This window comes from Xiphophorus maculatus, chromosome 9 (genome assembly GCF_002775205.1).
Source record: "Xiphophorus maculatus strain JP 163 A chromosome 9, X_maculatus-5.0-male, whole genome shotgun sequence".
In the NCBI taxonomy this organism is placed as follows: Eukaryota; Metazoa; Chordata; class Actinopteri; order Cyprinodontiformes; family Poeciliidae; genus Xiphophorus; species Xiphophorus maculatus.
Window position 1 is genome coordinate 23893314 of NC_036451.1, and position 144179 is coordinate 24037492.

At 41.4% G+C, this 144179-nt stretch overlaps 5 protein-coding genes and 1 long non-coding RNA gene across 9 annotated transcripts; 4 read left to right on the forward strand and 2 right to left on the reverse strand.

Annotated features, from left to right (window-relative positions):
- Nucleotides 1-27866: 27866 nt before the first annotated feature.
- Nucleotides 27867-30489, reverse strand: LOC111609716. Its single transcript, XR_002753285.1, has 2 exons — nt 30338-30489; nt 27867-28108 (listed from the first exon to the last, which is right to left on the reverse strand). It is a non-coding gene; the product is annotated as an uncharacterized LOC111609716 (long non-coding RNA).
- Nucleotides 30490-32789: 2300 nt separating this feature from the next.
- On the forward strand, nt 32790-37485 carry LOC102226343 (chymotrypsin-like elastase family member 3B). The gene is made up of 8 exons (XM_014473980.2): nt 32790-32899; nt 33009-33097; nt 34343-34440; nt 34557-34685; nt 35599-35735; nt 36837-36979; nt 37072-37224; nt 37359-37485. Exons 1-8 carry the CDS (start codon nt 32857-32859, stop codon nt 37374-37376), a joined length of 810 nt encoding a protein of 269 aa, XP_014329466.1. The 5' UTR covers nt 32790-32856; the 3' UTR covers nt 37377-37485.
- Nucleotides 37486-37592: 107 nt separating this feature from the next.
- LOC102226600 (sodium-dependent phosphate transport protein 2B-like) lies at nt 37593-55259 on the forward strand. 2 transcript variants are annotated; one of them, XM_014473979.2, is made up of 13 exons: nt 37593-38836; nt 50211-50258; nt 50351-50482; nt 50579-50707; nt 50844-50987; nt 52013-52124; nt 52206-52401; nt 52483-52578; nt 52834-52945; nt 53392-53559; nt 53824-53940; nt 54022-54146; nt 54309-55259. In XM_014473979.2, the coding sequence occupies exons 2-13, from the start codon at nt 50213-50215 to the stop codon at nt 54855-54857; spliced, it is 1926 nt and encodes a 641-aa protein (XP_014329465.2). In that variant the 5' UTR covers nt 37593-38836; nt 50211-50212; the 3' UTR covers nt 54858-55259. The 2 variants fall into 2 exon arrangements, with proteins under 2 accessions (XP_014329465.2, XP_023195464.1); XM_023339696.1 differs by lacking the exon at nt 37593-38836 and adding an exon at nt 48989-49059.
- Nucleotides 55260-66154: 10895 nt separating this feature from the next.
- On the reverse strand, nt 66155-87788 carry LOC106700079 (protein sel-1 homolog 3-like). Of its 2 annotated transcripts, none has more exons than XM_023340156.1 (24): nt 87596-87788; nt 84052-84558; nt 82987-83113; nt 82336-82457; nt 82036-82151; nt 81707-81756; nt 79991-80114; nt 79757-79895; nt 79478-79624; nt 79192-79397; nt 77902-78081; nt 74455-74577; nt 74128-74268; nt 73929-73991; nt 73664-73840; nt 73433-73560; nt 71514-71597; nt 71320-71401; nt 70980-71055; nt 70756-70877; nt 70447-70568; nt 69405-69519; nt 66743-66806; nt 66155-66587 (listed from the first exon to the last, which is right to left on the reverse strand). In XM_023340156.1, exons 1-24 carry the CDS (start codon nt 87681-87683, stop codon nt 66349-66351), a joined length of 3342 nt encoding a protein of 1113 aa, XP_023195924.1. In that variant the 5' UTR covers nt 87684-87788; the 3' UTR covers nt 66155-66348. The 2 variants fall into 2 exon arrangements, with proteins under 2 accessions (XP_023195924.1, XP_023195923.1); XM_023340155.1 differs by having other exon boundaries at nt 84052-84562.
- Nucleotides 87789-88281: 493 nt separating this feature from the next.
- Nucleotides 88282-89970, forward strand: LOC102226861 (proteasome subunit beta type-11-like). Its single transcript, XM_023340157.1, has one exon. The coding sequence runs from the start codon at nt 88377-88379 to the stop codon at nt 89535-89537; it is 1161 nt and encodes a 386-aa protein (XP_023195925.1). The 5' UTR covers nt 88282-88376; the 3' UTR covers nt 89538-89970.
- Nucleotides 89971-94062: 4092 nt separating this feature from the next.
- LOC111609748 (cadherin-24-like) lies at nt 94063-141018 on the forward strand. 2 transcript variants are annotated; one of them, XM_023339953.1, is made up of 14 exons: nt 94063-94185; nt 101464-102206; nt 112484-112778; nt 117434-117553; nt 117890-118057; nt 123281-123462; nt 125549-125805; nt 125908-126044; nt 126192-126313; nt 128210-128327; nt 128463-128771; nt 128957-129149; nt 129250-129652; nt 136979-141018. In XM_023339953.1, exons 2-14 carry the CDS (start codon nt 101589-101591, stop codon nt 137786-137788), a joined length of 3732 nt encoding a protein of 1243 aa, XP_023195721.1. In that variant the 5' UTR covers nt 94063-94185; nt 101464-101588; the 3' UTR covers nt 137789-141018. The 2 variants fall into 2 exon arrangements, with proteins under 2 accessions (XP_023195721.1, XP_023195719.1); XM_023339951.1 differs by having other exon boundaries at nt 125908-126313.
- The last annotated feature ends 3161 nt before the right edge of the window (nt 141019-144179 follow it).

Sequence of the window (144179 nt, forward strand, 5' to 3'; positions counted from 1 at the left end):
TGGGACTTTCAAATCTGCTCAATCAATCCATCATCCCCTCCCCGTTGCTGTTTCGCTGCCATCATCGACACACCCTCTTGCTTCTAGCCATCTATTTGGGTTTTTTCCCTCTTAAATTGCTTCCTATGGCTCCTCTCATTGGGTTTTTGTTCCCAGTTTCGATTTGCACCTTTTCGTTCGACCATTGGATGTTTCTGCGTGCGCGTGCGTCACCTGTAGGTATTACGTTCATTTATGGCCGAAGTGTTCATACAGACCCATGACACCTTTGGAATGCATTTTTGTCATTCCACGCAAAACCTGGGTGTATTTTATTCAGATTTGATCTGACAGACCACTACAAAGTAGTGCATAAAAAAGGGAAAGAAAAATAAATAAAATGTCTACTTTTTACAGAAAACAAATCTAAAAAGTGTGGTGTGCATTTATATTTAGTAGCACTTTGGTAAATATAAACTTCTCCTCCTTGCAGAAACATATTTTGCTGCGATTCAAGTTATATTTTGAGTTTTGACTTTACCGGTTTCAGTCATATAGACGTGGGAATTTTCTCGTCTTTGCGAATCTCAGCCAGTGAGAACCTCTGAACACCAGTTCTCACAACTTTACTTTGACTGGGCCGTTGTAATGCAGAACATGCTTTGATCTGAAACCAGGGGGTGTCAAAACTCATTTTCATTTTGGGCCTCATCCATGTCAAAGATGTCTTCAACATGGCCGGTTGTGGCAGAATGCATTGATAAAACTACCCATTAACAAACTGTTAAAATATTTATAATTATCTGTCTCTGTATTCAATAAGAACAGCTTAAAGATTAAATAATACCAAACATCTTTTCACATTGATGTAGACAAAACCTGCTTTGGTTTTTATTGATAAAATAATATTAAAGCACACAACTGTTTGTTACATAACTTAACGAAATTACATCTTCAAACTTCCCCAGCTTTCTCATAGACCTGTCCAGCATCAGCGCTAGTAATGTTGCAAACAGTGGCATGAAATGAATAGTGTGCAGAAAGGAAAATCTCCCAGAGAGAAGGCAGGGAGCATGCGGCATTTCCAAAAAACAAGCCAAAAGAATTCATCTGACTCCATCCTGTTTATGAAGACAGATTAGCCTTGACCTTTCACCTACAGCGAGAGCAAACGCTGTCTGTCCTTCCAGGCTTCTTTGCTGAGTTTTAACCGGGATCAAAACACTCAGTTTCATCCGCCCCTCTGCCGTAAACCAAGCCAGACGACCTGAGGCCACGATGGCAGATAGTGGCTGAAAGAGCAGATGTCTTGAGTGGGAAGCGAAGCGGCACACTGCCACCCAATTTGGCCCCGGCTCGGCACTGAGAATCCGGGCCCAGACCCCGAGTCGGAGCGGCTCCAGTGGCCCCTGGGCTCTAGTAAAAAATTGAAAGCAGTTGGAATGTGGATGAGAAAGCTGCGTCTCAGTCGGGGCCTGGCGGGTAGCACCTGTCACCGGACCGAGCGGGCCCCGCAATCCTTCTGAGCCCACGTCGTAAACAAGATTTCCAGAATGCGTACGTATGCGCTCAGCTAAACCCAACTAAACGGTTAAAAAGGGGGAGGAAAAAAAAAACATCTGTTCAGGATCATGTAATCTTCACTTGTTCTTAGTTTTTTGGCTTGTTTTGGTGTGAAGGATTAAGTTGGTCCGATGTTCTGTGAGAATGATGTCTCATTTTCAGACCACTGAACTTCCTCAGTCCACCAACATGAGCGCCGCAGTTCAACCGAAAGCCCCGACGAGTCGATCGGAGCGTTTAACACGCTTCTCCCCTCCCCTTTTTATCTGACTATAAAACATAATTTTGTTTATATGTTTCATTCTTATTCCCATTTTTATTTTCTTACATAGATATTGTTTTTCTGATGTTGGTTTTTCTGTTTTTTTACAAGCAAACAAAAGAAGTTGAACGAAAATTCAACTTCAAATTGTTTTTTACAAGTCAGCAACATTTTCAATTCAATTTTATTTTCAATTTTATTGAAAAGCTAACAAAATTTTGCTTGTATGTACTTCCTTTTTCAGATATTAGAACAAAATCAAGCTTCCACTGCAAAAGAAACACCATTTTCTAGAATGAGGTGAGCATTTCCTCCAAATATAGAAAATGAGAAAAGATATGTAGCATAGTTTGACGCCAGTTCCTTCTAAAAGCCTGTTGTAGATATTAAAATTGTTTTGGAAAAGAACTTCTTGGTAAAGGTGTGCAATACTGCAAATTTTGATATTGACCTAATTTTTACCGGTTTTGCTGATGCTGATACTTTTTATTTAAGTTGATTATATCGTCAAACCTTTTGCCTTTTTAGGTGTTTTGGGGGTTTTGTTCCTCTGAATTATTTTTGTTCAAACCTAGAACAGAATTTTCACGCAGTTTACAAAATACTTTAATGCCGTACAAACATGATTTCTGTGCATTTTATTTCTAATTAGAGCGCAAAAAACGCAAATTGTTTGAGAGCAAGTCGAATCAAAATTTTTTTTGAGGTCGAGCTGAGAAGCGATACAAAAGTGAAATAAAATTTTAAAGGTTGAAGTATCTGTCTTGCGCACTAGTTCTATTGAATCCGATACAGACACTGATATCGTCGATATTTTGGATCAATTCGTCCACCTCTACTAACAGAGAAATGCCTAAAATGACCATTTCTTTTTTGCATCCACAATCAAAAACATTTCCTTTTTGTCTCTGGAGCTAGATCAAAGAATATTCATGTGTTAGAATGGTCTAGTCAAAGTCCAGACCTAAACCCCGAATGAAAATCTGTGGAAAGACTGGAGAACTGATGTTCCAGTCTGGCTGAGCTTCACCTGTTGACACAGAAGAATGGGGGAGAGGGGGAAAAAAACAATACGGTCTCCAGATGTGCAAAACTCCACATTGTGAAGTGTCCACATTTCCACAGTCTGTGGAAATGTGGATAAAATTTCTGATTAAATTTGCCACTGAGGTTTCCTATTTTGGGTTTATTGGATTTGTAATGGGTGTTGTTTCTTGCCTGAAAACGCTTTAATAGACCCACGTCACCGTCAACACCGTTAACAACCATTAAATGCTCCAAAAAGAAGAATGAGTTCCTGAACACTTTGGGCTGACGTTTCCAGAGTTTTAGTGGGGACGGTTAAAAAAAAAAGAAAGAAATTGTTGAGGAGAACATATTGATGGACTCAACTTTACGGGCTGACGTCTCATTATCGGGCACGCATCTGGCTCCCCGCAACAGTAGTTTCCGATTCATGAGTGATCGTTTTTTTACTACCTGAGGGTTTCGCTTCTTCAGCTTCCAGCAAATAATGACATCTGCAGGGCGCAGAGCGACCCGCACGGCAACCCCCGGTTTAAAGCTGTAACCAGGGCTGAAAATATTTAAAGCTCAGTTAATGTTAGTTTTGACGGAGATGTTGTGTGTGTGTGTGGGGGGGGGGTGTGTGTGTGGGCGTGTGTGTTTATTATGTCACATTCTTTCACACGTAGTGAAAAGGCAGGAGTTTGGGAGTCCGTGCGTCCATTCAGTGGAGCATTACCATGTTCTTTGATGGACTTCATTGGGCCCAAAGGAAAACGACGTAACTCTGTTTATTTAAAAGCGCAGCTTTGTGGGCCCTTAAATGCTCCTCTGTCTTCATTCCTCGGTCACCGTTCCTCCATTCACGGCAGGAAACAAAAAACCTCTGACCCCCATTTGTGTGCCTTATTTGTTGTCCATTCGACTGCAGACTTTGTGCTTCATAGATTTCTCGATTGGACAATTTTCCAGTAAAATGAGTTTCTCTTTTTTTCTTTTTTCCCCCCCTTCCTTTGGCTTCCTGGGTTGGGTTTGTATGCCGTCCTGGTGGGAATCTGAACCCAAACATCTTTTTTTCTCTCTTCTTCTTCTTCTTCTTGGGAATGCTTACCTGATTGACACTAGAATAATACATTTCAGTCGATCTCCTTTCTCTTCTTAACTTGTAGCAATTCTGACTGTAAGCAGAGGCAGAGGTTCCCAGCCCGGGGGTCCCGGGGTCTCGTCAGCTGTTCCTACCGTTTCACATGACAGGATTTGGTCGTTCAGAAAGGCTAGAATGTGAGAAGAACGACCCTGACTTTCTCCGTTAGCAATCTCTTCTGTTTCTGTCACACTTGAATGTTCAAGATCATCAAAAGAAATTTTAATATCAGACCACGATGAACTAAAATAAGATCTAAAGTCAGGCCTCTCACAATAACCGATGAATCAATTAATCGATCGGACAATCAATTAGAACGGACTCAATCATTTCTCTTTCTACCAAAAACCAGATGATAAAAGTTTTCAGTCTGTTGCTTTGGCCTCAACTAGTCCTTTTTTTTAAAAGGACGACTTTGCTTATAGAGACTTTATAATTCATTTTATTTGTTATTTCTTGTTTTATTTATTTTACTTCAAAATGTCTTCCAGTTCCAGTGTTAAATGCTCATTATCATTTAAAGTTTATTGAGCTTTGAGAATGTGTTCTTGCATTATTATGCCATTAACAATATTTTTACTTGAATTCGGTCTCAATATTATTGTTTATTGCAATAACTTCTGTGGCAATTTATCGTCCATCAGAATTAGTTATTGTGACAGGCCAATCTAAGAGGCTGTTTTCTATGGAATATTTCATTTACTGAAACCTCTTTAAAAAGCAACCAGCCATGTGTTTTAAAGTAATTGCTCTCTAAAGAGCCTTTAGCAGCAATAGTTGTCATCAATCTCTCACCAATAACTAACAAAAAGTCTTTTTTTTCATGTCTGTGGATCAAATTCAGCCCAGTCTTTGCTACAAAGTTGTCATTTTGCCACATTGGAGGCTTTTTGAGAATTAAAACCATGTTTCAGGTCATTCCACTTCATTTTAGTCGGCTTTGGGCCCAATTAAAATGAAGCCATGGTTCCCTTAACTTCTGCAAGTCTTCCAGGTCCGTAAACGGCAAACTGAATCCCTGACATTACCACCATCATGTTTCACCGCCATATTCGATCCGGTTTAGAAAGTTGGTCGTTTTACTCCGAATGTGCTGAAAATGCCTTTCAGTACATCGGGTGTTAAAAACTAACTTTGTCTCAACAGTCTGAAACTTATTGGTAGGGGTGGGCGAAATGGACTTAAAAGGTTTTGTCACAATATTTTTGTTGCATTATCGGGATAATGACAAAAGCGACAGCTATTTATGACTTTGTTTTTTGGGTGATTGTATTACTGTGACTTCGTGGCACAGCGATTATGACCCCACAAGCACAAATACTGTCTTTGAAAAACATGTTCATTTCTTAATGCACTTCTTTAGGAAGCCAGTCACACAAAGAAGTGTGATTTTTATTATTAAACTGCACAAAGTAATTGCATTTAATTACACTTTCAAATGTGCTGATGTGCATTATTGCTCAGGTTGAACAAACAGTGGAGAAAATAGTAAAGCCGACATCACAGACAGCTTGAACATCATTAACTGGAATTTATCGTGACAACAATAAATGAAAATTCTCACAAAAAATGATCACGATACACGATAAATAATACAATAATAAGTCAAACCATTTTGTGTGTCAAATGTTTGTCTTTTTGTTCTTTCTGGGTTTCCACTCAGGAAACTGGAGCAACATCATTTTCCCTTGATGAATTCCACCATTGTTTGGATTCAGCTTTTATCTGTGTGTGTTTTTAACGTTTATCGAGGATCTGAAACATAAAAGTGTGACAAAAGAAAACAGGAACATCAACAGAACGACTCCTCCAGTGCAGCACTCCCAGTTTAAATCCCCTCTGCTCTGTGAGGTGATTCATCTCAAGTCTTTAAGTCTTAATTCAGCTCTTCACTTTATGTCTTTTTTTGAAATTATTATTTGATTTGATTTTCATCTCTGAGCCAAATCATATTAACGTGATTCAGGGGCCCACATCCTAAAGCAATCACCATAATAAGGTCAGAACTTTAAGGCTTCTGCTTGAGTTGCGGTGAAAAAGATAAAACACTTCTTAATCTGGTGAACAATGCTGGCTGTTATTAATCAGATGAGGGGAAAAAAACCATAAGAGTTTTAAACATTTCTTTAAAACTTTACAGTGAATGTAGCTTTTTAATTTTGCTGCCTCTTAACCCTCTAAGATTTAAGTTTCAAATCTCCGCCTGGATATTTTTGCATCTTTAAATTGTACGCAGTTCTTTAAATGTCCCATGAGTAAATATATTTACCCATTTATGCATAACAACAGGAACTTTGGATATCTAGCAAGTTATGTTTGCAGTTTGCCGTCTAGTAAAAGAGCGACCATCAGATTAATTTCACTTCCTGCCACGGCAGGAGTGAAATTACCGTAGTAACCCGATGTCGGCTGGACAGCGCAACGTCTCCCCCTTTCGGAAACCGTTGGAATTTTTCAGACAGCGCAACGTGTGGCGGAATTACGGTACTGCAACTTCGGCTGCGTCGTCGCCGACAACGTTCAGCCTAGACGGGTTAAAAAAGGTCCAACCAAGAACTTTGCAGGTGGCTAGAAAACCTACTACCTACCTACACAACATACCGTTGCTTAATGTGTTGTCCTTGATGGGGGGGAGGAACAAACAAACTTGAATTGAAATTGGCTGCCTGCTCCTGTATCTGCTTTCGGCTTGTGGGAAAGGCAGCCTCGGCTGGTGTTGCCATGTGGGCAGCTTTATGAGGTATAGCCGAAGCTCTGCTTTCACAGGATGATTGAGAGACCTTGAGCGGCGACCATTTGCCGGCTAATTCCCCCCCACAAACAGCTAAAGTCAACACCAGTATTGTGCAGCTGAGTGCAAGGCCTTCCAGTACGACTCTTCTGAGAGGAAGTCTTTTGTGGGCTGACCCTTTGCGACCTCTTCCTGCGTCGGCGTGACTGTCAGGAAAAAACCTCCACGAGAGTCGACTCTTAAAACTACAACAAATAATGACAAAAGGAGGGTTTTTTAAAAAGTATTATTTAACCAACTCCTCCTTTTTTAATGATCCCCGACATTTGCCAATTTTTGGCTTTTGCAAGAAAATATGACCTAAGCTGTGACCGAACCGCAGAGAGGGCGTTAAAAAGACCCGAGCAGAGACAGACGTGGAAGTGCGGTAATATGAGGTGTTTTATGACACCGTCAGGGGATGGCCCCGATAATCGTGAAATACTGTAGCAGCGCCTGGGCCAGAAAGTTAGCCTTCAAGAGCCTGGGCAGTGTTTCCCATCACTGGGTTGTAAATTATTCTGGCAGGTGGGCTCTACATTGAGGGCCACACAAGACAAAAGGCTCAGACTGAGAATTGGCCTCTACCAATAAACACATAACGTGGCCATAACTTTCCAGAGCATTTTCACAAGTCAGACCGGTTCATTCGTTGAAGGTTAACCACAATGGAAAGACCAGGAGTGCCGATTTAGGTGTCCACGTGAAGACAAGAAAAACTGCATGAGCTTAATTTAATTTCTGGGTCTGCTGGAGTGGGTTTACTTATTTGACCTTCAGAAGACCTTTTTTTTTTATCAGACTGTCTTCTGTCATAAACAGTGAAGCAACTACAATCCCCAGAAAACTCGGTCTGTTCTGACCTGTCAGTCGATTTATTTCAAAAATATTTTCTACGTTTTCATAAGAAAAGTAGGTGACCTTTTAATTTCCACTTTACATGTTGGGGGGGGGGATTAATCAATCTGTAGACAAAATGTTCGTTATCTGTTCCAGATTTACATGATGTGGGAATTTGAAAGGAAGAAAATCACGCTCACACAAATTCTGTATTTTTCTTTCTATGTGTTAATTTTTTCTTTTACCTCTGAGCTTTTTTCTTAGATCTCAACTTAACTTGAACCCATCTTAACGTTTCATTCAATTCTTAGTGTGCTACTCGCAGTGAATAGTGAATAATGCCAAATGAGTGAATAATTGCAAAACCACAATAAAGTTTATTCCTTTGAACATTAAATATTTGATCTTTGTAGCGTATTCAATTCAATGTAGCTTGAAAAGGATGTCGTTTATGTTTTACACAAGGTCCCAACTTCATTGGAATTGGGGTGGTATAATAATAAATGAACAAAATATTCTAAGGAAAAACTATTGAATGGATATGTAGGTTTTCTGATAAATATCTCGGCTTGATTTCGGTTCAACTCCGGGTTCTTTAAGGCTCTTAGCTTTGTCACTTTCGGCTGGAAAGTGTCATCAGTCAGACAGAGAATGATTCACACATTCTCTGTCCTCCTGGTGAACTTGTTCTCATTCTGGGTGTTTTTTCTGCTCCTTTTCTTTGGAAGTCAGGCTGCAATGCAAAAAAAAGAAAGAAAACTGTTACAGTGGATAGAACAATGCAATCAATTCTTAATAAAGTTGATCCAGGCCTGGTCAGTCTGCTTGTGGACAAGTTCTGGGCTCTGTATTGTGCCCGTCAGCAGACGGTTGTCTCTCAACTTCATTCTCACTCTTTTATTTAGCGCTCGATAGCACAGCAGAGTGTGTTTGACAAATCGGACTTTATTGTTCTTTCAGAACCGCTTGGTTTTCTCTCAGAGAGAAAAGACTTAAATCAAAAGAATAAAACACCCGAAATGCAATGAAATGTGTGTGTTTGGTTGTTGACAGTCCCCAAGTGAACCTCCGAGCACTTGAGGAGGGAGCGATAGATGAATGCCCGAAGGAAATACAAGATAGAAATCTAAGCATTTTGAAAACCCTAATATTGAAAGACCACTATTTTTGTAATATCGAATAAACACTTTGATCAGGCATGACCTACTTCAACACTCGTTAATGGCGAAGAGAACGGGCAACAGCAACACTGACCAACGACAAGGACCAACGACATTGACCAATCACAGAAGTTACAGCAAAAAACAACTGCGAAGGGTTCACTGCTTTACTGCAGATGAATTGACAAGATGGCAGTGAGTAATAACCACAACACAGCTAGAGACATTACATATGCAACACCTACATATGCAACGTAGACATATGCCTCACATACAGTACATATGCAATATCTACATGCAACACCGACACATCCATAAAGCACTGAGACCATAGACATCAACCAAAGTCACATAGCAACAACATAGACCAACAACATCTACACATAGGACTTCTACATATGACTTTTTGACACAAATGGAACCCATGCAGTAAAAAACAGAGAGGAAATGTTGGTTTTTTTGTTACCTCGTTTAGACATTTCTTCTTGTAAACAGCTATTATTATGTTCAGGTGAGATCAGATCCTGCATTAACTGTTGGAAACTGAGAATAAGTGCAGCTTTACCTTTGGGTAATAATGGCAATAAAACCAATATATGTGTTCATGTGGACTGGTTCATGTTGCTATACTAGTATATTCAGCAACCTTCTGAAGACCAGTGAACCTTATGGAAACCTAATGTGGTCTAAAGAGGTGTGTCAGGTTTAAATCACCTAGAACATCAAAATACAAGACACAGAAAAAGACAAGTTAGATTTTTTTTTTTTCACTCGCAAGGAGAACGGACAGAGATGTGCTTCCACTGCTCTGAAAACACACCCTGCCGCACCCCTCCTTTTATTGAAAAAGACATCCCTAAACATGCACTTTGCAGCTCTAAGGGCGATAAACTGGTCACGCAGCTGCAACGTGAATCAGAGTCACACAACATCTATTCTGAAACACTCTGTTCATAACACATCTACATATCTAGCTAAGCAAAACGAGTTGTACGTCTTCACAACGGCAGTTTCACAGCAATCTAGGGTGTCAGGACGTTTCATCTGTTGAAACCAGTTGAAACCGCATCCTTCTGCAAAACATTCATGTCGAATGCTCCCAGCCGTGAGGCCTCCTTAAACACACGCAGAAATATAGTTAAAGCAATTGAGAATAAATAATGTTTAAGCAAATGTCTGATAAATATATACAATTTCTCCAACAAGGTGGCATGACCTAAATTTAGGGAGAGGTCGGTGTTAGGCAGTAGAAATGCGCCGATCCGACGTTAATATCTGTATCGGTTCAAATATTGAAAAAAATAATTCTTCATCTGGTATCGGTGACAATGTGTAAGGGCCGATCTATTCAGTCTAATTCTATGCTTCGTGCTCCGAGCAACGTCATGAACCATTTGAAACGAGGCTTATTTTGCTGTTCAATTTTTACGTGTTTGACCAAAGAAATCAAACTTCATCTATCACTTTCAGTTTCTTTATTATTTACTTTACATTGACTCTTAAAGTTGTGAGTTTTTTTTTTTGTTTGTTTTTTTTCACATATTTGACACAGCTTGTGAAGCTATTGGTGCATTTAAGTGTGACGCCCTGGTGCAGAGTTGTCAAATAAATTTGCAACTCGGTTCATTTCTGTTCAAAAAAAAAAGAAACGCCTTGAGTCAGTCCAGCACTGCTCCTCTGTGTCAGCCAAACCTCAGATATCGGTTTCGTATCGGAAAGAATAAAAATGTGGATCGGTGCGTCGCTGGTTAGGAATTTACTGGTCGTGTTCCAGCAGGTGCCGGCACACTGTTCAGGTAGGGAACCAAGCAGAATATTTGTTTGTGTCTGTGCAGGGCGGTAGCTCGGTGTCCCTAAGCCTGTGAGCTAAAACTTAAGATTTTAGGCTGCTTTCTATGGCTGTTATGATTTTAAGGATTTCGAGGAAAAATGACTTGTTGGGTGGTTCTTTGTCCAGTGGGCTTTCTGAGCAGTGCTGTTGTCTGTTTGTTTCTGTGACTTAGAGGAAGATTTCTTATCTTGAAGAGTGAAGAAGGAAGATTTTTTATCTTGTCTACAATTGCTACTCAGTGGTGCATGTTGTGTGTCTTGTCTCTATGCTGCTGTAACTGCGAAATAATTTCCCTGCTGGGATGAATAAAGTAATTCTATTCTATTCTATTCTATTCTATTCTATTCTATTCTATTCTAAGATTTGGAAAATTGGGGGAGAAGGGGGATTAACTTTTAACAAATAATATAGTTTGTATTCCAGGTGGTTGGGTTTTGGGCTATGGTTTGATTACTCAAGTGATATTTTTGGAGTAATCATAACCCTAGAGATGTAGAAAGAGTGAGATTTTTGGCGAAGGATGATTTCCTTCAACTTGTATTTTCGTGGGTGTGTGTGTGGCTTGTTTGGAACGCTAACCCTACAGCATAAGCTTGCCCACCAACACTGCTGTCATCAACAGGACAAAACAAAAACCAAAAACAGAGAGCTTGTTTTTCTGGGTTAACATCATCAGAACATGCTGGCGTTAATTATTCAGATAAGTCTGATTTCTAGAGGTGATGGTTAAGGTAGGCTGCCACACGGCGTACTTTATATCAGCCAGTGACCCCGCAAAGAGTTTTCTAGTTTCATGTGTGTGTGTGCGTGTGTGTGTGTGTGTGTGTGTGTGTACGCGCGCATATGTTTCAGTGTGGGAGAGTGGGACAGCTTTTAGAAGCCAGGGGCTCATAAAATGAACAGGATTTATATGGAGTGAACAGTATGTCCAGAACCACTTCTGAGTTATGTGTCCAGCGGAGGCTTGTTCTCGGTCACAAAGCAGGGAGGGGCAGCAATAAACTTCTATAATCTGGCTCGTGTTTAGCTGTTCCAGGTTTTATTTTGTTCCTTTGAGTTTACAAACAACCTTCAGGTCGGATGCGAGACAAGATTAAGGATCGCGCTGGTCGATGTTCTAACTTAGCGAAACTGAGCTGAATTTGCATGTAAAGTATGGAGGAAAAATATAAAGCAAGTTTTGATCAGACAGCAGAGACATTGAATTATTACTGCCCAAGTGAAACGCTGTGGCTTCTTCTGCGTGCCAATGAACAACACCAAACCTCAAAAGTCAGGGATTGTCATGATGGCAGGTTGCCAAAAAGGTGATTATTTGCTTTGGTCAGGTTTCTGTCAAAACTCCACAGGCCCCAACAAGTTGGTCTAACAACATAATTGTGTATTTTATCCTCCTTTGCCAGCTAAAGGGCGCTATTTGACTTTGACCAGTTTATTTACATAGCACATATTTGCAACAATGCGATTCAAAGTGATGACCAAACGGAAACGAAGAAGGAACAGACACTGCAGTGGTAAAATTTGGGGACGTAATAAAAACGTTGGAATTGGACAGAATTAGGACGTTCTTAAAGAGACAGAGGCCCAATGTCAAAGTGTTGCATTGCAAAGTCAGATGTTATAAGTCACATTTTAAGGCAACATAGTTACTTGATTCTGCTATAAAATGTCACTATGTGCCAGGAAAACACATAACCCCGATCCTCTACGGTTAAGTGTCATAGTTTGGAGTGTCATTGCATTATACAATCTTTTTATTCTGTTAGCCTTTTTTAAAAATTATTTTATTAGCTAAATTACAGATGCCTAGACGTAGGTGACTTCATATCTGGCTGTGGGTGCATGCACTTAGTTTATTACCCAGATTCATCTGCCAAAAAATTTCATAGCGTAGCAAAAGATGTCATGTTGGAGCAATAAACGTTGCGTCGTTGTTTTGACAGTTGAGCCTGTAGGCAAGACGGGACATTTAACCAAAATGAATCCCCATTTTATTTATTCCATATATATATATTTATATATATATATATATATAAAGGCTCATGCTGGGAAATGCTTCTTTTTCTTTAAAGCGAGTGGAGCGATGGGTGGATTTGTGTTGAGCGGGGGTCAGTGACAGTGAGGTGGAGCGGGGTCACGCAGAGGTCAGCGGGACAAGCCCGGTGGTCTCCAGATGCAGAGAGAGTGACGGCTGGGAGCCGGGCCCCCTCTCTCTGAGGGCGGCCGAGGCTTGGAGGTTATCGCCGCGGAGATCGCGCGCCTCGCCTGGTTCCGGTGACATGTTGTGACTATCGCTGACGGGTGGCTCGAAAGCGGCGAGTTGCGTAAAATAAGAGCCGCAGTCACGCGTGTAAAGACCCTTTTAGTGCACGTCTCTTCCCGGTTCGCTCTTTGTGTGGGTTCTGAACACATTAGCGAAGTCTACCTGACAACGAAGGGGCCTTGGACGAGGTAAGTGATATCCAACGAAGGACGTGGTGAAATTTGCCGGAGCTTACCCTTTTCTAATTCAAAATGGCTCCACACACATGCAAATACTCACACACACACATCAGCTGAAGCTGATCCTGGAGGGGTTTTTTTTCTCCGCCCCCACAACTTTTCAGATCCTTGGGACTCTTTTAAGGCTGGTCCCCGAGTTAAGAATGAGTCATTGGCGCTCACAAAGGGCCACAGTGACAGCCGGGGCTCTGGAGATAGCAGCAGAATGCCACTCTGGGAGGGGGTTAGGCGCTTTATATTCCCTCCACGCCAAGGTCCTAACCCCTTGTGTTGGCCCCCTCACCCCTCACCTAATGCCTTCTCTAATGTGGCTTTATTGACTGTGACAGTCGGAGCATAGAGACGATGACCACACAATCAAAAGCGCGCCCTGAGAGGAAAGGTCGTTGGGAGTCAGACTCTTCTAGCAAGCTCCTAGAGCGAGACCAAACGCACCGCTCGTTCCTGTGAACTTACCAGGAGATCAACCGGAGATCATGTAATTACATTAGGCGATCGTTTGGTTTGATGGACGTCACTCGGCCCTGAACTCCTTAAACCGTCCATTTCACGGAGCTTTTTGTTCCCTGAGATCACTTTCCAACACATTCTGCTGCACATCTAAGCCTCCAGAAAGTGGGTTATCAGTGAAATCGAGCTCACTAATGCTCCGCAAGCATCGCAGAGATCAGCTGGATTATGGTCCATCTAAGACTGTGGTGTGTTCAGCTGCCTCATAAAGCTCCTTCCCTGCAGATTTAAACTTTATTGGTGTGTGTGCGCGTGTGTGTGTAGCGCACGCACGCAGACAGACACGATCGCTGAGTGTTTCCGACGGCTTTGACAGCTCTAATTGTGCGTCTTTCTTTATCCCAGCTGTAAATGCCAGGCAACCAAGCCCTTCCCACTCCCCCATAATGAGACTGCTAATGGTCTGCGCGACCTCTGACCTCATGTTTCTGTTGGGGTCTTCACCGGACCACAGGCCGGCATCATAATCGCTTCCATGAACTACTCAAAGACCCTTCAAATGTGACTTTTAGCCCTGCCAGAGAGGTAAAAAACACTTTCTTTTTTTCTTCTTCTTCCTTTTAAACGCAGCGAAAGCCAAGCCTGTCACTTGTCGTCGGGTTTGATTACATTCGTGAGCCGTTGTTTGTCTTCCTTTATTAGTTTACGACGCGCTGAAATGATCTGTGTTTCATCGTGGCCTTCTGGAAACAATCCTGCTGCCGTTGTTGCAACCCTGTGTACACATTCACACACACCATACGACGATCAGAACATTGATAAAAAAAAATAAATATTCTTGAGATTTAGTTTTCTTCAGTTTCCTCTGGCTTCTTTAGTTGTTTGTATTGAAAAAAAAAAAAACAACGTTGCAGGAGCCTCTAAAATCTTTCATCTCAAGGTTTTTTGTTCCGCATCAAAACCACGTAAACTGTTGCTGTTACTTTGATAAATTATATTATCGTCATAAAGCAGGACATTTACTCCTAATTAGGATCAGTAGGAGTTGCTGCTGTTAGAGGTCAACTAGACGAATACGAACATCAAGCAGCGTGAAACTCTGAGGCATCCACATACAAAAAGGTCAGGCGGTAGCATTTCGCCTGAAAATTTTAACGTTCGTATTTCTCTGTGAAGACGGTGCTTATTTACTCTCATAACGACTCATAATTTTATCATCTAAAAAAATTGACACCCTTTTTGAAGCCGTCACCATGTCGTGACTGCGTGGTATGAGACTGATGGTCTGAAAAAAGCTGAGCTCTTCTGCCTTCTCCCACCGCTAACTAGAAACAACCAATCAGAGCCAGGAGGCGGGTCTTAACGCTGTCAATCACAATCTTGTGTGGCACTCCCCCCCTGCTACTGTTACAGCTTTTAAAGCTTTGGCCACATAGAATTTTTTAAATTTTATTTTTCTCCCAGAGGCCACCATCTATGTCTGCGATTCACCAAAACATCGCATTTGTTAGTTATATCTTTATTTACCACGTCATGTTATTAATTTCTACCTGATATTGTGCAGCTCCAATCCACTCACAGCGAAATCCGTTATATGTGCAGTGAAAATTAAAATAAAATAACACACATGAACATCTATTTTGATCTCGGACAAACTGTATCACGTTCCCAACGCTGCATGGGAAGGCGGCGGTCAACACACGCCTCGACATTGTTTGCGGTAAACAGTGATTCGGCATGAATTCGTGTCACCAAGTGTAATATTAATAAAACTTTGACTTTAGCATTACATCATGTTTCGCCACGATTTATGTGAAGTCACATTGACAAATGCTTCCATTATTTCACCCTCCTCCATGACATCGCCGCGCCACGTCTTTGGTTGTTGTTTCCGGAGGATGTACCGGTTGGAGAAAAGATGACACGCCGAATGCCATAAACAGAGCTAAATATGAAGACATTTTGGCAAATATAATAAAGGATAACAAACTGCCTCCAAAAAAAAAAGAAAGAAAAAAAAAAGCCAGACCACCTTGCAGCAGTAAAATGGAAGGAAAAGTTTAGAAAGGCTTTAAAATGTTTCAGTCTTCGACCTCTCCCTGCAGTCACAGCTATAAATCGTTTTTCCAATGTCTACTAATGTGCAATACATTTTATCTTGTTTTTTTTTTTTTTGAGAGGGATCAGGGGGGGTTAGTGTCTGCAATAAAGCTTTTTGTTACGCTGCAGAAATACAAAATCTTACAAAGTGGCTTTGGTTTAGTTTCTAGCTGAGTTGTCTCAGTACACTTGAAATATGACAAAACTACAAGAAATTTTTCTTATCGATTTAACTCAATAATTCCTTAATATTGGTTTTTAAAAACGTATACTTGCTCCATTAGCAGACAATTTCCCTTAAGACGTTTCCCATGCTGTGCTTTTTCATCGATGTGAAACTGTGGACTTAAACCAAGCTCCTACATATGTTGTGCTGAAAAGATACTTATAAGTTAGTTTTGTCTTATTTCAAGCGTACTGAGATATTTGCACTACAATCTAAACCAGAAATGCTTGGTAAGATTTTGTTAGTGCAGCGTAAACATGCCTGCTAAGTCCTCTATAATGGTGTGAGACTTTTTATGTCTTTCCTTCTACACTGACATTGCCATTTTGCTGGGTTTAGATCCTGTAAACAACTTCTTTCACCTGAATCTCTGCGTCTCTTATAAAGCTGAAAACGTTTTCTGGATTTTATTTAGCAATATCAGAAAAACAAGGTTACATTTTCCACATTTTTCCACTACTTTGTTCTATTTTATCACAAATAATAATAATAATAATAGTAATAATAATAAAAACAATAACTAATATAGATGTTAGTTTTTTTCAATACAATGAAAACGTGAAAAGGTTCAACGGGTGTGGTTACTTTTACAAGCTGCTGTAAATCAATCACATGATCAGTAAATAAATGGAAACGACTTCCGTGGAGCAAAGACCAGCTCCAGAGTTGCTCACTACTACCATCTAGTGGCGGCTGCTGTGGTCACGTCCTCCTCCGCAGAGAGGAGCAGCACCTGCCCCGGATGGTGGCTGCTTTTCAGAGCGAGGGATCGCTTTCTTATATTTCCATTTGCTGGAAACACTCTGAGCTCCACGAACAAGAAATCTGAAACCCCACTCAGAAGAAAAAAAAAAAAGATAAAATACAATAAAACACGGCAAAAAAAAAAAAGAAAGTTGATGATTTTCAGCTGACGCAAAAAAAAAAACAAAAAAAAAAAAAAAACTCCCAATTAAACCCTCGACTCGCAGCGGCAGGAGGATTGTTACTCCCTCGTCCAAATATGACCTCACAACAGTGGTGCGAGAACAGAGCGGCCGGCGCCAGAAAAACAGGAATAAAAAGCAGCAAGTGTTTGCCATATGAACACAGGAGCTGCTTACTCTGATGAAGTCAGGCTTCTCCGGTGTTTGTCCAGCTGCCAGTCTCATTAAACAGAAAGTCTGAAGAAAAACTCTTCTCCAAAGATGTCGGACATCCTGCAGGCCTCTCTCCGTGTTGGCTGTTGAGGATTGGGCGATAAGTAAAAGAGAAATGTTTAATTGCTCCTTTTTTTTTTTTTTTTTTTTTGCCAACACATCCGTTTGCCGATATCAGAACCGAGAGCCTCACACACTGAAAATCGGGTGATATGTTGGAGATTTTGAAACACTGCCCCCTTCTGGATGAGCTTTGAAAAATCCCCTGAGGGGATCCTGAAGTCCTTAGGGTTCGCACAGAAACACTCTCATACCTGTTTACCTCGAGTGTGTCAGTCAGCGGAGTGCAACGCGTCGTCAGAGGCTCAGTGGAACAGGTGCACATCTGCGGGGCGATAAATCTCGTCGCTCTGCGTATGAGCGGCTTTTGGAAAGTAAATAGCCTGAGCCATCATAATAAATCCAGTGTTTTAGTGGAAGTCGCTGTTCACACCTTTCCCCACCTCCCTCCCTGCTCCTACAGGAGATTAATGCAGCTCAGAGTGTAATATAGAACATCTGCTCAGCACTAAAGAGGCTGTCATAACATTTCTCAGATGGCCAGCGTGTCATTCCCCCGATCAGATGACTCTGCGAACGATTCAGAGACGACCTGAGAATTACACTCTGCCCTTAGAGGAACTGCGTGGAGACGAACGCGCGAGTTTGGACCAGCTGATCCAGATGAACGCCTGGAGACGCCTGGAGACGGACAGCGGCACTGTAGACCACCCCACCAGATCAGAGAGCACCTGCTTTCTGACGGAGAGCAGATCAACTTTGACTCATCTCAGTGAATGGAGTTAAAGGAATTACTAGAAAACCACTTTAGGCGGAAAGGGCTGTCACACTGACATCTTTGGTTTGCTTGCCTTCGGGAATATTGCATCACATTTAAAGAATTTTAAGCAGTTCAAGCCTCTCCGGGTAAATACAAAGAGTCTGTCGGTCAGAGCCGTGAGCGTGGGCTGGAGTTTTAAAGGTAGTATCTAGTCAAAGATACCAGAAACCGCGTAATGTTAGAGGGGCAGGATAATGTACAATCGACTTTCTTGAGCTTTATATCATGTTCTAATGTTATTTCCTCCTCAAAAACATGTCTGGAGTGTTGATTTGATTCTTTCAAGCAAGATTGAGAACTTTCTTAATCTCCCGTGTCAACCGGTTAGCTGTGCAAAACACCTGGGTGGACCTAGCTCCGCCTTTGAGGCAAAGCTCCTCCTCTGAGCTGCAGTTTCCAAGCTTTCCAAGGTCATCGGAAGAGGGGAGCCTCCTCCGATGACCCTTTCCTCAGTCAGCTCCTTCAGACTAGCCTGCAGCAATTAGCAAACAGCTGGTGGAACAGAGCATCCACTAAACTCCTTATAGGAGCTACTTCTCAGTGGAATGCTGGTAAATTGTTAAAGGGTTAATAGAGCAACTGTTGTGATGACTTCCTGAAGGTGGAGTTTCAGAAAGAGCAGGAGACGGAGGCACGATTTTAAGATGTTAAATTATGAAGTCAAATTCTTTTGAAGTCATATTTGACACATACAGCATTTTTAAAATAACTGAAGTTAACAAAGTTACTTGATTGTGCAATAAAATGGCAGCATATGCACCGGGAAAATGCATAATAGTGCCCCTCTAAACACAAGAAATTCATATTTTTTCATATTAAAACTGGGTTGTGCATAATTGGGAAGGATAGAATGCATGTTCTTCAATTTCCTATTCAATTTTTTTCTTTTTTGCAAATGCAAATCTTAAAGTGTGGCTTGCAATTCTGTCCAGCTTCCCTGCGTCCAAACTCACTAGAATCACTGTTGTTGTCATTACAGCTGCAGGTAATGGCGCATCCATGAATAGAAAATACTATTTGCAGAATTCTTAATTAAATGTATGTCTGCACTTTGACTAGGCCAGGGCTCTGCAATATATTGCTCCGGAGCCACAACTGACTCCTTGGGCCTTCCATAATGTCTCTTAAACGCTTTGACTAAAACAATAAAGAAACAATCAACTGAAGTTTAAAAATATGTAACAAAAGCAGGTTTTAGTTAGTAAAAGTGTTTCCTGGTTCTGCAGGCCCGGTAATAATCAGACTTGAGTGCGGCCAGTGAATCTGGACCAAAAAATGTGGGGGATTAATTACTTACCAAAGGATGCTGGGTACTTTCTCAGATCAGACTTGCTTTGGTGGCATTTTTTCCTTAATTAATAAAATCTCCAGCTGCCATAAATAATAATAAAATGTATCAATGTTATGTTTGTCAAAAGCCGAGAAAATCTGTGTAATTGTTATAATTTGTGAATTACAGATGATCATAGAAATTATTCGGATGCTGTTGACAATTGACCAAAATAAAGTGAATTGAACTGAACTTCTTCAAATTCATTGTAGTACACTTTGTTTACTTTTCCCATAATGTCTGTCATATTTGAGAAAACGGGGTCTTCTCAATACCAAAGAGTTTCTGAACCACCCTTTAGCTCAATGCCTTTTCTGCACGGTGAAACAGATGAAAAGAAAACCAGAACTTGATAGGAGCTCTATAATCTTTACAAAATGTTGCTAAAAAAAACATCAAGCGACAGAATATGGAACCTTGTTTTCTAGTCAAATATATCTTACACATGAATATTCATGTCCATGTTCGGAGTCAGAGGGCCTGTTGACAACAGCTACATTTTCATCATAAATGTTTGCAAAAGTTTGTTGATAATCCACTAATGTCGAAAAAACACAATCTCCTAATTACAATGTTTCTACTAAATAAGAAATAGGATTAAAATCAAACTTGAATAAGTTTGTTCACGTGATACGTCATTAAAAACCCCACCCCTATCATCCTGCCACCACTTCCTGTCGTCTTCTTCGTCTTTTCCGCCAGTAGCAATGTCCGGTTGTTGATCACATGACGGTGATGTGAAAAAAAGGCTTCCACTGCAGTCTTGCGAAATACTCACATTTTGACACAGCCAACTAATCACCTCATCCTCGTGCAAACAATTTATTTAATTTTTTTGCGTGTCTCCATTAAGCAAATATATTTTTGTAATTCCGATTTGCTCAATTATGTGGTCAATGGAAACTCAGGTTCTGACTGTGGCGACACCTGGCTGCTCGGGCCCTAAAGCCGTCATCCAAGTGTGTATACGGTGGAGAGAGGCCGGCTGGGGAAATCACTTCCACATGGGCTCTAATATGAGCACCATCTCCACAATCCTGACCTCCACTCATTGATTTCCAAAAATAAAAAAAAAATAAAAACCAGAGAGGCAACGAGACGTTTTCTAGGACGGTGGGTGGAGGAATAAACACTTTCAAATTGCATTATTCCCAACCTTCATATCCGCAGCCTTCTGGCACGTTGCGTGTTTCTGCTGTTTGGGTCAGAAACGTCGAAGCGCGAGCCGCTCGTGTGAACCTTTCTGCGCGCTACACAGAGAGCTCTTTGTGCCTGAATCCAAACTTCAGTGGAGGGGGGGAGCAGACTGCGAACCCCGCACCCCCCACTGCCCCACGACTTCATGTCAGCGACTTTGTGGCAATATTTACTTAATGTTCGGATGGCGTTCTAAATATACAGGTGTATTTACCTGCAGTGACGAGGGAGCCGGGGTGGGGGGATCAGGTTGTTGAGGCGCTGGCTAGGTGGCGTTGTACACCAGCAGGGAGGTGATTTGTATGTGTTTGTGTAAGCCTCGGGTTTCAGACCTGGCTTAGTGTGTGTCATTTTCATTAGCATGTTGGCGCTCCAGTCCAGGCCAAGGAACTGGAAGGCTAGCTAAAGTTACAGACTTTTACCTTGTGGTCACCAGTAGGTATCCGTTTAATGGAATAAAAACTGCAGTTTATTTGTGGGAAGCCATTAGACTAGACTGGACGATAATTTCATGCCATGTGTTCTTACCTGTCTTCACTGTCTTCATGCATCTTTCCACCTTTTCCTCTCCAAGACGTAATGATATTTTTCAATGCATGACATGCTTGAGCAAGTTTTTTTTTTTTTTTTTCACAGTGCATCTCAAGTGGCCTCTTCCTCCTCTGTGGCCTCGAAGCTGGAGGATCAGCCAGCTTGCAGGAGATTTATGAACTCCTTGCAGCGCTGTATATTAAACCACCTCCGCCCGCGGCTCTGCAGGGGTGTTGGAGGTGTCAGGAAAAGTGTGAGGAGAGCTCCAGCTGGCCAGTGGCCTGATTGTGAACCCAAAATGAAGTAAAAGATATATATATATATATATATATATATATATATATATATATATATATATATATATATATATATACATCCCCAAATGTCTCTTAAAGCTGCAGTCTGCAACTTTAATAAGAAATATGTTTCTTATATATTTGTTAGGACTGTCACAGTAGCTGTGTTTCCACGACGAATGTGCGCAAAGCTTTGTCTATATTAAAAAACACAATTTAATAAGGTTGTTCAGGTCATTAAAAATCATGACCCGAACAAGGCTAGCGCTCATCGTCTATCAGCCATCAGAGGAGAGGTTGGCGATTTTACAGAAGCGGTATGGATTCAACACGCTCAAATGAGACACAGCTTTTTATGAACGCTGCGAGAGCTCCGGTGGAGCCAGCTGCAGGAACAAACCGTCATCCTCTTGTCGCTTCCTATCGTCCTCTTTGTCGTTTTTGCCAGTAGTAACGTCTGGCTGTTGATCGCGTGACTTGTGTCATGTGAAAAACGCGTTTTGGTACGGCTACAAAAAAACGTTTTGGCAAAAAAAAAAAAAAAAACGTGGTTTCTTTTCCGAAATTGGAGTGTTTTAACTAAGCAAGTTTGTTTTTGTCATTTCGATTTGCGCAAATTTATGGTTGATGGAAAGAGATGGAAAATCTGTTAAGAAAATCTTGCTCCTCCACTTCCTCCCAGTTCCCTAATATTGCCAACTGCAGAAATTCACCGCAACCAATCACAGGCATGAGGAGGGTCATAGCGCCGTCAATCAACCTTGAGCTCGCCGCTCCAGAAAAATGGTTTATCCGCCTTCATTCGTTTCCATGCTAACGACCGTTAGCATTTCTGACAGGCTCTGTTGAGGTGTACCAGTTGTTGTGCGGTTGAGAGCAAAGGCAAGGATTGGGACAGCGTGTATTTAAGGTGGTTGACAGCGCTAAGACCCTCCTCCTGGCTCTGATTGGTTGATTTTCTTTTTCACAGATTAGCTGTCTCATGCTCTCCCAACATAGTGCCAGTTTTAACAAATATGTAAAAAAAAAAAGAAAAAGAAAAAATTTTAATAAAAGTTACATACTACAGCTTTAGACTGCATCAATGGGACACGCAGCAACACAGCAATACATTCACACCCCTGGAACCTTTTCACGTCTTTATCAGCCGTGTTTCTGTGGGACGCTATTTAATTCCACACAGGGTGGAGAAAGACTTCTAATTCAAGCAGTTACACTTGATTTTATTTAGGGATATCAGAGTAAAGGGGGCTAAAAAGCAAATGTATGCCACACTTTTTGTAATTCTCTTTTTGAAATGATTCGAAAACCATGAATGATTTCACTTTATATCAGTGAAATGAAATCATTATTACCAACCAGCAGATCATATGCATAATCTTACCTCTCCGTTTGACATTTAATCAGATTAAACTTGTCCTGTTTTAAGTTGGTTGGGATTAACATAATGCAGGGTTGGGTGGTTACTACAGTTACAGTAACTCCAGGGTTTCCCACAGAGTATCATAAGCCTGGCGGGCCTCCAGGCTTTACTTGTTCCCCCACCAGGCTAAGCATTGCTTATTTATTTAAGTCTTTTTAAAATGTTTGCATTTTTTAAAGACTGTGTAGTAGTAGTTCAGGTGGTAATCTTTCAATACCACAGGATTATCAAGTGATATTTTCAAATTTCCTGTCAACGTCAAACATGTTTTAACTCAAAAACACGACGGGCCGCTGGATGAATGGCTGTCACCCAACCGCCAGGCTTCCATGGAGAAACCTTACACTCAGTTACTTTTACTTGAGAAACCTTTAGGAGAAAATTTACTTTTAGGAGTATTTTTTTTACATGTAAAGTTTCCACATAACTTCATGTGTAAAAAGTACATTATCAGATGGACTAAAATAGAAATTGATTGATATTTTGATCAATCAAAGTATCGGTACTTGTATAGCCAAATACTTTTAACTTTTACTTGAGTAATTTCTTGGATGCCTACATTTTACTTTTACTTAAACCAAAATATGTTGAAGTAGCGCTACTGTTATACTTGGGTACGATTTTTGAATTTTGTCCAGTCTACCCACCTCTGACACTTTCTTCAAGTTCAACGTTTTAGTGAAATTGCTAGAAAGAAAATCAGAAAAGCCCAGAAGCCGATGAATCGCTCTTTAAGACTCTAATAACGTTAATTCACGACATCTAAGTTAAACGAAAACACGCTTAAATTGTCATTTATAGGTTTGTTATTATAAGGTGACAAGAAGCAAAAGCGGAGTTCAACTGGTATTAAGGGCCTTGCAAAACTGTGTGTACTGTAACATTTGTCAGCTCTTTCTTCCTGCACTAACACACACTTCCTGTGTTTTTATAGGGAATGTTAATTCAGAGAGAAACACAGATCATTTGTCAAACATTTCCAGCAGAAAAAAAGGGTAAACATGCAGCCTCATTAGCAGTTCTCCACCACTCTTCCTGATGTTAAGCCCTGAGGTGCGAGTGTGTGTGTGGGTGTGTGTGTGTGTTCCCATTTATAGTTTCATATCTTCATTCCTTTTTGTCCCATCTTCATATATTTCTCTCTGTGTTATTTGACATGATAATATGCCATCCTCCAGGGTAATAAAGCGTAATGCTTTGGCTCCACTTCTAATAATTGTCGCGTTTCTGCCAAGACTCCTGCAACATTGTGTTTGGTGAGACGCTTCAATGTGTAAAATGGGAGCCATTGTGAGGCACAGAGTGTCTCCTCTTGGCTTGAAAGCTGTTCAGCAAAACATGGGAGGCGGCTAAAGATGTGCTTTATCGTTAAGGAACCGATGCATTTTCTTTTCAGATGTGGAATTTTAAACTCGGTAGGTTTGAAAACCGTGTGTCGCAGATTTCTTAAATGTTTCAGATCGAACAAAATTTTAAGATCAGACAAAAATGACAAGAGTAAATGCAAAATGTGCACTAAAAAAAGGAAACCGGTGATCCAGCTTTTGAAAAAAATGGAGTCAAGTAATCAAATTAAGTTTGTGTGAGTAAATATATTAAGTTTATTAAGTTGTCATGTTAAATCAGGTTTGACAAATTTAACGCGATTACATTAACTAAATCTTTTACATTTGAATCTGAATTCTCTTTTTTTCCGTGTATTTATTTATTTATTTTTAATCTCAAGCTTTTTTGCAGCCATATTGGTTTGTTTTTGAAAACACAAATGACTTGTTCAAGATCATTTCAATGCATTTCAACCGTATTTGAATCCAAATTTTGACTAGACCACTCCACAATCTTAATTGTTCTGTGTTTTAGAGCAATTTAGGGCTGGGCTGCCTTGTTCTTGTTCTTATCACTCCTTCAAAACGGTCTGGTAGAGCAAAGAATCTCTGGTTCCATCGATGACGGCACGTTGTCTATTTCCTGAAACGGCAATTTATGTGTTTGACTGGACGGATTATGTTTGTTTTCTGAAATGCTTTGTTGGTTTTACACCAGATGTGACGGGAGCCACACCTTTGCAAAAGTTCCATCTTTTTGTTGTGAGTAAACAATATTTTCTCATAACTCTCAAAGGTGAGACGAGAGCAAATGAAGAACTCTGCTGAGGAAACCATGGAAACCAGACAGTGCAACAGACAGAAGATTAGTGCTGGAGAGTTTCCATAGACCATACAGTAATTTGACATTTCAAAAATAAATTTGCTTAGTGGAAACATATCAGTTTTGAAAAAAACTCTCGTTTTTCAATAAAAGGAGAGTTTTTTGGCACTAGGATGAGGTGGTATTGAAATTGGTTTATTGTGGAAAATCGCGATGGAAACACTTTTTCCCGTCATATCAGTGACATGATTAACAACAGGATGTTGCCACTGGTGGAAACCACAAAGAAGATAAAGACAGGAAGAAAGATGACAATATAATAATACACTGTTCGTGTGTATAACATAAAAAATGCAGAAATGTTCAAGAAAGTGGACGAGTAGTTCAAATTTGGCTTCTGAAATCAACTCTCAACCTGTCAAAAAAAATGTCAAGTTTTATGAACAGGGGAAGAAAAATTGAACGCCTTAAAACTTAACTACTGGGATCAACAAAGTTCTTAGATTTCATCCTGGTATCTTTAAGAAATGTAAGGCAGCGACAGATGTAGAAACATTTCACACAAAAAGCACAAATTTAATCTCCCTGGAAGACAAGGAGATAATAGAAAAAAGAGAACGAGCGCCTGATTTAAAATGTCATCTTCTTACAAAGCCTGCCTGATCCGTGAGGAGCCTCCATGTGGTTTCCTCGTTTCATTTCGAGTGAAACAACAGAATTTCCGTTTTCATGAGAGCTAAGAAAAGTCCTAAACTGTGAAATATGGGCGAGCAGAGACGACGGAAGGCTTTCTTGTTATTGAACAATAGCAACCAAGAAATTTAAGCCTTCGTGGCGAGAAGGGACCAAAGAGGACGACTGTCTGTCTGTCTGCTGTTTTCTTTTTTTCTTGTTTCTGTCACTGTCCCTCTGGAAGTTTAAGAGCTTCTCTCTGAAACCTCAAACTCCAATCCAGCCGCATTTTTTTCTTTCTTTTTTCATTTCGCCTCCGTCAGGTTTGTGTAAAACGCCGCGCCGTCTAATTTGACCCGACAGTTCGTTTCGGGGTCATTAGCCGGCGGAAAGTTAAAGATTAACCCTCATTATGTCAACGTCCCTTTTGATGTCCTCGACCCTGAATTACGAATCTGTTTGGTCCAATTAACTCTTACAATCACCAGGTGGCACCCCAGAAAAGTTACTGCCACAAACTGTTACCCGTAAGCTGCCCCCCCAAACTGTCACTACTGGGTTTTACCGCCGCGGGGCTTGAAGTTGTGCTTCGTCGCCGGGATCAAACCCTGATGTTTCGCCTCCACAGTTCTCATTTTCACTCCCCGCCACCAACAACCTAATGAAATGCTTCAACAACGTCGGGGGCCTGTGGCTAAGCCCACTGTTTGATTTGTGATTTAAAGGAGCAGTGATAATCACGGCGCCTCTGTTGTACGTGACCGAGTCGATTTGTGTTTATGCGCCGCTGATGCTAGCCAGCGCGTGGGGCTAAACTGTTTTTAATCCGAGCAGGGAGTCTCCGGTTTGGACGGCTGGCGAGTAAACGGAATGAGGAGGAGGTAAGAGAGGGAGAGAGAAAAAAAAAACAAAATAGGAGGCCCTTATTGAATCAAGCTGGAAAGTGATGCAGCAGGAGTCCAAACGGAGTCAATTACTGGTAAAAGAAAAAAACAAAATCTATTTCTGAAGCGGCTGGTGGGAGTCCAAGGTGTTAAGGTCGGACATGGTGTGAAACATAAGATGATGATGGTTGGAGAAGATTCGTCTTTGATGAACCAGTGGAGCCCCGGCTGCCAGGGCTGAGCTTATTTGGATTTAGGTTTCCTCCGTGTATCAGACGGGGGTTCTTGTTATGAATTTTTCCTCCTCTCATACGTTCTCTTGACCTTAAAGTTCACGACAGACGACAAAAAGAAAACCCCACAGTCGTCCCTCCCTCAGACGGTGACCTGTCAATTGAGTCAAAAGGGTTGAGGGCAGAACACAAATTTGTCTCTTGGCTGAATTCGACCTTACAACAACAAGCTGGGATACGTCCGTTTCCATCTTTGACATGAGCCAAAAAAAAAAAAAGCCCTGAACTAAAACAAGCCCAATATGGCCCTTTAACATCGTAATACGTAACAGATAGCAGCGGGGATGTTTAACATTCTTCTGCAGTGCCTTCCAGAAATGAGAATTTGTGCACATTTGCTGTGTGTTTGTATTCGGTCCATCTGACCCCGAAACTTCGCAGAATGGCCTTTTACTGCAATTTGCACCTGCAAGTTTTTTAGGGAGAACATCTCCACCAGATTTGCATTTAGAGGCAGAAATGTCTTCGCTAGAAGCTCGAGTTCAGTCAGATTGGACAGAGGTTGTCGCTATAGGTATCGACTCTGAAGCCTTTCCACAGATTTTATTCAATCAGTCAACTTTATTTGCGTAACACATTTCAGCAACACCGCAGTTCAGAGTGATTCACATCTTAAAAACATGTTTTTTTTAAAAAAACATATCCTACAGTCAACAATTGTGGAAACCAATAAGATATTACATTTAGTAATAAATGTTAGAATCACCAGTACACATCAAATATATTGGTCAGTGTTCGATTTATTAATAGGTGGGCTTTTAGTCTAGATTTAAAGGAATTCTGTGTTCCGGCAGTTTTGCAGTTTTCTGGACGTTTGTTCCAGATTTGTGGTGCATAGAAGCTGAAAGCTGCTTCTCCACGTTTGATGGAGAAGTTAAATGAAAAATCTGCAGTACATGCCAATTCTTTTTTTTATCCGATTAATTGATTAATCATCAAAAAAAATTAATAGAATAATCAATTATTAAAATAATCATTAGTTTCAACTCCAAATGCCTTAGGTCCTGTATATTTTACAGTATTTTTTGCTATTATTATTTTACTTTTATTTGATCAGGAAATTCCCATTGAGTTTAAATTCCCACATTCTGTGCAGGAAAACAGAGCAGAGAGCAAGAGATGATCATTTGAATGTAGAGAAAGTATAAAAACATGGCAGGTTTCAGTGGTAAAATAAACGATACAACATCAGTGTTACAGCTTACTTAGCGACGGCGACCCTGATCTTCCAGTATCTTTGATTTTTTTTTTTTTTTTGCTACTTTTTCTGCTCCCAAAAACCAGCCAATGTTAACATCTGTGTCAACCTTTTAAATCTGTAATAACTGCTGACCGACACCATGTAGGGTCAGGGCCGCTGCTGCGTGCTGCAGACGCTAAATGGCAGGACATCGTTTAGAGGTCAATGCCGTCCGGCTTCTGCATGTCGGCCTCGATACGGATCAAACGCAGAGGAACTCGAGTAAGAAGCTTCTATGATGTTCTGGATAAAAAAAAAGAAGAAGAAAAAAAAAGGTCACCTGTAGCTCTTGGCCTTGTCGCTTATTTCTTAATCCATTTTTTTTCTCTTTACTTTGGAACTTGCCAGTTTGTTTTAAAGTGCATACAAGTTAGGGGCCAGAGGAGCGGCGGAGCAGATCGCACACACAGTCAGGAGCTTCAGCAGACTCTCTGACACCAATTAAGACATGATATTTAAAAGTTAGTAGTCAAGAAGAAACGTTGCATTTTTTCTTGACTACTAACTGTGCACAGAACCACATTACTGTGGTTATGTGCAAATCACATAACCACAGTAAGTGTTGGAAGCAGGCTTTTTTAATGCAGTCGTTAACCTGCTATTATTCAGGCACATTGCATATATTCAAGCATTGACTGCATATATTCAACCTTATGGGTTATATATGCAGGTTATATATCCTGTATATATATATATACATATATATACAGGGTTTTTTTGTATATAAAAAAATATCCTGGTGGGAGCCTTTTTTCACTCATTTTGAATAAAAAAAAACAGTTATTAAATTTTTCTTAAATGATTATCCTGCTGCAACCAAATGTACAATTATTTGAAGCCAATTTATACATCTTCACCAGGAGGAGCTAAGGGTAGATGACAGAGGTGTAGCACAAGAAAACCTGGTTTAAGCCCCCAATTGTGTGTCTTGATTTAAAAGAGTCAATGGAAAGGGGAAAAAAAAAACACGCATTGCATTTTCTTTCCTATTACTTTGTGAAAATGATAGCTTATGCTGACCTAAATGTGATGAATTTATTGGGCAAATATATCTTAACCTAATGGCTGTTGGTAACTGGAGACCAGGTTTTTGGTCACTGAATGTGACGTAGCTCTAAAATGTGATTTATGTCTCGAAGGTTTAATTGGCAGCATTTCCTGTGTCTGTGGCCCCTCAGCAGATTTCTGACATTTCTGAAAACCATGGGAGATGAGTACTCGGCTCTTGAACCGAGCTGCCTGGTCTCAGACCATTTATCTCTGTCTGGAGACGCCACCGAATGAAAGGCAGACCCGCTTCTGTGGGCAGCCATATTTCTCCCCTGGAAATATCAGTTTTCATACCTTGAGCAGAACAACGGACCGAACGAAACAAAGACATTCTGGAGGTTTAGAAATGGTTATAACTTGAGACAGTTTAGGAAAAACTCACATAATTTGGAGCAAATTGTTGTTCTTTTTAATCAATGCTTGAATATATGCAATGTGCCTGTATGTAATAAGATACCTTAATGATTTTTGCTGGTAGTTAAAAACAGAGCCTCACTTATTTGAGGTCAAGCTAGCAAAAGTAGCGCCTTAAGTCTCTAGTCTTTCGACGTGGCAGGTTTCACCAACATTATTCAGTGACAATAAATGCACCCAACCCTTTTGAAAATGTTAGATTTTGTTACATTTTGTGTTGATCTATCACTTAAAGGGGCAGTATTATGTAACTTTGACTTTTTTTCTTTTAGCTTTACATCATGTTATAATCTCATTCCCTCATCAAAATCAAACCTGGATTGTTGCTTTGATTCTTTTACGCATGTTTGAGAAATCCTTTAATCTCTCGCGGCAACCATTCAGCTGTGAAAAACGCCTGCGTGGATCGAGCAACGCCTTCCAGCTGCAGTTTCCAAGTTTCCCCTCACTCAGCTCCTTCAGACTAGCCAGCAGAAATTAGCAAACACCCGGTAGAACTACACATCTGCTGAGCTCACTATAGGAGCTACTGCTCAGCGAAACACTGGTAGAAACGTTGTTAAAGGGTTAATAGAGGAGCCATGTTGTGATGACTTCATGGAGGCGGAGTTTCTTAAAGAGACAGAGGCCCAATTTCAAGATGTTAAATTCCAGAGTCAAATTTCTTTGAAGTCTTGGTTGATATATACAGCGTTTTTATATCAACTGATGGTAACATAATTACTCGATTGAGTTATAAAATGCTACCGCTTGCCTGGAATATACAAAGTTTAAAAGTCTTATGGAATCAATAGAAGTTTGTAAATGTAACATGACATGACTCGTAAGAGTTAAGGGGGTGTGAGTACTTTTACTAGGCACCGTAAATTTTGTTTTCAATGCTTTACTATTCCTTCAGCATTGTGAACAAAGCAGGCAAGCACAAGCCCTTGCTTCCACCTATTCCTTTTTTGGTAAATTATGGGTTTGTAAGTCGTATTGTTTTTGTTTTCTGTGTTTGTAATTTACCAAAATGAAGTAAACCTGAACTGAATTGTGGTTCTTGTTCTCTCTCTGCGTGGCTTCCCGGCTTCTGAGCGCTGAAAGGTTGATGAACTTCACTGAATGAGAGTCCCGTTGTGAAACACAATATTTGTATTGTAAGCAGCGGTAAATCATCAACACGGATACGATTCAGAAAAGTGCCACTGGTTCTTTTCCACGTTGTTCAGCTTTATGGGATTGATTGCTCTTTAGAAACCCATCCATAATAAAAGAGTAACTTCCACTTGAGTAAGGCTCCTGTAAACGGCGTCGGTGACTAATTCATTGTCAGCCATCCGTTTTGCCGGCCCTAATCCGAATTATTCACAGCTCTGTCACTGCCATGTTATGCAAACATGCAGCACATGTCTGCTCCATAAATCTTTGCGCCGTCTCTGGCGGAGGAGGGAATTATTTGGACATGGCAGGAAAAACAAGCGAAGCCTCTTAGCTGCCCAGGCGCTATTGATTTGATTTGCCCCCTAAAAAGGGGGGAATTTGTGGATGTGCCACGTCCTCTCCAGAGAGCGACGTTGGTTTCCCTGAGGAGGAGAGGAAACTGTCTGAGTGGGGCGTGAAGAATCGTCCCCAGACTCAGCTGGAGCGCCGGCCCCCCTTTCTGTGAACGCTTAGCCTGCTATTACAGCAGAGACAGTTGTTACAGGACCGGTTCCCTCCAAGGTAACCCAGAAAGCTATCTGGTTCTGAGGAACAGGTTGTGTTTTGTTGCAGTTCAGACTAACAGTCTCAACTCTGTTAGTGAGAGCTCTTTTGTTTTTTTACCACTTGGCTTGCTTATAACGCTCTGCACATACAATTGATAGAAATGGGTGGACCATTGCTATTTTTAAAGGGACAGTATCATGGATTTTCCAGCCGTTTTACCTTCAGTTGTTATAAAAATGTTGGATATATTAAATATGACTTAAAAGAAGTTTGACTTCATAGGTTGATGCCTTGAAGTTGGGTCTCTGCCTCCTTAAGAAATCCCCTTTCTTTCCGAAACTCCGCCTTCAGGAAGTCATCGCAACATCACTTCTCTATTAACCCTTTAACAACGATTTGACCAGCGTTTCACTGAGCAGTAGCTCCCATAGTGAGCTCAGCAGATGTGCAGTCCTACAAGGTATTTGCTAATTGCTGCAGGCTAGTCTGAAGGAGCTGCGCAGAAAAGGTGATGCCTTTTGCACAGTTTGAATAGCTGCCACAGGAGATTAAAGACTTTCTCAAACATGCATGAAAGAATGAAAACAACCAGGCATGTTTTTGGCAAGGGGATGACATTATAGCATGATGGAATGCTAAAAAAAAAAAGTTGGTTTTACATAATGCTGCCTGTTTATTGGTTTCTCCCAAAGCAAGTTAATTTTTTTCTTACATTTTGCTTCTAAATAACAAATAGTCCTGAAATCGTAGTTGTGCTTACAAAGAACAATAAAGGTCTTTGACATTTGTATCTGAAAATGTTATATTTTATGAAAACTCTGTTTTGTCTGCAAGAACACACCGAGGTTGTGCTTCGCAACGTTTGAACAAATGTGAATTTTTCTTAGTACAGATGATCCTACTTTCTTGTGAATTTCAAAACTTGCATAAGGGATCAAATTGCTTGTTAGAAAAGTGTAAATGTTCAAAAAAGTAGCGTTTAAACGGCTCTTTAAAGTGAAGTTCCCTTCAAAGAGCTATAAGTCCCATCATCAAACATGATACAAGATGGGTTCTTCACCTGTAAATGTTCTTCACCTGCATGTAAATGACCTGCACAATATATTTGCGTCATTATTTAGTTCCATAGAAAGAAACTGCTTCAGTTTACAGAACTTCTTGTGCAATTTCAATGTTTTTAGAATCTTATTCCGTAAGAGATTTCCCTGAAGTTGATCCAACTTACCCAGCAGCCTTGGGAAATGTCCCATGTGTCGAGTCACAAACTGATAACCGTCTTACTGAAGTCGATTAGATTTATTATTTACCCAGGAAAGCTGGCAAACACCAGCAACATTTCTGTGCATTTTTTTTTTTATTAGAAAGCAGGAGATACTTTTTGTTCTGCAACATTCATTCAGTTTTTCACTTTAATTAGGCATTGATTGTTAAATTAGCCACCAAATAACTCAATTCTGCTGACATTTTCTGTCTCCTGAGAGCTGACATTGAGTGGAATGGTGTAGTGCAGAAATGTCGCTCCTTTTTATAACTTGCACAGGAAACCAAACTGAAACAACAAACTCAATAGATGTCGGATGTTCAAAATACCAAAATTCTCTCTGCACACTACCTGACAGACAATGCGCTCACTGAAATGGCCTGGCTGAGTTATGAGCGCACGCTGCTGTCGTAGGCTTTGGCTGGAAAGTCGACGCATCTGTGGAAGTGGGACTTTTTCTCAGCGGGTCGTGATAAGGCTGCTCCACAGGGACAGCCGCGTCTCAGTTTGGATTCTCAGGACAACAGCGATATAAAAGGAGCAGAGCAGGATTTTTATCCTCTGTTCCATTGAAAACATGCTGCGGACTCTAGTCGTCGTCCTGCTGCAGGTAGCGTTTGGTGAGGGTTTTTTTTTTTATTTATTCTCTCATTCTAAAATACAGTTGTCACGTATTTACCTGATATTAGACTTTTTTTACAGAATGATTTGTTCTGATGTTTTCCGTAGTTTTTGGGTGCGGTTCGCCTGCAGTGAAGCCAGACACCAGCAGGGTCGTGAATGGAGTGGATGCTCGTCCCCATAGCTGGCCTTGGCAGGTAAATCATATGGCGCCTCTCAAAAGTATTCACACCCATGGTCAATTTGCACACATTCAAAACCACAAAAAAGTAAAGTAAAATTTCTTTGTGATGGATCAAAGCAAAGTATGCATATCGGTCTAAATCTCAACATGAAATTGAAGGATAATAATACATGGTTACCATATTAAGTAAAAAAGTGTGGTGTATTTTGTATGTGTACCAGTCTGGATTTGGCCGTTGCCAGGTGACCAGCGCTTGCCTAATGCATTATTTACAACGTAAAGTTTTATTTAGACGAGGTTATTGTATGGGACTTTTTTCCGTGAGTTTGACATCTCCCCTTAGTTTTAATAAAATTAACTCTTCATGCTTCAGCATGTTGGACATTGTAATGCTCCTGACTCTGAGAGCAGTTCAAAAACGGTCACTTCCTGTTTCAATACGACGGTAGGCCAATGCGCCGAGCGAGACCCATAAGCACGTGGATGAGTGAGTTGGTGCAGAAGAACTTCACTGGCCTGACCCCTACGCGATAGGACACCTTCAGAGTGAGTTAGAGCTGAGACTGGCCACGACCTCCTCATCCAACATCAATGTCTGACCTCACAAATGTGAAAGAATGGCAAAATTGAGTTTTTACATACTATATTTGCCAATTTTTCATTGCAAATAAGATGCGTTCAGTCAGACTCAAGTCTTTTGTAGACTCTAGCAGGTTTTCTTCCAGGATTGTCCTACATTTAGCTGCATCCACCTGCCCATCAACTCCCAACAGCCAACTCTGTCCCTACTGAAGCAAAGCATCCACACAGCATGATGCTGCTGAGGCCATTTTTCATTGTGGGTATGGTGTATTTCTCACAAAAAGGCATCTTTTAATTCATGTTTGAGTGCCCCCTACAGAGACTTTGCCAAACTGCAAACAGGATTCTGTAGAGGCCAGACTTAGTTGTAAAGAGTTTTATTTAGTAGTATCAGAATAAAGGGGTGAAGTCCAAATATATTCCACACTTTTCAGAATTTAATTTGTAAAGCATTTTGAAAACTGTGTGTTCTTTTCTGAACTCTTCACTATTACGTGCTAAGTGATGATGGTCCGACATGCGACTTTAAAGTGACTACTTTGGCTAAAAGTAGTCACCTTAGTAGCCACTCTCTGCTAAACTTAAGTATTTTTGCCTCGCACTGTCTTATTCATGCACCATGAGCATTGCTTTTTCTGGGCTTGTTTTAACATAAAATAAGGCGTAACGTTCACAGATCTCCCTGCAAGTGCAACATGGCTCCCGCTTCCATCACACATGTGGAGGAATGCTGGTCGCTCCTCGCTGGGTGCTGACTGCTGGACACTGCATCTGGTGATCCAACTACTCACAGCACCGCCAATACAATGTGACATAACAATGCCGGCTGCTTAAAGTGAAATGGTGCTGCCACATATTGGTGAGTAATGAGTGTGTTCTCTCTTACGAAGGCCCGGAGATGTGTACCGCGTGGTTCTGGGGGAGCATGACATGAGCCTGCAGGAGGGCACGGAGCAGATCAGAGACATCCTGCGCATTGTTGTCCACCCTGAGTGGGACATCGACCATGTGGCCAACGGGTGGGTGTGTTCGGTTTGTTTGGATGAAGCAAAGAGTTCGACCACCTAAAACAGATTAACGAATTCATCAACGAGACGAAGCAGCAAATGGCTACTTTGCCGCACAGCAGATATGATCAAATGAAAATAAAGAGATTAGGGCTGCATGCAATTGATCTAAAAAGCTTAACACGTTGATATCGCATAATGCATATTAATTTTGACCTAGAAGCCTCTCTCAGGCAGAGGGTTACCTAACTCAAAAAAGCACATTTAACGGTCCTGTGCTGTGGTCAACAATGCTGAGTCGCAAGCGAAAAGATGAGTAAGGAGAGTCAGACTGGTGCGCTAAGCAGCAACTTTCACTTTAACAAACACTGCGGTTAGAGCGAATACCCCATATACAAAGTGTATAGTCCTCAGTTCCTTTGCCACATGTCTTCTTGCTGCCCCTTTCCTGCCAGATTACTGTCAAATAAAGACCACTGGTGACAAAGCAATCCTTAAAAACAGGCGTAAAAAAACAAACAACCAAAACACAGTAAAGGACGTTTGGATAAAACCAGGGTAGCACCAACATAGTGCAACGTTGAGATTTCTGAATTACGTTTGAAACAAAATTATTTCTTTTACACCCTCCTGGATATGAAAACCTAGAAAACTGAGAATCTCCATCCAATTCGGTTTGTGGCAATAAACATTTTCTTAAACATTTTTTGAAATGTTTTGAATTTCAACACTTCAAGCTTACAGAGTTAAACATAACGACTAATCGCGACTGATCACAACTCTTGAGTGTGACGAATCCGATTACCTTTTCCAATCGATTGACGGCAATAAAATAAACGCACAGGATCAAAAAAACAGACGACACGTCAGAGTGCTTACCTTCCTGTTTAGACAAACTCTTCATGTGACAATGCTTCTCTCTCAGCAACGACCTCGCCCTGCTGAAGCTGGACAAGAGCCCCATTATGAACGACAGCGTCGGCGTGGCTTGTCTTCCTCAGGCAGGAGAGATCCTGGCCCACGGGACCCATTGTTTCATCTCCGGCTGGGGCAACCTTTACAGTAAAGTCCCTGCTACTCCTCTCTCACGCCGTTTATCCCCTGGACTAGACTATTTTGAACATACTGTTCGATTTGTCAGAACTTTGACGTATGTGCTAGAGAGTGTGCACCATGTAGCAGCAGGTCGTCACATGCAGGCCAGACTGGGACTATAATCCAAGCCATGAATTTAATGCCATTAATAGAATTAACGCAAACCACCACGATTGAATTGAGTTTTAAATCAAATTGTTCTCTTTACCATCAGCAGCAGATGTAAGTTCTGTTCTCACTTAGACTCCACCTGCACCAGCGGACTGGCCACCGGGAAACGTCCCAATGACCAGTCCGCATCTGGTTGCATCAACTGGTATGACTCCAGTCAGCATGTCCCAATGATTAATCCCTCTGACATTGACGAGGAAGCAGTTCCAGTTATGGTCAGCATTTTCAGACCAAAATTATTCATGTTTTGGAATTTATGGGAGGAGCTAAAGATTTAAAGAGTTTTTTCTAACACTCAAACACTGGGAGCTCAGCAGCAAAGACAAATGTTCAAAGTGCCAATAGAAATATCCAAAAAGCTGCTGGGCAATTTAAAAAGGGGGTTGAGTTTCCGTCTCACAGAGCAACCATCAGCCGCGACTCCCCCACTCGGCTCCTTCAGACTAGCCAGCAGCAATTAGCAAACACCCAGAGGAACTGTTCGTCTGCTGAGCTCATTATACGAGCTACTTCTCAGTGAAACGCTCCTAAAAATGTTGTTAGAGGCTTAATGGAGAAACTTTGTTGCGATGCCTTAGTGTCGGAAGCTTCTTAAAGAGACAGAGGCCCAATTTCAAGGTGCTAATTTACAAAGGTAAAATTTCTTTTAAGTCATGTTTGACATTTACAGCATTTTTGTAACAACTTAAGGTCACATAGTTAGTTGGTTGTGCTAAAAAATGGCACTATGTGACTGTAAAATACATATTACTGCTTCTTTACACATTGGATGTTTTCAAGCTTTTTGCACGAGTTGTTCCCAAATTAGTTTGATAGGTTTTTCCATAATAACGCCGCCTTTTTCAGCTGAATGCGTTTACGTATTGACGTCGCTCCGTCTTCTCTGTGAATCATCAGCCCACGGCCCCATGCCTGACATACTGCAGCAGGCCTCGCTGCCCGTGGTGGAGCACGGCGTCTGCAGCCGCAGCGACTGGTGGGGCCACATAGTGAAGACCACCATGGTGTGCGCAGGAGGTGATGTCGTTTCTGCGTGCAACGTGAGTAAATGCATCAACAGAATCCACCTGTTGGAGCTTCAGCAGCTACGTCCGGACTCGGTTTGAGGCTCCATGCTGTGTTTGTGTCACAGGGGGACTCCGGGGGCCCTCTGAACTGCCTGGGTCAGGATGGTAGGTGGTACATTCAGGGCGTGACCAGCTTCGTGTCTTCTGCCGTGTGCAACGAAGTGCAGAAACCCACCGTCTTCACGCGCACCTCTGCCTTCACCGAGTGGCTCAACGAGGTAAAAATCAGCGTGCGGCCGCACGTCCGTCCGTCTGTAGAGTTAAAATTTTTTTTTGAATTTTAAAGTACTGCAGCCGGTACCAACAATTAGCAAGACACGTGGAATGTCTGTTTTACCTGTTGTTTCTGCAGGTGATCCAGAATTACTGAGGGTCTTCAGGATGCCAACCAAAACAAATACGTTCAAGGAATTTGTAGGCGAGCTCGAAAGACTTAACAAAAGTTTCTGAAATCCTCAATAAAAATAAAATAAAACTGATTCAATTCTACTGATGTTTTCAGTATGTTAACCGGTCAGCTGCCACATCCGTTTGCTGGCATCACAAAGTTTAATGCCGCAGTTTTTCGTCAAACCCTCTCCTAAAAAATCCAGAGCTGGTGTATGCAGCTTCCCAGGCTGCTCTACCTCTCAACACTCCATGACTCCTTGCTGTGTGATAAAACAAGAGATGGATGACCGACCGACCGCCGGTGCGGTGGGTGGAGGACTCATGAGTCAGGAGAGTCTATCAATCACCGCCAAGGTCAAGCAAATGTCTGTGCAGGTGAACGGACTGTCTGATGCCTTCAGGCAAAGAGAAAGAAAGAAAGAAAGAAAGAAAGAAAGAAAGAAAGAAAGAAAGAAAGAAAGAAAGAAAGAAAGAAAGAAAGAAAGAAAGAAAGAAAGAAAGAAAGAAAGAAAGCTGCAGGGCCTCTTCTCAGACCAGATAAATTGCAGCAAACGGGTTACCTTGACAGAGAGACAAGCTGATTTTCCCACATGAGCTTGTAGCTTGAGACAAAAAAATTTAGATTTTAAGGTATTACGAATAACAAACTCACAGGCTTGGGAAGATTGAGGGGAATTTCAGCGCTCTTTTCTTTTCTAACAATAATCAGACACAAGTACGGAAGTACTTTGACGTCAGTAAAGGCTGAAATAATAACGGCGTCTTTCTCGCACAGTATTCAAATCTACAGAACTCGGTCACAGTTTGTCACGTTGCTGATGTATTTGATTCAGATTTCATTTGAGACAGCTGGGCACCAATGAACACGGAAATAAAAGTAAAAACTTTTGTGGGGCCTCAACCCTTTTCCTGAGCTGTGGTCGGCTGTAGTGCACAGCCGCAGATCCTCACTGAGCTCCCTTTGCTTCAGCCGTTACTCGTCACCACAAATTGACTGCGGGACGCTTCCTGTTTATCACCTGCTATGTCGATGAAAACAGCTGCTCCCAGTTAATCGGGGTTGTGGTTAGGATACTTTAGGTCAGCAAGGACGATTTGGAAGGTTGTAGAACCTTGGATTCTCCCACAAACTCAAACCAGTCTGGAATGGGAAATTCCAGAAATTGTTTGTTTGTTGTTTTGTTTTTAGCATAGATCACCGGTTCATTGCAGTATCACATTTTCACATAATTTAAATATACTTTGTAGTTAAGTTTAAAGATTTCTTTAAATCTAAATCTGCCAGGGTTATGAATTATTCTGGACGTTGTTGTATGTGTTAGGCTTAGCTTCAAATGAAGCTGCTGAACTGACTTTTTCTTTGCATATACTTCTGCCTCCATCTGCTGGTAGATGATGGAACTACACAGAAGAAGACGCTGAACAAACACACTGCAAAAAGTGAGTTTTTGTAAAATATCACACACATAGGACAAGTTTTTTCTGTGTGTGTTTGCTTCTGCTGGTTGCGCGGAGGCGCAAGAATACAAACGCAGGTCGTGACGTGAAATGTTACAGCGTCTGTTTAAAACTAATGAATGTTTACACAGTATTTTCCAGCAGTGCAGTTGTACAATCTTTGCACATCTTAATTACAAAATCTTTTAAGCAAACCACAAACAGGAGCCTTAAAGTAGCAGAAACACTGGATTAATTACATTTTTCTCTAACTAAACTCTTAATGAAACACTTGATGAAAATTCTCACTGTCAGCCAGGATCACAGCGTTGCAGCCGAGACAGATTTTTATCGTTCATGTTCCTCACGAAGCTTCGACAGGAAGGTTTCAGCAGCTTTCTGCCCTCTAAATGTGTCCAGACGCCATAATACGACTTGAATCTTTTTACATCTGGTCACATTAGCCACGAGCTTTAATTTACTTTGGTAGAATTTTACTGTTTTACTTTCTTTTCATTTTTGCTTATAGTAAATCTAAAAATATGGCGTGCATTTAGTCTGATATCCAAAATAAAATCCAAAGAAGCTGAACTATCTTCAGGGCCGTATTTCGGAAAACAAATTCAGAGTAGAACGCAGTTACTCTGAATAAACGCACACATGACCTTTGGACAAATTAATAACTGTCAAGTTAGCTGTAATGCTCATAACCATTTAGGCCATAGCACAACGTTTTTATTTATTTTTTATCGATCATTTGTAAAACTATATTTTACAAAATGGCAAAGCTGTAAATATAATACACATGTGCGTCACAATAATATATTAGATTTATTCACTTTTTAGTAATATGTTAATTTATTCAGGGGTGTGAAGCTATGTTTTGTAGTAACCGTGTTTTTCAAGGAGGTTTTGGATCAAAACAATTTCAAGATGTTTTAGAAATCAGTTCTTTTATTGGATGCAAACGGGGCTCCGGATTTTCATAGTCAAGTTAGCTTTGTTAGTTAAGCTTGAGCGCGAGTATGTCAGAAGCCTTCATCAATGGACGGCAGAAAATGCGATTCACCACGGCAACGGGAGGAAGAGGAAGCTTCAAAGTTTCTTTCTCTTTAATGACAGCAAAGGAAAAAATATCAAAACATATTTAACAAAAACAAAAACACAGCAAAACGGCAAGAGTTAGAGTGGAAGAGACAAAGTCAACGTGTGTGTGTGATTTGATATAGAGCTAAAGTTTTATTCTCTACACTTCACTTGCTTAATAAAAAAACAAACAATGGGGGGGGATTTATTTGATTGAAGAAAATATTACTCTATTTTGACTTGCGAGCAATGAAGAACGCTTAATAAAAATGAAAGGAGTCAGATTGTGACTGGGTCCCGACGGAGGGACGGCCATCTAAAAAGCAAAACTGAGCAATTCATGATGGATGGAGAGAAATAAAAGAGAAAGAGAATAGCTTTCATCAAGAACACCTGCCAGGGACTGAACCCCAGTGCCCCACATGACGGGTGGAGACGCTAACCGCTGAAGCTAACGTGGACTTCATTAGATGATTAAATGTATGAATGATAGCTTCGCATCCAGCTCACAGGAAACGCTGCCACAGTATCATTCCTGACCGCATCCTGTTGGCATTAATGTGAAGAGCAGCACAAATAATTTGTCCAGCTCGTGTCACGCGAGCGATGTGCGCGGTGTCATCTTATTGAGATAAATTATTGACCGTGGCGAAAAAAGCGGCAACACAAGGAGAAGTGGAAAATGGACGCGAAGGCCTCAGAGGTTTTAATGGGGAACATTAGTGAGCCTTCAACTTCTCACAGTTAAATATGTTGTGCCAAAAAGTGTGGCACAGGTGGAAAAATCAACTGTTGGTTATGAACCTTATGCTAGCGAGTCATTGCTGAAACCAACCACAAGAGGTCGTGTTTGCAGTTTGAAAACAAGGCCTGAGAGGGAGACAGCACACATAAGTGATCAAAACTCAACAGTAATTATTGCTTTGACAACTCAAATCAAAGCATGGTTACAATGGCCCAGTCAAAGTATAGGCAGAAAATAAAAAATGATAATCTGGTAATCTGGGATTGAGTCTGGTGTTTACAGACACTTTCCATTCGATCAGACTGAGTTTGAGCTTCTTTTTTTTTATTTGAAAAGAAGGTACAAAGTATTAGCTCAGAAAAAAAAACACAGCTGTCAGCAGGGCTGGAAAATAAATCAATAACAATATATATTGCGATAGACACATGATCAGTATCTGCAGATTATAATGTCTGATTGAATGTTCAATAATTCCGCTGAATTCCGAGCTAGAACCGCACAGCATTCTGGGGGATGTAGGCAGAGTAAAGACTTTAGCCGCTCAAACGCTCAAGGAAAGCTAAGCAAAGCTGAGTGGCATCAACTAACTCAGTTTGTCTTTGGTCACCTAGCAACAACCTGTTGAGAAGCTCGCGCAGTAGCAATTTCATATTTCGCCACCATGCCTCATAACTGCTTAAAAATAATTTTAAAAAATAATGGAGTGAAAACTGGATGACACATGAAAGATCACACCACCAGTGTGGCAGAATTTTATAAATTTAAATTAAAAAAACTAATCAATAATTATCGATTTTGACAGATATGAAACGCTTGTATTGCGATGCGTTTGAGTCATTTTGTCCGTCCCTACGTCAGCACTTGGAAAACCGAGCGTCTGTTTCCCCACACTCTAGGCTCCATTTTGTGGAACCCTAATTAAAATACAAGGAAGTTTATCGTTTTTATGTTAAATGAGTGTGAAAAATCTACTTTTCTAAACGTGAGCTGCTTTTCGAGAGCTCTGTTTTAGTCTATAATGCCCGAAATGGAACTGTGTCCATCTGAGGGCCGCAGAACAGAACTCGGTTCACCGGGATACGCTTTTAGCAGCATGTCCTCTCTCCGATAAATAACTGTCGTACTTCTGAGTTAGTTGAAAGGATTCTTCTGGGCCAACACGTTGCCAAATGTTACCCCCCAAAAAAACTCCAGCAAACCGAGCCTCGAAACACAAAAAGGCAGAGTCGTTGTTGTCATTACTACATTCCCTCGGTGGCCATTTAAAGCTGTTTTTGTTCTCGTTTTGTTTTTCCGGTTCGGCCTCTTAGGACAGCGGAAGATAAAAGCGTCAGAAACACGCCGACCTCCTCGCCTCCATCTCTGGTCATTTCTGGGTCAGCCTGATTGGAACCTCGGTGGTTGCTCCGCCACCCGCAGGGATTCAGCCAGTTTGGACGAGCTCCACCAGCCGCGGTTTTATGGTTTTACTGCGCGGCCCACCCACGCACGGCGTGTGTGTAGTACTACAGGGCTGGCCGTCCCCGGCTGGAACACGCGGGCGAAAACCGTTTGACCCTCTGTGGACTGTGCCAGCATGGCAACGCGGCAAAAACAGCTCAGCCTCCCCGGCAGGCAATCATTGACTTACATTCGATAACTGCACGAAAATAAAACGGAGAATGTCCAGAACTCATTTGGAACTGTGTGGGGGGAATGAACGCATGATTATGTGGGTGGAGAGGCGGTGAAAGCAGCATTCCAAAGGTCAAAGGTAAGCCTGGACTGATCCTCTTCCATCATCTGTGGGTCTTCCCGAAGTCACATGGAGGAAAAAGTGCTGCCTCCATTCTGATGGGTTAGTCAATAAATAACCGAGGTAATTGTAAAAATGTCGTTTTAGGTGGCTCTTTATGTTTAATTGGTTCGCAACACACGGGGCTGTCAGTCGTCCTCCCGCCACGTTACTGCGAAGGCTACGAAAAGGTCAAGGCTGGGTGGGGGAGGGAGGGAAAATGAAAGCTTTGAAGAGAATCAAAACGCCCATTACGAGACGGCTCTACTGTCACTGCACAGAAGCTGCTGCTCTGGGAATCGGTACATACGGGCAATTATCAGAGAGATAAATAAAAGATATTGAATCAATGTTCAGCTAGAGATTGAGGGCTCCACCTTGCGTGTATCTCCGTTATCCGTGCAGCTAATAAAGTCACTTAGAATTGTGCCCCATAAAAATCCAGCAATGGTAATAAAGTTGTGAACTACAACAGGACGCATTTGTCAAGCATTGATTTTTATAAACAATTGTACATTTCTTGAACATTTTCACTTTTTGTTACATTACAGTCGCAAGACGTCATGTATTTTGTTGGGATTTAATGTGAAAGACCAACACAAAGCAGCACATAGTTGGTCTATCACACAAAGTGCTCTTATATATATATATATACAGTATATATATAATCTAATACTTGTATCTGTAGAAGTCACATGGAGAGACCGCGTGCTACGCCAACGCATAATAAAGACAAAGAAAACTTGACTTTCAAAGTTCTTCATAATTATTAATCTGAAAAGTGTGGCATGTATTTATTTCTCCCCTCCTGAATACGCCCAAGAAAATCCAACGCACCCAATTTTCTGTAGAATTTAATACAGACATGGTCGACATGGACATAAAGTCTCATCACGATATTTTGTGGTAATATTGCGATCACGATAAAAGTGACGATAAGAAGTGTTAATTCCATCTCTTTTTGGTGACCGTTACGACCGTGACTGTGTTTCACAGTAATTGTAGTCCCTCAAAACACAAATACAGCTCCTGGGAAAACATTCCCATTTGTATTGCGCTTAATCACATTTCCACACTTGTTGATACTTCAATTGAAGAGTCTGCAAATAGCGAAAATGTCAATCCGCACATTACAGCCAGTTCTGCAGAGGGGATTTTTTTTCAACATTTCATTGTGATTTATCGTGACAACAATAAATCACAATTCTTATCATGACAAGTACCGTATCACTATCAATGACCGTCGATAAAATAAACGCCCAACTCTAATTTCATATCAGTTTTCCGACGTTAGAGAACATTAGCAAACACACAGAGTCATGAACGGCAAGAAGCACAGCAGACAGAAAAAGACGTGGAAGAGTTTAATGCCGTTTGGTTGGACAACAATATACCAAGCTTCAAACATCTCACAGAAAACTGTCCAATCCATCATATGAACATAAAGATGCTCACATGTCTGGGTTGTGGTCCCAATGTCGATCGCGAAGCACCAACCTGATGACTTAGATATTATGTCAAGATTATTACCAGATGGTTTACATTTGACGCTTTCTGAAAAACACATTGGAGTTTAATGCTCATACTATTTTATGTGCCTTAATGCATTGTCACGTATGCATTGGGTAATTATTAACACTGAAACTGTTATTATTATTATTATTAACACAGAAGGCGATCACCTTTAGATATGCGTGTGAAACGTCTTTTAATTAAACAAGTGAAGTGTTCATAGTTGGCATCTGAAAACAGAAATATTCTATGGAATAATATTAGGCGAGCACGGCTATATTTAATTCTCACACTGCCTTTTCGAATGCTCGGTATCAACTTAAACGTTTGTTTTTGGTATGTGTTTCACGCAGGAAGATCATTACTGGTGCACCTATTGAACAATTCAGGGATTTTGAGCTTCATCAAACACTGCTGGAATTAACCTCAATAATATTCATTAAGATATGAACTGCTTCTAACCTACTTCGCAGGACTTCACTTGTAATATCCACGGAAATCTGGGTTTTAAAACTTAAATTGATTTATTTGGTTTTTTTTTTATTTTTTTAATCCCTAACATTGTCTATTGCAGTAAACATTTCTCCTCTTTACCCAGTCACAAGACCCAAGCAACATTTTTAATCTCATGTTTTGGTTCCACAGTGTCTTGAACCTGTTTGTTTATGACACTTGACCCGAATGAACGAGGCTCATCTGCTTCTGTTAAAATGCTGTGGTGGTGTTTTTTTAGACATCAGTTAAAACGAGGCGGGATTACACTTTCCTCTCTTGCTCATGGCTAGAGGACCTGATTTTTTGTTTCAGTCTTGAAGTTTTTCCATGTTTAGGATAAGTTTGGCCCTTTGTGTGGAGATTGTTGCTAAACGCTAAGCGTCATCCGGTTGGATTTCATCAATTAGTAATATCTTTCATAGAGACAGGTTTCCTCTGATAATGTTTCGGATATGGTCCGGCACATGTACGCTGGGAAGGATTCACACCATTTGAACTATTTCATAGTTTGTCATTTTGTATGCAACAGACTAACATGCAGTAGTTTGCAAAAGTATTCATACCCTTGAACTTTTCCTCGCTTTTTAGTGTTTTATTTGTTTAAAAAAAAAAAAAAGAAGTGTTGAATTATGTATAATTTTCTTTCTACTTTATTATTGTGTACCACTTTGTGTTGGTCGTCCACATAAAACTCCAATGAAATATTTTTCTGTCTGTGACAAAATATGTAAATGGGTGCTAAGTTGTGAAAAAAAACAATACATAGTATTGTACAATTTTCCACAACAATCTTAAGGTTTTGCACGATTCCTGCTCCCGAAAGGCATACCTTCCTAGCTTTTTCTTCCATTTTTTTTTTTCTTTTTCGAAACCGCTAAAGATGAGTCCGACTTTCATAAAATTGTCGCTCTGTCTGCATGTTCAATGTGGTTCTCCTACCAGAAACCTCTGCCCCCGTCTCCAGTCTTCCGCAGCGTCTCTAACAGGATTGCATTTAGCTCGGCCCGTCATCCGCTCTACTCTGAGCGGCTCCGCCGCACGCTCCGGGGCCATCAGAGTAAGAGGAAGCAAAATACAAATATTAGAATTATACACTCATTTTTTTGCTGCCAATGTCACATGAAATCGAAATAATCCCCAGTGAAGTTTGAGGCTGTGGACATGGGGAGGGGGGGGGGAAGAAAAAAAAAAGTGAGATAAAGTTCAAGGAGTTTGGACAATGTTGTTACCTACAGGAGCTAAACGCAGCCTTACAAAACAAACAGGGAGACATATTTTTAGTCCATGCGTCATGTCTCTACTTCATCTGCTACTCAGGACACACCTCATGACTTTTTTTTATTTTTTTTTCCTTGTAGATATCTTGTAATCATCCTCATGTGTCCCTGTAGAGTTCGTCTTCTTTGGTCTATTAACATTATGGGAGGGTAAAAGGGGAGATTTTGTGATTATGTAATAGGTTTTATGAGATCATACAACCTAATTTGAATTTTTTTTTTTTTTTTTTAACGTCTAACCCATACCATAATATTTCTTCTAGACTCTGCCTCTAGTTGCAGAATGCACTCATCTGATTGGTAGTTTAGGTCAGCACTGGGTAATCATTGATTTCTGGTCGTGAGCTATTGTTTTGAAGCTATAAGATGGGGGGGGGGGGAAGCAAAACAAAACCAATCACATACTGTGTTTAAGCCCCAAATACAGCAAGATTAGTTTATTTTGATGATCCATTCAGGCACGTCTGGAGTCTTTTGACTCGTGTTTGTTGCTCTCACAGTGTGGAGAAATTATTTTTATTGAAAACTGATACACATATGTAAAGCCTGGCGTTTTTGCAAAACAAGCGAGTTGTGTGGAAGAGCCAAACCAGAATCGGTAGCAACATTACTGCATCATAATAATCACAGCATTCATTTGAAAATAATTTTTTGTCTATTTAATACATAAATGTATATATACATTTTTATTAATCTTATGTCAGATGTGCAGAGTTTTGTTTTTTTTCCCCCCTTCAACTCTGTGAAGTCGTTTTATTGACGCCACACTAAATTTATCATGATTATTTTACAGCATTTTGGGAGTAGCTGAAACACGACCTGGGTTTAATCATTCACTTATATACACAGCTTTTATTTCAGATGTAAAACGGGTTGTTGTTGCAGTCCTATCGACGCAGTATCTCACTATGAGCATAAGACAAATTCAGGGAGCTATAAACATATGTGTGTGTGTGTGTGTGTGTGTGTTGTTAGCTAGTGTGTGTTCTGAAACAGTGCAGTGAAAATAGTATTTTTAAACTTCCTGATTTCTTCTGTTTGTGATGTTTTGTCACACTTAATGTTTGAAATTACACAAAAAAAATCAGATTATTCGTCTGTATCTCATTCAGATTTAATTCCAGACTTTGACTATGCCCCTCAAATCTTTCCCTTATTTTTTTTTCCTTTAGTCATTCAGCTGTTGTCCTACTTTAAAACCCAAGTTTAATTAGACTTTAGGTCACAAACTGATGGACATTCTTCTTTCTGTGTTGTTCTATTCATTTTTCTAAAATATTCACTGAACGGTTATACAACACAAACAAAAGGTGAATATCTTCTATTTAAAGACACACGTTCAGATAGTGGGGGCAGGGAGGTTTATGGCTTTTGACCTTTGAAAGATATGCGGTGTGACATTAGGCTTAGTTTGGCCACGAATAAATGCCGAATGCAGTTATTAACAAAGTTAGTTACTAGATCAAATTTATCAAGGGCACCAGCTGATTATGAGGAAAGAACAGCCAAATAGTTTCAGCCTCGGAATGAATACCTGCCTGCTCAGGCTGCGGCGTTAAAATACAACAGATGAAGGACTTGAGTTTATCTCCGACGTTCGCCGGATCAGAGACAGCGTCTCTGCTTAAGGAATCCATCATTTAAAGATTCCTTCAAGATTTCAAATAAGCCGAAACAATTCTGGCTCGTTTCTCAGCCAGAATTCAGTCACCGAGACGGTAGACGGAATATTTACTTTGGATCCAGATTTATACATCTCCCTTCGGCAAGCAAAAAAGAAAAAAAGTTTCCTGTGGTGCCGGATAAAGGGACGGCTTCCTTCAGGGCAGAGTTTTTTTTTTATCAAAAAACATGATGTTTGTGCAAAGTTCTCCTCTTGCCTTTAGAACCGAAAGGTTATTGCAGTGCATTCTGGGATTAATATTCAAGTCAGGTTTATTTGTACAGTGCAGCACATTTCAGCAACAAGACAGTTGAAAGTGCTTCACGCCGTAAAAGTCAATTCTGAAACAAGCGATTAACATTACAATTTTGTCAAAATCATCAAGCAAATACACAACAGATACATTTGTCCAATGTTCCAGTTATTATTAATCAACTGTAAACTGCTGGGTTGTTAGGCTTGATTTAAAGGAGCTCAGTGTTTCAGCGGGTTTGCAGTTTTCTGGACGTTTGTTCCAGATTTGCGGCGCATAGAAGCTGAATGCTCCGCCTCCAATGTTTGGTTCTGGTTCTGATGCAGGACCAGGAGACCTGAGAGGTCTGGAAGGTTGATACAGCAGCAGAACTTTAATGTGTTGTGGTGCTAAACTGTTCAGTGATTTATAAACTAACAGCAGCATTTTAAAGTTTATTCTCTGAGCTTATAAAAATAAGGTTTTCTTACACTGACCTACTTATTTGCGGTATTCCTCATCTGTTCTTTTATTTTCTCCAAATCGGCCAATGATATGTTGCTTTTGAGATCATTAAGCCAGCTTCGTGGTTTTTTTTTAGTTCTTTTTTTTTTTTTTCCACTGCTGTGTTTATTCTCAGCTATCCAAGACGTGTGGTTAATTATACATTTTATTTAACAAGGAGGTGGATTATATTTTCACATAAGAGCCACACTGGTCTGGACAGCTTTTTATGCTCAAATTAAAAATGATTGTATTTAATCGGTTTTTCTTTGCCTTCTTCTTCGAAGTGTGAGCACAATAAAAAACTGCGGAAATCTTTAAGGCAGCATCTTGACCGCATGCTTGTTTAGAAATAATAAATGTATAATGAAAAGCAATTGTTTCATAAGCCAAGTCACTGCAGGGAACTCAGCATGTGACCTCTCTCTCAACTTTAAAGGTTTAAAATAGTTCCTTTTCCAGAAACCAGAGGGCAGCTTCCTTTATGACGCCACCTGAGGCTCCAAATGTTTCCAAGCCACACTAAACATTTATAACTGCTCCGTGTTGGTATTTTTAGCCTTATTAAGAGCCAGTAAGGTCCTCCATGAAGGTCATTTTAAGTGAAGAAGATTCAAAGGAAGTTCCTCTGTCAGCAGTGTCAGCGACGTGAGTAACTATTATTAATCAGATTATTGGCTCTGTTATCAGCCAGGCGGCGCACCGTGTAAATGCTGCTGCTGTTGTTGCTGCTGCTGCTGCGGCGCAAAGTTTTTTTTTTTTTTTTCCCCTACTCGTACTCTGGCCCAAGGTGCGCGACCTTTGAACCGAGCGCGGCGGGCGGGCGGGCGCGCGCGCGCCGCAGCTGGCTCTATAAAGGCGGCGCGGCGCGTGGGAGCAAAGCGTCAGGTAACCCAGGTGAACACGGCGGCTCCGGACACACAGGCGCTCATCTGCAGGTGAGTAGGTTCCCCCGTTTGACACCGAGACGAAACGGGCTTAAGGCGTTTAGAAAAGGAAACTTCCTTATTTACGATTCTGAGCTGAAGAGGTGCACCTGCGTTTTGGAAATAAACGCGAGTTTTTGTGATTGTTTTTGGGTTGTTGTTGTTTTTAATCTCTGTCTGTTTCAACATAAAGAGCCTTTTGTATCTCATACTCCTGAAGTTGTCAGGCTTTTTACTCTTGAATCGATCATAACTGAATCATTCTTCTTTAAATCAAAGTTCAGGTTACTGATTTAAAATGGGTCTCGTTATTATTATTATTATTATTTTTATTTTTATTTTGTAAATTAATTGTAGTTAAACGTCATAATTAACCATTAAGGAAACTCTCACACTTTGTGACAACCAACCCCAAAGCAATGTCGGTCATCCCTATTTGTAAGATGTTTCAGTAGAAATTGTGATTTCTTTCCATTGTAAATCAGTCTGACTGGTGACAGATTTTTTTTTTTTTTTTATGTGAACAGATTGTCCTTCTTTCCTCCAGAAAAAATATTTTTAAAGAGTTGAATTTATTTAGAAAATTGACCGAGATAAGCACCAGCACGTTTTGATGGCATTTAGACACCATTATAGAAATTAGTACAAATATCTTTTCACTTTAAAAAAAACCAAAAAAACAATGTTTGTGGTGGTAGGGCTTTATATGTAAATCTTCCCGATTCATAATAAAAACGAGTCAAAATCTGAATCAGAAAGTCAACTCTCAAAGATCAACCAAACTATTGGAAAAGCAGTATTGGAACATTTTGCTCCCAAAAAACCCCCCATCTATTTATAACTTTAAATTTAGATTTTTCCAGAAAAAAACATGAGTGCCTTTAATAGTGGACACCTGGCTAACAGCATGAAAGACAACTTGTGAAAATGACTAAATCACCTCGTCTGGATTTTTTTTTAATGTTATGTTATGTTATGTTGTTATGTTTCACAAAACAACCACTGCCAGCTCAGCAGGTTTTCGTATCGCTCTGTAGCGTGGCATTAACAGTCAATGTGACGACCAAAACCCCGGTCGAGCCCTAAAAGTCACATCAGGTCTGCTTTGTGTTTCTTCATTCCTTCGACTTCATTCTTTTAACTTCTCGTCATTTTTCCAACAGTCATGGCTCCGAGACCACAGGAGGGGAACGACTCATCCTCCACCATGAGTAGGCTCTTTTTCTCTTTTCTTTTTTTTTGGATACTTCTAAGCTGTCATTTACACCTGTGTTTTCCAATCCCTCTGTTTGTCTTTCATTAGGTGACAGGTCTAAGGGTAAAGATAAGCAAATGCCACCACCTTACTCCACCTTGGACCTGGAGAATGAGGAGCCTCCTGAGGACGATCCCTGGGATCTCCCAGAACTCAAAGACACCGGGATCAAGTGGTCAGGTGAGGCAGCTGGCCGTCCTCATCCCATTCCTTTTTCTAAAAGCTGACTCTGACTCAGTGTTTTGTTTTGGGGTTTTTTTCTTTCCTGCCGCACAGAGCTGGACACACGAGGGAAGATAATGAGAGTGCTGACTGCCATTGTGAAGCTGATTCTGCTGCTCGGATTACTCTACCTGTTTATTTGCTCGCTGGATGTTCTCAGCTCTGCTTTCCAGCTAGTCGGAGGTGAAAACCAAATTAGTGCCGCGGGTCACTGTGACTCATTGCACATTTGTGTTCTGTATTAGACAATAGGGTGCTTTCGTGGCGTGTAGCCCATGAAGTACTTCACCGTTGAACCTTGAGGTTTGTGTATGTACAGGCAAAGTGGCTGGTGACATCTTCCAGGACAGCGCTGTGTTGTCCAACCCCGTGGCTGGGCTGGTGATCGGGGTGTTAGTCACAGTGCTGGTGCAAAGCTCCAGCACCTCCTCGTCTATTGTGGTCAGCATGGTGTCTTCTGGATGTAAGCAAGACTCTTTACGGACAAGGACCGTCACTATGAGGGTCTCACTGAATGATCATTTTGTGCTAAAATACCTTTTCTCTTAATAGAGTAATGTTGACGTCAGTCAGTAAGGCTGACAGGTAGACGATGCAGTCGGCCGTGTAACACTTTAGGTCATAACCTTGGTTTTGGACCACCATAAATATTTCTAAGCACACACATGTTTAAAAACGTTCTCATTTGTGTGACGCAACAAGTAGTAGAAGACCAACGAGCGCTGTGTTGCTGCATATTTCACACAGCCTGAGAAAAAATTCCATTATTGATTTCGCTTCCTCGGACATCTCATGAAAAGGACTGGAAAGTGGGAAACTTAAATAGCTCTGAAACCGTAACTGTGTAAACTTTGTAAATGGCATAATAACGGCCGAACTGGCTGATTTTAAATTTGAAAAGCCAAGTGAGGAAAAGAACAATTATAAAGTAGAGTTATAAGTTGTTACTTGATTGTTTTGTTTAAATGAAACCTTGTGATAGCATGCTAGCTCTGAAAACACTTGTAGGTCACATGACTACAATCCGGCTTCTGAATCTCAGAACATTGAACTTATTTATCAAACCACAGCTAAGCCAAAAAGTATTCCTCCGATTTATATTTCCTTATTGAATGTGATATTATTATTATTTTTGGAGCAGCCCAGCTCCAAAATAATCTGTTAGAAAATCTGTGGAGCGTTACCGATTAGGATAAGAATGGCTTTCCGACCTGAAAGACCTGAAGCTCAACATCAACATGGAAGCATGCTAAAGGTTTATGCCAAAGATACAACAGTCAGTCAATAATGTAATAACTTACATGATCGTTAAAAAGTTATTGTCAGTGGTTCAAAACTGGACAAATCAGTGCATGATTGATTGCGACGTACCTTGAGACCAAAAACTCAAGATACGTTTTTCTAATTCTTAACTTAGGCCAACAGTAAATGCAAGCATGACAGCAGGATTATTGAGACCCATCAATTAATGCTTCTGCTTTTGTTCAGTGCTGGACGTCAAATCTGCAGTACCGATCATCATGGGGGCCAACATCGGCACGTCGGTCACCAACACCATCGTGGCTGTGATGCAAGCCGGAGACCGAAACGAGTTCCGCAGGTAAACAGGAACCAGGAAGTAATAAAATGCAAAGGGTGACCTCCAGCAAAGTGTTCACCGCATTGCTTTCTTTACTTTTAGGGCGTTCGCTGGCGCCACCGTCCACGACTTCTTCAATTGGCTGTCTGTGATAGTCCTTCTGCCTTTGGAAGCAGCGACGGGCGTCCTCTTCAGACTCACCGACCTCCTGATCAAGTCCTTCAACATCGAGTCTGGAGAGGACGCGCCCGAGTTGCTGAAGGTCATCACGGACCCCCTCACCAGCTCCATCATCCAGGTGACAAAATGAGTCGAGATGGGAGGGTTTGGATGTACTGTTCAAGATTCGGGCAAATGAAACACTTCCTTGTCCTCTCAGCTGGACAAATCGGTGATCACTGACATCGCAACTGGCACTGGCGATGCTAGGAACAAGAGTCTGGTCAAAAGATGGTGCAAGATAGAGAAAAACACGGTAAGAAATCAACAATTGCTGCAGCACATGAAGAAAAATCAGTCGCAAAAATTAGAGTCTTGGAAGGATAATAGAGTCTGTTATCCTTCCTCTAAATCACTGATATTGTCCTTCCCGATCTGTGACCACAGTGATTCCATTGTGTGAGGTCATGTTCTTTAAAAAGAATTAATGTTGCTTGCTATAACAGGAAGATGATTGTCTGCTGCTGGATTGCTTACTGTGTTCCCTCCCTTTTTTTGGGACATGCCTCAGACTTTCTGGAATGCCACCTTGGACAGCTGCCCTGCAGGTTACGTCTGTTGGATGGAGGGAAACCAGACCTGGACTCAGATGAACCAAACATGGACCAACTACCTTGAGAGATGTAATGCCTCCCTGAATGTTTTGTCTTTCTTCCCTTCTTTTTTGGGGGGTGGTTGAAGGACTACTACAAAGCAATCAGGACAACCTGATCCACTAAAGCTCAGTGAAACGTAAGCGGGCCATTTGGCCAAAACAAGGCTCCTCTGATGTCTGGACAATGCCAACCTTTGAGATGCTGCAGTGTCTCGGTTTATGCCCCGGCTTCAGTGTCTATCTTGCTGAATAAGTCTTTTCATGCAGCCTTTCTCCAGCACAAGTCCTTTACATGGATCACTTACTCAAAGTATTCTGCTCACTCTTAAAGTAAATCACTTGTTTGGCTTTGTGTGCTTCATTCTTACCGCGTCCTTTTGCGCAAAACACACTTCCAGTCGTCTCAGAAGCTTGAAACGTCTAAGAGAGTTTACAGTGAGGTCGCTCATTGTAAATGTTGACACTTATTTGCAGGCAAGCACATCTTCGCCTACGCTGAGTTGCCAGACCTCGCCATAGGCCTGATTCTGCTGGCGCTCTCTCTGCTCGTCCTCTGCACCTGCCTCATCCTCATCGTCAAGCTGCTCAACTCTATGCTCAAAGGACAAGTGGCTGTGGTCATCAAGAAAGTGCTCAACACAGGTACAGACATTAAGCACTACACGTTCACATGCTTTCTGAAGCCTGTTTGATAGTCAGCGCACCTGCGTCGTCGTGGTGATGCTTGATGAGCAGCACAGGCACAGCCCTCCTGTTGCTCCTGGCTGGACTCCAGGTCCAACAGTACTGGAGCGTCGCTCAGAGAGCTCAGGCACAAATTCTGTTTTGTACGAGTACTTTTCTTTTTTTGTGGTAGTCATCATATGCTACCAGCTCATTAGATCCAAACTTGTTGTTCTGTTCCAGACTTCCCCTTCCCCTTTGGTTGGGTTACTGGCTACATCGCAATTTTGGTGGGAGCCGGGATGACCTTCATTGTTCAGAGCAGCTCCGTCTTCACATCGGCTATAACACCTCTTGTCGGTAAGTCGCCTCGGATCCACTTAAATTCTTTTTGTTTGATTTTACATCCAGACTTAAATCTTGTCTGTCTTCATTTGCCAGGTATTGGTGTCATTTCCCTTGAGAGAGCTTACCCGCTGACCCTGGGGTCGAACATCGGTACAACAACAACCGCCATACTGGCCGCAATGGCTAGCACTGGAGATAAGTTAGGCAACTCGCTGCAGGTATGTAGTAATGTAGTTACTTGATTGTGCTTTAAAAAGGCACAATGTGGCTGGAAAACGCATAATACCGCCCCTCTAGTCAGCTTCTCACGCTTATTTTGTGCTTTATATCGCTTATTTGTTAAGACGTGTATGTAATGTGCGTGTTCTCTTCTTGCCTAGATTGCACTTTGCCACTTCTTCTTCAACATCATGGGTATCCTCCTGTGGTATCCAATCCCCTTCATGCGGGTGCCCATCAGATTAGCCAGAGGCCTGGGGAACAAAACCGCCAAATACCGCTGGTTTGCAGCTCTCTACCTCTTCCTGTGCTTCTTAGTGTTCCCCCTGGCCGTGTTTGGACTGTCCATAGCCGGCTGGCAGATCCTGGTCGGCGTCGGCGTGCCCATCGCGGCCCTCGCCATATTCGTGATCGTCATCAACGTGATGCAGTCGCGATGCGCCCGCTTCTTGCCCAAGTTCCTCCGCAACTGGGACTTCCTGCCCCGGCCCCTGCACTCCATGGCGCCGTGGGACAAAATGATAACGACCTCCATGTTCCTCTGTGGCAGACACTGCTGCTGCTGCTGCAAGTGCAGCAGCTGCTGCCGAAAGGACGAAGAGGCGGAGGAGATCTCTAGGGCCAGCAGGAAGAGCCTGGCGACGTACGACAACCCCGCCATGTCCAGAGACGAAGAAAAGATGGAGAGCGAGAGAGCGACGCAGTTCTGATTCAATCGCGGGGTTTCCTGTGAGCGGGTGCAATACTTAATGCAACTGTATTCTCGTGACACATTTTGCAATTGCTCATTCCTTCTCAGGTTGTGGAAGGTGTTGATTATCTAATGACAAACTGTAATATACACTGCCTGTTGCCTTGGAGACTACGGACAAAACTGTCACACATTATTTAATGTTTCCAAAATCAATGTACATACCGCCTGTCTTCTATAAGTTCACATATAGGTTTCTGTGAATACAAGCTTTTTTTATTATTTGAAAATTAGTTTCACATCTGAACATTTTGGATTCCAATGTAGCATTTTAAATTCATTATTATTTGCCTATGCTAACACTCAGTATTTAAAACTGTGTAATATTTGTACATTTAAAAAATGGCTATTTTTAAAGTACTACTTTGTCGTCTTTTGAATATGGTTTGTTTGTTATGTTCGTAAATTACAGCTTGCGAAAAAAAAAATTTCTACTCAACATGACATATTTAGCTAATTTGTGGCTGAGCTGACTGAGCTGCTCCAGCAGGTTTCACATGACTGGTGAGGAAGTCACACTGCAAATATCTTAGTACACTTGAAATGAAACAAAACTAACTCACCAGTAACTTTTAAGCAAGATTTAGGAGTTTGCTTAGAGTCAACAAGTACTTAATATTGATGAAAAAGTGCTAGTTCCAATAATTATTCCACTTAATACAAGACATTTCTCCCATGTTATAAGTGAAATAATCTGCTGATGAAACGGATCCTTTTCCATCAATATTAAGGATTTTTTTGTTTAGTTAAAAGAAGCTCCCATATCTCTTGCTGAAGTTACTCGTTAGTTTTGCCTTATTTCAAGTGCGCTAAGAGATTTGCACTAGAAACTAAACCAAAACTACTTGGAAAGACTTGGTGTTTCTGCAGTGTAGCGTTGGTGTGCTGAACGCAGACCCCCAGGGATGAACACATCCCTGAGTTCATTGATGTAAAAACAGGTTTGTAGAGAGATGAGTGTCATTCTGAAACCACGTAATTACAAAGCGACAAAAACATGCAGCTGAATAGGTAGAATTTGTTCTTATTTTACACTAGAGACCATTTTTACATGTAGAGAAGTCGTAATCAATCAATCAAATTTTATTTGTATAGCACATTTCAGCAGCAAGGCATTTCAAAGTGCTTTACATCTTATCAAACACAGAAACACAATGCAATATAGAATCAATAATCAAAACACAACATTAAGTCAAGTTCCATCAATAAATTTGTAATTGATTACATTTCAAATACAATCATAAACGGGTTTTTAGTTGAGATTTAAAAGAAGTCAGTGTTTCAGCTGTTTTACAGTTTTCTGGAAGTTTGTTCCAAATTTGTGGTGCATAGATGCTGAAAGCTGCTTCTCCTCGTTTGGTTCTGGTTCTGGTTCTGGGGATGCAGAGCAGAACCAGAACCGGAAGACCTGAGGGGTCTGGAAGGTTGATACAATAAAAGCATATCTTTAATGTATTGTGGTGCTAAGCCGTTCAGTGATTTATAAACTAACAGTATTTTAAAGTCTATTCTTTGAGCTACAGGGAGCCAGTGGAGGGACTTTAAAACTGGTGTTATATGCTCTATCTTCCTGGTTTTAGTGAGAACGCCAGTAGCAGCATTCTGGATCAGCTGCAGCTGTTTGATTGATTTGTTGGACAGACCTGTGAAGACGCTGTTGCAATAATCAATGCGACTGAAGATGAACGCATGGATGCGTTTCTCTAGATCTTGCTGAGACATTAGTCCTTTAATCCTTGAAATGTTCTTCAGGCGACAGAAGGCCGACTTTGTAACTGTCTTTATGTGGCTCTGGAGGTTCAGGTCAGAGTCCATCACTACTCCCACGTAAAATATATATAGACATAATTCAGGTTTAGATAAGACAAAGGTTGTCAAGTTCTTAAAGTGGTAGTACAGATTTTTTCTCTTTAAAGCTGGGCTTCGGTTGGAAGGTTATGAGCAGTTGGCTTTTTGTCTATAAAATACTCTGTTGGCATATTAGATTTTTATGCAGACTTATAGGAGATTTTGGAGGCTGAAGCCTATTGATAGATAAAGCTGGGGCAATCTAAAAGTACGTCTATGCTTTGCTGAAACCACTGTAACCTTTCACCCCACTTAGGGAAGTTTGGTCAAACTGGCACAGGAGCAAATTAACCATTAGCCAAAATACTGTGAAGGCTAAACAGACTTCAGCAACGCTGCCCTGTTTTTCCATTCTTTTAAGCTTTCAGCCTTTTTCCTTGTATGGAGCTTGCTGGAGTTGGGAATGTTTGACACCTTTTGAACACTCTAGAAAAGGTAAGCGTCCGCCCTCTCAAGGAAACGCTGATGTTAGCCGTTGTTAGATATGCTAATTCTGCTAATCGCGCTAATGTAAGATGCTCGAGAAGATTTAAAATGTCAGTCATTTCTAGCCATTTTAAATGACTAAAACCTAGCTAGTTGTTGCACACAAATGGTTGGAAATACTTTGCTCATATAATTAATGAACAAAGAATATATCGAATGCAGTTTATTTTGGTTCCTAAAGAGAATCAAATAAAATATTTGATTAGTCACCAGTTCAGTTTTACCAAAAAAAAAAAGTTGGAAATCAGCCTAATCTCTCTATATATGCAAAAATAAAATGCAGTAAAAGTCACGTCACACATTCCATATTGACTGCTCATGATATCGTGACGGAAGCCCACTAACTTTCCCTTTTAAAAGAAAGCAGAATTGGCCCTTTAAACGTGGTTTAAGTGAACTTGGTGACCCGAGGCCCATCATAAACGGTCTACCATCCACACTGCCACACCTGCGCACCTTCTGCTCAGGTATTTCTCGGTGAAAGAGATTTGCTAGACTTAGAATACATTGCATTCTGTCTGAAATCGCACTCTGTTCCATTCACAATCATAATGCAATCATAATTAATTTCTAGCCATCAGTTTCGGTGCAGTGGAAAACCACTGCAGTGTGTTAGCTGTGGCACAGGAGCCATGTGTCAGACTGTAAACATGGAACCGTTCATACTCATATGTCCCATAAACCGACGCTAAACAATTGTTGACTTGTCACTTTATTGGTTAACAGGGATAATTTATGCCCGTAATAAGTGTGTAAAAAAAATAATAAAAACATGCAACAGGTGAGTTATGAACTCAGTCGGTCACAGCCTGTTCTTATCAGGGTTAAACTCAGGAGTTCTGTGAAGGACTTTTATCATCTGCAGAATTCAACCATAAAACCTACTGGATCACGTAGGGGGAAAAAAAGAGGCAGCTGCAACGATTCAGAGGGAAATATCAGCCGACACAACGCAGAGGCAGAAAACATACAATGGAAAAATGCCAAGTGTAAACATTCAGCAGGACTTTTATCAGTTGGTATCACAAAAGCCAGTGTCGTCCGGCGCCGGTATATCGTGTGTTTAATTTCAGATGCTCTCCGGTTTCACCTCAGAAATAACCGGAGCAGTCGGCTGCTTCTGTTAGGAAAAGTCCAACAAGTCCGTGTCGGCATAAAGGACTTTCTTTATTTGATGTCAGGATTAAGTGACGGTGTGACATTCAGCAGGTCAACTTTTAAACCAAGAAATGACCAATAAAACTTGACCACGTGGCTCTGACTGCGTTTGGGCGGACGAGAAAAGGGGGAGGAGGGGGGGGGAACCTACAAAATCAAATGGATCAACTGATGATGAAAAAAAAATAATAATTATAATTTGTTGGCTGTGCAGCACTTCATAATGTTTCACGGCCTTTTAAGGGAGCCGTATCGCGCAATAAACTGACTAACGAACACTCAAGGTCAGTCGCGCTATCAGCTCATTAAAACTTGGCAGCATAACTGCTCAGCTGGGGATCATAAAGCGCTTTTCACTCCATAACCACTACAGATCACTGGGTTTTTTTTTTCTTTTTATATTTTGTTCTCGTTTTTTTCCAAATTCTCAAACGTGCAGCAGTTAGCCTACCTTTATTTGATAACTGAGTTCAATTTTGCATACAATCTCGACTTGTTTTAACCCTTATTTCTCATGATCGTTTGCGGGGCAGGAAAACTGTTTTACTTTAGAAATCAGTGCACACAATGGAAACAAGTACATTTCCGTCATTTACTTGTTAAATTTGGATAATAAACTGAGTCAGCAAAAGCAGCGGTTAGATAAACTGAAAACAGATTTCCCGTTTGTGCTGTTTAAAGTCCTTTTAATGAGATACTAGAGGGTTTTTTTCTATCTGTCTGAAATATTGAGTACCATTGCAGTGAACTTTATTAAAATATTGCTGCGCACTGCAGCTCAGCTGGATAACATCAAGCTCCCATATCTTTCTCTTGCTTACAAAAACGATAAATTCATCTGTTTTCAGGTATATTAAGTGACAAATAAATAGACTTTTTGGATTATTTAAAGCAAATTCACAAGCAATATCATCTTTTTAGACTCTCAAGAGAGTCGAAGCATAAAAGATATACTATTCTACAAAACAACATCTGAGTTCAGTGGATTTTCTTTATATGTTTTTCCTTAAGATTTATGATCAAAATAACAAATGAATGTCGTAGACAATATTATATCTGTAACAACTGATAAGTCTTATTGCCAGCTGCTGGATGAAACATTTACTGTCAGTTTAAAACAAAAGTCATGAGATCATCCGACCTGTTAAAATAAGTTTTAACAGGTCAAAAATGTCGAGTGAATAATGTTGTTGAATATATTTTTACACATTTGTTTTAAAAATGTGGAAGGCATAAATCCTAATTAATCATAATGCAGAATCTTTTGTGGGAAAAATAAAAAACGAATTTTCCAAATAAAACCATCGTGATCACTGTTGCGTCATGATGTAAACCGTTAACATGTCAACAATTTACATCATGTTTGGATGTAAATTTTAACTATATTTGTAAAAAGAAAAAGAAAAAGAAAAATGTATATTTCCCAGTAAAAATAAGTAAACTGTCGTGTGTGGGCGGGCATTGCACTGCAGACAACCCCTTTCTTCTGTAAACTGTAAAACATATTTGTCTTTGGAATCAGACATTCTAAAAATAGAAAACTGTGTCAACTTACTGCACAACAAGTAAAAAAACATCACAATAAATGTCCAACAATAGCAGCTTCAGGTGGTACACATTTTTGTTTTCTTTTTATTATTATTATTATTATTATTATTATTATTATTATTATTATTATTATTATTATTATTATTATTATTATTATTATTATTACATTCTTGACTCCAGGAGAATTTGTGCAGCATTCGCTCTATCAGTAATTAACGGTGTTGGTCAGAGAGCGTCCAGATGGACAATAAACGTGGGCTCCACATAAACTGATGCGTGATGGCACAAATAAAGTTGTTTTATGTAAACAGGTGCCATAAAGCAAAGGCAGGAGGACTCTGGGAGCGCATGACCCTGAGAGCGGCTTGGAGGTTGGAGGATATGCTAATCGGGCCAGCAGCATCCCCTCGTTTAGTCGTAAATCCGACGCGGGATGTTCGCCAACGCAGCCTGGCACTTTCGTCAACCTGCAACGGAGCTTTAATTCGGCACTAAATTATAAACTTTAGCCGCTCTTCACCTCCCCTCAGAAGAGTCGGCGACGTCGCCAAAAGCCTGCACGTCACGTCGTTTGCTAATCTGACTGACAGGTTTACAGCAGCGAGCCGGTTGGTGCGTAACTAGCTGGCGACACCTGAGGGCCCCCGGGGAGCCAGGCGGCAGATAAGCCCCACGGTTTCCCCCCGCTCTCGTCTCGGTAGGGAGACAGTATTTGCTGCAACATGCAGGGAGAGGTACAGTAAGTGCTTGCTGAGTCATTAAAAACTGTCACGTTGCGTCATGTCTACTCCTCTTTTTCCTGCTGTAAAATGCAAAAAATATAATCTGTCATGAACAGTAATATGACAGAATGGTGACGTTTGGAGGGGGGAAATCGACAAATGACTCCCTGTTTATGTTATCTGTTGTGGTGGATTTCATACTTGAAGCCTCTCTGCATACACAGATATTCACAAGTCTCTTGTTTTTGTGTTCTCTTGTTTTTTATATTGAAGAAGAAATGGTTCCTGTGGTTTAGAGGGAAATGTCTCATCTTAGCAGGGGTGGCCCCAGAAACGTTTGGTAGGCCAGGGGCAGTAGGGGGGTGGCACACCAAAAAAGAAATTCTAATTTAATTTCTGAAATACTTTATTGAGCCCAAATGTGACACATATTAATTCCAGGTTCTGCAATACAAAGTGGAAATATGAAAGAAGCTCCTCCACATTTAGGAGACGGGTTTGATAGAGGCGATACCAGCAACGATTCTTCTACTGATTATTATAAAGACTGTGTGATTTTTGACATTCCATTTGTTTAGAAAAGGTCAATAAAGCAGATACATTTGAATTAAATTAAAATTGATTCTGCTTTTTAAATTGTTTTATTTAAGTTTAGTTTTTCTGTAAGAAATACATTTTGGGGATCTGATGCCAATGAAATACACAGTTTTGCAGACGCTGATACTTTTTTATTTAGATTTGATGTATCGTCACACTTCTGACTTTTAGCTCCTATAACTCCTTTATTCGTGCTCGCGCTAAGTGATGACAGCTCAGACTGAGTAACCCAGAAGCCCAGCAGCACCGGTGTGACCTCTCCTCCCCGGGGACCGGCTCCCTCTCCCCGAGGAGCATAAGCTACTCTCTAACCGATGACCTGAGTTGTCTCGTGTAATCTGTCCACACGCACAGAGAAATACCCTGATGCAGTCCGTGTGGGCACAGCACACAAAACACAGAACATTTTATTCTTTATGTTAGCTGGTGACAGGTTTGTGACCTCAAGTCAGGCGGGGAGTTGGCGTTGTGTCATTTTTGCGAAGAAAACGTCTTGTTTGGCTGAGCCGCAGAACACCTGATAACATTCCCGACTGAAACCAGATTGCTGGCTCACTCACCCCGTGCTGCATTACAGTGCGAACTTGCTAACGGCTTCCTGTGTGTTGCTGGTTAGAGACGGACCTCCTGCCCTTCTCAGAAACACTTTGGCATCAAAAGGATTCCTCAGGAAAGAGTGTTTCCAGAAACAAGCCCGTCTTCAGGCGGCTAATTAGTACTGATAGACAAAAATCTCTTAACAGTGATTAGATAGGAGCCTGTCTATTCTGGGAGTGTATTTTCATTTGATTTGCCTTTTATCATGTCATTATCAGCAGTGAGTATTCTTCCCAGGCATTTCCAAAGTCCAGATGAGGTTGGACAATCTTCTTTTGAACCGGTCTCTCCGCAGGAGTAGTATAATGAGACGGAGATTAAATGATATATTGAGCACTTTCCGAGAAAATTCTTCCCTTTGAACCATTTCGCAAGTTGTTAAATTTGACGTAAAATTGAGCTTTTTTTTAGCTTTATATCATGTTATAATGGTGTTCCCTCAAAAACATACACGGAAGTGTTGCTCTAGTTCTTTCATGCATGTTTGAGAAATCCTTTAATCTCCTGTGGCAACCATTCAGCTGTGCAAAACGCCTGGTGGGATCTAGCCCCGCCTTTCAGACAAAGCTCCTCCTCCCTGCAGCTAAAGCTTCGGGGCTTCCAGCTCACAGAGCAACCCTCTACATAACTCTCCCCAGTCAGCTCCTTCAGACTAGCCAGCAGCAATTAGCAAACCATCTGGTGGAATAGAGAAGCCATGTTGTGATGACTTCCTGTTTCAGCAAGAGCAGGAGCTTCTTAAAGAGGCAGAGAGCCAATTTCAAGGCCTTAAATTGCAAAGTCAAATTTGTTTTAAGTCATATTTGACATATACCGCATTTTTATAACAACCGAAGTTAACATACTTCAGTTGTTACTTGATTGTGCTATAAACATTGGGCTATTTTTCAACTTCCCTTCTTCTCTTTCCTATTCATTTTCTTCTTTTTCTTTTTTTTTTTTTTTTTTGCAAACAGTAATCTTAAAATGTGGCATCCAATTCTGTTCAGCTGCCCTGAGTCCAAACTCACTAGAATCCCTTTTGTTGCGTTTACAGCTGCAGGTCATCGCACGTCCATGGAAAGACAAACAACAACAACAAAACAGCTAACATCAAGTTTCTGAAACGGTTTCCCCAAAGACCTCACTTAGGTTCTATGGTAATTTTATTCATTACACTTTTCAGCCCGATGTGTGCCAGGCAGAACAAAAAAAACAAACTTAAATGATCTAGAGAACAAGGTCAAATATAGGAGCAAAATTAAAGTAGAAGTAAAAAAGAAACTGTGTGGTACAAGGTGTTATGAGACATGGATTCAAATATTGCTATGGTTTTATATATATATTTCTGAGTCTGTATGTATCATCTTTGATTCGGTGTGGGGTCAGAAAGCCCCCACAATAAATTCAAAACTGAATGTTATTTTTAAACCACAGTACAGTTCTCTGTTACACAGCAGTCCCTCCATGGAAAAAGAGACATGCAGAAAGTAATAGCATAATATTTGTGCTAAAAAGACATCAGGAAAAAACTGTAGTCATTAACAAAAAAAGGGGGGGTTTGACACCAGATAAGAAGGTAAATAAATAATTTTTCATTCCGTCCATGAAATGATGATTATGTCCACATGGAGGGATGATGGGGTCAAGAATGGACGGGTTGGTCTGGAAAAGGTGTGCTGGAAAAGAAAGTGATTCTGTTTTACGTACCCGTCTCTTGTCCTCTAATGAGGAAGTTATGTAACCGAAGCGACGCAGATTTCAACCGGATGTCGGAGCTTTCCTGAACACCACACCTGGCGCCAGTATGAGTAAAGCAGATGATGAGATCCCCAAACCATACAAACTAATTACCTCCAGATTTAATGGAAACATCCGGCAATTTATCACTCAATACTCTCTCTTCTTAGTTCAGATTTAAATATTCTAGTTTTTCGTTCTTGTGCTTTACGTTTCCCCAAACTAGTGAAATATTCCAGAAGCGTGGAACATGGATTAGGTTCTTGTAAAATAAAATGAAAAATAAAATAACATTAATTTAATTTAATTAGGGACATATGACACATGTTTCTTGTTAAATGAAATGAATTAAAATGAAATCAAATAAGGGGCACATCACTCATCTTTCTTGTTAAATAAAACAAACTGAACTCTGGGACATGATACTCACGATTCAGGGCTCTAAAAGAGAAGAATCATGGCAAGTTAATCAATTTCAACAACTAAAATCTTCAAGCGAAAAGCACATGCGAAACTGTTAAGATTCAAAAATTGGCCATGTGGGTACCCAGATATTGTTTAATATACATTTTTAAAAAAATGAAATCATAAGTAGATCGCCTGTTTTCCAGCCATGCAGAGGAACAGTCGTAACTCTCTTTAGCTCGTAATAATTTGAGGTTTTAATTTAATTCTCTTTTGTCTCCCATGCCTTCAGACTGTACAATTCCTCATTGGGGCGGGGGGAGGTGACACAGGACAGAGGGTGGAAGGAGTACTGACCCCTTGTATTTTTCTCCATACTTATCAGGTCAAACCACATAGTGCAATACGATATCACTGGTCAATCTATCCACCAAATTCTTATTTTTTTTTTTGTGTTGTATTTATATTTACTTATATATATTCTTATATTCTGTATTCTATATTCTTATTCCTTGTTTCTTGCATAATTTAAGGTTTTTCTTGCATAATTTAAGGTTTAGGTTACTCACATTTGGTGTGTACCTTAGTATTTAATTTGTATTTTGTATTCTTTTGCACTTTTGCTTACTGTGTGTTATCTTTGTTTTTTGCCTGGGAGCTGCTGGTAACTTCGATTTCCTGAGGGAGTCTTCCCAAAGGATCAATAAAGTACAAGTCTAAGTCTAAGTCTAATTTTCTACATTTTTTAAAAATCTCTTCTGTAGCCATTATGAGCAGCAAATCTGAACTTCCAGTTGTTATTGTGGAGCCGTTTACCCTGCTAACTATTTCATTTGTTTTGATCTCTCCTGCTACCACAAGAGCAGAACATATGAATGTGTCTGCAGTCCTTGTTTCATAACATTAAAATATGATTTTTTTTTTTAGCTGCATAGCTGAACTCATGTCTTAGTTAAACAAAACAAAACACAGTCAGATGACTCATGCTTTTAAGACAATGGAGGCATAACGTTTTATTAATTTAAATTACACACAGTCAGTTTTAGGTGAAGCTGCTCCACGCCGAGTTGTTTACACGGCGCAGCTCCTAATTTAGCTAATGACAGCTACCAGCTACAAACTGCACATTATGGCATCCTAGACGCTCAGACGTGTAAATAACTGTTAGAAGAAGTGACACGCTCCGTCCCTTGTGCTGGCTGGCAGGCACAACAACAAAATTACAGAGCATTTCCCGTTGCATTTGTTTTACTGACACACTGGATTAACAGATATGGTTTGTTTTACCAGCCCTGGCAAAAACACAAAATCTTTACCAAGTGGTTTTGCTGTTTGTTTCTTACTGCAAACATCTTGGTACACTTGAAATGAGACAAAACTGGCTTACAAGAAGCTTTTCAGGAAGACGTAGGAGCTTGTTTTAACACATTAATATTTTTATTCCACTGACGGATTTTTTTCACTTATAACGAGACATTTTTTCCCCCCCATGTTTAAGTGAAAAAAAATCTGCCAGTGGAACTCTTACCTTTTAAAATCAATATTAAGGAATTATTGACTATTGAATAAGCTCCATGAGTTGCTGAAATGTTTTTAAGTTAGTTTAGTCTTACTTCAAGTGTGCATATGCACTAGAAAGTGGACCACTAGATTTTGTTTTTGCAGTGTTGTCCAAAAAAAAACAAACAAACAACCCCCCCCCCACAAGATTGGTTTAAAAAAAAATAATCACCTGTTGCTATAGTTACCTTCATTTCCGGTCACTTATTACCAATGGGTACAGCAGGTATCTCCTTATCTTATTGACCCAAAGACACATAGACTGGGTCAATAAAGAAAAATGGGAAATTCCAGCGTTGGGGTTTCAGACCAAACATCAGGTATTTGTGCCCCACATACTTTCTCCGTATATCCTTGTCTCCTGAGCAGCGTTTATCATCACTGATAGGACCAGGCGACAAGCCTTAATAGGTGACTCATTAGAACAAAGCTGGTAAAACATCTCCCCACATTATCATCTCTAAGGTTGAATCTTTTTTTTTTTTAATGCACAACTATTGACTTTATATCCGTTTCTGTCTTACATGCCCATGTACAAGAGAAGGTTCAAACTCCTGCCAAGCATTCACGCCATAAAAAAAATACAAGCAGCAACATGAACCCAGAGACACTTGACTGAACTCTGTGATAAGTGGTTTATTTTTCCATAAACATAAAACAGTTGATACTGCTACTGAGGAGACATTATCGGCCATCAGATAAAAGCTACTCTTTCATCATGACTCCCATCTTTATTATTACTTTTATTAAAAATGAGTCACACGAGTAGTTTTCCGAAATTTTTTCTTATTTTTTTCCCCTTTGGTGAGGTTATTGAGTGGCTGTGCTGGGAATGGACTGTTGGAGGAGATGATAGAGCAGCGTGGTCCAGAAAGCAGTGAGGCATGCGCCCGATAGAGTCACGGCCAGATCGCCGGCCTGGCTCAGCCTCCGTCGCTCGTTCACGGTCAGCCATGAACTCCCCGCGGCTCTCCCCGGGTCGTCTGCCCGGTCCGCTTGGCTGACAGACGGCGTCCTCCTCCGTGGAGCAGATGCCCTGCTGCTCCGCTCTGTAACGCGCGTGCGCGCACGTACACAGGTAACAGAACATGACATGGAAAAAAAGAAAGAAAAAGAAGGAGAAGTAAATTAATAGGTGGGAAACGGTGCCATCTTGTGGTTACTGTTAGCAAGTGGCCGCATCAGTGAGCAAACGGCAACTTACCCAGACAGCCCTGCAACGACACGACGGCCACGAAGACAAATATGGAGACGATGGCGGCGTACGCCTGTGGAAAAGACACATTAGTGATTAAAATGTGCCGCGTTTTATCTCACACAACACTGCAAAAACACTAAAGCTCACCAAGTATTTTCTACCCAGTTTCCCCAAAAGCGGTTTGGTTCCTGTTGCCCTGAGCTTCCAAAGTTCAATTTAGCATATTTTTAATATAATTTTATTTACTTGTTTATTTTAATCTTGTCCTAATGAGGAGGATAAAGTATTTGAATCTTTTGTTTTATTAATGATTTTTAACATTTTAAAGTATTGAGCACCTAGCATCTTTGAATTATTTTAGATTTATTTTGTGTCGCTCAAAGTTTCCTGTAACTGTAATCGAATCTACCTAAAATCTACCTATTTTTACCTAGTGGTAAAAATATTATTGATTGATTGACTGACTAGTGCTAATATGTTAGTGCACCTGAAATAAGACAAAACTAACTTACAAGTAATCTTTCAGCAAGATTAGCTTGTTTTTGTGATTATTTCATTATTTCACTTAAAACATTGGAAAAATGTCTTGTTACAGGTGAAACAGTCTGCCAATGGAACAAGTACTTTTTTCATCAATATTAAGGAATTATTGATTCAAAACAAGCTAATATAGCTCGCTGAAAGGTTGCACTGAAAAAAACAACTGGTAATCCAACTTTAAAAAAAATAAGTTAATTTGCTACAAGTAATCAAATTAAGTTTTTCCAAGAAAATATATTAAGATTAAGTTTTTGTGTTAAACAAACGTAAGTAAAGTTTGACAAACTTCATTCAATTACTTGTAGCAAATTAACTCTTTCTAGGTTAGTTTTGTCTTATTTCAAGGGTGCCAAGATATTTGCACTAGAAACAAGATGAAGATTACTTGGTAAGATTTTGTGTTTTTGCGATGATAAAAACAAATCTGCAATGGATTTAATGTTGAATTTACAGCGACTTTCAAAAGAATTCAGACCCCTCAAAATTCTCCACCTCGCTGTAGAAAGGAGAGCACAAACCTTTATGTATTTTACTGGGGTTTTGTGTGATGGACCAATGCAAAGCGCCACGTCATTGTGAGGGGAAAAGAAAGTGACACGTTATTTTTGTTGCTCATTACTTTTTCCCAGATAGCTCAAGCTCAGACGGATTGGATGGAGCGTGTCTGTGAAAAGCAATTTTCAAGTCTTGCTGCAGATGGATATAGTTTGATCTAAACATTTCCAGTGTAGGAAGGTGGAAGACTTTGCAGGTTTTTGCAGTCTCACGTCTCGCTGTGCACCTTTTCTCCCTCAAGGTGACGCACAGTGTTAGGTTGTTACACAAACATAGCATGTAGGCTAAAGATAAGAACCGCGGTTTAATCTGACCAGAACGCCATCTTTTTACATGTTTGCTGTATCTCCTAGATGGCTTGTGGTAATATAAAAAGTCAGAGAAGACTTCTTGTTGCCTACAGTGATGCACTGAGAGTAGTCCTGGAGAGACCAAGATGGGTCAAGGCAAGCACTCTGCAGGCCGTGCTTCTGATGTATTAGTTTATATGCAGTTTAAATGGATCTGAAAATAAATTCCTCATGGTCTTAGTAAACCATGATAAATTGTTTATGCCAGTGGTCCCCAACCACCGGGCCAATTGGTACCGGGCCGCGCAAGAAATAATGAACTACTTCCGGATCTTTTATTTTGAAAATCCCGAACCGGATTTTACCGGTTACGTCTTGCGCGTCAAAATTGAGCCAACTTGCAGCAGAATGAGTAACAAAACAACATCGGATTACTGCGCGCGCTCCCCGCCCGGTCCGCAGCTAAATAGCGAAAGGCTGACCGGTCCGCGTGACTACAAAGGTTGGGGACCGCTGGTTTACCTTTGAGCTCGACACGATACCATTCACACCTGTGGAGACACTGGTACAGTTGTCTATTATTACATTTTGATTATGTAACTTTTAGATTGTAGATATGAGTATGTTTGGCTGTTATTTACGTTGTTCTTTTTCTTAGTTGGACCTTGAGCTGACTAGCTAGCTGGCTGTCTGGCTAGCTACCAAGCTGGCTATATAGCTAGCTATGTAGCTATGTGTCTATCAAGCTAGTTAGCTATCTCTTCTCTGAAGGTCTTGGTGAACGAACAGGATGTACATGTCAAGTGGAGTATTTGTGAAAGTGAATGTGTTGGGCTTCTCCTTGGCACCCAGACAGTAATTGTGACTGCTATACAAGAAATGGAAAAAAAAAGAAAGAAATTAAACAACTTGTATTTCTATATACAAGGTGTAATTCAGTCAGAGAAACAATCTTTACTAATTAAGCGACTTCTGAATGCCGTTGGCTGCACATTGTTTTAATTTGATGCATCAGCCACAGTTTTCAGACTGTGATCTGAAAACCATATAACATTTCCTTTTCACTTCACAACAATGTTTTATTCTAAGTTGGTCTGTCACACAAATCCCAATAATATACAATAGTGCAAGTACGAAAATGTGGATGGAGGAAAAAAAAAAAACACAAAGCATGGCTATAATTGAAACCTGAATTACTCTGAGATACAGTAGGACAAAAGCTTGAGGTGTGCTACTTTTCTATTCTTGCTGCGCGCAGCGTGTGACGGCTGTCTGATGCTCACCAAAAGGAGCTGTGCTCGGCTCTGAGTCACGCTCCTCCAGGCTCTTCCCATCTGGAGTCCGAGCAGAGCTACAGAACAGGGCGTAACGGCCTCATCATCCTCAATCTCCGCACATCTGAGCGACAAGACAAAACAGTGCGAGCTGTGTTACATCATCAGCTTCAATAAGTACAGACCTACCACGGCGCATTCGGGCCATGGCAGATGATGGGGGGAGGGAGGGATTTAAAAAAATCTCAGACATTTTGAGATGGAGCTCAGAAAGATTCTAGAAAAAAACATTAAAATTTCTGAGATTGAAGTTGAAATTTTTCTAGATAAGATGGATAAAAACAAGGACATTTTCTGAGCTTCAAAAGTCGAATATTTGTGAGAAAAAGCTCCGAAATTTTGAACATTTATGAAACTGTTCTAAATTCAGGAATTCTTAGATGAAATTCCTAAATGTATAAAAACACAGACATTTTTAGACTAATTTCTGTTTGCTTTTTGGGGGGGTTTTTTTTTTAGAAAAAAAACAAGGAACTTCTGACCTTCAAAAGTCAAACTGGAAAAAAAAAATCCAAAATTTTGAAAATTTTTGAAAATGTTCCAAACAAAATTTTTTTTTTTTATTAAACCCAGAAATTTTAGAGGAAGAACTTAGACATTTCATATTTACAAACGTCAACAAATATCCCAGGAAAAAAAAATTGAATAGTGTTTTTTTTTTTTTTTAAATACTCAAAACTCCAAATTTTAGATTAATCTAAAAAAAAATATTTGAAAATGTTTAGGAAGTTTCTGAATTTCAAAAGTTTAACATTTTTTGAATTTAGAAATTTTTCTACTTTTAAAATTAGAAATTTAGAAGTTTTTTCTTTTCTAGAAAATTTTTGAAACATAGACATATCTTTTTTTTCCAGAAAATTTCTGTGACTAATCTCAACATTTCAGAATGTTTTTGGCTGAAATGTACCTCTTCTCCCCCAACCCCCATCTCCAATGGCCTTACCACGCCGTCAGTCGCATTAGATAAGAGCAGAGCAGACACTTCCATTACCTGTTTAAAATCTTCTCCATCACAGCCTCCACTCCGTCGCCGCGTGACGCGTTGAAGAAGTCAAGGACGCTCCGTGGAAGGACGTGCCCCTTTTGAGCCAAAACGGCTAAATTGAACATTCCCTGCGAGCCGGTGTGGAAAAACAGAACGATAACGGTTCGGCTGATGGCTTATTCACTCAGAAAGTCTCCAAATAATAGCGGCGTGTAGCGCCGTTTGTTGTTTTTATTGCGCCGGGCCTCAAGCCTGTGGAAGTTTAATTAAGTTTATCATAGGGTGATGAGATTACAGCTCAAGTAAATCTGTCACCTGAGGGCTGCCCGCCAGAGCTGCTCTGCTATACATCGATACGGCCTGCTCAGCCAAGGATAATGAGTTCCCCCGTGTGCCGGCGGAGGAATAGTAGTAGTAGTCTCCTATTTCCAGCAGGGCTATAAAAAAAAAAAACAGACACATATTTGCTTGTTCAGTGACCAGACCGGCAGAGAACGAGACGGAGAGGTTGGAGCAAAAATGAAACGAGATGAACTCACTGGATGGATGAGGATCAGAGTTTAATATAGAGTGGTTGCGATATCTCCACCGACAGTCATAACCGACGCCCAGCTCCTTTTCGGTTGGGAGAGAGCAGAGCAATAACGAGGGCGTGTTATCAACCGCTAATAATTTCCCTCTGGGATAGTTCTCTTCATTTAGCGTGTGACTGGAATTGTGAGCGATTTGTCCATTAGCTACAATCACAAACTCCAATTATGATGCATTAAATGCGGAACTGAACCGGAGTCGGATTAAAAAGGCGGCGGCTGGAGCACCGGAGGAGGCAGGGGGGGAAACAGGTAAGGCAGGGGTGTGTGTGTGTGTGTCTGTGTGTACCTCACACAGGTGAGCGGCGTTACTCTGGGCTAAACCCAGGCCAGTTTCGGCGGCCAGGATGTACTTCACAAGCGCTTCCTCCCTGTTGGCGGCGCCGCACGGCGCAAAGACAGGAGACAAAGAGCGCAGATCAGAGGGAAAGGATTGCGTCAACACCAGAGAAATAAAAGTGAAAATAATTTTTTTTCCCTTACCAGGCTCCCTGGAGGTGGGCCTGAAGAGCCTCCCTCATCATGAATCCAAGGTGGCCATTCCATTTGCAGACGTTTTGCAGTAATCTGTGCGACGAGTTATATGAAAAATATGATTTATAACTCAGCAAAAAAGGATTCAAAAAAGCAAATCTGAATGTTTTTTTGTTTTTTTTATTGAGATTGCACGTGACAGACTAGCACAGCGTAGCGGACGATTGTGAAGCGGAAGGAAAACAAAGGAAAAAAAGAGTGCTCGCTTTTCCATTTTTTGTTCTCAACAAACTGTCATATGAATATAATTTCATCCCCCTCCAGTCAATATTGTTGTATAACCAGCTTTCACTGCAATCACAACAGCAATTCTTCTGGGGGTAACGTCTCTATCAGCGTTCCACTTCTGCAGACTGAAAATTGTGGACAGTTCCTCTTTGCAAAATATCTGCTCGTACCGTCACAGGCTGGTAGGAAACAATATTTAATTTCAGTCGGTGTATTTGTTGTTTTTTTTTTTTTTAAAGAAAACCTTGACACTTCAGTCAGATTGCAATGGGAGTGTCTATGAAAAGATTTTCTTTTGGCTTTAGAGCCTAGCTTTAACTTGCCCATCGTAGTTATGGCTGCACGTTTGTTTTCGTGTGGGCAGAAGATGAGTTTGGACCCATCCATGATGCTGCCACCACCATGCTTCATTGTGAAGCATGGGTTTCCCCGTCTCGCCTGTGTGCCGACTCCAGCCTCAACCTGAATGGATTTTGCTGGACAATCTCCATTTCTGGTGCACCAGTTCCTTTACCAAACGTTTTTCTCCTACTCGGTTTTCTATAAATGTGCCTGAATGCAGAACTCTGTGAGCAACCAGCTTATTTAGTGACAACGTTTCGATTGTGTTGCCTACTGACTCAGAGTGAGAGACCGTTTAAAAGCTCAGAAAAACTTTGCAGGTGTTTAGCCACTGGTGGCGTGACGTCATAAGTTTCTAACGTTTGGCTTTTTCCACAATGTTACCATATCTACTGTAGAGACACTGAACTTTGAGTTTTCATCAAATTTACAATAAGTAAAAGCTTGAAGTGTGTCAGCCCACGTTTGTTAAACTTAAGTGAGCAAAAAATTAAATATTTCATGGTATACTTGAATACACAGAGATGTACAGGTAATTCAGTCAAACTACTACTGATATCTGCTAGGCGACCTCTGATTCTTTGCACCAGTTACTACACTTCTTTCTTTAGGTCTTTGCGATGACACCAGGCTAAATACTGAAACGTCCCAATTCTCAGATTTTAATTGCTAATAAAAAGTTGTTGTTTTTTGGGGCTTTGTTTTTACTTCTACTTCACCGTCATATGATCATTTGTGTTGGTATATCGCCTATGAAATATGTTATTTTGTGATTGTTCCATATAACACAGTAGGAATGTAACAGGTAAACCTTTTATGGATGCAAACTCGACTAAAAACCCACCTGTTTAGGATTGAATTTGAAACGTAATCAATTACAAATTTATTGATGGAACCTGACTTAATGTCGTGTTTTGATTGTGGATTCTATGTTGCATTGTGTTTCTGTGTTTGATATGATGCAAAGCACTTTGAAATGCCTTGATGCTGAAATGTGCTATACAAATAAAATTTGATGTGATTGTAATATGAAATGTGAAAGGGCTCAGGGAGTAGATCAGTTCAAAAAGCAGCGGCAGCAGCAAACCTGCTCTTTGTCCACTCGCTGGGATTTGGTTCAACAGAACCTCTCTGTGTGCCAGACAACAATGCAGTGGCAACAGCTCATATTTTTAGATATGCAAATGCCGCGTTCTGACCTTGAATTAGCCGCCGTCACTGAAATTGGACGGCACCGAGCTGCAGGCTACAGCGCAGCGACCACGCTTCCTTCACCAAGCTAATGAAAAGCCCCTTACGTCACGGCCCTCTCCACGTCCGGAGAAACCCCCCGCAGGCTTCCTGTTGAAAGGTACCACGCCGCCTCCACCGACGCGGCCGCGTGGCCGAAGCGGGAGGCGTTCAGGAACTGCTCGAACGCGGCGCTCTGCGGATGGAGGCCAGAGACACGGAACAGAGAGAAGCAAGACGATTACATCTGGGCTGCGGAACTGATTGTAAAGGTCTGAAAATAAAAAATAAAAAAAAACCTCGTTCCTCCACGGCTTGTCTGGGTTTTCCCCGGTGAGATGATAAATTCCCAGGTTGAACATCCCATCATCGCTCCCATTCAGGGCGGCTTGTTCAAAGTATTTTGCCGCATTTCGGTGGTCCTTCAGCACAATCCCATGGTACCAGCCTAAGCCGTTCAGGGCATTAATTGAGCCCTGAAGCGTGTGGGGGGGAAACAGACAGCGGTTTTCACAGTGAGCTCCTATATGGAGTAAACACACCGATTGATTGCTGCTCCCTCACCATCGCAGCCGCTTTCTTCAGCAGCTGAAAACCTTGAGTGTAGTTTCTCTTCACTCCCTGGCCCTGAAGGAATCAACATCAATCAGCAAATCAATAAGTGTCAAAACAGCGGCGGTGAAACACACACACACACCCACACAGTCAAACAGTACTGTGTTCAATTCAGTCGTAAAATAAGGTCCTTATGATTTTACACGACCTTCATTAGCAGGATGGAGTAGTCGTAGACCGCCTCGGGATCCTTCATTTGCATGGCGCTCCTCTCAAACCACTTCACGGCGCTGGCGATGTCTTTGGAGACTCCGTTTTGTCCCCAGTAAAGCATTGTTCCCAGACGTCTCTAAAGTTAATAAGAGTTTTTATTATTCTGCTCTGGACGCCGACTCCACCACTGACCGCAGAGGAGACGTGACGCTCCCGCGCTTTTTATGCGCCTTTCTGCCGGACAGCCACACGGAACTCATTTGAGTAATGAATGCCGTGAATTTGGACTTCCGGGCGGGGCGCGTATGTAAGCCAAACGTACCTGAGACTCCAGGTCTCCCCTTTCCGCTTGGTACTGTAGATACCGAAAGACGTCGCTGGACTCGTCCGTCAGGGAGTTCAGATCGTCTTCGTTGCCCAAATAGATAAAGTGAGGCGTGTATTGCTGCGGGGAAGAGAAACACGGTGATTACGGTGGTTAAACTTGTTAAAGCACAAAGTGGGTTTTTGTTCATAATAAAACTTCCCCTGTAAACACTCACAGCCATTAGATGTGACACATCTCCCTCGCTGATTGCATCATTATCATTCATTAGGCAAATTTAATATCCAATCAGTGCGAATCAACCGCAGTGTTCAGTTGTCTGAGACACACACCTGGTCGGACGTTCAACATCAAGATCTACATCACACAGATTTTAGGCTTTTTCCAAAGCGGTTCGACTTTTCCTTTTTTTAAAGTTGAATGATGAAACAACCTATAGTTTTTGCAACTAATTCTAATTCTAGTTTTAAGAAATGGTTGGATTTCTTGTCTAATTATTTATCCCGCAACAAAGAGTATTTAAAATCCCCAATGAGTTTATCCAAAATTCTGGTTTCCTTTTATACCAAACATGGAGACGCAGCCTTAACTTTCTACGCACCACAAATCTGGAACAAAACACTGAGCTCCTTTAAATCAGGGCTAAAAACACACCTGTTTAGAGTTGCCTTTGATTAGTAGTAACAGAAAACATTGACCAACACATTTGACGTATATTGCTTGATGATGTTGATGATAGCATTCAATGTCCATTGCTTGTGTCACAATTGGCGACTTTATGATGTTTTCAAGCACTTTGAACTCCCGTGTCGCTGAAACGCGCTACCCAATCAAACCCGACTTACGCCAAAACGGAACAGCGACGTCAGAACGAGCCGATGAAACATGCGCGAACTAAACCACAAGCCGAAGGGTTCGCGGAAGTGCAGCGCTAAACAGAGACCCAGATGTGTCTTTAGATGCTTTGAATATTCATGATTTATTCCACAATTAGTTTCGAGCACAAAAATATCACTTCCTCTGAATAACGAGGACGGCGTGGTTTGTGTTAAGGAGAAAAGTTATTATGTTAGCTTAAATTTTGGAAAAGCATGGCTCTCCTTTTCCTCCTGTTAGCCGGGTCAAGCGGGGTTCTCCGTGAGCGTCCTGCAACCGCGTGCTGCTAAAACGAAACAACAACAAAACGTGTTGACGTCACAGATCACGGAGTTTTAATCTCATACAAAGCAATCGACAACAAAGTTGCAGAGATACAGAGATATGCATTTTCTCATAAAAATAAGACACACAAGGGAAGACACACGAAACACATAAGACAGACAAAGGCGCCCACGTGGAGTAAAAAAGATGGAAAAAAAACTCTCTCCTCTCCGGTGTTGACCTGAAACTATAAACCAAAAGGGTGTTTCCCTATTTAATATATGCAAAAAAGGCGTTCTGTTGTTTTGACCAATCAGAGACCTGGTTCAGCCTCGAAGGTGCTCTGTTTTTTGTCCAAGCAAATCGGAGGGAAACCCCCAGTCCTGCACGAATATCCCCCCCGCACCGAAGTCCTGTTATAAATCTCGCCGACTCTCCTGGAGTTTCTTCCTACCACATTCCAGCTGCCGTTTCCATGGAGATGCTAATTTTATGGCTTTTGTATGCTCTTAAACAAACAGTTGAAGGCGTCTGCTTGTCTCCTCGGGCCTCTTTCGAAGGGTCACACAAAGCCTGTTTTTTCAAATACGAGTGATTAACACATGTGGGAAGATTAAGTGTATTTTAGCATTAAATAATCATTTTCTTAGCATTTGGTCCGACTTGACTGACAGTTCTGCAGTCGCAACAAACATTGGTAAAGAGTTGAGCTCAGACTGACGTCCCTTTTTGAAAAATACACCTCTGCATTTCAGTGAGTTGTTGAAAACGTTTCTAAGAATAGATGGTTGTTGCACTTTGATCTGATTTTGTCCTTTGGGTCAAACTTTTAAATCCCTCTTTTTTTCTTATTATTATTATTCATCATTACTGTTTTCGTGCTCCATCGATTCCCCCGTTCAGGATGAAGCAGACAGCCGGGTCTCTCTGGTGTTTTCATACGCCTCTCTTCATTAGATGGAGCTTATTGAAATACTGGTAGAATAAACAGGAAATCAGAAGGAAGCAGGCTTTTCTCTCGTGGCGGGGCCTCTTATCTTCTGAGTGCTCTCTGGCATTCATCAAGACGGCTTGATTTCTAAATGAAGATTTAGAGCTCATCCATTCTCCCTTTTCCTGCAGCCTCCCCTCAGTCCAGCTGGCTGGACAAACAAACATGCAATTAATCATATTTTTAGAGTCGGTGCATTTTAGAAAAACCGCCGCCATGTGTGACGCACGTTTTATCTGCTGGGAACGGAAAAAAACTCCCTGTTATCGCTTTTGTATTTTCATTCTAACCGAGAGATGAGAAGCAGATCGATACTCATATCAATTTGAACGAGGGACGGGAAGTTTGGGTAAAGTTTAAACTGCATTAATCACATCTGCTTTGTTCATTAGGTGTCGAAACAAATGGCAATCGCCATTTGTTTCTTACAGGGTGTCACTTTGAAGTTGTGGTTTTCTTAAATTGGAGTGAAACGAACCGGCTGCTGGGTCTGGTTTTAGAAAGAGCTGACAGACTGACAGCAAAATCAATTTCATCTTCCTCCTGAAAAAGAAACAACAGCAATATGCAGAGAAAAGGCTGCGCTGACCCAAACAGGCCGGACTGCTCGGTCTAAATAACAAAATGATGAAATCGTAGGTCATTTCTACTAACGGCCACGGGTTATGATAGTTTTGGGTTTTTCATTCGAGTTTAGTTTTGTTCGGTTGTGACTTTCGTTGCGAGTTTTCATTCATTTTTAGAGTGGGATTGCTAGTTTTTATTAGTTCCTATTAGTTAAATATTGTTTTGTTCTTATTAGTTGTAGTAGTTAGTTTTTTCCTACGGTGGTTAATTTTTAGGTGCAAGATTCAAAGAGGTCAAGGAATTACATTATGATTATGCATACATCGACTGGGTAATGATTAATCAACAGATGATACGATTTTCAAAAGATGTATTCGATTATTGTTGAACAACCAGCTGACTCTGGAATTTTATCTCAACTTTTGCTGTAGCCATTTTGCGGACTAGTACCGTAAAATTCAGACAAACTGATGCAAACTGTTTAAAAGGCTAATAAATGGATTCATAAACACAAAGAACAAAGGATATTATATATATAATTTCAGTATATTTTAGTTAGTTGAATAAACACACAGTATAATTCCAGTTGGAGTTTTTCCCCAGTAATCACCGTTTTTACTTTATTCGTTAACGAAAATGTTTCCGCTTTTGTCATTTCGTTAGGTTCAGCTAGCTATGACCACCTTAGCAACGACAGCCTTTATCTTATAATGCTAACAGTTTAACAAAGTCGCAGCGATTGCTACCTTATGTTCATGTATTCGCGATCTGTCGATGCTGCTCTGCGAGCCGACGTTGGAGTAGTAGCCGTAGGCCACGTCTGAGTCTTGAGGAAAACCGTCGAGGCCGTGCGCGTGCTTGAACCCCGCGTGCATCAGGGCGAAACGGTCGTCACCAGCCGCACCAATCAAACTGTAGGCGTGACCCTGAAACAGATTGAACGTTGGGTGTAAAATCCACTCTTTCACAAGTAAGTGTAACACAGAAAGTTAAAGCTAAACTATTCATAGTTCATTTGTTGGGTACAAAACTTTAGTGCTTTTTATTGGGATTTACTTCAGCAGAGTAAGACAAAGTAGAGCAAGACTGTACAATGGAGGGAAAATGACACATGGTGTTTTACTTTTTTTTTTTTTTTGCAAAATATTTAGCTCCCTTCTTTCTCATACACCTAAATGAAATCAAGTTAACAGACAAAACCTTACTTAGTAGACAGAATCATGAAGACCAAGATCGTGGAGAAAGTTCAACAGAACATTTCACCAACTCAAATTTAAGACTTTTTAAAACCATTCTGAGTTACCTATATCATGACAGAAATGTACAAAAGAAAATCTCTTATGTTATACATAGTAATGCCAAACATTTTTAGCATCATACGGGTTGGCAACAGAAGTGAGCCGGTGGCGAAGACAAACATCGTCCAGCCACTGGGCGATAATTGTTGTCTGAGTCCCAAGGTGAGAAGAAGTAAGAGTAGAGGAAACAAAGAAAGAGAGAGAGAATTACAAGAAAACACCCTAGAAGTCTGCTTCTGCACCTGCAGAAAGCGAGAGAAAAAAGACCACAGAGAAAAACCTATTCAGGTACAACATCACTGAAAAGCACACATTACAAGTCAATACAAGATAGTGGCAACTGCAGCCCCAACATAGAGTTTATCTGAAATCACCTGAATCACAGTGAACATGAACTGAGTCAGTTTGACCAGGGTGAAAGGAATTTCTAACAGTTCTTGTAAAGGATGAACTGACGGTGGGGTAGAGGTTCACCTTCAAGAAGAACCGTGATGCTAAACGTGCAGACAGACTTGTAATGGTCTAGATCAAATCCTTATATCTCAAAATGGCCTAGTCTAAGTCCAGACCCGAATCTAAATATGTGGCGGTTTGAAAAGAAAATGTAAAAATTTAACTTAAATTTAAGAACATTTTGAAAATGATGCATCATTCCCTTCCACTTCACCGTAGAGCTCTACTTTGTGTTTGTCCTATTAGGTAAAATGCCAATGAAAACACAGTTGGCATGGATTTTACCTTTTCTTGATCGGCCGGGCGACCCAGGCCAGACAGGTAGATGGTGGCCAACAACAGAGATGCTCTGTGATTCCCAAAGCAGGAGGACGCCTGCAGCAGAACCATCGATTCGGACAGGATTTTTATCTGCTTCCCTTCCACAAGGAAGACGGCGCCAACCGTTAGCTCGAACAAAACGCTTCCGAGGCGCCTCACACCCAAACGTTCTGCCGGAACAGATCAACGCCGTGAGCGGCTGGATAAAAAGGTGTGCGTTTTCTTTACTTGGCATGCAAATCTCTGTCACCTCTCTGGATAATCTCCTCCACTCCTTGCAGGAAACGAAACAGTGTGGCGTGTTTCTGCTGCCTTTCCACGCTCCACATCTGCGTGCACACTGCCTCTCTGCTGTCAAACTGACCCCGGCGTCTCAGAGGGTTGTTAGAGCAGACAGCTGAAATAAAGGGGGGGAGAAGAAGACATTCCCTGGAGTGTTCGCGCCTTTAAAATCAGACTCACGCGAGGTGTTTCTCTGTAGATTGGCTGCAACGTCACGTTTTTAGGACATGTCAAAATAGTGTCTCACCTTCGTCGGTCGGGGACAGAAGGCGACTCTCGGCCACTTGGTGCAGAAAAGCTTTTGCCAACGTTCTCATTTCCTGACACGCCACCTGAGCCCTGTCCAGCTCCTGCGCTGTCGACATGGGGTGAAGCTGATTTCTTATCTGGAACATGAAAAGCAGTGGAAGTTAAGACAGGAACGGACAGTCGAGGAATGGAACAAACACCCGTTTGTGATTTGCGGAGTGGAAAATGTCACCTCGTCGGTTCCAAGACGATAATACTTGAAAGGCCCAAAGTAGCCGGCGAAGCCTGGCATGTATCTGCCTCCTCCAATCACAAAGTATCCGTCTGTGTCGTCGAAGTGGATACTGTTCCTAAATCTGAACGATTTTTAAAAGCATTTAAAGCTGTGCGTCCAAACTAAATAATGAGATACCAAACAGAATTTTCCCTCAGTGCCTTGCTAACGAAATCACACCCTCACCTTTCTGAAACAATGGGCAAACTCATTTTTTGCCAAAAGTTTTTTTTTTTTTTTTTTTTTACGTCAAGTAGAGGCAAGTAAACACTAGGATGATACAGTTTTCGAGTCCTTCCCATATCGGCTCAGCAGGGCCAAAAGGCCGGAGTCCACCCTGACGACTCTGATGGCTCAAATTAGCATCCCTTTTCAATTGTAAATGTGGTCGTTGACCGTCGGGCCAGAAGGTGGGAATGTGAATAGTCCATGTTGGGGGTGGGTATCTATGATACCTGCAGGAGATCAGGTCTCCTGTAGGTAGTGCTCTTCAGTTTAGTTTTGAAGCATACATGAAGTGTTTTTGGAGAGATGTGACCTTTTGCAGCTGATCCATGATGTTGTGCTGCATTATCCAGGTCATTTTGCCAAATGTACATAGAGTTTGCAAAACATACAATCTGTTTCAAGAAATGTGCAAAGGTTTTTCTAAAAGAAATTAGTAATGTTTCTCTTTGAAATAAAGCTATGTTATAGCTAGGTTATAATGATTTCATTGTGCTTGGGTGCGCCAGTAATGGCCTTATTTACGGAACAAAAGCGCCTGTTGAAAACAGCTAATACATTGGAACCTCAAACATTGTCCTGAGCCGTATGCAACGAAATTTCGTTCTTTATACACCCTGTGCATTGAAAATGACAACAAAGTCAGTCTAAGTCGAAGTCTAAGTCTATTGTGCAACTGTGAGATGCGTTGAGGCCATTACCAGGGTACTGATAAGGTAATGGCCCTATTTACAGAACAAAAGCACCTGCTAGAGAAAATCCTTCAGGCCAGTTGGACTATCGAAGCCGATATAGGTATACGTCAAAGTGGACTAACTCTAGCCATTCTAGTGTAAAAGGGACAACATTTTTGTGGTTTTGTTTTGTTTTTTTGGGTAAATCACTTGTGACAAATAATAACTTAGGCCGATATGAAGGTGAGGATATTTATGTTACCTACTGGAATTTTGTGTGACAGAGTAAAATGCTGAAGTGGAAGATTTTCTTTTTTTGATTCTTTTTTTTTTTTTAGAAAGACAAATCTGAAAAGTGTGGCATTAATGTACTTTAAAAGCCTCCCGAGTCAGTCCTTAGGTGCAGTGTTGGTTTTCCACCAGACATCGCTCTTTGAATTTTGTTCAATAAGCTCAATTTTGGCTTAACCTGGGCAAAGTAAAATACGTCATGTTGCTTTATTTTAACAACATGACGTTAGCGTGTGATTTTACGAATTTAGTGGTTGAGGAAGGCCTTGGGGCTTGGTTAGGGATGTCGGATTAAAGGGGGATGGACCCCTTTAATGCTAGGCACATTTTTCAGGAATGATTTGAGATTTTTTTCAAACCATAAGACATTTCATCTTCTTCACAATTATGTACCACACTGTGTTTGCGACAACATGACAAAGCTTAAGGGCAAAATTTGTGTTTTTTCCCCGTTGATTTACATAAACAAACTGGTTTTACTTACACGTATTCAAATCTGTGGCTCTTAGCGTCCCATGTTACGTTCAGCAGCACCTGAGAGTCCAACACAACAAGGTAAAAGCTCAGCATGAAAGCAAAAAAATAAAAAATAACTACTGAACTGTGGACAACTTCAAATTGAAAACACAGACTACAATTGCCTTGAATCTCCCAGTTGGAAAGAAACCATTGTTCAAGATCTTACAGCAGGAAACAAAGAGCCCGACCAGCAGACACGGCTCAGGAGGAAACGGATGATTGTGCTCGCTCAATTTCAGCTTCAATTCCTCCTCTGCCCACCCAAAACCGCATGTTGGTGCTTTTTTTTTTTACCTTGGAGTCCAGTATGTAACAGTCCAATCTAATCCATTTCCACAGGGGCAACATTAAGTGGGTTCGAAATGCCTCATCTTCCCCGGTTGTCAGGCGGGCCTGAATTATGATGTCTCCTGCACAGAAGATATGACAGTCATATATTTCGCCAGAGGAAATCCAAAGCTCTTTATTAATACATAACGCAGTCTGTTCCTGAGCCGCACGAAAACACACATCATCGCTCGCGCTCGTCTCCCGGCAGCCCGGGCCCCAGATCCTCCACGGCAGGATGTGTCCACACAAGCTGCTGTGACCCACCTGTTTCTGAGAGCTGCATCAGCACCGAGTCAAAGAGATGTTCCTTATCCACATGATGGATGATCCCGCAGTGCTTCTTCTGACACCACTTCAGCAGGTAGATCCACACAGAGAAAGCGGTGCTGGCAAAAACAAACAACAAGGCATGATTGGACAAATCATTTCTTCCACCCAGTCAGGCGTGAGGGTTGAATTTAAAAAAACTCTCTGCTTGTCTGCTAAAGAAAAAAAAAACGCCTGACCTTGCTTTCTTTCACTGACCGTAAATAAAAAGCTTATATGCTTGGGTGAAGAGGCTTGGCGGAGCTCATGAAGTCATTTAGAAAGATGGCGAATTACAAGCGAAAGCTGCGAGGGCTTTTTGACAGGAGCTGAAAGAGAAACAGCCACTGACCTGTGGCAGTCAACCTGCTGCTCTCAACACACACCGCTGCGTCAGACACACACCTGAAGCGAGCGTCTTTATGGTGTTTAACGTGTAAAAGAGAAAAAACGGCTCGCTTTTTTTTTTTTTCTTTTTTAAAGCATTTGGCACAATATGTGCAGACGCAGCACGGGGTGCCGAGGGGAGGTTCTGTCGCCTGCTGTGTGGGTGAACCTTGAGCAGAACAAAAGAATGAGGTAAATTAGGAGCCGCCGAGCGAAGCCCACCTGGGCTCGGTTACGGCGTGAAGACGGACTCTCTCCAGGGCGCCGCTGATGAAAGGCCGGAACCGGCGGACCACCCCGAAGCGCTCTCCGGTGCTGGCCAGGGGGAACTTCAGCAGATCTACCACATCTGTGCAGAAACAGCATTTTAAAGGCACAGTTAGGAACACACGGTCCAACGCAAACATCATTTGTTCCATTGCAAATTTTCTTCTACTTTTTTCTTTCTTTGTCACACTTAAATGTTTCAAAACATTTTTATACTACATGCAGAATAAATAGATTAGATTATTTATTGAAGGAAAAACTATCCAAACGAACCTCACCCTAATTGAAAATGCCTACTTTGCTAAATCTTGCCATTTCCTAGTCCGTTTTCACTTGGCTTACCAGCCTAACTGCTGCTAGGCCTGTAAAATCATTTAAATAAAGCCTGTTGACAACATGAAGTGGGTTAAAAGCCCTCAAAATGCTGCTTCATGCTCAGATCTAAAAACGTCCAGTGTAGACATCTGAGTGGATTATTTGGCTTGTTGTTAGGTAAAGATAATGGTAATTTTAATTCTTATAGCACATTTTCAGCAACAAGGCAATACAAAGTGCTTTATAGGAATTAAAAGGAAATACAAACAAAATAACAAACCAAAGAGCAAATCAAGAAAAAGAATCTAATGTTGGTCTGAAGTATGTACGCTAGGCGCTCCTGTTCAGGGTTGCTAAGTATCCTCTGGTCTAATTCCAATTTCTGGGTTGGAAGAACAGGAGTCGAAAATGTTGTTGCTAAGGGAGTTTTTCTGGATTCTAAGTTTGTTCTAATCCCTGTTCTGGGTCGATGGATAAGTAAGTGCTCTCTGGACTTTCTAAGTATGCTCAAAATTTGCAAAAGTAATGAGTACTCTTCAGTTTCTAAGTAATAATAAAAACTGTTGACATCTCCTGTGAACGTCAGTAGCTTCACTGTAAAACATTGCTGCTCAGAACAATGTCGACATCCTCAGTACTTGCTTTCCCCATCGTACCGGTAATGTATTAAGAGAAAACGACAGAGTGATTGAGGGTGTACACCACCTGTCTCATGTGGGCACTGATGGATCTTGTCGTTGGATGTCAGCCACTCGAGTTGAGCGGACCACGACGGGCACCCAGGGGCCGACCCCGGCCACAGCGAGAGCCGCACGACCCGCTGCACTTTATGAATTCCCGCCACGGAGCCAATTTCACCGCCTCCTTTCAAATCATCCAGCCAAGCTTGAAGTGTCACGTTCTGGGCGTCTGCCGCGCTCCCGTGGACATGGCGGCGGCGATGGGACACGGACGGAGGCAATCTGAGCAACACCCGCCGGACCCGGAGCGTTTGAGGTGTGCCGCTGATCCATTTCCTCCTGAAGACCACCAGATCCGTCTTCCTTAATGTTGACAGCACGACTTCCACCGCGAGCCGACACGGCCTGGAGCACCGATACCGCACACGGACCACTGAGCCATCTGCCACTTTGTCAGGGACCGAGTCGAACCCTATGAAACTGTCAGGTGCGGCGTCATCCCCGCGGGTCGAAACGCCTCGTAGCACAGACGCTGCCTGGGTGAAGTGAGGGGGGGGGGGATTAAATCAGTGTTATACAGAGAAAACAAAATGTTGTTTTTAAGTTATTCCACTTTAAGAAAGAAGACAAACTACACACTGGACCATCTGTTGCTGTATTCTGAGTCAGAATGACAAATTTGACTAGATCTGGGGCCATTTCCAGACTTCTCTCCATCTAACGATTATTTTAGCAAACGATTATTCTGACAATCGATTAATTGGATTAAAATATGGCCATATTCCTCCTCATTTAACCACTGAAGTCTTTTTTTTATACAATATAAGAAGATAAACATTTTATTGCCTAAAATGCATTAACAACTTTTGTTTTTTTTTTAGTTTGCGCATCATCATTTGTACCAAAGGAGGCATCTGGAGCGAAAAAAATACTTTCTCCATCAAGATGTGAAAAGATCAAGTCTTTCTGCTTGACTTGACATCCACACAGTTACCTGTTGATTTTTGAGTTGACCGATTAATACTTGGACAGCTAAAGGTGCTTAATAGGAAATCTTTTTATTTAGTTTTTTTTTTTTATCTTTGTTGATTCTCAAGGAAGTATCATTTACATGACCTCAGGCCTCTACATCACAAAACTAACTTCAATGTTTGAAATAAGGTGGAGAAGTAGACCATTACGTTATAACAGTCAAAACAAAAATGCAACTTCACTTCCCTGACAAAGACTATAAAGCAAGGAGTGAAAGAGAGAGTGAAAGAAAAATTAAAAAGAGAAAAAATTAAGTTAGAAATGTAAAAAGCAAACCACAAAAAGAAAGAATACACCAACGAAAAACATAGTACTAAATAATTATGAAGTATGTCTATCATAGGAGAGTGGATTATCGAGGAGATTTCATCAAGTTTGGTCTCTAGAAATGAAATCAGATCTTTTAAGTTTCACATAGCCACTGACAGAATTGTTCAGTCTTGTGATTGAGAGAGGCTGATATTTTTTCCATTTTATATATCTTAAATGTTATGTCGATCCAGTCGTCTAAAGTTGGTTTGTCTTGTGATAACCATTTTCTAGTAATGTCTTTCTTACTTGCTATTAAAAAAAATAGTCATCTGAAGCTTTTTGAAGCCTCTTGAGGAATTATGCCAAAATACCTAAGTTTGATCTCCAAAGGAATGTTCTGCTGGAAAATGTCTTGCAAGGCACTATTTATCTCTTTCCAGTAATCTTTTAGGATTGGGCAGTCCTAGAAGACACGATAATGGTTTGCGTTTTGATTTCTATTTTTTCTCCAACATGTAGGAGGATTCCCATCGTAGTGGCGTTTCTGAGCAGGTGTGATAAAAGAATCTTACCAGATTATTCCAGGAAATCTGTTTAAAACAGAATTTGAGCCAAGCGAAGTTATGCCAGTTATGCTTTTGTCTCGTATGCAAAATTTGTATTTTGCAATGTTGTGGCTTAATTACTGCCAACTACTGTATATTGTTCTCTCAGAAAACGGCCCTTCTTTGAGTCTGTATACGCCCTAAACAATCAATTACAAAATTAGTTTATTATCATGTCAATTATCGATTAATCACGATTAATCCAATTAATTGATTCAACCCTAGACATATCCTTCAACTTTAAAGATTGATCTATTTTGCTACAACTGTCCTTGCTTGCTCTAGCTCTCCACAAACAAAATAAAGCACAAGAACTCTATGAAGACTTTTAACTACAACTTCTAACTTTGTATCATGTCACAGTTTATATCAGTTTAAGTCTGTTATGGAATCGTGTTGAATATATGCATCAATTGGGTCTTGGTAAGCGTCTGCAACAAAAAACCTTCAAATAAATTCAAAATTTACTGCAGCATGTAGAGAAGAGTTTGTTTTTAGCAACACAAGTTGCATAAATCACCATTAACAGCTAAATATTAATGACTATTTTCTGTGATACATAAATATAGCAAATTGAATTTTTGCGGCTCTCTGAAGAACCGAAGCAAAGAGCGGCATCTTGTGTTGACCAGGTCTCCATGGCAACCATTTGTTATAATCTTCATCACTCTTGATTAAGGATTTTTTTAAAGCTGCTTTAGCCTGTCCTTCCCAACATAAACATATTTCTCTCTCTTCTAAAGGCTCAGGAAACATTATTAAAGGTCATGGCATCGTGAACTCACCAGGAGACTTTGGAAATCTCCACCAGAAAACTCAAAATAGGTCATTATTAGGTCTTTTTTTTAAAACAAATATTCAAAAAATATGGCCAAATCAACAGAAATCATTAACCAGTCACAAAACCAATCTTTCATCAGACATGCATGCCTTCTCTGGGTATTCCAGCTCCCTCCTGCAGGAGGAAGGATTTGATTTCTTCACCAAATATATGTGTTCAAAGAGCATTGTATTTTCATACAGATGTAATAAAAGATGCATCTATTTTAGGGCTTTTGATTCATCTTTACCTAGGATGAAAACAGACTTTGAGCAAAAATTGGACAAATTTATCCTGCAAACTAAGTTGATCAGATATCGACCAGTCATCACCTTGATAAAATAATGGCCTAAGTTATTTTTTAGCCAAAATTGACTTTGGCAAGAAAACCACCACCTCTTTATTTCCAAAATATGTTTTAGGCACAAAAAAATAAGTCACTTTTGACAAAAAATGACTTTGGCCATTATTTTAGGAAGGTAGTGACATTCAGCTGGGCTCTGACAGCAACTTCCTGTAGTGTAAAATAACACTGTGGACGGAGTGACAGTAAACCAACACATAATGAGGTCAAAACATATTAAAAGTTACGTTAAAAAAATCTTTTTTAAAGTCACAGAAAACATTTAGATTTAGGAATACCGACAGATTTAGGTGACTGTAAGGTGAGCTTATTATTCTTTAGTCACTTTCACATGTGTGTTTACTCACGACTGAATGTAATATTATTAAAATGAACAGTTCTGTTAAAGACGCTTTAAAGAACATAACATGTTTGTGAAGAAACTGATCAAACCTAATTATAGTTTCATATTCAACAGCTTAACGTCAGGGAGGTAAAGTGAGACAAAGAAGCTTACCAATAGGAAACAAGCAGTGAAAGCAAATCCAGGAACGCTGGTGTGAAACCAAGTCATTGTGAAAGGGGGTTAGAGCAAAGTGGGACATGAAAATAAATATTTAAACTTTCGGTTCATTGTTTCTCTAATAAGCAAACGTAGCTTCCTCTGGCTATCCGACACCTGCCGGTTGCGTCTCGGACAAACAGCAGTTGCGCGAGCACACGCCCCGCAGAATGCAGCACTACCTGATATTCTGGTGTGGCAGGTTCAAGGTTCAGTGTGAATCACCTCTAAAGAGAAAGTGCCGTGCTGGAAAGGGCTTGTCCGTGCAGCGCCGCCGCGAAGCTTCACATTGACATCATGTGTTATTCTAGAAGGGATTTGATCCGTAGGACTGCTGCATCAAAGAGTCGGAGTTAATTTAAAGTGCTCGAGCCAAGGCTTCAACATCAGCCCACGCTCTCTTTGGCCTACGCCCACACAAGACTTTGAAGCGATCTGATGTGAAAAGCAACCTGATATCACAGCCAAAATTAATTACCCATGGGCTATTGACTTTATGTGTTTCAAAGAGAATGAAACATTGGTAATGATGCGGATGGGTTGTTTGAGTGACCACACAGAAACATGAGCCCGACCTTCTTGTCTATATAAACGATGATTACTGCGAGCATCGCCGCGGGCTTCAGATGTACAGTCTCTATTAGACGGCTGACATTTGACTGAGGGCTTCAAAGGCCTAGCAAGTTATTTTAGAAGAGCATTTTCAAGGCATTCAAAACTTTGCAAGTTTTATTCAATGGCTTTGCAGGACTTGTGCAATTTTGGAGATATCTTTCAGGAAAGTGTAGGCACTGCGAGAAATGTAATGGCAGTTGGGCAAAGGAAATCTTGTAGCTATGCAACTGGTGTGGCCTTGAGCAATAGCACAAGCCTATTCCATTTTTATATTCCAGAAGCGTGTTATCTGGATGAAAGCCCGATACAGTTTGGGCAAATCAGCACAATGCAGAGCTCAAGTGGAATCCCATCTCAAGAAACGCTCCCAATACCGTCCTCTTTGCCTGAAAGTCTTCCTTTCACTTCTTCTCAAGTCGTGCCGCTTCCCTTCCCCATGGCTCATGGGACCACCACCCTAGCTTTCATGTTCCAAGGCGGCGTCCTGGCTGCGGCAGACACTCGCTCCAGCTGCTCGGGCCTCGTAGCGTGCCCGGCCTCCCAGAAGATCCTGCCCATTCACAGCCACCTGGTGGGCACCACTTCGGGAACCTCGGCTGACTGCGCGCTTTGGAAACGGATCCTCTCCAGAGAGCTGCGCCTCTACCAGCTCCGCTACGGACGGCGTTTGTCCACGAGGGGGGCCGCCAAGCTGCTCTCACACATGCTGCACCCTTTCAAGGGAACCGAGCTCTGCGTGGCTGCCACGCTGTGTGGGTGGGATGGAGGAGAGCCGGATGATGGATGTCGTGCCCACAAAGGCTCAGAGATGGATCATGGCGAAAGCAGAGAGACTACAAAGGCTCACCTGGAAAAGACTGCGGGTGCCCCTGGTGAAAAGGTCTCTGTTTCCAAGACTCAAAGCTCTTCTTTCACAAAGCAGCAGTGTTCCAGGAGAAAAATAAGTTTCTCTGGTCCCAGTCTGTTTTATGTATGCAGCGATGGCACTCGCCTGGAGGGATCGCTCTTTTCTGTGGGCTCAGGATCACCGTACGCCTACTCCATCTTAGACCAAGGGGTTCGGTGGGGCCTGACCGTGGAGGAGGCCACATCAATAGCAAGGGAAGCTGTGTACAGGGCCACCCACAGGGATGCGTACTCTGGGAACTTCGTGGATGTCTATCACGTCACCTCAAAAGGATGGACTCGTAGGACGCGCGAGGACTTGAAAGAGGAGTATTACAGAGAAAAAGAGAAACGAAGACTTGAGAGGGAGAGACGAGGCACGACTTTTCCAGGGTAAAGACGAGAAGCAAACAAAAGGAAACATCAGTAGAAAAAGAAAGGCAAACACCGGGCTGTATTTTGGAGAAACAAGGCTGTATCTTTGGAGCAAAAGCTAAATTAATGAACAAGACAGGCAGTCGCATCCTCCAGGCTATCTCTCCGAAGATTTGGGCATGCACATCATTCCATTTAATAAACAGCTGATGTTTTGTTTGCAGTGACGATAAAAAGTGCTCTTGCAGCGTTGAGCGCTGCTGGCTGCCATTTTGATGTAGATGTTAAAGGATTATAAATCATTTCATCTGGGATAATTACCACCTACCTCTTAATGTGCTTTAATCACAGAAACAAGAGAGAGAAGCAGACAATGAGTAGTGTGAGGACCTCAAGTTGAGGCCTGTTGATGTATTGTTGTGTGTGGGGAAACACATTAACTCCAGTAATAAAAGAGCAGCGGCTGAAAACTGATTTGTGCCTACTGTCGGAACACTTCTGAATTTTCGTTGACGCGTCAATAAATTAATGAATACATGAGGTTTGGCTGAACTTGCCTGTTGGTTTTGTGTGAGCGCCTCACTCGTAAATACAAGTTATTATTATTCAAATGACAGTGACTCTGCGGAAAGACGGTGAAAGAAATTGGGTGGTTAATCCTATCGTGAGGTCACACCTTCTTGAATTTCTAGTGAAAATACTGGCCTAGAGGTTCCCACATGGGAGGCGTTTTATGGCACATGGGCAAGCGTTGCTTGGAAATTCGTTTTCCCATAAAGATGTGATGAGCTAATTCATACGTATTTTGATTTATTGCCTGTGACAAAAATTTAAATGGTGAACATATCCATATGTGTGCACTCAGCGTGTCTATATGCTATTAACAGTGTAAAATAAATCACACGCAAGGATGCCTGACAGCAGCACGAGCAGAGATGTCCTCTCCTACCAATGTCTGATCGACTGCGTCTGTGAGAGTGAGAAGGAGAAGCATTATTCACCCATCTGATCTATGATAACCACCATTGGAAGGCCAATAATGCAGGGATTATTGAGCACAAGGAAAAAAAAAAAGGAATACAGTGGCTTGCAACAGCATTCACGCCCCCTTGAATGTTTCACATTTCGTCACATTACAAGCACAAACTTCAGTTGACAGGGCAACTATTCATTCTGCATTGCACAAAATTTGGCCATTTTTGAGAAAAGACCTGAAAACTTGTTTGCGGTTTTCCAGGGGTTATGCAGCAAAAGTGAAAGAAGGAGCTCTGGTCAGATGAGACAGATATGCCACATTATGGCCTGCATAAAAAAATGTATGCAGGCCATACGTCTACTGTAATATACAGTACAACATATTACTGTACTGTAATACACAGTATGTGGCAGAAAACACACACTACTAACTACCCTGGCAATATCTTCCAAACTGTAACACATAGTGGTGAGCATCAGGCTGTGGGAATGCTTTTCTAAAGCAGGATAAGAAAGATTTTTCGTTCATTTAGCTCCAATTCACAACAAATGCCATCTGAAGGCAAGACAGAGCAGTTACATTTATTTACAAAAATATAAAAGAAAATCAAATAACGTAGATGTAAGTTAATCTAGAGTGGACACCTGATTCTGGCAGGGTTAGGGACTACAGCCGCCTGTGAACAGCTTAACCTCAGTCTGAATGACAACTTGTGGCAAGAATTGAAATCTGATGTTCACAGACACTTTACATCCAGCTAACACTGAGAATGTTACGATTCAGAGAGCCTTAATGCAACCCATATAGCATAATAGAGCAAAAATAGGAAAAAGTTCAAGGGGTATACATACTTTAGGAAGGCATAGCAACAAAACGGATGGTTCAGTCTTGAAAGCTGGTAGGGAGAGACCCATTTAAAGATTGAAAAAAAAAAAGAACACTTAGGTTTAAAAATCAAATGAGCAGCAGACGTCTTCCAACAAAAACAGAGGGATGAGCTCTGAACATGTTTTGCACAGTCCACTCTCAAACCCTCCCTACTACTCCTTGACCTCACTTTGTGCCTGCTCTGTACTTGGCATTAATAAACCTCTGCACACTGCTGGGTACAAGAGATCGGACAAGTGCCCTTAGGGTTATGCTATCTCTTTGTAACTTCCTTTGAGGATCTCTAGTTTCCCAGTTACCGCAATGACTCAATCAATCTTGACTGGTCAAGGCTGCACTTTCTGAAGGTACAGCATTCTTAAGTAGTCTTGCTCTGAGGCCTTTTCAATGGTTGTTCCTCATGATAAAAACACAAATATTTCATTATAGATTAAACATGAAGCAATCCAATATGTTGGCAGACACAAGCTGCAGATGAAATGCAATTGAAAAACTGATAATCATCAGTGTGATTGCCACCGTAAAAGCATACAGGTGTGTTTTAACACATTGCCAAGAAGGAAAGGTATCGGCTATGAATTTAGAGAAGCAACAGTTGCTGCCCATAAACCTGGGAAGGGTTAAAAAGGTAATTCTCCTACAATCCCAGTTACAATCTCTAGTGAGATTATTCACAGCTGAAAACCGTGGATGTCCAAGCAAATTCACACCAAGGCCAGGGTGTACAAAGGTGACAACGGAAATGATGAAGATGTTGTATTTGACTCAGTCGTAGCTTTAACCCCACTGAAATGCTGTGGTTGGATTATACTGTAAGGGAGACATGCAAAAATAGGCTGACACCTTCAACTAACCAAAGCTATGTTGCAACAGAGTGACCTAAAAATCCTCAAATTGACGTGGAAACAAAAAGCTCTTGAGGAAATGTGTCTCTATAGCTAAATGTGTCTCTACAGGGTACTGGCGTGTATTTAGTTTTTTACAGATTGGGTTTCAAATGTTTTCTTCATAAATGATGACATGGTAGTATCTTTTGTGCAATTTTGATAAACTTGATAGCTTGCTAATTTTTTAGAATCTGGTAAAGATCAAGTTTATGCCTTTAAATTTGAAAGAGGGTGTACTTTATCTTTACAGTGGTTGCGTGTCTGTGCTAAGATGAACTAAATGAATCATTTAGACCAAATAAATCGGTGTGGGCAACAGATATTCTTGCCACAAGAATATGCAGCCAATTGTGCTGACAATCTTCCCCGTCTGTTCCTGAGTCATGGCGATACTGAAGTGTCCACTCCTAAAATAGGATGCAGCACAAAAGCTTGACAAGGGGGATAATTAGAGTCAACCAGATGACATCTTTTAAGTAAATTCAGAAAGCTGTTTGTCGTGTGGGACCCTTAAATGTAGAACTAAGTGCCAATTTTCTGGCGACGCTTGAGAGGGGTAGAAATAGGAGAAGTGCAAAGTTTCTGATTATGATTTTGTGCACGGGTTGCGCTCTAGTGGATTATAAGACACAGCAGAACATTAAAGGAAACATACACTAATCAGGCCAAACAGCTCCCACTCCCACATTTGTTGCCAAAAAAAAAGAGTACCTTGAACACTTGTTGTTTGGACTCTTGTAGAAACTTCTTGCAGGTGTTCTGTGGTATCATGCACCAAGATGTTAGCAGCAAATCCATGAAGTCCCATAACTTGTGAGTCAGCACCTTTAGGAATCGCATTGGTTAACCCTGCCGGTTAACCGAAGATCAATCGGTTCGAAATCTGGGAAATCTGGGGGGCAAGTTGGCACCACATCCTCATTGTTATCCTCCTTAAACCATTCCCGAAATGTATTTTGCTGCACTAAACACTCTCCTCCTGAAAGGACCTATTGAATTCGGGGAATACCTTTCCATGAGAGGGTGTAAGCAGTCGGCAGTAATGCTTAGATCACATGCGTTGAAGCAAAGGGAAGGACAGACACGGTGTTTCCCAAACATTGCCTCTGCCAGTTTGCCTTTTTCCTCATAGTGTGTATCCTGGTGCCATGTGTTTGGCAGGTAAAAGAAAACGTCTTCCATTGCTGCTGGTCCAATGGTTAGCATGGACATCCTGACAGGTCTGTCAAAATACAACAGCCACTCTCCATTCTGACACTTTTCTATGAGAACCAGCTTCTTTGGAAGAGTAGCTAATCTGGGTCAGGCCTCCTCAAGTCGCTTTTGATGGACCCTGACTGCTGCAGACCAGGACCCTCCCACAAGAGTGTCGGCTGGTGCTTTGACCGGGATGGATGTCTGTCACAATTTAGACATTGTACTGACTCACTCAAATCTTCCTGCTAGCGCATTTTCCCTTCATCTATCTCATCAACTTTGAGGACAAGATCTTTGCAGGCTGCCTTATACATCTGATTCACAAACAGGTTACAGTGATGAAGACCTTATAAGTGTTATCAGATTTTTAAAAAAATTAAACCTGCAACCAATTGAAACATATAGTTATGGGTGACGTGAGACAGTTTATCTTGTCTGTGTTATCCAGTGGTCACATCTGTCAAAAATAGAAGGCTTTTAGTGTAGCTACGGGTCTTTTTCTGTGGCAGTTACAAACTAATGGAGAGCGGGGAAGAGAGAAAGGGGGTAGAAACGCACAGCGAGGGAGGAAGCGAGGGACAGACAGAGCGTGAGGGAGACTGGGCTAAGTGGACAGACTTCACGTTGAGCTCGCATGAACCTCAGCATCTTTCCCCTCCTCCCGCCTAGCTGGACTCATTTCAGCTGCGTTAAACCGCAGGAACTCCGCCGCGGAACACACGGTAAGCTCTCCATTATCCCAATGAATCACTTCCTTTTTTAAAAAAAAAAAAAAAAAGAAAGAAAAGAAATCCTCACAGTGAGGTGGCAAGTTTCCAGCTAGTCGCTCGTCTAGTTTAACGCTCGCTTGTTAAATCTGCGGGGGCTCCTATCTAAACCAGGAGGCGGTTTTTACAAAGTGTTTCACTGTCAGTTTGAATTGGAGCACAGACGCAGCGTTTGTCTCCACGAACATGTGCGAAGTGTTCAGGTGAAATCTCCGTCGGCTGGGTGAGGGGCTGTTGAGAGGGCGCAAACTATTGTCTTTGGTTCAGCGAGCCGAGCGCCAGCGTCTGACGGACGGCTCGATTTCATTATTCATTTATTTATTCATTGGCAGTGTTTGTGTGTGTGTATGTAAGCGCGCGAGCTCGCCGTCCGTGCACGCGCGGCACTCTCACCTGCCGCGCGCGGAGACGCTTCCTCAGTGAGCGCGTGGACGCCGGTCATTTGCCGACAGCTGTATTTTTAGGACGTCGCGTTCATTATAATAGTTAGCCCAAGTGTGTTTAATCACATTAACATGCATCAAGTAGGTCATTTTCCCGGTTTGCTCTAACAAGACAAGGTCGCGCTCCGGGGGCTGTTTATTGTATCACGATGCTAATAATGGTTCACAAGTGACTGCGTGTGTTTGTTTTTGTTTGTGTGTGTGTGTGCGTGTGTGTGTGTGTGTCAGGAGGCTTTGGTGTGTAACCCAGAGCAAAGAGAGGCTGCAGTGAGGTATTGTAGGTTATTTAATGTCCTTTGTTTTACTGTGCCATGTTTAAATAAATAAATAAAACTTTTCCAAATTTTTGCCACATTATGACTGCAAACTTTTATGAATTCTGTTCGGATTTTATGTGCTAGATCAACTCAAAATGGCACCTAAGTGCAAAGCAATTGGAATCATAAATATGCTTAAACATTTTCTTCAAATAAAAATCTGAAAAGTGTGGGGTGCAGAAGAGGTATTCTGACCCGCCTCAATGCCCATAGAACCACCTATTGTTGCATTGTAGGTCGTTTGGGTTTTGTCTCTTTCATCCTTTTATGTAGACATTTCAAAAATAGTTCCAAGAGCAGTCAGATTGGACTACAGGTCCTTCTCAAAATATTAGCATATTGTGATAAAGTTAATTGTTTTCCATAATGTAATGATAAAAATTGAACATTCATATATTTTAGATTCATTGCACACTAACTGAACTATTTCAAGTCTTTTATTGTCTTAAAACAAATGATTTTGGCATACAGCTTATGAAAACCCAAAATTCCTATCTCACAAAATTAGCATATTTCATCCGACCAATAAAAGAAAAGTTTTTTTAATACAAAAAAATTCAACCTTCAAATAATTATGTACAGTTATGCACTAAATACTTGGTCAGGAATCCTTTTGCAGAAATGACTGCTTCAATGCGGCGTGGCATGGAGGCAATCAGCCTGTGGCACTGCTGAGGTGTTATGAAGGCCCAGCATGCTTCGATAGCGGCCTTTAGCTCATCCAGAGTGTTGGGTCTTGCGTCTCTCAACTTTCTCTTCACAATATCCCACAGATTCTCTATGGGGTTCAGGTCAGGAGAGTTGGCAGGCCAATTGAGCACAGTGATACCATGGTCAGTAAACCATTTACCAGTGGTTTTGGCACTGTGAGCAGGTGCCAGGTCGTGCTGAAAAATGAAATCTTCATCTCCATAAAGCTTTTCAGCAGATGGAAGCATGAAGTGCTCCAAAATCTCCTGATAGCTAGCTGCACTGACCCTGCCCTTAATAAAACACAGTGGACCAACACCAGCAGCTGACATGGCATCCCAGACCATCACTGACTGTGGGTACTTGACACTGGCAAGTCTTCCTCCAGACTCTGGCACCTTGATTTCTGAATGACATGCAAAATTTGCTTTCATCCAAAAAAAGTACTTTGGACCGCTGAGCAACAGTCCAGTGCTGCTTCTCTGTAGCCCAGGTCAGGCACCTCTGCCGCTGTTTCAAAAGTGGCTTGACCTGGGGAATGCGGCACCTGTAGCCCATTTCCTGCACACGCCTGTGCACGGTGGCTCTGGATGTTTTTACTCCAGACTCAGTCCACTGCTTCCGCAGGTCCCCCAAGGTCTGGAATCGGTCCTTCTCCACAATCTTCCTCAGGGTCCGGTCACTTCTTCTCGTTGTGCAGAGTTTTCTGCCACACTTTTTCCTTCCCACAGACTTCCCACTAAGGTGCCTTGATACAGCACTCTAGGAACAGCCTATTAGTTCAGAAATATCTTTCTGTGTCATACCCTCTTGCTTGAGGGTGTCAATGATGGCCTTCTGGACAGCAGTCAGGTCGACAGTCTTACCCATGATTGGGGTTTTGAGTGATGAACCAGGCTGGGAGTTTTAAAGGCCTCAGGAATCTTTTGCAGGTGTTTAGAGTTCCTTCGTTGCTTCAGATGATTAGGTTCATAGCTCGTTTAGAGACCCTTTTTATGATATGCTAATTTTGTGAGATAGGAATTTTGGGTTTTCATGAACTGTATGCCAAAATCATCCCTATTAAGACAATAAAAGACCTGAAATATTTCAGTTAGTGTGCAATGAATCTAAAATATATGAATGTTCAATTTTTATCATTACATTATGGAAAATAATGAACTTCATCACAATATGCTAATATTTTGAGAAGGACCTGTATATATGTTTTCAAGCCGTACATCTGGACATCAACTTTTCCATCCTTACATAGGTGTGAAACGATTAGAATTTAGTCTGAAACGACAAAATTTTTACTAATTTAGCAATCGATTAACCGATAACTGGCGTATGCAGTCTCTAAAAAGGCCATCTGATGAAAGAACAACATACTAAGAGCAGTAATTAAGCCCAACCTGAACCAGAATATGCACATTTTGCATTCAAGATAAAACGTCTTTTGTCTGTAAATATGTTCCACCCAGAGCTCCTCAAGTGGCAAAGCTTTATCTTCACCTGGTTAAAATTCTGTAAAACAAATCTTCTATTATGCACCTTTGGCTATCCAATTATTAATCATTTAATTGAAAAAATAGCCAACAGATCAGCCTGACACTATATTGATGTCAATTCATGCAGAAAGGCTCAAGCTTTTCATATGTTGATGTTACAATGATTATTATTTTTGGACTGCATATGGATCCTTTGCTATAAACAATCAAGTGTAAACAAAGGAATGCTGTGTTATTTATCTACAGGCTGTACAATGTTTATTGTATTATTTTAAAAATAAGTAAAATTGCTTGTTTGCATGTTTCATTGTATTTCCAATATTGTCCCAAAAAACGTCTTAAGTGGTCAAATGAAAACTGCGGAACGTGATCATTATTTATCCAATTAACCAACTAATCGTCAGGATAATCGATTAGTGAAATATGTAGTTAATCTCACACATGAAGGTGAACTTCCTTCTAATAACAGTTTGTTCTCCTGCTGAAGAAAGGTATGCCTATAACATGATGCTGCCACCTCCATGCTTCACTATAAGGACGTTGTGCTAAGACTCTCATCCATAGTTAACTTTCCTCCACACATACTACTTTGCTTGAAGGTCAAAGTAGTATGTTTTAGTCTAATATGTCTAATATGAGCAGAGCACCTTACTCTGATGTGGTCCCTACAACTTCTTTGCAAATTGCAAATGTTTTTCTTCAAGCTGTGGAGTTCTTCTTGCCACTCCTCCATAAAAACTACATTTGAGAATTGTACAAATAGTCGCTGCGTCAACTGAGTTAGGGGGGATTGTTGGCGCACCTCTGGAGTTATGACAGGCCTCTTGGCTGCTTCTCTGATTGACGCTCTTCTATCCCGGCTTGCTGGTTTAGGTGGGCAGTAGGGTTGCACTTGTGTCATACTCTTTCCACTGCTGGATGACGGATTGATCAACGCTCCGCGAGACGTTCAAAGCTCCGTGTTTACTTGGAACAAAGCCTCGCTTTAAAATTCTCCCCGATTTGTGTGCTTCTTCAAGTTGTAGTTTTTTTGTGCTTGTGTTCACTAACAAAACCTCTGAGGCTCTCAGAGAACAGCTAGATTTATTCTACACACAGTTGGACTATTTACTAATTAGGTGCTTCTGAACTCAGTTGATTGAGCTGGATTTTATGTAGGGGCATCAGACTGAAGGGAAGGTGAAAACACAAATGCACATTACACTTTTTTTATTTTTATTTGTAAAAAAAAAAGAAAAGAAGAGAGAGAGAGAGAGAAAAGCCATTTATCATTTTCCTTCCACCCCAAACTTACTCCCTACTACTGCGTTGAATTGATTTATCACATGAGAGACCCAATAAAGTACATTGAAGTTTGCGGTTCTAATGTTCGGGGATCAAGTGCAAAGCACTGTAGGTATATCATCCTTTTAGGCGTGGAGGTGGTTTTATTTGACAAATAAAGTACACGACTGAACACTTCGTCAGCACAATGAGTTTGCTGTTGTATCACTTAAGCTGTCTGAGTGTCAGACCTTGACAATAATGAGGAGACTAATGTGCTGAGTACAGTGTGGCTCTCTTCACCCGTCCGATTTGGATGGACTTAAGAGATTTGCCCGTGTGCACTGAGGAGGGAAGAGACTGTGGGGACGGATGAGAGGACTGAGGGCATTAAGACGAATGGTAGAGGCTGGGGGAAAAGAAAATAAATTTTAAAAAAAGCAGGAGATGTGCAAATGGAGCAGAGCCTGACCCCCTCAACACACTCCTACCCCCATTCCAAAGTACTTTCACCACCACTCACCCCCTTTGCTCCCTCCATACCTTCCATTCCCCTCTTTTTCTCCCCCCTCACCCCCCGTCTGTAAAAGGCCCGACATGCACAGGCTATTTTTAATAAAAATGAAATAGCCTTGTTGCAGTGAAGCGACTCAATGCAGAGTGGAAGTGAGACTGAAACAGCGATTTGCAATTTGGAGCTATGTCACCACTCATCATTCCATTCCGAGCCAGCAACAGCAAATCGTCCTCGCGCTTTCATCCTCTTTCCTTGCCTTACACTAGACACACACACACATCTCTCTAAAGACTTCAAACAACGTTGAATGACATGTACTGCTGGCAACGTGGGCTTTGGAGTAAAGCTGGCAGAGAGGAACGTACGCCGCGAGCTCAGTCTCTGCTAATGCACAATAGCTGGGGAAGACAAAAGTGTTTTGGAAGAGCCACTTCTTGGATTTTTCAGTGATTTTTACTTTTCTTTTTTTTTTTAAAGATGCTGGCAAACAGATGTAGAACATCAGGCATTACATGTGGACGTCTTGTGTAATTGGTGCACGTAATGAAATGAGATGTACAAAAAAAAGAGGGCAACTGAAAGGTGGGTTTCCTTTAGAGGGAATTCAAAGCAAGAAGGGCGGAAATTACTTTATATACCTCATGATCAAATGCCTACTTGTTTCAAGTGGGTCAGTATTTGGAGAAAGGGGGGAAGAACGTTTCATTTCCACATGTCCTTCGTTTACTATGGAGGATATCAGTGTGGAAAAATCAGACCGTGTTACGGTTCTCATTATGCTGTACTATCAACGGCTGCTGCACTTGTACAGGGACGCTCGGCCTTTAAGTGAATCAAAGCACATGCTTATCTGGACATGAGAGGAGATATGTTCTATGCCATGTCAGTCTTTGTTGCCGCCGTGTCGTGGGAAAGTATTTGTCATGGTGTAGTCAACAAAAATAACCTGAATGCCTACAAAAACCAGTCTTTCAAATGATTAGCCATTCATAAAAGAAATAAAGCAGTAAAAGCAACCTGGCCCTACATAAAGTACTGTCCACCCTTTAAATCTTGAATTAACGTATAAATATTCTGCTTTTATGAAACGCTTGATTCAGTTTCACTATATAGTCACACCTTACAGCCTGAGGTCTGGAAAGACAAGAATAGGACCAGTCTGACAGCATGAAGTATGCTGAAAAAGCTCGATATCATGCCTGATCTAAAATATTTAACGACACATGAGAAACGAACAGTCTGGACTGGGTTACGGAGATATTTCTGACGGCCCTTGAAGTGATTCTGTTTTACAGCATCAAATGTCTTCAAAAAGCCACAGATTGTGTGCCATTCTCAAGAAATGTAAGAGATTAACCAGATGAAGTATTCCCAGAGAGTGTGGCCATCCAAAATGACTCCTGAACATCGCAGCACATTGAACCGAAAAAACACCAAGAAACCCAAGATGTGACTGAATAATACAATCCTGTGAAGAAGAGTTGCTGTTGACTTTGTAGAGAAAGGAGCCAGAGCCATGCAAAGAAAAACAATGGAAACCACGTACCCATATATATATATATATATATATATATATATATATATATATATATATACACAGTATATGACTCATATGCTTTAGCTCTATGGAAATTATAATGCACGCTTCCATGTGTGCACAAAGGTGAAAGCAGATGCCAGAATTATTCCGTTCATGCCGGGAAAAAGTAAGGCAGACTGATGGATGCACACGGGACAAAATGGGGTAGGGGGAGAGAGAAAGTGCAATCATGCATTTTCAGTTGAGTCTAGTTACTGACACCTTCCACTGCATCAAGCTTCTCAGATCAATGGCCCCGCTCGTATCTGACTCGTATGCAAATGAAGCGGAGATCATTAAACTTTGGGGAAATAAGAGCAAGTCATCGATTATATTATTTATGAGCCTAATTAATCTCTGAAGGGGGAACTTCTTCCTCTATTGGGCATTGTAGCATGCGGGGGGGCCGTCTTTGGGGACGGAGTCAATCAATTCCTGTCCAGGCAATTGTGTGTGACAAGGCGCAGTAAAGTACCTGAGCTCCACCTCTTCGCCGGGCCCTTGGGCTCTAAATTAATTGAAAAATTCAAAGTCCTCACACTTACTTCTCTCGTCTGCCGATGAGATCAAGAGCGAGATCCACCTGCGACAGCACGAAGTAGCTCTTCCCCTTCTTTCTTTTTGGTAAGAGTGGGGGGGTATGCATTCTTATTGCACCACTCTGTAGAAGAAAAGCACTGCTATTTTTACTGCAGCTGGCAGAGTGCTCAGATGAGCAAACAAAGCTGCTCAACAAACAGCAGAGAAACATTCATGTAGAAATTTGTCTTAAAATACCAACCCCCCACTCTCTCCACACCACCCTCTGCGTTAGATAATGAGTAAGACGTCAACTTTTATGCGTCTTTTTTCCTCCTTCCGTGTGTCTCGAAGCACTTGCGAGCCATGTTAATGAACGTGTTCCACATCGCGCTAATTATGTCTCCTCTCTTAGGTGATCCTGGGCAAGCATGTGCGCCGCATGGAAATGTGTGAGGGAAATATCCGAGATGAAGGCGGCGCGCTCTGAGGAGAGGCGAGGCAGAGAAGTCAGGAAGAAGCAACTGGAGTAAAGCTGTCATGATCCGTGAACGCCTCGCCGCGGCGCCACACCTGGCGCTCCTCTTCCTCTTCCTCTGTCGGGGGGAAGGCTGCGGCGTCCCGGAGGCCTCTGGCCTTTCAGAGGAAGACGAGGACATGCGAGCGACGCCAAGCGAAAAGCAACAAGTCTTGCCTCACCCGGAGTCCGCAGGCGTCTTGCTTGACCGAATCAAAGAGCCGGGAAGACACGGCTGCGACGCCGAGGCTGACGTAACACCAATCCCGAGCCTGGCCTTCCAACCACTAGGCGCCAACCACCCGGTCGACAAAAGGGACACGCTGAGCCGCCATGAAACTTCTGCTGCATCCTTTATGTCTAAACTTAGAACAGAAGTCACTGAGATGGGTAGCAAAACGAGTGGTTTGAGTAATGGGGACGATGGCGGTGTAATTGATGGTGACTCTCTAGGACCAAGTTCAGAGGAAGAGGCGTACTCTGTCAACGGAGTCGGTGAGGTTCCGCCTGGAAGGACTCGGGGTGGCTCTGAACGGGTCGAAGACCCTCAATCGGGCCCCCGTCGCCGCAGGAGCTGGCTCTGGAACCAGTTCTTTGTGATCGAGGAGTACCGAGGGCCCGAGCCGGTGCTCATTGGGCGGGTAAGCTATTGTTGTAAACACTCTGCATGCCCGTGTGAATCTCCTGCATCTATTTGTGTGAAATTATGTTTGTAGTTTACTCCTCAGGGCATTACGTTTTTTCTTTTTTGGCAAACACATTTTTGTCATTGATATAACTCATGTTCAGAGTAATTTAATCAAAACAAACACAATTGGCCGCGGCGCTTGGTAGAGGCATTTGTATGTTTGCATTATCCATGCTCGGGAAGTGCACAACTTTTCACTCAGTTTCACTCCGTGTTCACTCGCAGCGCGTCTTGCACTCAACGTCTCTGCTTTTACGCTTCGAGGTTTGCCCGATGGACTGTGACATTTCCAACCGGAGCGGAAAGGGGAGATTGTATCTATGTACAGGGCTGTGGAAGAAACTGTTTGCCCTCATTACAAATTTCTTCTGTTTTTCTTTTGTGCCACTTTTATGTTTCAGATCATTATAACAAAATGACCTGAGTACAAATAATGTGACGTTTTCAAGTGATGATTTGTTCATGGAAAAAACAATCCATACCTTGTTGAAAAAGAGGCATACTCTGTCACCTCCTGTTGTTGAACAATGACTTAACTGTGATGTACCTCGTGTTTCTCTGGGTGCATTCACATCGAACTCTATTCCGTTTTGTCTAGGAAGTCCGGTTTGTTTGGAAAGGTGTGAATGCGTACTAGTAGGTGTAAAAACACCTTTAAAGAGTTCAGTTTCACCAGCCACAACCAGACTCAGAATAAGAATACAGAATAAACCTGTAGAATCAAGAGAGCGCCTAAATAAAACTTGTCTCACAGCATAAAGTAAGCTAAAATATCACAAAAAGCAACACATCATTCCCAATTCTAAAGAAATCCAAGATTAGATGTGAAGACAAACTCATTGGGCATTTTTGAGATTCAAAAATGAAGAAAACATGGAACAAACGTAAATCTTCCCAGGAGTGAGCGGCCAACCAAAATTACAAGAACTCAATGGAGAATAATCTAGGAAGTCACAAAAGAACCCAGAACAACATGTAAAGCACCGCAGACTTCACTTACCTCAGTTAAGGTCAGAGTTTATGACTCACAACAAACATAAATACTGCTCCTGAAAAACATTCCCGTTTGTAATGCACTTTGTTAGGACACCAGTCACATTTTATCCCATATGACTTCTATCACTAATTTGCACCTAGGAACTGTTGATGGTTTCACTGGACAAACTGTGGAGAAAACAGTAAAACAAGTTTTGGGGTTTTTAAACTCAAATTAATTGGAATTTATTGTGACGATACATCCAAATTCATATCCTGATAAGAAATGTATCATGATAAGTGATAAACGACACGATAAATGCCCACTTCTATCTCTAAGTGCCCAAAAACCTATTTTTTCCCCCAAACACAGTATGTGATTTCTTCTCTGTTTTGTCTTCAGCAAGACTGCATTAAAATAAACAGTTAAACTCAACTTGTACATTAGGAAAGAACCCTGAACTGTCGCCCAAACATTGTTAGCCATGCTTGGCTGAAGTGGTAAAATTGGTGTGCCAACACGGGTGTCATTTAGACCGGGGCACCCTGGGGGCACATCCCCACCACTCTCCGAAATGGCCCATTTCGTTTCCATTACTTTTTAAAAGCATAATTTGTTAAAAATGCTCCGAAAAGTGGCTTGTGAGAAGAAGCGCGGTTTTGAGTGGAAGCACATCTCCCTTGGGTGTGTGAGAGAGGAGGACCTGCATGCTATATCAGCCGAGCCAAAGTACACGCCACAGGCAGCAGGGTATAATAGCCGATGTCAGAGTGTCCAGAAGCACTCATAGGTTACGGAATATTGGCGTTAGAAGGACTACAGAGAAAGTTCGGTGTTTACAAAACCCCCGCAAAAGTGTCTTTAAAACCCCTCCACTCTTCATCGCCGGAGCAGGGTGGAAGTTTGTAGCCAGAACATTCAGACCGACAGTGTGAGGATGGAAAACAAGAGAAACACACAACTGCCATCAAATACGGCTAATTCAATCTTGATTGCATTACATTTAGTCAAGCGCTCCTGAGTTCATGCTTGCTAGTCACCAATATAGACAGTACAAGCACAAGGCAGTTCTTTTTAATAGCGGTAAAAGTTAATGGTAATTTATTTTTTTAGAAAGAGACAAGAAAACAGGAGATTCATTAGAATTAGAGGATATTGAAATATTAATGGATAATAATTGAATCCCCGAGTTTTAAAGGTTTAACAAACCACAAACTCAATTAAACTCCTAGTGTTCCTAATGCCAGCAAATATACAAATCTCAGTTTTTATTGTGTTTTCTTATATAGAGTAAATGTTTCATAAATATTAAAACATGTTTTAAAGCATCTTTCATCTGTGCACCATCATTCGGCCTGCGCTGTATATTAACATTGATTAAAAACACAAGAGAATCACAGCATTTACACAAATATCTATAATAGAAAAACATGACATGATCTTTTATTTTGAAGAGGAAAAATGAACATGTTTTCAGATTAACCTGTTAGCTGGCGGTAAAAAAAGGGGCGTGGTCAGTTAACAGGTTAACATGTTGACATAACATGTTGATAATTTAATACATGAGCGCATGCAAAACAACTGGATAAATGCCCAGTGCATCATTGTGCAGTGAACAGAACATCAATTTAGTTCATCAACAATTAATGAACTAAATTAATTGTTAGTTCATTAATCAGTCATGCTATGTGTTTGGGTCGTAAACTTGCTGTTAGCTGCTTAATGGACACGTTGAGTGTAGTTATAAAGCAGAATGATGGGTGGAGGTCCAGACGGTTTACGTGCCGACGCTTTGGAAATATTTCAAAACGAACAAATTAGTCTCACCTATAGAAGCGAGGGAAAAGTCTTCTTTCAGCCAGCTGTCCAGCAGCGTGTGGCAACAGGTGGGGAAGGGACGCTAACATTTAATGACTAATCAGACGTACACTAACTGTTTTAGCTGATTTTAGCCATTCAAATCGACTAAAAGTGAAACTGTTCATATCAGTGCCATACAATGCTATATTAGCAGATATTTAGTTTTAAATTCTCTAAGAATCTAATGGTGCTAAATAAAAACTGAACTAACCCTTTAAGGCTGACTTTTGAATGATTCCAGTTCCTACAATAATCAACATTTAAATATCTTACCTGAACACAAGAAATCACATAAAACAACTACTGTAGTGAAAATTGATTTTGGTGAATTATTTTCTGCAATATTTGACTTATTCTGAGTTTTATTGTTACATTTTTACAAATTTTAATTTACCAAGTAAAATTCAGTCAGCCTCTTGTGGAAATAGGCGTGCAAGTGTTGTTCAGAGAGTAAACCGGCCAATAGTGAGTCACCATTCAGTCACTGCCAGATTGACTGGTGTGTCACTATGGTAACTTCAGACCTCCGAGTCCGCGCCGCCATTCGCTCAACGGTGAAGCTGGTGTAAACTGAATCATCTGTGACAAAGGAACTCCCATTAAAAGGGCGATGCTAAATACGCAGTGGATAAGGATGAGTCAGATCATCCGAACAGAAGAAACCACTTTGTAATCGCGCTTTGTTTTAAGAGTTTCAGTTTGGGGAGATTAGCTGCCGTGTTCTTGTGGATAATTTCTATCCAAAGGCTGAGAAGACGCAAACTGGGTGTTGATATCTGGTGATAATTATTCTTTCTCTGCAACGTTTTTTAATTCAACGTTATTGAATTATCACCCTGCTTAAGGCTGCGGTGAATAAATCCATGTCTAGAACGCCATGATTGAGCCAAACCAAAACCAGAACGGATACTATGCAGCATTTAACATGGACTTTTAAGCCATCTGTGTAAGAGACGCAGTAGCTGTTACTTTCAGTGGCCACAAGGTTACTGCTGTCAAACATTGAAGTCTAAGACTGTGAGAGGGTTCTATTTAAAAAGCAGCGATCCCCCTGGGTTACAGTCTCCAGACATCAACATGATGTCACCGACTTGATTCTTTTTCTCTGATCAGTGCGCTGCGAATTATGCTAAATCCTTTAAATGGATATTAAACCTCGTAGGCGTGTATTCTGGTCAGAATTTGCACGCATCACGTTGGTCACCTCTGGCAACTTAGTGACACAATGTTGAACTTTAGCTTAGCTTCATGCTAAATGAAGCCTCACTCTTCACTGAGCCACTGTAAATGTCTCTACAGTCTGAGTGCCATATGTGACCAGTTGACCGGCGCTTATTCCCCTTTATGGCCTAACATGATATACAATGAAAGGTATTTATACCGCTTGAACTTTTTGACATCAATAAACACTCATTTTTATGTGTTTTATTGAGCTTTATGCTACTGATCAGGGGCCTGCAAAACTCTGTAAGAGCCATTTTGCCCTCAGAATAAAACTTAAGGGCCACAAATGTTGCAAGATCTTTTATAAATATCTACAAATCTATAAAAAAAATGTGTCCTCAAGTTTACAAAAAACATCATTGTATTTCTAGTTTTAGATTTTAAAACAAAGAAAAACGTAAAGAAAAACTGCAACAAAGTGGATGGACACATTTTCTTTGGGATATTGATATTTTTGGAAAATACTACAAAAAAATCCTTTATTTCTTCCAAAGTTGATCTCTTTATATCAACGACCACTTTTTATATTTGGTGTTTTTATGATGTAGAGCATTTTGAAGTGTCTTGTTGCTGAAATGTGCTATCCAAATAAACTTGATTGATTGATTGATTGATTGTTTGGGCCTGTAATTCTGATTCAGATTCTTAAAAAGAACATCGTTTTCAGCCTCATGACAAAAAAAGACCTTCAAAACCTTAATGCGTGTTTTGGAGTCATTCGTTTTGGATATCTACTGCAAGTATTCCATCAAAAACAAATCTGAAATTCTGCTAAAACCTTAATTATATGTTATATCTTTATTTAAATACATCCTTTTTGCCGAAGTTATTGAGAGCCACTGTGGAAGGTCCAAAGAACCACTTGAGGCTCCGGAACCGCAGTTTGCAGGCCCCTGTTTCAGAGCGACATGAAGCACAGCTATCAATATGAATATGAACTCCCCAAAATTAAAGACAGTTCCCTTATGGGGAATCCTAAATGACGAGCAGAGTCCACCAGTGTGTAAAATAACGTCTACACAGACGAAGGCCAACACTGACAGAAACCTGGTCAGGAAACATTTCACTGTTGGTGTGAGGATGGATGGACAATCCTGGATGAAAACCTGATGCCTCACAGAAAGTCAGGAGAACATTGTGAGGAGAAAGGAGGATGAAAAGAGTCGGGAAGAGCACTTTAATGCTCTTTAATTTTTAATGATAATCATACGTTTTCCTACTACAAAGCAGCCCAAACTAATGGATGAAGCCACTAAAATAGAGCTGGGCAACGTGGACTTCAACTTTTATCACGATATTTTGCGGTGCTATGATGATAACAATAAAAGTGACGATAACTACTTATTACTCCTTTTTTAGATTACTGTATGGCATGGCGGTCACAGCCTCACAAACACAAATACTGCTCTTCAAACACATACTCATTTGAAATACGCTTTCTTAGGACACCAGTCAGATAAAGGAATACATAAAGATTTTGTATCCCTAACATTGTAGCCGCGTTTATTCACATTTTTGAATTTATTGAGATGTATTGATACACGTTGATTGAACAAACAGTGAAGACAAATAGTAAAAAAAAGAAAAAGAAAAAAAAACGCAATCCTGACAATACGGACAGTTTTAGGGGTTTCTAAACATCATTATGTGAAATTTGGCTAAATTTATCACAATAAATGATAAACGATAGGATAAATTTCCCAGCCCTACTCTAAAACCATCTGATAAAACCAGAACAGTGACCATATATGTGTCTATCCTGTCCATGTTTACTCGTCCCTGACTGTATTCCTCTCAGCATTCATACTGAAAGTCACATTTTCTAGTTCAATTGAATTGCGGGCCACGTAAAACAGGCGGCGAAGCAAATCTCTGCCTCCAGTTATTTTGACATGTCTATCCTCTGGAATGCTTTCTATCCAAATCGGTGGTATGAACGCTAGCGAAAGAAAAAAAAAAAGAGGCCAAACAGCATCTTGTGTATCTCTTAGTTCCTGTTAGCCGCTGAGATGTAGCTCAGATCTTACGTGTGAGCAGCTGTGCCCACACTCCACCTCCACTTGTTGTATCCCACACTTGAGCTTCGATGACAGCCAGCACCTGCAGCCTTCATCTGCCATCAGCGGTGGAGATGATTTAGCTTCGGGGCGCACGTGAACTGTGCGGCCCCTGGGGTCGGCCTGTATTATTTCACAGCGAGGACCTCTTCTCTAATGCGGCTCCTGGCAGCCTGACGACACTCGGAGCAGGCCTCCATCAGCCGCAACGCTAACAGGGACCGCCGCCAAACACTTTGGAGCTCCCAGTAAACCATGCAGTGACAGTGGAGATTGGATCCTCACCAGGGCCGTATACGCCTCATAAATGTTTAATTTCCCTCTCCGATTGTTATTGATACGGGTGGGGAGGGGCGATCGGTGGCAACGCGCGGCTGCTCGTGCCTTTTGTCTTCATTTTTAATATTCATGTAATAAAATGCTGCTGCTGCTGCTGTGGAGGAATTGAAAGCGCGAGGTTTCCCCTTCGCTAAAGCGGCTCACTTTGTTTTGCCAGAAATAGACGGAAGATGTGAGGAGAGTTATCAGCAGCTCAAATCGCAGGTGCCTCAACCTGGGTGAAAAGAGTTCGTCTGCCAGTAGCAGAAATAAACCCGGAGGTGGATGCGGCACACCAACACCAGTCGACTGGGGAAGGAGGGATGACGAAGGGTGGGGGTTACAAAGAGGAAGAGAAAGTGACATAAGAAGGTATCCTCCTTTTCCTCGCTTTGTTTGGACTGGGATGGATAAATTTCCTCCCCGCCGCGAGTGTTTTTCCATGCTGACTGAAGCGCAGCGGGACTGAACCAGCAATTAGGCAGTGAGGAGAGAGGAGGTCTGGATTGGAAGTGGGAGGTGGTGGATGGGGGGGGGGGAGGTGGAGCGAGGCTTCGACAAAGATGTCTCTGGTGGAGAAGAGTGGGATCAAAGCTAGTTTTAAGGAAGAAAGGATGGAGAGGATGTGGGTGCAGGGATGGATAAAGAAAGCAGCACTTTATCTTGCCGTTTGTTGTGCGTATGTAGCGTTTGGAGTGTATGCAATCCCTGCGCTCAGCCCCATCAAACCTACACACGCAACACGCAGTTTGTTTTGCCCTCTGAAGGATGCGCGCTTTATGTTCAGTGAGCACAACCTGCCACAAAGACGTATTCAGATCGCTGGGTTCACTTTTTGTCCCAACCACAAACTTGATGTGTTTTATTAGGATGGTGTGCGGTAGATTCTGACAAAGTAATTCATAATTATGAAATGGAAGGCAGGATATACGCAAACCTGTCACAATATGCAATTAATCGCATGATAAATTGAAAATGAGCAAGATAATTTCCACTCTGACGATTAATATTTTTTTGAAGGGCAATTTTGTTGGCAGAGACGTCATAATCCATTTTATTTACGGTTTTATTTTTGCTTTACTCTCTGTTTTTGGTTGTTTTATTTGGGATATTTAAAATATCCAGAAGTCTTTGGGAGGGGCAACTTGCATTTTTATCGATGCATCACTTGAAAATGATCTCGAAGTGACAATATTATCGTTCATCGCAATAAGTAATGGGGTAATTTAGTTATTGTGACTAATAAGTATACGAGGTTTTCAAAAATGTTCACGAAAACAAATTTTGTAAAAATTGGTGTTACCTTTGTGCACAACCCTTTTTAGCCTGATACCCCTAAATAAAGTCCAGTCCAGCACATCACATTCTTAAACAAAATTGCTTTCAAATGTTTCTGCTGCTTTGTGCAGGAAAACTTTTGTTTGTGCCTTTAAAATCTTTTTTTAAGATTTTTATAAAAAGGTTTTAGACGTCATCGGCGATCGACCTGCCCTGCTCTACGCACATGAGCGAGTCAAAAGATATTGAAATAAATGAATTGTTTTACATTTGTACTGGTTTGTGCATTTTCTTTCTAAGTTGTGTTTGATTTTGTAAATACGGGGGCTCTGGTTGGCCTTTGGCGATCTCTGGAAACATTTATTAACATCTTCAAAATGATCGGAGCACAAATGAAAATTTTTGTTGCGCAAACATTTGACACCAAATTTGATTGACTTGAGGAAGATAATTGTGTCCCTAATTTGTTTTTTTATCACTCATATCACAGCAGGTTTTATTTGTATCCTGCCAAATTACATCAAAGTGAAAAGATGTTCCATATTGTCTAATTTTACCTACTCATCTAATGCAGAGACAGCAATTTATTTAGAATCTAAGTTTAACAGGAAGTTTTATTGGTACATTCTGCCCCAACTGGACATTTGGGGACATTTGCGTTCCTGATGGGGCCCAAAACGAAGATGAGTTTGACGCCCCCACCCTAAAAAGTGCTTCTACAAAGTATTGACTCAGATGAATCAACTAGGGTGCACTGATTGCAGTTTTCTGGCCGATCCCCAATTTCTTTTTTTCTTTTCGTTTTTTTCTGAAATGTTGCAAAATATACAAGTAAAGTTTGTAATTAAGTTTGCAACTCCAGTGTTGCTCAGTTGGCAACACTGGAGCGACTATTGCTAGCTGCAAATGTGCAGACACGACCTGGTGGGCCGGTCTGTCAGCCAAACCATTTTAGACCTTTGTTGAGGTAAATGAGGTCAGTGGATAAGATCAACTTCACATGTAATTATCGGCAGATCACCGATCTCCCAAAATGAAGGAAATCGATGCCGATTTATCGGTGTATCCCGAGAATAAATGTAACATAAATGTAAAGACATTAGAAAATCTGTTTCCCTTCCTCTTCCACAGTTTTGCCTCTACATTGCATTGGTCTTTCCCATGAACTGTAAATGACATGTAACATGACCGAGCGTGGGAAATGGATGGGAATACTTTGTTACATTAGATATTACAGTAGTGTGGCTGTTAGCACTGTTGCCTTGAGGGGTTTGAATCCCAGCCTGGGGTTTTTGAATTTCCCCCAATCCAAGCGTAGGTTCTCTCTTGGCTCCGTCCAAAAACAAACAGGTTGATCTATTAGTAGGTTCTCCGTAGGAGTAAGAGTTTGCGTGCGTGGTCGTTTGTGGTGATGATGCACCGAGGGTGTTCTTTGAGTCCACTAATTCCACCCTGGTAGATTTGTTTTTGTTCACCAGCACGTCATGGAGCTGAAAATGTAATATAAAAAAAAGGACGGCTTGAATAAATGTATGCAAAATTCGCCACTCACATTTCAAAACAAACTGCTCTGCGGCTGCAACTTAAAGTCAAAGCTTTAGTCCTCTTGAGTATCTGGGGTCGGCAGCAGAGGTTGCGAGTGAGCTCTGTGGATTATCAGCATGTGCAGATATGCCTCGAGGACGGAGAGACGCAAGAGTCTGTGGTCAGAAGCCTGGATGTGATGAAGGCTGAGTAATCTCTTTCGCCTCCCATTGCTGTATGTTTGGCCTTTTACCTATCTATCTATCTCGCTAATATCCTCTCGCTGCCATTAAATACTGAACCACAATTCTGCACCAGAGAGCAAAAATATATATATATTTTTAAAAAAACAGAGGAAGAGAAAATAGAGTTGAGAGGAAGAGAGAGAAGGGGGTGAGATGAAGAGAATAAGAAATGCGAGCAGATGGGCAATCTGTGTAAGCGAGGTAACTTGATGAAAAGAGCAGAGAAACAAGAGAAAGAGGTGGTTTAAAGGGTGGAGGCAGATGGATGTAGAGGCAGGACAGGGAAGAGGCAGATGGGTGGAAAGGACTGAAAGATTACACAGACAGATAGTGGCTGCGCTTGCAGGATGTGTGTGATTATACGTAATATGACATTTGCAGGGCCACTGTCCGCATCAACGTTGATTTTTATTTATTTATTTTTTAGTTTTCCCTCTCGACGATACCGCCAGTGGCGTGTTTGGTCCAGTGAGTTAATTAGCTGCATGCATCAGTACTCACCCTGGTCCCATGTGTATGTTCCACACCTGGTGCTATTTCCTCTCACATTCGCAGACTCACATCCTCCCCAAACCCCCACCCTCCATCTTGACACGACTCACCCATTTCGCAACAGTCTGGCGATACGCGTGCCAGACCGCCGAGGAGCGTCGATGAGTGATACCTGCGTCGAGCGGCCCGTGGCTCGGTGTCGCCCCCAAGGTGCTGCTGGGGATTGTCGTCTGTCTGTCTGTGTCTCGTTCTCCAGCTGCACACCGACGTGGACAGAGGGGATGGGCGCACCAAGTACATGCTGGAGGGGGAGGGAGTCGGCTCCGTGTTTGTCATCGACGGCAACACGGGCAACATCCACGTCACCAAGGCCCTGGACCGCGAGGAGAAGGACGAGTACCGGCTCACGGCGACGGCCACCGACAGGGAGACGGGCCAGGCCCTGGAGCCCTCCTCCGAGTTCATCATCCGGGTGCAGGACATCAACGACAACCCGCCCATCTTCCCCGACGAGCCCTACGTTGCCGTGGTGCCGGAGATGGCCAACATAGGTATGGCGCCGGAAGGGGAAGAAAAGTGATTCTGGTAGTGGCGGTTGTTTTCCTGGAGAGTTTAGCTCGACGGACTCTGGCAGAAGATTGAGACTGTCTGAAATACGTTAAGTGACTATCACGTTTAGTCACTTCTGCCCAAATCAGTAGAACTAGAGATTTGTGGTGAACGGTAAACTAAGAAGTGATCAGTTACCCAAAATAAATTTTGAAGCTACAGTATGTAGCTTCTGATGTTTGCATATTTGTTAAAACTGTCACCGTGTCGTGACAGTGTGAGACAGTTAATCTATGAAATCAATCTTCTCCATCTCCTCCATCAGCTACTTTAGCGATCTGCAAAACGCACCAGTCGAAAACAACCAATCAGAGGCAGGAGGAGAGTCTTATTGCTGTCAATCATCCTCATATAAATGTGCTAATGGGGAGAAACAGCTCACCGTTACAGGAAAACTGCTTATCCGCTGTCATTGATGGCTATGCTAACTAGTGTTAGCATTCATAGCATCTCCTTAACTGATGGGGAGAAGCTGTAGTGTAGCAGAGCACAAGGGGAAGGGTGTGAGCAGCACTACATAAGCATGATTGACAGTGCTAAGACTCTCCACCTGGCTCTGATTGATTGTTTTTGCCCAAGTTGTGTATTTCTGTAGTTAGCACAGGGAGAAGGCAGAGAAGCTTGTCTTCTACCATACCGCCATGACAAAGTGAGAGTTTTAACAAATATGTAAAAACACATACTGTATATATATTCTAATAAAAGTTTCATTCTGTAGCTTTAAGTGATTCTTAGGATTATCTGCTCTGACCTAATTGTTTTTCTTTAAAACACAAAAGCTTGCAAACAACAAATAAGTGTAAGTGCTTTGTTTCAGCCAGTTTGCTGCAACAAGTGGGGGAGGGGGAAATGCTGCACTGCTCACTGACCCTTACAGACATTTTAAGGGTCAGTGTCTTATTATTAAAATGACTTTGATGATATGACATGAAATTTTATCTGTTTTAAAACTGGAACTAAAGCCTCAGAATGCCTTGGTACCAGTATTCGGTCAATACCCAGCAGAGACTACATGTGCTTCTGCTGCAGGTCAGATGCTGAAATTCACCCAAGCTAGCTTGCTATCATGCAGCTAGCACAAACCTGAGCTAAACCCTGTAATGATATAAGGATCTTCGTTTCCTCCACATTCGCTCATGCCTGTCGAAGTTTCAGTTGTGGTAAACATTTCGATTTTTGCTCTGACTCTCCGAACCTCAAGTGCGTCGCTGTTTTCTTGTAGGTTTATTCTGGCTAATTAAAATCTCCACACCTCACTGAAACCGCATGTTCTCTTGTCTTTCCCTTCTTGATCAGGAGCTTCGACAAGAGGAGAACATCCCGTCATGTTTTCACCCCAAGGAAACAGAAAGTCTCAAATTAGTAACTAGACATTCCTGAATTTTAAGCTCCAATTACATTAATTTCATAGGAATATTTACACCTACTAGCAATTGTGACACTTTTGGTTTTGCCACTGTATTGTGAAGGTTTCACCCCAATGATTTTTCTTATTTTCCTCAGTGTCGGATTCTGTGCTGCAATAAAAGGTGAATTCCTTTTAAGAGGGGCAACAGATTTATTTATTTTTTTTATCGGAGGTGCCAATTAGTCTGCATGGTGCTGCGTCTGCATCACGGACTCTGCATTAGAATTCATCACACATTTCATCTGAGGAGCATAAGATTATCTAACAGCCTGTCCAACAGTGGCTCGCACAGTTCAGCCAGGATTAAGCAGTGGACTCAAAATCAAACCAGTTGTCGATTTTCAGATAGCCTGGAGAAGAAGTCGTGCGTTTAAACTTCTCTGTGCAAAACTTGAATATCAACTTTTACTTCAAAGATATTTTATTCTGGTCTCTTAAACCGATATTAATTACAGGTCTGCTGCTACTTGCTGAGTTTTCTCAAAGCCTTTACATTTTGGCTGCTGTTGAACTCGTTCTTTGACCTCGTCCCTGACAAGCCTAAACACGTGCCTACAGCAGAAAGATGCAAGTTTTAGGGTAACATTTTCTGTGAACGTGTGAAGCTACACGTCCTGGTTAATCTTTCTGCCTGTTTTGTTGTAATTTGTCCTTTAATCAGCTCCCGTCCCAAATTTGAGCTCTCTACAGAACTTTCAGCTGCGTTTTTCTTCTTTTTAATCAAATTTCTTTGTTTCAGTTTGACTGCAGCAAAAAAAAAAGAAAAAGCGTTTGAGCCAGATGAAAGGGCGCCGCATGAACTGAATAACATTTCGGTCACTCTAAAACTCGCAGAAGCGCTTTTTGTAAGGGGAAGTGACGCAGCGTGGAGTTGCTAGGTTTGATACGGGAGATCTTCACCGATCATTTCATGCCGAGCTGTTCTGAAAACCGTTTGCTCTGGCTGATGAGCTCCATTTTCAAACCCCAACAATGTTCCCTGCAGAATTGCTGCATCCTGCTACCTAGGCCTGTCACGATAGCAAATTTTGCTGAACGATTAATTGTGTCAAAAATTATTGCGATAAACGATAATATTGTTTGAAGACCTTTTTACACTGAAAATGACGTAATAATGCATGCGATTTCTTGCCAAAGATAGATGCACTTTATTTTCAAAAGAACACTAAACACTGGAACTGATAAACAAAATAAACAAAACCACCAAAAACAAAAATAAAATGGATTCTCAGTCTCCATTAACAAAAAATGTACTGGAAAAAAAAACTAAACATAAAGCCAAAGTGTAAATAAATACTGCATTCAACCAAAAGAGGGCAGATTATGAAGTCTGTATATTATGTTGCCCTTCAGTAATAATTAGATTTAAATAGAGAAGATGGGCACATTGACTACCTGATGCAATAGTTCACACTACATGATTTTTTGCTCCTATTTTTCCCCTTACAACTATCTTAGATCGTTGGTCTTTCTAAGATTGTGTGGTGTGTTACGGTAGATCGTCGTGGCCGCTCCGATCTAAATCAGGGGTTTTCCCCGCTGGGAGCTTTAAGTTAACGCAGCCTGTTGAATGTGACAGGCAGCCAATCAGAAAGCTGGATTCTCCTTGCGCTTTCCGAGGGGAAATTACGGAGGGGAATCCCAAACAGCTGACACGGCGCAACCCGAAGTCCAGCGGACATGGAGATGATATGTGGAAACAACATTAATGTTTATTCAACATGCAAAGAATATAGAAATGACAAGGGGAGGAGTTGGAGCGAAATTGCTACTGCAGTTGATAAACCCGGTAACTTTTCAGCTGTTCTTCGTTAACGTGACATAAATAGGTTCTAATGATTTTCATTCAGTCTGGACTTTACGCTGACACTAGCCACATGCATTGCAGGTAGATTGTAGTAAAGCATTGATTAATGCCTGGTTTTAAAATTAGTTCACTGGACTTGAAGCCATTATTTTGTGCCCATTGTTGGACACCACAGGGCAGGAACGAACCTGATCGAACCGTTATACCTAGGATTTCTGTTGGCTAATGTGTGATCTGTCAGGGTTTGAAAATGGGCCGACAATCGGCCGACAGCTGGTGTGCTTTACACTAAGTAAAATGAGGAAGGGAGGGTCAGTGGAGAGCACCAGAGTTGAGCCTTTTTTCATTCGGTGTCATCAACAGAAAGAGAAAAAGGCCGGCGATCGTTTTAATTTATCGTACGATTAATTGATTTACCGTTTATCGCGACAGGCATACTGCTACCTCTGCTAAAAAAAAAAAAAAAAAAAAAAAAAAAAAACCCCGATTCCCAGGCAGACCAGCTTACAGTATAATACCCCCAAGGGGGAAGCTTTGAAATCAAACTCTGTCTCAGATATAGAAAGCTGAACTCCTGGCGACCTAAATGCAACTTGTGTAATTTTGAATCTGATCGGGGAGGTTATTTGGGAAAAGCGAGATTCAAACAAACTCAGAGTCTGCGCGGCAGTCTGGGTTAACATCTCAGGCCCAGAACGGCTGATAGTTCAGTTAACTCTGAGGAAAGCTCAAGTTAAGTTTGTAAAAAGTGTCAGGACTCTTGTCTCATTTTAAGAGTAAAACCAGACCAAAATTACTTTGTAAGATTTTGTGCTTTTCTTTTGCAGTGAAATAGTTTCTTTGCGACAGACTGTTAATAACAAAGATCTCATTTAAAATAACACCAGCTAATCCCCTGAGGCTTTTTTTTTTTTTTTGCCTTTTTATGCCAGGATGACTCTTCAATGTTAAGTGGCCTTTAAAGCAACAAGCTGGGCTCATAGAGAGTGAAAAAAAAGCTGTCAAAGTTTGAAGAAAAGCTTTAGAAAACTTTCAGAGAGCCCAGAGGGAACCGCTGATCATCACTGCTCCGCCAGTAAATACAAGAAAATCTGGTTCTGCTGAGGCTAAATATAAAGAAATCAGCTTCAGATTGCTGTAAAGTACTATGTAGAATCAAATTTTCACTTGACATATTTTTTTTCCACACTTGGGCTAAACACGCCGCTCCAAGCATGATATCAAGGATGACACTCGGATCATTTTGTGAGCAACGGAGAGGCAGGAGGAACTGCATTATCCCATTTGGCCTAACAGATTTAACTACTGAATACGCAAAAGGAAAGATTTTGGACCTAATAATCTGATTTTCATGTGGAGCGTTTCCCTTTTGCGTTTCACAGGCACTTCCATAACCCGGGTCACGGCCACAGACGCCGACGACCCGACGTACGGAAACAGCGCCCGGCTGGTCTACGGGATTTTACAGGGCCAGGACCAGTTCTCCGTGGATCCTCAGACAGGTTTGTTCACCGTCGGCAGCAATTAGCGACGTTTCAGAGACGGTTTCTCCAACTGATGGGAACACTTTACATAGTTAATCCTCTTCATATGGTTACGTTTTATCCGTTCCCACCATATGTTCGGCAGAAAACTAGATTTCTCTCTCTGAGTCAGTTTAGGGGAAAGAGCGGTGGCCCGGAGTCGCATGTTTGGAAATCTCCTCGTTTTAAAATGTATGACTCGCTTTGACGCTAACGCGAGGAGACGGCGTGTCACTGTGAAATCTGGAGCTGTTGTGATTCTTCTTCTTTTTTCTTTTTTTTTTTTGTTGTGCTCCCCGCTTCCCTCTCCACCAGGCATCCTGCGGACCGCCGTACCTGACATGGACAGGGAGACGCAGGACGAATATCTGGTGGTCCTCCAGGCCAAAGACATGGGCGGACATCTGGGTGGGCTGACGGGGACCACAACCGTCACCGTGAAGCTGAGCGACGTCAACGACAACCCGCCCCACTTCAGACGCAGTGAGCGCACCACGCCTTGCCGGGTCGCCACGTCAGCCGCAGTGGCTTCCCATTGTAGACGTAGCGAGCGCTTGTTGATCACGAGACGACAAAGCGTCCTGCGATGACAGAGAGTTCGGATATTTTTCGCCTTGCTTGGGTTCCGGATGAGAGCTGAGCGTTTCTTACCGAGTCGTCGTTTTGGAAACTCGCTCTCAGATAGCATGAGCTGCAGAGGAAGTGAGGTCGCAAAAGTATCAATGCTCCTTTGTCAGATTACGACCATAAATATGAACGTACAGTACAGACCAAATGTTTGGACACACCTTTTAATTCAATGAGTTTCCTTTATTTTCATGACTATTGACATTGTAGATTCACACTGAAGGCATCAAAACTATGAATAACACATGTGGAAATATGCACTAAACAAAAAAGTGTAAAACAACTGAAAATACCCCTTATATTCTAGTTTCTTTAAAGTAGCAACCTTTTGCTGTGATTACTGCTTTGCACACACTCTGCATTTTCTTGATGAGCTTCAAGAGGTCGTCACCTGAAATGGTTTTCACTTCATAGGTCAACCTGCCCTGTCAGGTTAATAAGTGGGATTTTTTGCCTTATAAATAGTCATGAAAATAAAGAAAACCCATTGAATTAGAAAAGTGTGTCCAAACTTTTGGTCTGTACTGTACTTTAATGGGGTTTTATGTGATCGGGCAGCAAAAACAAAACAAAAAAAAAAACATTTTCAACATTTTGAATATGAGCTGAAAATTGTGGGACTCACTTGTCTCCAGCCCTGCTGAGAAGCGCCGTTAAAGTGGGTGGTAGAGCCTATGTGGACAGCAGTTTTTAAGTCTTGCTGCAAATTCTCTTTCAGACTGAGATCTGGACTTTGACTAGGCCATTCCAGCACATGATTGTGCTTTGATCTGAACCATTGAACTGTGGCTTTGGCTGTATGTTTTAGAGCTGTTATACTTCTGGAAAATGAAACTCGTCCCCAGCTTCGTGGCTTTTGTTGCTCCTCGCAGGTTTTCTTCCATGATTTCCTCCAAATAAAACAGATAAAGGGATCCTTCACTCCGATCTCTTACAATCTGAAGCTTCACTTGTTGGTTTGGAAGCACAGCTTCAAAACTATTCCTTCAGTTTTATGCTGTTTGTGGACCAGAGCTCTCTGTTAACTCTTTGGGGTCCCTTAAAGGGGCAGTATTTTGTAAAAGCCACATTTTTTGGGACGGAGGCCCAATTTCAACCCGCTAAATTACAAAGTCAAATTTCTTCTAAGTCATATTTGATATATGCAATACTTTTCTAACAACTGAAGGTAATTTTACTTGATTGTGCTATAAAATGGTTCTATATGGCTGAAAGACACGTAGCACTGCCCCTTTAATTTTGTGCTCCATCTGTTTCCTTTGACTAGAAAAATTCCCTTTAATAATATCCATAAAATAATATTTATCGACAACTTTTTTTGTCTCTCATCTGACCAGAGCGTCTAGTTCGACATGTTTGCTGTGTCTCCTATTTCTCTTGAGGCCAGTTGTTATCTGACTGGTTTTGTTATTTATCCCTGATCATGGACGCCAGTTACGGTTGGTTCTTGTCTGCTCTTCCCTCGTTCTGATGAAGAATTGAACTCTGACCTTTAAATCTCAGTACGTTCGCTGCTTTAATCTGCTCCACGAGTTTCTCTTTGACATTCCCGCCTTACCTTTTGGATTTTCTTGTGCCGTATTTTTTATTTCTTTTGTGTGTGTGTTTGTCAACACAAATATTCGCTCCTCGTCTCTGTTCATCACATCGAATCCCAGTAATACACAGCGACGTTTGCGGTTATAACGTGTCGAAATGTGGGAAAAGGTTGTGTGTGGTCCGGTGTGAGTACTAATTTATTTTTATTTTTTATTTTTTTATTTTTGCAAGGAACTCTACGTGAGCATCCCGCAGTGGTCCCTAAAGTTTACACGGACTGCCTCTTGATGCAGAAGAGTGAAAGATCGTGTCCCTTTTTTTCCCATCAAAGCTTTTTCCCGGTTCCCCGCTATTAATATTTTATCTTATAGTTCAGTGCTTTCTGCTTCAATAGACAGCAAAATCACTGCAGAATGTGTCCAACACTTTCAGCAAAACCCTGCATTTCTTTACATATTACCTCTTCCCTGTGTGCGTTTCCCCCCTCCGTCTCTACTCACTGCCATTCATCTTAATGTTTAAAGCCCCCCACACTCCTTCCTCTTTTTTCCTTATGTTGATATATTGTGCTGCAATACAGGCGTTTTATGGAAGCAATATTATAATTCCAGACAGCACCAGCATGTTATTTATTTACTGATATCTGACAATATATCCCCACTTCACTGCAGGGCGTTATTTTCACTTTGACAATAACGCCACAGTTTTAGCGAACGGCTCATTTGGCATGCTCTTTGAAAGCGAAGGGTGTGTTTTTATTTATTTTTTTGTATAATGTGCCTGTTTATGAGGAGGAGGCGCCGATTTGATTAAGGTGAAGTCTTTCCTCAGGATTTGATTTATTTATTTTTTGCCACTGTGCCGCATCAAAACAAGCGGCGCTCATTACGGGATGCCAGGTAAAACGACACAACCCGCCACCGGTCGCTGCCTGGCCTCTCACCGCTTGCGGAGCGGACGCTGCCGTCTCGGCTAAACGGTGGCAGCAGAACAGGTGAACTCTGTCAGGCTGGTATCGGTATTGGCGATACTGGGCTTGTATTTATATCGGATCGATACAGAATCACACACCTCTAAATCGAAGAACACCAGCAAATGCATCTCTGATTGGCTTAAAAGAAACAAAATTAAGGTTTTGGAGAGGCCTAGTCAAAGTCACGACCAAAATTCAATTGGCGTGCCTGAAGGCGTGCTTCTCATACTTCAAAGAGTGTAGCTAAATTGAAACATTGTTGCAATGAAAAGTGGGTCAAAAGTTCTCTGCAGTGATGCAAAAGACTCACTGAAAATTCTTACAAAAATACGAATGAAGTCTTTGCAGTGATACAACCAGTTATTAACTTTAGAGTCCAATAACTTCATTTATATATATATATATATATATATATATATAGAGAGAGAGAGAGAGAGATTTGTTTATGCATAGTTTTTTCCTTTGGTAAATGTTAATCTTTATTTGAAAATGTAAGGTTTTGACATTCAGTGGTTTTAACTCTCATTGTTTGATGTTCTTCCCTCATGAAGTTGATTTAATGTCAATATCAGTTAATGATAATGAGCTTTAACTATAAGGGTTCATGAAGAATTTAGATTTTTTTTATACCCACATACTGTCAGTCACAGAAACGCAAAGTAAACACGCAGCTGTTTGACACTTACAACTTGAAGCTTCAGTTTAAATACGTCTCCATGTTAACACAGAGTGATCATCATCCTCATGTCTGTTATTCTCAGCCTGTTCAGTTTCCATTTCCTGACCAGAACCAAAGAAACGACGCTGAATGTTTGAAGATAATTGGTCTGAAACCAGAAGTTTTTTAGAGTTTGAGGACGGACATCCCAGAGGAGCTCCGGGCTTATTAAGAGACGGAGATCAGAAATCATTACAATAATAGTCAAACGGTATGGCTCAAATGTTTAAAGTGATTAAAGAGTTCAGATAGAGTAGTATTGGGGAGAAACCAGAAACCTGCATAAATTATAGAACATAGCTTTTAAAGAGCCCTGCAAAGCATTTAAATCCCTTGAAATCCGTCACATTTTGTCACATTACAACTTCAGTGAGTTTTACTGGGATTTTAAGTGATGGCCTAACACAAAGTAGACAGTAATTATGAAGAGAATTTGTTTATTGTTATACAAATGGAAAGTCTAGATGTTATTCAGAGGTGTCAAACTGAAACGCGTGCCACACTTTTTAGTTTATTCATTCGTTGTAAATTTTGAAAACCACCTTTTCATTTTCAATCCGTCGCATAAAATCCCAATAGAATTTACAAGTCAGTTTGTGGTCGCACTGTTAAAAACTTCCGGGCGTTTGAATGTAAACAATCGAATTAGGAAAGCAAAATAAAACAATCATGGAGCTTTTTTCTTATTTTTTCTTACTGAAATATGGATTATTGTTTTAATAAATGAAAAACTCCTGTTTTCAGGAACTATTTGTTCTGGTCAAGTGAAATTTACTTGTTAAGCACATTTCAGCAACAGATACCAATTATGACACAAGCAGTAAACAATACAATTTGAAAAATGTCATCAGAATTATGAAGCAAATATTCATCAGATACATCGATCAATGTTCCAGTTATTGTGACTCAAACGCTAACCAGCTGGGTTTCTAGCTTTTAATTTAAAGAAACTTAAAAGTTTCACGTTTTCTGAAAGTTTGTCCCAGATTTGTGATGCATAGAAGCTGAGTGCTGCTTCTCCATGTTTGGTTCTGGCTCTCTGTATTATGTGTGAACGCTGCGCTGAAAGGAAAACTCCTTCGACGCTTGCAGTCTGCAGAGTTAGTTTCATGCGTCTCTGCGCACCATAACGTATCAAGGATGCAAGCTTTCTCGCTTTAGGACACAATTAACATGTATTTTTATTCATCCATGCCACACGCTGGCCCTGCGAAGCTGTGAAAAACCAACATCTGATGATATCGCAGCGCAAAGACGAAGAGGGTCGGAGCCTGAACCTTCCGGACAGAGCAGCACAGGAGGAGCGTTTTTTTTTTTTTATTTATTATCAATAAATTACAGTAATAGCTAACAAACCTAAATTAAAAATCACAAATAGCAGCCTTTTTTTCATTTGTTTCATTATTTTGGTTAAAGTGAATATTTTCTACATCTTTTATTACTGCCTTATAAACATGTTTACCCCCCTCCTCCCCAACCACAGCAGCTCTGTATAAATCATTTTTTCCCGCAGAAACAAGGTGCTGTTTACCTACATTAGCATCGCCTCAAGACGAAATGTTGCTCCTCGAATGATTTACTGCGATTGTCGCACCGACTAATCGCTCCTGCAACGCAAGCAGACCCGTGATATGCTGCGAGAGCCGTGACAGAGAAGCGAACAATGCTCCAAACTTCATCATGAAATCTGCGCAGGGGGAGCAGCTGCATGCATTAGCGTAATGCCAGCTTTGTTTTGAGCCCAAACGGAGCCAGACAGCGTCCTCATGAACATTCAGTGCCAGCTCTCAAACTGCTCCATTCATTGTGACCCCCCCCACCCCCCACCCCCCCCCTCTTTACGATGCAGGTGCATGGTCGTTCTCCGTGTCGGAGCTGGCTGCACCAGGTGTGGAGGTGGGCCGTCTCACCGCCACCGACCCTGACCTGGGAGAAAATGCACAGCTGGAGTTCGCCATCCTGGACGCAGAGGAGGCGGACATTTTCAACGTCACCGGCAGAGCCAGAGAGGCCGTCATCGTGCTGAACAAGGTGAGCGGCGGCGCACTCTGAATGCGAGAGAAACCGCTGAGGTTTATCACGGGGAAACGTTCAAAATCGGGGAGGTTTAGCTGCTTTTATGGTGCCCTGGAAGGGTCATTCATTCATACCCCACTGACCTCTCCACAGTTTGTCAAGCTGTAACCACAAAAGTTTTGGGTAATTTATTGTGGTATCATGTTGTCGACCAACACAAACTAGAGCATAAATATGGAGAAAATTATACATGGAAAGTAGAAATGTGTGGAACACATTTTATTAAGCCCCCAAATTTAGTAGATTTTTAGCAAAATAAGCTAAAAAGTTTGAGAAGTAATTCCTTATTATAGATTTTTTTTAAAATGCTAGTTCAACTGGCAAAATATTTGACTTATAATAAAACTTTTTCCATGTCTTAAGTCAAATAATTTGCCAGTGACACCAATATTAAGAAATTATTCACTTAAAACAAGTCTTTACATCTTGCTGAACCGTTTAGTCTTATTTCAAGTGCGCTGAGATATACAGAAACTGGAGCAGAAGTTCTTAGTAAGGTTTTGTGTTTCTGCAGTGAGCAAATGAAAATATGCTCACTGCAGCCAGACATGGCAGTCCACCTGCCATGTCTCTTGCCTGTTTGTCAGGCAGAGTCCATGGTGACTCGGGAGGAGCTGCAGAGATACACAGCTCAGGAGGGAATCTGTCAACAGGACAACTGTTAGTCATCCACTCTGCAAATCTGGTCTTCATGAACCAGTGGTCGCAGAGTAGCCATGACAAATGTCGTTTACAGACACCTGAAGATGATGAGTCCAATTAAGAACCTTAGTAGAAAAGACTCCAGCCAGACTGTAAAAATGACAGAGGGTCTTGCTTTACAATGCTATCTAGGTAGCTAGCCAGTTTTGTCTAGCTAACTACACTGCAAAAACACTAAATACTTTTGCTTAGTTTCTAGTGCAAGTATCTTATTACACTTGAAATAAGACAAAAGTAACTTACAAGTTACTTTCCAGAAAGATGTTGGAGCTTGTTTTCAGTATTTCACTTGTAACATGAGAAAAATGTCTTGTTATAAGTGAAATAATCTGACAGTGAAGCTAGTACTTTTTAATCAACAGGAAATATTGAGTTAAAACAAGCTGCAACATATTGCTGAAAAGTCACACGTTGGTTAGTTTTGCTTTATTTCAAGTGTACTAAGATATTTGCACTAGGCCAAAATTACTTAACAAGGTTTTGTGTTTTTGCAGTGTAGCTAGCTTTTTACGTACATCATGGGTAAGTGTAAATTTATCTCCAGTTAGCTGGGCGATGTTCATCTTAACCATTGGCTCCTTTCTGTTGCTAACCCAAACGATTTGTTTATTTGCTATTTTGTTTGTGTGTGTATTCCTGTTGTGCTACAGGTCTTAAACTCTGTAATGGTCTTAAAAATGGCTTAAAAATAATTATATTCTTTGTGACAAGACTTTAAAATTGAGGCTGAAGCCTGAGCTCATTCACAAAGAAGAATTTCTCTGATGGAGACATACACCAAAAACGGTAGTGAAAGATGGTTCAATAAAGTATTGACCCAGAGGAGCTTTGTACATATTTTTAAAGCATGTAATATTTTCTTCACCCACCACTTTGTGTTGGTTTACACACAAAATCCCAATAAGATGCACGGACGTTTGTGGTTGTAAAGGATGAAACTGGGAAAAGTTGGAGGGGTTTGAATAGTTTTTCAAACCATTGCATCAGCAACACTTTAAACATCTTCTGCTGATAGTGTCAGCCCACCGGCCTCCTGAAGGGAGTGATGAATGAGAAATGATGAACTAGACATCAGCTGGTCGGAGGCTCACTCATTGAAAGTGAGGTCCTGTTAAAAGAACAGGATTTCGACTTTTAGGGCTTTTGACAACATTCGGTGAGATTATCGAAGAAGGATTGAAGGAGGAAATGAGGCTCGTCATTAATCAGACAGAATAAATTAAATCGCCCAAGCCGCGTAAGAAAAGAATGAATGGAGGAAATGAATGATGACGTCTTCAGCTGGATCAGAACCAGAGCAAAAAATAACTCACCGTTTTGTTTTTTTTCTTTCTTACAGCTTCTGGATTACGAAATGCGTAATTCGTATACTTTTTCCGTGGAAGTGGCGAACCCGGTCGTTGACCCCCGGTTCATACGGAAAGGGCCCTTCAAGGACCAGGCGACGGTCCGGGTGATGATCCTCAACGCCGACGAGCCGCCGCGGTTCTCCCAGGCCGTCTACCACCTGGACGTGTCCGAGAACTGCCCCCCCCTCTGCGCCGTCGGCCGCGTCCACGCCGTGGACCCGGACACGGGACAGAGCAGCAACATCAGGTGGCCGACTCACGGTTGCTCACCCACACACACACACCACTCACACACTCCTTAGCTTCTTTACGCCTGCGATTCCTGACTGTTCCTCATCCCGTATCGTAGGTACTCCATCGATCCTCAGTCGGACCCTGAGGCTTTGTTCCGCATCGCCTCCGACAAGGGCTTCATCAGCGCCGTGGTAGAGTTGGACCGTGAGCAAGAGCAGTGGCATAATATCTCAGTCATCGCCACGCAGAGGGGTACGACGGACCGCGCTGCCGCGAGGCGCCTGGAGCGCCGTGGCAACAACGAGTCGTATTTCACCCGCTGGAGAGCAAACGGTGGATTATTCTGTAATAACTTGAACATTAGCGTTCATTTCCCCCCTTCTCTTGTCTCCCTTCCAGACAACCCAAACCTTGTGTCGAGGGCTGTGGTTGCCATAGAGACACTGGACCAGAATGACAATGCGCCGGAGTTGGACAGGCAGTACGCAACATCAGTATGTGACTCCAGCGCCCCGGGTCAGGTCTGTTCTTGTTCAGCCTCGGCCTGATAATACACTGCTCTTCATTTTACCCACTCAGTCTCTACAGCCACTGTACTTCCTAATCTTTTTTCTTCTTTTTTTTTTCGCCCCTATAACTACACAATTAAAGCCTCCCCATCGTTCACTCCCTGCCTGGCTTTATAAATGATACTAATAACAAGAGCTAAACTTTTATCTAGCGCTGCACTTTCTGAAACTGAACTAACTCGAGTGCAACAAGCAGCCACTGCTGGACTCCGCTGATGCAATTAGATACTTTAAAGCGGAGGCAGAAATGTTGGGTTTGCATCAGCAGTGCTGAAGAAAAAGCTTTGTGTGGGGATGAGAGAGGGGGATTGTCAGCTCCTGGAATGGCTTTTACTGCGAAGAAGTCAATGCGTGAGCAATCAAACAACGTGATTATGGGATCGTTTCACAGTTTGTCCACATTGCTTTGTTTTTTTGGTTTTCATTTTCTCACTTTGCTGGATTTTATTATTTAGTGTGACAGAACAACACCAAGAGCTGCATATTTGTGGAGTGAAATAGAAATCAAGCAGACGTGGGTCCAAACATCGACTAAGACTAGCATTACTTCAATAGTTTTACTGATTCGTTGTGCGTTCCATTCGTAGTCGAAACTCAAACATTTTGACTTCCCAGTCGGAGAAGTCAACTTGGAGCGCTCCAGGAAGTCAGACTTCCCACTCAGAACAGTGAGAGGAACTCCGACTAGTCCCAGTTACAATTCGCAAGACTTGTCGTTTTAACATGGCCACTCCTCAAATCAACAGTAGTAAGGTGTGTTGGAAACATTCTCCAGTCTGACTGATCTACTTTGAGAAGACGAATGTCTGTGTGAAGTTGGATGAGACAAACTCTTTTCCTGTAACTGCAGCAGAATTTGGTGCCGCAAAGTGTTGAGCTGGAGATGAATAAAAACACATTAAAGGTGACCTGTTGTGCTTCCTTTAACAGATTACGAATTTGTGTGGGCTATACAAAACATGTTTGTTACATTTTTTGCAGAAAACCAGTCTTAGATAATGAGATTCAGTTCTGCCTGTTCCTGTTCAGAACGATCTTTTTTAGGGCCTCCTGTCACTTTAAATCCAAATAAGCTGCTGCTGGCCACGCCCCCTCAACGTTTACACTCACACATGAAAATGGCTGCAAAACAAATGCGCAGTTATACAGCCATACATCTTTGAAAAGCAGAAGTGGAGCTTTCTGCACAAACAATTGAATGCAACAAGTGGTTTCTAAATGAACAACAAAACATTCGTCTTCTCCAGCAGCCATTGTACACAGCGCATACAGCGGTAAACTCACACTGGAAAAAAGAAAATGGAGCTTCAATTTTAAAAAATGTAGTTCATTTGTTACATGTGATCAAATTAAGTTTGTCAAGCTTACTTTATTTACGTTTGCTTAACATGGCAACTTAATAAACTTAATTTACTTACTTGGGTAAACTTAATTTGGTTACTTGTAACAAATTGACCTTTCTTTTTTATGTTGGATCACTTGTTTTCTTTTTTCAGTGCAGCTGACCAAACATGCTGGAGCTTGTTGCTTTAAGTAACTGGGCTGGGTTCCCCTCGGATTGCTAGGTGACGGCAGTGCCTGCCTATTCCAAATTTGTTTGAAACAACCAAACACCAAGAAACATATATTTTTATAAGGTTTTGGGTTGTTGTAGAAGCAGTGGGGACCCAAATGAAAGTACAAATATGTGGAAAATTTGAATTTTGCATCCTAGGTTCACTTTAATGCTTGTAACTTGAAACAAGACATGCAGAAGTTCAACTTTACTGCATATGAACAACAGATTACACTCCTCCGGACTGTTAAACGACTCTTGTTAAAACGATTCTGTGGCTCTCTGCTCCACAGGTCGTCCAGGTCCTGCGAGCGGTCGACAGGGATCAGGGAGGACAGGACTCTCCGGTCCACTTCAGCATCCCTCCTGAGTCCAGCTCCGCTCTCAACCTCTCCATCAGAGAATCTGGAGGTTACCTTACCCGCTTCCCTCTACAGCCGCTATTTCACATTTCACGCAGAAATTTGCCACCCGTCTATTAGCGACAAGAGAGCGCCCTGTGCTTTGCTGTGCAGTGACATGCTTGATGTGTTGTCACATCATCAGGTGTGACAGCCAGCCTGGTGCTGCAGTCGGCCTTGGAGCCGCTCCCTGGCTTCTCTTCGTCGCCGCTCGCCCTCGACGTGCCGGTGGTGCTGCGTGACGGGGCCTCGGGGCTGACCAACACTGGCACCGTCACAGTCACCATTTGCCCGTGTCTGCAAGGCGGCATGCAGACGGAGAACCGGGGCAGGCAGCGGGACCCGCGGTGGGAAAGGCACGTGGTCTGCCTGCCCGCGCCGACTGCCTCGCCGTCGCTCATCTTCAGCTTGGTCACGCTGCTCGCCATGCTGGCCTGTGTCACCACTCTGCTGGGTGAGTTCCGGGGGTGGGGAGGATTTCGTGTGACATTTCTGGGGAAAAGAAAAAAACCTCTCAAGTATGTTTTTTTTTTTTTTTGAGCGACTTCCTATTCGGAAAAGACGCTGAGCAGTTGTGTCAGGCTTGCTTCTGGAACATCAGTGGAGTATGTGGGCATGTGTCTGTTCTTTGCCCTTTAGTGGTGTGTGCTCTCTCGCTGTCATTGCGCCATCAGAAGCGAGACTCCCACTCGCCCTTTGAGGAGGATGATGTCAGGGAAAACATCATATCCTACGACGACGAGGGGGGAGGGGAAGCGGACACGGCCGCCTTTGACATCGCGGCGCTGCAGAGCATGCACAGGATCCAGCACATGCACAACAGCGGGAACATGTGAGTCGCTCGCTCGCGCGCCGTGGCTCTCGGCTGTTTACGTGCGTGGTTGTTTTTCGATGGCTGTGATCTCTCTCTCTCTCTCTCCTTCGGCACGCAGATGGTACACCCAGCAGAATCCGCCCAGAGCCAGGACGTACAGCTGGAGCCGTCACCCGCGCCCAGCTCTGGGCCCCCAGCAGCGGCCGGGCTCGGCCCCGCTCTACGGGCGCCTCTGCTACGGCGTCCACACGCTGCCCGTTCTCAGAGACTACCCGCTCGGGCCGCTGGAGGCGGGCCTCCAGCTGGGCCGGGTGACCCAGGGCCTCACGGCGGGTCACGGCGGCGCCAATCGTCTCCTCGTCCCCGGCCGGAGCACCTTTGAGCCTCTGCTGCACTCGCCCGAGATGAGCCTCGGCGGCTTCGAAGCGGAGCATATGCTGGCAAAGAGCGCGGCCGCAGACGGGAACGAGAGTGGCGGGTCGAACGCGGCCGGCGCCAAAGGGAAGGAGGAGCAGGCCAAGGTCAGAAAACGCTGCGGAGCAAAACAGTTACTCACAGCTCGCTGTTTATGTTTTGTTTTGTTGTTGTTTTTTTGTCTTTGAACAAGTTCCAACATTATTAGGCTTGTGAGGGAGAAAAAGTGAGTGAAGTAAATTCATAGAAAAGTCATTAAAAGGTCAGCTTACCTTATAAGGTCAAACATTTAAAGGGATAGTTCAGGATTTTTGAAGTGAGGTTCTGTCTAAAAGGTTGTAAGCAGAGTTATAATAAGTCTGGGTTTTTCATTAAAGTTTAGTTTTATTTGGTTGTGATTTTCTTTGTCTAACTCACTTTTAGTCAGTTTGCTAGTTTTTACTAGTTATTGTTTAGTTTTAATTTAGTTTATATAGTAATTTACATTATTTTCATACTTTGGTCAATTTTTTGGTGCAGAAATCAAAAAGGTCAAAGTATTGTGATTATGTACACATCCATTGGGTTATGAATAATCAACAGAAGATACCATTTTCAATCATTTTCAATTATTGTTGAACCACAAGCTGACTCTGGAATTTAAGTCCAACTTTTGCTGTCGCCATTTTGTGGACTACCATAGGAGGAGCAGTGAGTGCCATAATTTGCCGACAGTCGCTTATATTGGGAGAAAAAAATCAGTTCCACAAAGGCTGATAAATAGATTCATAAACAAGAAAATGAAGGATATTATGTGTATAATTTCAGTAAGTTTTAGATAGTTTCATAAACGCACAATAGAGTTCCAGTTGGTTTAAATTTCTCCACATTCATTTCAGTTAAAATGCTTTCTCAATTTAAGTTTTTGTTAGTTTGAGCTAACTATATTGACCTTGGTTATAAGCAGGTAATACCTTACCTGCAGGAGATAACTGTTTTATCCATTAAGATGAATTTAAACATCTTAATGTAGTTTAGATCCAGACTAGTTGCAGAGGCCAGTCAGAGAAGAGACTAGACCAAATTGAACTTCCACCATCATACAACTATATTCTAAAAAAAGTCATAGTTTGTGCCAACTCAGTTTTATGAACTTTGAAATAATAGTGGGTTATTTGCAACAGAAAGGTGTGCCAACAATAACGTTCCTGTTGGAAACATGTACTGAGCGAAACATATAAAGTGTTTCTTATCCAAGTGTAATAGAAAGACAAGGGAGTGTAAATGTTAATAAAAACTTTCACTCATTGTTTTCATAAGTGTTGCATATAGAAGTAGGTAATATAACGAGCTCAGCAGATGCCAGTCCACCAGGTGTTTGCTAGTTGCTGCTGGCTAGTCTGAAGGAGCTGAGCGGAGGGCTAGTGAGGGAGGGCAGCTCTGTGAGGTAGAAGCTCAGACGCTTGGAAACTGCAGCTCAGAGGAAGAGCTTCGTCCTCGAAGGCGCCGCTAGGTCCACCCAGAATGGTTGCCACGGGAGATTAAAGTATTTCTGAAACATGCATGAAAGAATCAAGGCAACGCAGGAGATATGTTTTTGATAAGGAAATGACATTATAACATGACGTAAAGTTGAAAAAAGGCGATTTTACCCAACATCGCCGCTTTAACAACCTTTTTTCAAACGTTTTTCTCAGTGAGTTTTTCACTCAGATTGATTACTGATGACGCACCGCCTCCCACCGCCATTCCCCACATAAATAAAAATCAGTTTCCCTGTAAATAACCATAAACTGCAACAACCTTCCTGACACACAAGTTATTTTACAACGGTAAAAGTCTGGATTTGGAAACTAATCTGGATTTATACTGAATGAAAAGTTAATCTGATGCAGCTACAACATTACGTTATAACCCTTTCACAGAACCTGCCTTAAAACTAGTGAGCTGCATCTGTTTAAAATGCAATACTTTATCGTCAAATCAATACACATCTTTTATGTCAGGTATATAGTGTGGCCCACAGTTATTGGCAAAGATAACTGCGGCTTTAAATAATTGTATTTTACTGCAATGAATATATATCTATATATAAATCTTAAGTGCATGTATTCAGTAGAGTAGAAAAATGTATTTTAAGAAATTGTTCAATTTTAGTGTTACACCGTTGATTTATGAAATGTAGTTCGAGATTTTTTTATGCTTTACATTTTAGGTTGATTAGTTTCTATGGTCTTCTAACTAGAAACCCATATTTATATATACACAGTGAGGAGGATTATATGAGTGGTAAAAACATACAAAGCCAAGTTGCCATAACAACCACTGTACGCCGTATACATGCCAGCTGGTTGTTTAAGAGGCATGGCAAGAAAATCCAGCATAAATATAAACATGTAGAGTTTGCTAAGGATCCAGGTCGCATGAAAGTTGGGCCAAAACTGACTTTTTGGCCCATATGTGGCCCATATCAAAACACCAGATCAGGGCCACTTAAATACAGTTGGATACATATCTGTGGTTGTTTATAGAGACCTATGTTTTTTGGTCTTTAGCATTTAGTCTGGGGATGCATTGATCCACTTTTTTCACTCCCGATACCGATATCTGAGATTTGGTATCGGCTGATACCGATCCGATGCAGAACAAAAGTTCTGAGTTGGCTTAAAATGATTCTTTTTTAAAAAAACACAGACGTAAATGTACTAAATTAAAAATGTACTAGATAACTCTGCACCAGTACAGTACACTTAAATACACCAATGGCTTCACAAGTTTGGTCAAACGTGTAAAAACAAATTTAATTTGTTCAGTCAGAGTAATTAAGAGTAGAACAGCCAATGCAAAATAAATTATAAAGAAACTGAACCTGAAAACAAATAATAGGTTTGACTACTTTGGTCAAATGTAAAAAAAAAATAAATAAAAAAATGCAATAAATGCATTAGAATTTCACTTTCAAATGGTTTGGAAAGTGAAATTAGGAATTCTAAATATAATGTAAAATACATAATAATATATCATGACATCATTCAGAGCAGAATTAGACTGTATACATCTGCCCTTATGGATCAGACACATTGTCACCAATACCCAATCTAGAATATTTTTCTAGATTGGCTCTGATATCTGTATCAGAGCCGATACAGATATTAATATTGGATCATGTATTACTAATTTAGTCCGAATTTGATGTTATTGAAGTATAAAATTTGACCAGATCAAATGTAAACAGTGAATGAGACACTGATGGAGCTGGTCGTCATTTTTCCGTGCAAAGATGTCTGATCCCAAGAAAAAAAATCTGAATTGATAAATAAGAATTTAAGGTTTTTAAGTTCTGTGATGTTGTGGACCTATTTTTTTCCCCCTCTCTCTCCAAACTCCCTGGGAGTCTTGTTACAGTGGATGGCATCAGAGACTCTTTGGGACTATTTAGATAAAAATATGGTCGACTCTGTCAGACAAATGAAAATAGGTTATCACTGGGTCCGTCAATAGAAAAACAATCCGAAAGATTATGGCCCAAATCGATTCCGGAATGGTTCACCAGAGGCAAATCCCACTTTCTTTCATGGCCACCTTCAGTCCTAAATCATTTGGAAAACCAGAGGGATGAGATGAAGAAAAAAATATATAAGATTGGAGTCTGAACTCTGGCCGATTTAGAGAAGTAAAGGTTCAGATAAAGGCTCACGTTGGGAAATAGTTCAGGGGGAAGTCGAAGAGCTGTCCTGTTGGCGAAAGAGGCGTGGGCAAAGTATGGGTTCAAATAAATATCCCAGGAATGCGTTTTTCTTCCATTTGCAATAAATCACAAGATAAGACAACATTTATTTTAAGGCTTTTCTTTTACATCCTTAACAGGAGTTCCCATGAATGTAATGAGCGCCGCATAAAGACGGCTTTGGACTGATTAAAATTTATGAACCCCAGGCGTGGCGAAGCGTCACCTTAATGCAGGAGCCCGTTTTTCAGTCGTATTTGCATGTCGGCGCTGCCATAATCAATCATTTGCATATAGGAGCATTGTTTATTGCTTGATGTGGCAATAAAAACAACAGCCGGGGCAGAAGCACTTCACCAGCCGTTAAACTGAGGCTGTCGTTGGAGGAAGTGAGAAAATAAAGTAGGTTTTATTAGGTGGCCTCAGCTGTGAAATCACAGACAGATGAAAGGAGAAAACAGGCTTGTGGCAGCAGTATATATATATATATATTAAAAAAATTCATAAAATCTTCAATATCATCATTCTTATGTGTGGCTTCAACTATTTATAGTGCATTCCAAATAAAATCCACATAGATAAAAACAAAAAACAGAATAAATAGCCTGGTAAGAGTTTTGCACCAACTCAATTACTTAAAATATAGTTTGTGCATACTGTAGTGTGTGTGTATGTTATAATAAAAAAAATTATACCCTTAATAAGAAATGCAGAGTCTGTGAAATTAGCTGTTTCATATTATGGTAAATTTTTGTCGCTACAGTACATATTTTTCATTTTAACTTTCGCATCTCAAGCTTGAGTGCTCTAAAAAATGTGCGTGCATGATCGGTTGTGTGTATCAAGACGGGCGACGTCGTCACGACACATTCGTCTCTGTCGAACAGAAAATGCCCGATTATGAGGTCGGCGCACTGGGAAAGGTGGAATCGCATACGAGGCATGAAAAAAAAAAATTCCAAAAGTGAAGGGAAGAAAAAACAAAAAACCAAATACCTCGGCCAAAAAGATGTTGGTGAGATCAGAACATGAGGGGATCAAATTAGATGTGCATCTTAATGAATTCAAAAGTTTTTGACAATCATCAAGTGTTACGGTTTATTAATGAAAAGGATTCTGAAGGCAGAAATAGTAGAAAACCTACTATAACGCGTGTCCATGTGTACTACAGTTTGAGATTCAAAGCCAGAGTCCGACCCAAAATTCAGACCGGGTCGGGCAAAATTATCTGCTTGATGATTGGCTCGGGCTGCTACACAGCTTTTTATTATTATTATTATTATTATTATTATTATTATTATTATTATTATTATTATTATTATGTAAGATTGACTTTTTTGAGCACTATATCTAGTTATAATGTTATTCCATCATTAAAAACATACCTGGAGTGTTGCTTTGATTTTTTTCATGCAGGTTTTAGAAATCCTTTAATCTCCATGGCAACCATTCAGCTCTGTAAAACGTCTGGTTGGACCTAGCCCCGCCTTCGATGATGAAGCTCCACCTCTGCACTTTCTAAGCTTCCGCCTCACAGAGCAGCCCTCCACCACAGCTCCTCCTCTCAGCTCCTTCAGACTAGCCAGCAGACATTAGCAAACACCTGGTGGAATTGAGCATCTAGTGAGTTCATTAAAGGAGCTACTGCTCAGTGAAGCGCTGGTAAAAACGAGTTTCAGAAAGAGCAGGAGCTTCTGAAAGAGACAGATGCCAAATTTTAAGGTGTTAAATTACAAAGTCAAATTTCATATATAGCAGTTTCATAACAAGTGAAGTTAACATAGTTACTTGATTGTGGTATAAAATGGCACTATGTGTCTGGAAAATACATAATACTGCCCCTTTTAATAAGCCAACAATACATACAGCACAGACCAAACTAAGCAAGATTAACCAACTTATCATAGTCTAAATAGAGGAGAAGGTAGTTTACCCTGTTGAGTAAAGAAAAAAACAAACAAAGAAAAAATTAAGGTGCTGAAGTTAGACTGTAACAAGTGCAGCACGCTGCACAGCACGCACACGGCCCCGCCCTCCTTCGCTCTCGCCAATCACACAACCCAGAATATTTAACCTTTGACTCACCCTGCTGTTACGGCAAGCAACAAAACGGAGCTGGAAGATGTTAAGGAACATCTAGAAGCAGGAGAAGTTACACTGAAAAGTCAGCAGAGTCTGGAAGTATTTTCAACTGGTAGCTGATGACAACAGGATGTGAGTTGGCTTGGTAGTGCGTCAAATGTGTCACTTCGTCTTTGTCCTTTTGCATGGATTCCTGCATTGTTGGGTCTGGTTTCTATCACCCTGTTCTTGACAGTGCTCCATATATCCTCTATGGGGTTCAGGTCAGCTTATATTGCTGGCATATCAACCCCAGTAATGTTCTCTCCATTATAGCAGCTGTTGGGAAGTGTTGGCGGGTGCCAAATCCTGCTGGAAGATGAAATCAGCGTCTCTGAAAGCTTGACAGCAAAGGGAAGCAGCAGATCACAGGGCTCCACAGATCATTACCGACAACCCGGGTTCTGTGGTTCTGCACTCTTTCTTGGCGTTCTGCGGCCTGGATGTCCAAATTCAATGTGGAATTCACTTTCCTCTGAAACAGGTCCTCGTTTTTCTCCTTAGCCCAGGTGAAGCACATCTTACATCGTCTCTGGTTCAAAACTCAGCTGCAGCTTTTGCCCAGGATACTTCTGTGTGTGTGTGTGGGGGGGGCGTGCGCGTGTGTGTGTGTGGTGACTCCAGCTGCGGTGCACACTTTGGGAATCTCCCAAAAAAACTCTTCAAAGGGTTTTCCTTCGCAATCTTGCGTACATTTCTTTACCTACGTTTTCTTTCCACTTAAATGGCAGACTAGCAGGGCCTGGACAAATTATTAGGAGGCCCAGATGGAGATCAAGAGTAGCATGTAGAGGATGTATTATATGTGAATGGAAATGGTTATGAGGATGTACTGCCAATCTGACATTTGTGCTTTTATGTATTTTTTGTTTGTATGTATTTATTTATGGTTACTGTCCTTTTGGATGAGCTTTTATTGTGGTATTGCAGTTTTGCCCCTGCTTCCAAGACAAATTTCTCCTGTGGGAGACTAATAAAATTATCTTATCTAATTTCTATAAATTAGAGCTGAAGCGATTAATCGGATAAGTTATGATTAGTCGTGATTAACCGATTATTGGAATATAAAAAATTTCAATTCAAATTTGAAAATATTTTATCGAACCTACAGTGAAATTATTTGTTGTTGCAACTCATATCAATTCAGATTCTTCAAAGATGTTGTAGGTGGAGATGGCTGTTGATAGAAAAATGTCTTGTGTAGCAGCCTGTGTTACAGTGAATTTGAAGAAGCCTCTGACTGAAGACGCTCTATTTTTCTAAGACAGTCTCACAAAGAGGATGGTCAGGGTTGTCCATAACTTTCTTGACCTTATGTAAAAGTCTTCTTTGACTCGTCATCTCCAGAGGTTGGAGAAGCTCCTGGAACATAACCGATTATGCTGGACTCTAAAAGATGAATAACTTTTTCTTTATTTTTACAATTAATTGTCCCAACAATCGGTAGAATAATCGATTACTAAAGTAATCGTGATCTGTTATCCTCACTTCCTGTGTATTTCACTTGCTGGACTGAGTCAGCCAATTGACATTTTAGTTTATTGAGATGCGTTGACGTATTTTTGGCTTCCTCTGACTCGTCTCATCGCTGCCTTTCCTTCTCCAGCCAAACCCGACAGGCCCAGAGTCGACAGCAGCCAACGGCCCAGCAGACCTGACCTACGAGTCGTCGTGCCAGAGTCACACCAGCTTCTCGTCGAACCAGCAGGATGGCCGTCCGGGGTCGTCCCAGACCCAGGTCAGCACCGGCGCCACCAGCACCACGGCGGACGACATCGACACCGACTCCTCCATCCGCTCCATGTCGGAGCAGAACTACTCCACCAGCAGCCAGATGAGCAGCGTGAACTCCCCCGCCTACGTCAAGGCAGACTCGTACAGCATAGTGGGCTCGCTGAACCCGGGCGGGATGGGGGTGTGCATCAACGGGACCGGCGCCGGCGGCGGGTTGCAGCTGCTCAACATGGCAACGCTGAAGGCCAGAGACACGTCCCCGCAGACTTTAACCGCACCGGCGGGGTCGCTCGGCAACGGCAAAGCCCCGGCGTCCGAAGCCCCGAACCCTCAGCCGCTCCGGATGGAAGAACTCCTCAACATCCGTTTGGACCGGGTCACCTCGGACCTGTCGCAGCCGCCCTACGACTCGCTGCAGACTTACGAGTTCGAGGGCCGCGACTCCAGGGCCGAGTCGCTGAGCTCGCTGGAGAGCGACGGCGACAAGGAGGGCGAGCGGGCAGCGGGGGGAGGTATGGACGAGCTCAACCAGAAGTTCCAGAGGCTGGTGGAAATCATCCGCGAGAGGCAGAAGGAGAAGAAGAAGACGACGACGACGCAGAGCGGCGAGGCGGCGGAGACCTCAGAGACTCAGAGACAGGGCGAGAACACAGAGAAACAGCAGCAGAGGTGGGATTTCTAGATCCTCTGTACCAGACGAGCGTGAGAGAAGAGGAAAATCTTTGATAATGATGGAGTTTAAACACACACACACGAAAAAAAAAAATATTCCTCTGACACAAATGAGCTTTCATTTTCTCCCTGACGTCAAGAATCAAGGCAACCTGGTAGCGCAGATCTGTGATCAGTGTGTAGCTTTCACTTTCACCGGGTTTAGAAACAAGAACCCGTCACTTTTCACACTAACCATTAATAATGCAGACATGGCTTTAAAAGTTAATGATATAAATATTATTTTTTTATATATATATAAATAAAGCACTCCAAAAGTTGTTAGAAAATCTGTACCATCAGATAGTGGATAGTTATTTCAGTCAGTATGTGACGTTTTTGGCTCTTTAGGGATCCACTAGAATGTAAACTGGAGAAGACACATGAGTAAAATGATCAAAAATATTCATATCCCTTAAATCTTTTCACCTTACATCAGGGCTGGATAATAAATTCATAACAATATCACGGTAGACACCTGATCAAGATCAATAGATAATACATCTGATAGAATATTCAATATATAGAAAACCACAGCATTCTGTGAGGCTTTAGCAGAGGGAAGGTTTTAGCCACCTACCTTCTCACAGCAAGCTAAGGTTGGTGGAATCAACTGACTCGCTCCCTCTTTGGTTACCTAGCAACAAGATATTTGAAACAAAAAACCTTGTCAATAATGATCAATATTGACAATTATTGATATCGGCTGATGTGCAACGCTTATATTGCAATACGTTTTTCAGCCGTATCGTCCAGCCCGAACAGCAACAAACTTCGGTGTGTTTTATTGAGATTTTGCGTGATAGGTAGACACAAAACAGTGCAGAACTGTGATGTGGAAGGAAAGCGATGACTGGTTTTGAAAGGTTTTTGCTAATGTTGTTCTGTGCAGGTCTCAAATGTTTGTTCAAAAACATAAACGAACAAGCAGCATCATCAAGACCCAAGTACATAAAGCAATGTGTCAAGCTTTGAACATCTGACAGAGCTCTAATAAACCAATTATCTGAACTTGTCCCAATAAGAATTTGTTCCAGAAGTTATTGCGATAAACAATAATATTGTTGTTACAGACTTTTTTACATGTAATATTGTGATAATAGCATAACAATGCTCAAAAATCAAGAAATGTTTAATTTCTAACCATTATTCAATTGTAAGATGTCAAAATAAATAAATCAAACACCCAAAACAACAAATAAAATGGCTACCGGTGGAGGAGATGTGATCCGATCAAACGATCCACTTTGGCTTAAAAGGCTTATGGAGTGGGAAAGGGACTCTGAAAATCACCCTGAACGCACCATCCCAGTGTTTAGACTTGGTGTGGACAGTCAGGGTCAGAGTTCATAGAGAGATACAGAAGCTGCAAAAGAGTTGAGGTTGGAGGCAATAGAGGTTCACCTTCAATAAATATACCTCTATAAGCACAGTGAAATAGTCTACGTCGAAGCATGCTCTTTTGCCATAATGGCTCAGTCAAAGTCAAAACCTTAATCTAAGAATCTGTGACAAGAAAATGGCTGTGTAAAGACACAGTGTTTAAGCTATTCTGAAAAGAACAGGAGAAAGCGTCTCTAGACGTGCAAAGCTGGTAGATTTATGAGGTATTAACTCAACATAGATGGACACTAAACTGTATTATTTGCAAAGAAATGTGAGAAGTAAGTTACGTTTTCCTTTCACTTTACAGGTATGCGCTGAAAAAAAAAATCACACTGAAGTTTGTGGTTGCAAAATGTAGAAAAGTTTAAGGGACGGATACTTTTGAAAGGCATTGCAAGTCCTCTGAGTCTGACATCAGACATTAACTACGTTAAAATAATAATTCTCCAAACAAATCTGTTCACTTTGAACGTCAACAATCAGTAGACTGAGTCTATCAGTGATCCTTTTGTTTTTTCTAAAGGGGGGGGGGGGAAAGGTAATTGGCATCCATATGTAGATTAACATCAAGCTCAGCTGTGGGTGTTGTTGACCAGAAAGGGTTTTGGGGCCCCGGCTACCTACTGGACACAAGAAGCGGCAACGAAGTGCTCGATTTTTGGCTAGCGAAACGTCGAGAACCTGCACTAAATGATGCTCACCCACACAAGAATTATTTATATTCCCCCCCTATTGTGTGTCTGGAAGCTTCCTCACCTTCTTGTAAAGAGATTTATGCAACACGGAACGCAGAGACATTGTTCTTGTGACGGCCCCCGAGACGCAGAAAGAAAGAAAAAATCTCTTCATTTGCTCAGAGAATACTTAGATGTTATTCACGCCTTTTGACAGGGGCTCGTTTTTAAAGCAATTTTTAAAACGCATTCATTATTTAGAAAGGTGCCGGAATAAGTTATTAAAAATAATGACATTATTTTTCAATAATATGATAAAAAATGAATTTGGCTCCCCGCAATTGTTCCCACTCTTCATCCGCGGCGGGAATTCAGCTCTTAATCATCCGTCGGTCTAATAGGATTGGAAAGCTTTCAGACTCATTTTGAAGGCACTTTTTTTTTTCTTCATGTTTTTGCATCTTTACGTTTTTTGGGGGTTTGGGGGTTGTTGTTTTTTTTTTGTTTTTTTTTAGAAAGGAGAATGCAGAGACGAGGAAGAGGGCCAGACCAAATGATGCCACAGTCATCACCACGCAGCTCATTGTCAGAACGCCGTGGGCATCTTTAGACGCGATGCTGCGGCTTGTGGATGGAAATATGGCTGGAAATGACCAGCCGAGCTCGCAACGGAAACCCATTTAATATCAAACTGGACTGCTGTTGATACCTTTTATATAAATCACCTCAGCAATCATCAGTAAAGAATAAAATGCCACAAAATAGAACCACTGAATTGCAAATGTAATTTAGAAAAATGTGTTGTTTATGTTTCAAAGGGAGAAAAGTCCTAGTTATCAAAGCAAAGTCTGTGTCGGTTCAGTCGTTATAGGTCGACAGGACAATGCTGCCATCTACAGGTCAACATATAGAATACCTCGTTGTGTTAAAACTGTTAATCCTTCAGGTGGAAGGGACGCCATGATGGATTTAACCTAAGTATTCCTGGCATACGGTTCATACGCTGGAGAACCTGAGGAACCGGGCTAAGATATGGAGGTGGGAAGGCCTGAGGGCTCACAGCTTTTTTTCTCATAAAAAAAAACAACGAAGTGTGTATGAATTTTTGTCACTTCAGCTCATAAAACTTCATTTTGCTCTAACAAAACAGTTGTGGTTGTGATTTCTTGCGCAGCCTGCGGCGACATTCAGAAATGTGTTCCAACGATAAAACGTTTCGTGAACATAAAACCTGTTGGAAGGTTTAGCGGATAAATGCATTTATTCATGTTTTTCTGCTACAATTGGTTGTTTTTGGTGCCATCCGTTCCATTTCACCCAGAAGGAGGATTCTGGAATATCTTTGACTCGGCACATTTCTAAATAACATGATTATTGTTGCTCCAAGCGCCATGCAGATTGTGAACCAAAGTTTGTAGAAATAGAGGCTGGGGGGGGAAAGACTTTGATGTGAACCATGTTGAATGTTTTGAAACCAAAAATTCACAAAACGAATCTTCACTACATTAAAGAAACAACCAGATGTTTTTTTTTTTAGTTTTACTAACAATTATATATAGTCATTCAAATCACAGTTGATAAAGTTCAGATTTAATCTGCAGGATTTTTCAAAACTTCTGTGTTTTTAAAGTCCACAAGGAAAAAACCTGCTAATTCAGTGTGGCATGTTTTTGGGACGATGACATCACAGGAGGCACAAGCAATCTTAGAAAGGTTTCAAAAATCGATTCTAAATGATTGGAGTTGCTAAGGAGTTGGACTCAACAATTTGAAACTCTCCCTTACAGGACTTTCTGCAGTGAGGTTCTGTGAAGGTATCAGTAATAGTTCACTTATCTGTAAGGGAAACGTGATACTGCAGGGAGCTTGTAGAAAAGTAAATAAATCCTCAAAAGAAAGGAAACAGACATATTTGGCAGATAGACTCTCCCACACTTGGAAAGTACAGAAACGTACCAACTTGGATTTTTGCCGCACAACTGACTGATGTTTTTGCCTGACATCAGTCAGGCAAAAACTTGATTTTGCTGTTTATCTACCTACATCGCATCAATGAATTGCAGCATTTCTGGTAGATTGTTACAGCTCAATGCGTCAGATAATCTAAATCCACACAAGAATAAGGACGTTGTCCGGCTCAACAGAACCTCAGCAACAATCTTGTTTTACTCTTAATATCCGCTAAGATCACATCATCTCCCAGTGACATAAACATTCTAGCCTTGGAGATTAAAATGACGTAAAGCTATAGCTAAAACAGATGGTGTGTATCTGACTAGCCTGTTAGCTTCCATCAACAAGATTTACTCTTGCAACAAGCTCACAGTTGTTAAATTGTTCTAATACTGGTAAAGGAACTACTACTAATGTAAATGTTGCTGAGCCTCACTAGAACGGCTGAAGGTAGTCCACCTAGACAACACTCCTATTCAGTCTAGAGATGGCCAAATGGCCTAAGTACCCTTAAGTACCCTGGTAATGGCCTCAACGTATCTCACAGTTGCACAATTGTTCCTTAGACTTCGACTTCGACTTAGACTGACTTTGTTGTCATTTTCAATGCACAGGGTGTATACAGAACGAAATTTCGTTGCATACGGCTCAGGACAATGTTTGAGGTTCCAATGTTGTGAGTAAAATAAAATACAGTATAAAATATGAATATAAATCTAAATATAAAATATAAAGTGCAGGACTGACAGTAAAATAGAAGTCCACCCGTCTCTCCTGCACCCCAATGCATGCCTGATAAAGCACATGTGCATTCAGTGCTGCCATGTCAATCATGTTTGCCAGGTTTGCTGACCAGCTGTCACATAGTGATGGAGCCTTGGTCAGCCCCCGCAAGATTATGACTGAAATAAATGCCATTAGTTCTTGTGAACTAAATAGGTGAAGCAGTCACCTATTTATCCTCCACAGCACAAAAGGCTGCATGCAAATTTGCATGTGCAAAGTCTCCCAGATCTCTTTTGCTTACACTTTTTGCATGATTTTTTTGAGGTGGATCAACACAATTAATTTGGTAAGTTTATTTCTAAACTGTCATTTTATACCCTCTTAGCTTTATTTCAAAGAGAAACATTACTCATTTCTTTTAGAAAAACCTTTGCATACTTTTTGAAACAGATTGTATGTTTTGCAAACTCTATGTACATTTGGCAAAATGACCTGGATAATGCAGCACAACATCATGGATCAGCTGCAAAAGGTCACATCTCTCCAAAAACACTTCATGTATGCTTCAAAACTAAACTGAAGAGCATTACCTACAGGAGACCTGATCTCCTGTAGGTATCATAGATACCCACCCCCAACATGGACTATTCACACTCCTACCTTCTGGCCTGACGGTCAACGACCACATGTACAATAGAACAATAGAAGAGATGAATGGAGGCTAATTTGAGCCATCAGAGTCGTCAGTTTGGACAGGGTCTTGTGGCCCTGTTTCAGCCATTCTGGGTAGAAATCGAAAACCTAGCAGTCCTAGTGTTAAAAAACAAGTTAAATAAAAACTATTTAAGGCGTGTCGATACTTTGGATTCAAAAACGCTGAGTTTAGATTTAGAAAAATTTGGATATTTGGTTTTACATCCTTTGAATCCAACTGGAACCAGCGTCAGCTGCTCTTCTTCGACACAGCCCAGTTTGCACCCTTTGCTTCAGTTTGGACATTTTTTTAAAAATTACCCGTCACATTATTCCTTTTAAAGCTCCAGATTAAGTTCTTGGAGTAACAGATTGTTGGCATCCACGCATCAGTTAGCAGATGGTTTTCTGAGTTATATGCCACTTTGCTTCCCCACCCTACAGCTATTTTCCCAATCAGGCTCTCTCACACAGTTCTTGACTCAGAATTTAATTTGGATGAACAACCAGACAGAATTAGTCACCGCCGTCCTCAGAGCGACCCGGAGGGAAGTCCTCTTTCGAATAAAACAGATGCGCTTCGAGGATGTGATGCTTGACATTAGCAGAGAAACTGCGGTGCATTGATGCATATGCAGAGTGATTTATACTGACAGCATCTTTTTTTAATACAAAAAAAGTAATAATGTTACTCTGTTTACTTTTCACACTTTATTTTGTTCACTTTTCCGGTCATTCATAAATAAGGTCACAAAGTAATTGTAATAGCTCAACTGTAATGATAGAGGCTAATGTTAGCATGAGGGCTATCACTAGTGTGTAGCGCAACTAGCATACTGACACTACAAGTAGGATGTGGGTTATCACCAGCATGTTGACAAACACTGACATACTCCATTTAAAGTGTAAAACCTAGGTTTTATGTGAAAA

Coding starts and splice junctions, on each gene's coding strand:
- LOC106700079 (XM_023340156.1), bottom strand. CDS start 87,683: ATGTCCCACTTTGCTCTAACCCCCTTTCACAATGACTTGGTTTCACAC. Junction 84,559..87,595: donor TCACTGCTTGTTTCCTATTG/GTAAGCTTCTTT, acceptor TCACCCAGGCAG/CGTCTGTGCTACGAGGCGTT. Junction 69,520..70,446: donor ATGGAGAAGATTTTAAACAG/GTAATGGAAGTG, acceptor CTTGTCGCTCAG/ATGTGCGGAGATTGAGGATG.
- LOC102226600 (XM_014473979.2), top strand. CDS start 50,213: ATGGCTCCGAGACCACAGGAGGGGAACGACTCATCCTCCACCATGA. Junction 50,259..50,350: donor CGACTCATCCTCCACCATGA/GTAGGCTCTTTT, acceptor GTCTTTCATTAG/GTGACAGGTCTAAGGGTAAA. Junction 50,483..50,578: donor CACCGGGATCAAGTGGTCAG/GTGAGGCAGCTG, acceptor CCTGCCGCACAG/AGCTGGACACACGAGGGAAG.
- LOC102226861 (XM_023340157.1), top strand. CDS start 88,377: ATGGCTTTGCAGGACTTGTGCAATTTTGGAGATATCTTTCAGGAAAGT.
- LOC102226343 (XM_014473980.2), top strand. CDS start 32,857: ATGCTGCGGACTCTAGTCGTCGTCCTGCTGCAGGTAGCGTTTG. Junction 32,900..33,008: donor CCTGCTGCAGGTAGCGTTTG/GTGAGGGTTTTT, acceptor TGTTTTCCGTAG/TTTTTGGGTGCGGTTCGCCT. Junction 36,980..37,071: donor ATGTCGTTTCTGCGTGCAAC/GTGAGTAAATGC, acceptor TTTGTGTCACAG/GGGGACTCCGGGGGCCCTCT.
- LOC111609748 (XM_023339951.1), top strand. CDS start 101,589: ATGATCCGTGAACGCCTCGCCGCGGCGCCACACCTGGCGCTCCTCTTC. Junction 123,463..125,548: donor CCGTCATCGTGCTGAACAAG/GTGAGCGGCGGC, acceptor TCTTTCTTACAG/CTTCTGGATTACGAAATGCG. Junction 129,653..136,978: donor GGAAGGAGGAGCAGGCCAAG/GTCAGAAAACGC, acceptor TTCCTTCTCCAG/CCAAACCCGACAGGCCCAGA.